At 52.5% G+C, this 141,150-nt stretch overlaps 3 protein-coding genes across 9 annotated transcripts in view; 2 read left to right on the forward strand and 1 right to left on the reverse strand.

Moving 5' to 3' along the window:
• Window positions 1-841: 841 nt before the first annotated feature.
• Window positions 842-87,019, forward strand: SLC4A3 (solute carrier family 4 member 3). Of its 4 annotated transcripts, none has more exons than XM_030579314.1 (23): window positions 842-923; window positions 13,265-13,417; window positions 16,308-16,464; window positions 20,124-20,437; window positions 20,803-20,942; window positions 24,205-24,416; window positions 33,680-33,831; window positions 34,623-34,803; window positions 39,149-39,284; window positions 40,481-40,661; window positions 42,611-42,710; window positions 65,436-65,620; window positions 69,281-69,497; window positions 70,004-70,228; window positions 70,661-70,809; window positions 73,857-74,051; window positions 74,527-74,733; window positions 75,761-75,850; window positions 79,702-79,868; window positions 80,414-80,667; window positions 82,159-82,328; window positions 83,991-84,164; window positions 84,980-87,019. In XM_030579314.1, the coding sequence occupies exons 2-23, from the start codon at window positions 13,364-13,366 to the stop codon at window positions 85,055-85,057; spliced, it is 3,738 nt and encodes a 1,245-aa protein (XP_030435174.1). In that variant the 5' UTR covers window positions 842-923; window positions 13,265-13,363; the 3' UTR covers window positions 85,058-87,019. The 4 variants fall into 4 exon arrangements, with proteins under 4 accessions (XP_030435174.1, XP_030435173.1, XP_030435175.1 ...); XM_030579313.1 differs by lacking the exon at window positions 842-923 and adding an exon at window positions 6,127-6,405; XM_030579315.1 differs by lacking the exons at window positions 842-923; window positions 33,680-33,831; window positions 34,623-34,803 and adding an exon at window positions 6,127-6,405.
• A 4,073-nt stretch (window positions 87,020-91,092) lies between these two features.
• Window positions 91,093-100,223, reverse strand: LOC115659748. 2 transcript variants are annotated; one of them, XM_030580366.1, is made up of 4 exons: window positions 100,083-100,126; window positions 94,603-94,697; window positions 91,915-93,187; window positions 91,093-91,309 (listed from the first exon to the last, which is right to left on the reverse strand). In XM_030580366.1, the coding sequence occupies exons 3-4, from the start codon at window positions 93,178-93,180 to the stop codon at window positions 91,154-91,156; spliced, it is 1,422 nt and encodes a 473-aa protein (XP_030436226.1). In that variant the 5' UTR covers window positions 93,181-93,187; window positions 94,603-94,697; window positions 100,083-100,126; the 3' UTR covers window positions 91,093-91,153. The 2 variants fall into 2 exon arrangements, with proteins under 2 accessions (XP_030436226.1, XP_030436225.1); XM_030580365.1 differs by lacking the exon at window positions 94,603-94,697 and having other exon boundaries at window positions 100,083-100,223.
• A 33,738-nt stretch (window positions 100,224-133,961) lies between these two features.
• The window catches only part of LOC115659798 (unconventional myosin-X-like), a 263,102-nt gene continuing 255,913 nt past the window's right edge, over window positions 133,962-141,150 (forward strand). For all 3 annotated transcript variants that reach the window (XM_030580481.1, XM_030580482.1, XM_030580483.1), the window contains exon 1: window positions 133,962-134,027. In XM_030580481.1, the coding sequence (XP_030436341.1) occupies window positions 134,007-134,027 (21 nt within the window). In that variant the 5' untranslated portion in view covers window positions 133,962-134,006. The remainder of the gene's footprint in view (window positions 134,028-141,150) is intronic.

Here is a 141,150-nt window from a genome sequence, read left to right on the forward strand (position 1 = left end):
AGAGACACCCCGCACGACCCCCCCAGCACCCCGCCCCGGGACTCCCCCCCAGCGCGCTGACCCTTCACTCTAGAGACACCCCGCCCCGGGACACCCCCCAGCGCGCTGACCCTTCACTCTAGAGACACCCCGCACGACCCCCCCAGCACCCCGCCCCGGGACACCCCCCAGCGCGCTGACCCTTCACTCTAGAGACACCCCGCCCCCCCCGGGACACCCCCCAGCGCGCTGACCCTTCACTCTAGAGACACCCCGCACGACCCCCCCAGCACCCCGCCCCGGGACTCCCCCCCCCGTTCTGACCCTTCACTCTAGAGACACCCCGCACGGCCCCCCCAGCACCCCGCCCCGGGACACCCCCCCAGCGCGCTGACCCTTCACTCTAGAGACACCCCGCACGACCCCCCCAGCACCCCGCCCCGGGACACCCCCCAGCGCGCTGACCCTTCACTCTATAGAGACACCCCGCACGACCCCCCCAGCACCCCGCCCCGGGACACCCCCCAGCGCGCTGACCCTTCACTCTATAGAGACCCCCTGCCCCTCCCCGCACGACCCCTCCCCCCAGTGCTCTGCCCCTTCACTCTATAGAGACACCCCCCCAGGAAGCCCCCGCCCCCCGGGGAGCCTCACACCGGCGCTGTCCGTGGCAGAGCCCTGGGCAAACGGGCCCTGCGGCCGCAGAGGAGCCGGCGGGAGCGCAGCTCTCCAGCCATGCTACGGAGGGTCTAGCCCGTTGCGAGCCGCGCCCCAGCCCCTCGGAGCGGGGGCACCCGGGCTCTGGCCCCCTCGCGGAGTGCGCTGTAGCCAGCCCCGGGCGGCTCCCTCCGCCGGCAGCGCCCCCCCTTCGCAGCGCCCCGCCTCCGCCCCCCAGGCTCGGATTAGGCTCGCCACCAGCGCGCTTGCCCTTCTCCTCCCGGCAGGTAAGTGGCGGAGAAGCCGGGCTGCAGCTCCGGGATCCCGGCAAGAGCCGCGGGGTTCACACGCTGCTCGGCTCTACCGGAGCCCAGGGGTGACTCCGGTGTCGCCCCGCCGCTGGATGCCAGTTCCGCGCAGCAATCCGGAGTCGGCCGCCCGCCTGGCGCTTGGAGGGGGTGGATGGTCCCGCGCTGACCAGCCCGCATGGCCCGTGCGGTGCGGGGGCCGGGCTGTCTGGGGCCACCGCCCCGGGGTTGCTCTGCGGCCCACGGATCTGGAGGTGTGAGGCCGCCCGCGGAGGAGCCGGCTCCCCTGGCCGCAGCCTACCTGGGGTGGTGCCGGATGGCTGGGCTGAGCTGGGGCATGTGGTGGGAGCTATCCTGGCAGAGCGGGTGGGGGTGCTGGCAACTCTCTCCGCCTCTTATATCAGCCCGGGGAGAGGGTGGGCGCGCAGGTGAGCTCCGGCGTGCCGGGGTGGGGCCTCACTCAGGGGTAGGCAGGGCAGTCAGTGGGGGCGCTGCAGGGGGTTCCTGGGGAATCAGCCCTGGGGTAACAATCTCAAATCACCAATTACTGGCAGGCATTTAATTTCAGAGAGAGGAACTATGCAAAAATGAGGAGGTTAGTTAAACAGAAATTAAAAGGTAGGTGACTAGAGCAGGGGTCGGCAACGAGTTTTCATTCATTCACTCTAATTTAAGTGTACCAGTAATACATTTTAACGGTTTTAGAAGGTCTCTTTCTATAAGTTTATAATATATAACTAAACTATTGTTCTATGTAAAGTAAATAAGGTTTTAAAAATGTTTAAGAAGCTTCATTTAAAATTAAATTAAAATGCAGAGCCCCCTGGATTGGTGGTCAGGACCTGGGCAGTGTGAGTGCCACTGAAAATCAGCTTGCGTGCCAGCTTTGGCACACGTGCCATAGGTTGCCTACCCCTGGACTAGAGTGAAGTCCCTGCAGGCTGCATGGACACTTCTCAAAGACATCATAATAGAGGCCCAACATAAATGTATACCCCAAATTAAAAAAACACAGTAAAAGAGCTAAAAAAGAGCAACCGCTCTTTAACAACCATGTAAAAGAAGCAGTGAGAGAGAAAAAGGCATCTTTTAAAAAGTGGCAGTCAAATCCCAGTGAGGTAAACAGAAAGGAGCATAAACCCTGCCAAATTAAGTGTAAAAATGTAATAAGAAAAGCCAAAGAGGCATTTGAAGAACAGCTAGCCAAAAGCTCAAAAGGTAATAACAAAATGTTTTTAAGCGTATCAGAAGCAGGAAGCCTGCTAAACAACCAGTAGGGCCCCTGGACCATTGAGATACAAAAGGAGCACTTAAAAGATGATAAAGTCATTGCGGAGAAACTAAATTAATACTTTGCTTCAGTCTTCACGGCTGAGAATGTTAGGGAGATTCCCAAACCTGAGCCGTCCTTTGTAGGTGACAAATCTGAGGAATTGTCACAGATTGAAGTGTCACTAGAGTAAGTTTTGGAATTAATTGATAAACTTAACAGTAACAAGTCACTGGGACCATAGACTCATAGACTCATAGACTCTAGGACTGGAAGGGACCTCGAGAGGTCATCGAGTCCAGTCCCCTGCCCTCATGGCAGGACCAAATACTGTCTAGACCATCCCTGATAGACATTTATCTAACCTACTCTTAAATATCTCCAGCGATGGAGATTCCACAACTTCCCTAGGCAATCTGTTCCAGTGTTTAACTACCCTGACAGTTAGGAACTTTTTCCTAATGTCCAACCTAAATCTCCCTTGCTGCAGTTTAAGCCCATTGCTTCTTGTTCTATCATTGGAGGCTAAGGTGAACAAGTTTTCTCCCTCCTCCTGATGACACCCTTTTAGATACCTGAAAACTGCTATCAGGTCCCCTCTCAGTCTTCTCTTTTCCAAACTAAACAAACCCAATTCTTTCAGCCTTCCTTCATAGGTCATGTTCTCAAGACCTTTAATCATTCTTGTTGCTCTTCTCTGGACCCTCTCCAATTTCTCCACATCTTTCTTGAAATGCGGTGCCCAGAACTGGACACAATACTCCAGTTGAGGCCTAACCAGCGCAGAGTAAAGCGGAAGAATGACTTCTCGTGTCTTGTTTACAACACACCTGTTAATGCATCCCAGAATCATGTTTGCTTTTTTTGCAACAGTATCACACTGTTGACTCATATTAAGCTTGTGGTCCACTATGACCCCTAGATGACCACTATGACCAGATGGCGTTCACTCAAGAGTTCTGAAAGAACTTAAATGTGAAATTGCAGAACTATTAACTATGGTTTGTAACCTGTCCTTTAAATCGGTTTCTGTACCCAATGACTGGAAGATAGCTAAGGTAACTCCAACATTTAAAAAGGGCTTTAGAGGTGATCCTGGCAATTACAGACCAGTAAGTCTAACGTCAGTACTGGGCAAAAATAAAATTGTCAGACACCTAGAAGAACATAACTTGCTCGGCAAACATCAACATGGTTTCTGTAAAGGGAAATCATGCCTTACTAATCTATTAGAGTTCTTTTAAGGGGTCAACAAACATGTGGACAAGGGGGATCCAGTGGACATAGTATACTTAGATTTCCAGAAAGCCTTTGATAAGGTCCCTCACCAAAGGCTCTTACGTAAATTAAGATGTCAGGGGATGAGAGGGAAGATCCTTTCATGGATTGAGAACTGTTTAAAAGACAGGGAACAAAGGGTAGGAGTAAATGGTACATTTTCAGAATGGAGAGGGCTATCTAGTGGTATTTCCCAGGGGTCAGTCTTAGGACTAATCCTATTTAACTTATTAATAAATGATTTGGAGAAAGGGGTAAACAGTGAGGTGGCAAAGTTTGCAGATGATACTAAACTGCTCAAGATAGTTAAGACCAAAGCAGACTGTGAAGAACTTCAAAAAGATCTCACAAAACTAAGTGATTGGGCAACAAAATGACAAATGAAATTTAATGTGGACAAATGTAAAGTAATGCACATTGGAAAAAATAACCCCAACTATACATACAACATGATGGGGCTAATTTAGCTACAACAAATCAGGAAAGAGATCTTGGAGTCATTGTGGATAGTTCTCTGAAGACATCCGTGCAGTGTGCAGCAGCAGTCAAAAAAGCAAACAGGATGTTAGGAATCATTAAAAAAGGGATAAAGAATAAGACAGAGAATATCTTATTGCCCTTATATAAATCCATGGTATGCCCACATCTTGAATACTGCGTACAGATATGGTCTCCTCATCTCAAAAAAGCATGCTGGCTTTAGAAAAAGTTCAGAAAAGGGCAACTAAAATGATTAGTGGTTTGGGTCCCATATGAGAAGAGATTAAGGAAGCCAGGAATTTTCAGCTTGGAAAAGAGGAGACTAAGGGGGGATATGATAGAGGTATATTAAATCATGGTGTGGAGAAAGTGAATAAGGAAAAGTTATTTACTTTTTCTCATAATATAAGAACTAGGGGCCACCAAATGAAATTAATGGGCAGCAAAATAAAAGGAAGTTCTTCACATAGTGCACAGTCAACCTGTGGAACCCCTTGCTGGAGGAGGTTGTGAAGGCTAGGATTATAACAGGGTTTAAAAGAGAACTAGATAAATTAATGGAGGTTAAATCCATTAATGGGTAATAGCCAGGATGAGTAAGGAACGGTGTCCCTAGCCTCCATTTGTCAGAGGATAGAGATGGATGGCAAGAGAGAGATCACTTGATCATTACCTGTTAGGTTCACTTCCTCTGGGGCACCTGGCATTGTCCACTGTTGGTAGGCAGGATACTGGGCTGGATGGACCTTTGGTCTGACCCAGTATGGCCGTCCTTGTGTCACAGCTGCACAGGCGACCAAAGCATGAGCTGCAGAACTGCTGAGCTCTGTCGGGGCCTGGCCATACCCAGCACATGGCTGCCCTGGGAGGGGTTGGCTCCCACGGGCACCCAGTTCTTGCCCAGCAGTCTCCCCCGTGTGAATGAACAATAGATTGCGTTATGCAGCCAGTATACATCTCCTAGGCCGCTTTCGTGTTGTGCCTTTATAAACACGTTAGCGAACCCAAATCCCCTGCCAGTGGGTCCCGTTATCTGCACTTATCAAAAGGGAAACGGAGTCAACTTGGAAATGCACGACTAAGTGCACAGGAGGTGTTTGGCGAGGCTGGGAAGGGAACCCAGATCTGCTTGGCTGCTTCTTGGCCTTTGCTGCAGGGAAACAGCTTCCCGCTGTGCTCTGTCCCCTGGCTATAGACCTGGCCTGAGAGACTACGGGGCAGCTGTGGACATTGGGCCCAGGGCTGTGTATTGCCTGCATGGCTCCAGGAGCCCCTCGGGCATTGCACATGATACAATGTCTGTACCTGATTGTGGGGACAGAACTGGGAATGTGTGAGGGGTGTGGGCGCAGACGGTGTGTATGACTATGTGATGAGAAGGGAAGGTGAGCAAAAGAGGTGCATAGGCGTGGGGAACTGGCGGTGTGGGAGCAGGTGGCTGTATGTGGCCGTATTAGGGGGCATGTGTACAGTGCGGGCTGCAGCCTTGTGTGTGTTCTGGAAAGCAGGAATTGTGAGGCTATTTGCACCTCAGGGTGCACAGACCAGCCTGCGGGTGGGGCGGGGGTGTGGAATGAGGGGTATCATGCACCTGGGGTGGGAGTGGGCACGTGTGATCAGTGTGCACACACTTATCTGCGGGGGGGGGACGAGAGGTAGCATGCACCTGGGGTGGGAGTGGGCACGTGTGATCGGTGTGCACAGACCAGATTGCGGGGTGTGTGTGTGTGGAATGAGAGGGGACGGGGAGTATGGAATGGGGGGGAGGGCACGTGTGACCAGTGTGCACAGACCAGCCTGCGGGGGGGGGGAGTCGGGTTGCATGTGCCGTGGGGGGCACGTGTGGCCAGTGTGCACAGACCAGCCTGCGGGGGGGGGGAGTCGGGTTGCATGTGCCGGGGGGGGCACGTGTGACCAGTGTGCACAGACCAGCCTGCGGGGGGGGGGTGTCGGGGGATTGCATGTCCCGGGGTTGGAGCGGGCACTGTGACGGCAGCGCGCAGGGTAACGCGCGGAGCTGGCCCCGCGTCTGCGCTGCGCTGCGCCTTGCGGGCCGGGGGAAGCCGATCGCTGGAGCTGGTGCGGAGCAGCCGCGGGAGGCGTGTCTCTCCAGGCTGTCGCCTATGCCGGAGGCCGCCCCAGCCCTGCGTGACTCACGGCGGCCGGGCTCGGCGCTCGCGGCGCGGGATTTCCAGCGCAGCCAGCCGGAGCGGAGCCCGATGTGGTGCATGGCTGTGTGGCTGCTGGAGAAGCGGAGGCGGCGGCAGTGCCTGACCCAGCAGCCCTCCCTGGCCCCCAGCAGGGGCATGGCCGCATGTTGAGCGCTGTCCGGCGGCGGCCTGAGCGGGGCGGGAGGGAGTCCTGCGCAGCGCCTTGTGTCCGGGGACCCTGGCCGGAGGCGAGCGGCTCTGCTTCCTTCTCCGCGGTTGCGAGGTACGGTACTAGCCCGCCCCCCGCCAGCCTCTCTCCTCCATCGCCCTTTCTCAGCAGCTCCGCGCCGTGGCATTGACACAGACGTGTGGCCAGGACCCTGTCTGGAGTCCCCATCGGCAGCTTCTCCAGCCTGGGCTGCTTCCACGGCCGCCGCGCCGAGGGCGGCCAGCCCTTGCTGGGGTCCGTGTTACCGCGGGCTGCTGCACTGCGTTTCTGACGCGAGCTTGCAGGCTTTCCCAAAATGTCTGGGCTAGAGGGGCACCTCCCTCCGGTGCCAGCCAGGAAGCCCTGGGGCGCGGACAGCATGCAGGGGCGATCAAGGAAAGGGAAAGGTTTGTGAGCCAGTGAAGGTGAGACAGCAAAAATTACAGCGCTAGTAGCAGGTGCACAGGGCATATAGGTGGGTCCCTGCCTCCCAGTGCTGCAGGCTCCTATGTAGCATGGCACCTATGCAGCCTGCACAGGGTCCTCTTCTCCCGTTGCTGTAGACTCCTGCATAAAAAGGGTACCAGCAAAATGTGTTCCACTCTCCGAGAGGCATGGGCACCCGTACACATGGTGCTGGCAGAGCTGGCCTGTGAGTCTCACCTTCTGGTACCACTGGCTGGCTCCTAAGTACCTGTGGTGCCGTCACACCTGATATCTGCACTATTGCTTCCTGATGCTGCGTGTTCTGTGTTTTCATGAAGTATCCATGCACCCTGCCCTGGGTCCCTATCTCCCAGTGCTGCAGGATTTCATGCACAGCCTACATATTTGTCTGAGTCTCCTGTCTCTGTAGAGTCCTGTGTACATGCAGTACATGTCTAATCAGCTTGTGGCTCAGGCATACACACAGTGTGCATGTGAAGCACACACGATATATTGTCAGGGTACATCTCTGTTCCTTTCTTCCTGAGCTGTATGTGTCCCTCCGTAGCTACCCAGAAACCCAATTGTAGGGACCTTCCTTGTAATTGTCTCTTGTATTAATACCTCATCATCTGTGCATGATTTCTCTGTCTAGATCAGACCTGTGCTCCGTCTAGTCTAGTATCCTGTCTCTGATGGTGGCAAGTATTGGAGGCTTCAGGGGAAGGTGTAAATATCCAAAGTGGACAGTTGTGGATATTCTCCCCTCAGGCTACCCTGTCTAAAGTAACCATCGTCCATGTAAATGTCAAATCCCTTTCTGAATTCTGTTGTGCTCTTGGTTTCTCTGATATCAGTGCTGATGAGTTCCATGGGTTAATTAGGTGGTGCATAAAAAGTTTTTCCCATTCCTTAGTGTTACATTTGTTAACACTTTCAGTTTCATCCTGTGTCCCCTTGTTTTTGTGTTATGAGAGAGGGGGAATAGGAGTGCAGAATCTATCTTTCCAGTTCTGATCAAGTTCGTATACCAGGCCTACCACCTTGGCATCTCAACACCTCTTTTTTATTTTAATGCTTCTGTTATATCCCCTGTTGTTCATCTCCTCTCTGAACTAAACAGTCCCAGTCAATGTCTCTGCATAGGAAAGTCTTTCCAGGCCCCTAATCATTTTCCTCACTTGTCTTTGAACTTCTTCTCTTTCTCCTTTTTCTAGCTGCTTAGTCTACCGTCTACCACCTAGATTCTCATACTGTTTCTATCTCCATCCCTCTGGTTTTATCTCAACCCACTTAGTTGGGGCTGCTACTCTTCATGGGATTATAGATGTTAAGAGATGGAAAATGCCTCTTAGCCCACATCAAAACTCTTTTTCCAGGGAAGCCTGGAACAGAATTGTTCCTCACAGGGTTCTTTCCAGCCTTGCTTTCAGTGTACCAAACAATGGAGTGCCTACCACTTCCCTCAGGAGACAGCTCCAGAGCCTGGAAAATATTCTTGCATAGCTAGGTCAGGGTACATGCTACAAAGTCCCTGTCCCCAGAAGTTTGGGTGGTCAGACTTGGCCTTCTCACTGGGCCCTTCTTACAAAGAGCACCACCCATTTCAGACCCAGTGTTACCTCTAATCCAGAAGAATGTAGAGGACCAAATTCAGAGGTGGTGCAGGTTAGGATCCTTACAGTGAGACTACCTTAAGCCTACCTAGGACCTATTCTTCCAATAGGGAAGGAATCTTAAGGCTTCCATCCTGCAGGTTGCTCCAAGAGGAGGGATCCCAACACCAGCATGGAATCCCACTGAAGTAAATGGAGAACTGTGCGGTGGGAGTTGCCTAAGCTACAGTAAGGTGCCTCCTTTAATTTATATCCTCTCACCCACTCTTATTAGCTGCTTTCCTCACTGTCTTCCTCTTCCCCAGCCCCTCAGTGTGTGTTACAATGTAGACAGGTTCTCTTCCACTCAGCTAGACTCTGGGCCAAATTTAGAGCAGAAGTGTGTGAGCATGGAGGCTGTATGTTACACTTGGGTAAGTGGGACAGGTTCAAGCAAGTTTAATTCATAAGGCCAGGGGGACAGGAAAAGTGTGAGCTACATCAGCGTAAGCTCTTGTAGACTTTAATTCTTAGCCTCCGTTTTGAATCAGGTATGCTGTCATGCTTCTATTATTGTAAATTAATTACATCAGGAATGCTGAATCATGGACCTAGAGACAACTTTGTAGAGACTAAAAGGATGAAAGTCTCAGTGTTTAAAATTTCTTTGACTGTTGTTTTTTCTTGTATTCCTCATATGAAAACCCATGTGGAGACCATAGCAGACTGGGATGTTCATATTCACTTGTAGATCTCTCTGCCACAAAACTTTCCTCAGATTACGCTTGAATTTCCCTTTCTTAATTTCAGATTGATCCTCTTGAGTTACGCTTTGTTGGGCCCCCTTGAAAAAAATAATCCTTCACTGGTGTTTACACCCATGAGATCTTTCTAGACTGCTGGCATGTTCTCTCCACTCCCCGCCTTAGTCTTCACTTACCCAAACTAGACTGATGTAGCTCTTAATCTCTCTTTTTAAATCAGTCCCTCCAGCCCTCAGACTTGTTCTTCTCTAAACTCCTTTCAGGTTATAGGATAGGAGAAAATATCCTGCGAGAATGGTAGAAGAGCCACAAGAATGATTAAAGGATCAGAAAACATATAGACTCCAGGAACGCAATTTAATTAGTTTAACAAAGAGAAGATTAAGGGTTGACTTGATCACAGTCTGTAAGTATCTTCCTGAGCAGGACTGGCTCCAGACACCAGCCCAGCAAGCAGCTGCTTGGGGCAGCCAACGGTGAGGGGCGGCACATCTGGATCTTGGGTGGCTATTCAGTGGCGGATCCCTGACTCCCTCTTGGAGCGAAGGACCTGCCACCGAATTGCCGCCTAAGACTGAAGCGGCGGCGGTAGAGCTGCAGATCGCGATCGTGGCTTTTTTTTTTTTTTGCCTTTTTTTTTTTTTTTTTTTGCTGCTCAGGGCGGCAAAAACCCTGGAGCCTGCCCTGTTCCTAGGGAACGAATATTTGATAATGAGCTCTTCAGTCTAGCAGAGGAAGGTTTAACATGATCCAGTGGTTGGAAGTTGAAGCTAGACAAATTCAGATTGGAAATAAGGTGTACGTTTTTAACAGAGTAATTAACCATTGGAACAATTTAACAAGGGTCATGGTGGATACTTACTGACAATTTTAAAATAAAGATTGTTTTTTTTTTTCAAGATCTGCTCTAGGAATTATTTTGGGTGAATTCTATGGTCTGTGTTGTTCAGGAGGTCAGGCTAGGCCCTTATGGCCTTGGAATCTGTGAGTCAGACCAGGGGCTCAGTATCCTGTCTCTGAAAGTATCTGATAATAGCTGTTTCAATGGACAAGGAGATGAATGGACAAGGAGAGGACATGTTCCATACAAATCCCTAATCCTATTGTTAACCTGACTAACAATTGGCCTTACTGTATTGTGGTGCTAAGTTCCTTCTGTAAGAAATTATGCCTTCTGTAAGAAAGTGTTGTTTCCTTGTATAGGTTTTACATTTGCTGCCTTTCAGTTTCATTAAGCACCTGTTCTTATGTTGAGAGAAGGTAAAGAAAGGTGCCCATTTTGCCTTCTCTCTGCCGTACCTTACTGTACATACCTTTATCATGTCCCCTCTTAAACTGAACAGCCCCAGTCTCTTTAATCTGTCTTCAAACAGATGTTTTTCCAAGCCTTTCATAATGTTCATTGCCCATGTCTGATCCCCTTTACTTCTGCTCTATCTCTGTTTAGCTAGATGACCAGAACTCAATAGAGTATCCCCAGGAAAAGTGTCTCATGGATTTACAGAACGGCGTTGGAATATTTCCATTGTTCTCCATCCCAATCCTTACAAAGCCTGACTTTGTGTTTGCTTTTCAGACTTCAGCTGCACAGGGAGCAGATTTCTACTAAGTTGCCCAGGTCTCATTCCTGAGGGGTTACAACTATTTTAGAACCCAGTGAGGTGTGTGAGAGGTTAAGTTTCATGTGGGTTCTAATGTACATTATCTTGCATTTGTCAGCACTGAGGGTGAAATTCTGGCTGTGTTGAATTAAATGGCAAAACTCCCATAGACTTCAGTGGGGCCAGGATTTTGCCCTGAATTTCATATGGCCCATACTGCCCATTCTCCTAACTTTGTGAGTTCCCTCTGAAGATCTTCACAGTCTTCTCCAGTCTTGACAACCCTAAATAATTCTGTGTCATCTGTACTTTTGCCACCTTCTTGCTCACTCTCTTTCCAAGATCATTAATTACAGCTCTGGTTGTAGAGTGGATCCTTGAGATACCAATTGTTAATGTCGTTCTGGCATTGTACCCAGAACTGAATGCAGTATCTCACACGAGATCCCACTAGAGTCACATGGAAGGGTTTTGGTCACCTTCTTGTCAGTGTGGCATGTGTGTGCAGCCTCAAAATTGCAGTGTACTTCTTTGTAGACATGTCCCGCTTCGGCGGCACTTCAGCAGCAGGGGGTCCTTCACGTGCTCCGGGTCTTCGGCAGCATTTTGGTGGGGAGGGGGTCCTTCCGTGCCACAGAAGACCCGGAGTGAATGAAGGACCCTCCACTGCCAAAGAGCCGCCAAAGACCCGGACCGCCACCAGGTATTTGAATCAGGCCCCGCAGTTCCTAAAGCCGGCCCTGCCCAAGCTATTCCAGGCCACTCCAGGCAGCCTGCTGGCCCAAGCCACTCTGGGCCACCTGCTGGCCTGACCCCTGGGCCACCCACTGGAGCTGAACCCCCTCTGGCTTCCCGGGAGAGGGGTGTAAGGAGGAATGTGGCAGGTAGGGGGGCCTCATGGAGCAGTTGGGAATGGAAGGACATGGCAGGCAGGTGGGGAGGGATGCCTTGAGCTGTGGGAACCTCTATGGGGGGCACTGGAGTGAAGGAGAAGAGGGAACGACTCACCAGGTAGTGGTGGGCGGTGGGGACCTCGGGGAAGGGGTGGAGCGCAGGCAGTCCCAGGAGTCTGGTGGTGGCTGCACCAGGGGAGGCTTAGTGTCCCCTGGCCATACCTGTCGCCCATGACAACAATACTCAATGTGGAGCACATCCTGAAAGAAATCTTTTCCAAAGCCCTGCTACTGGCCTTCAGACAACCCCCCAGCCATACCAAGCTCATCATCAGAAGCAATCTCCCCACAGACCAGGGCACACCCACTCAAAGCAGCACCAGATCCTGCCAGAACAGATGCAAAACCTGCAGATATTTTTCCACTGCTACATTGATCAAAACACCCCATAACCAGAGGTGGATTAACTTTTATTGGCACCCGGGGTTCAGACAACATTTGGGCCCCCAGAACTGGGAGGTAGGGGAAGGAGGAGTTAGGCCAAGGGAGACATGGCTCTCCCATTTTTCAAAGTTATGCTATGAAACAGGGAGAATAGGAGTTCCCAATCTCCCTTCTTTATTCCCATTCAGTATTTTAGCTACTTCTCTCATGTCCTCTCTTCTTCATCTCCTTTCTAAAGTAACAATCCAAATCTTTTCAGTCTCTCTTCATAGGAGAGTTTTTTCAGGCCCTTTATCATACTCATTGCCCATCTCTGACCCCCCTCTATGTCTACAGTATCCTGTGTGAGATGTGTTGCCTGGTACTGCACACACGATTGTACATTAGGCCACACCATTGATTTACATAAGGGAATTGTAATATTTTCGATGTTGTTCTCCTTCCCATCCCTTATGCTCTTCACGTCTTGTTTATAATTCCAGTTGCCCATTGAGCTGTCTACGGAGCTGCCCAAATCCCTTTCCTGTATTGATACAGTTCGTTTAGAACTCTGGAAAGTGTATGAGAAGTTTAAGATTTTTCTTCTAATGTTCATTGCTTTGCATTTATCAACACTGAACCACTTGTCCTCGTGTTACCCATTGCCCTAGCTTGTTTAGGTCCCTCTGAAGTTCCTCACAGTCCTCTCTGGAGTTAACTCACCTAATTAACATGGTAATCTTACTCTGCCTACTCCCATCCCATCCCTTTCTTGCTTTATCCTTCCCATTGGGGGTCAACTTGTTATCTGCCTTTGCACAAGTACATGTGGGAGTGGGGGCACAAGAAGCCTTTTCTCCTCTTGTAAGAACAGAGCACAGGAGTAGTCCCAGTGAGCAGGGACAGCTAAGCCCTTGCTCCCTCTCTGGTATAAGTCATTTGGAAAGGGGTAGAGATGTCTGGGCTATGTCCTCCCTTCCACACTGGCTAGTGGACCAGGGCTGGCACCAGGCAGAGCAATCTGTGCCATCCTAATGGAGCTCTCCATTTGCTCAGCACAAAATCAAAGCCTTGCACTGCTAGGTTCAGGGGCTGCCCAGTGAAGGGAGGATGTCCTGACTGAACGGGAGGTACTGAGCCCTTTGCATATGGCAGCCAGTGGAGGGATGAAGGGCCACAAGCAGGTTAGTGCAGCAGATGACAGATTGTCTTGTCCTGCTCTCTCCCCTCAGGTTATGCCACTCTCCAAGTTTTCTGGATGCCTTCACATGAAAGAGAGAGGTTGAGATTTGCCCAGACTTGGCATGACGGTCCTTAGGTCTTGAACCAACATGGCAGCTGGAGAGTCCTCTCCCATAGGAGGTGTCTTCGTCAACCTGCAGCAGGTGAGGTGGAAATCCAACAGTAATGACTCTGGCCCTTCCTAAGGAGCCCTGTTCTTGCAGGACCATGTGCAAAGATCTGCCTGTGCTCTGGCCAGGGCATTCACAGCATCTGGGGACGTCCTTCTTGGTCTCCCAAGTACCTCAGGCCTCGGTGAGAGCAGGGACAGGCGTGCGCATGGGGTGCGCCCTAATGCCCATGGGCCGGATCCAGCCCGCGGGATTTTCCCCCCCGTGGTGCCGCAGGCCCCGTGCTGCTCTCAGAAGCAGCCGGCCCCATGTCCCTGGGGCCCCGGGGGAGGGGAGCGGGGCAGAGGGCTCCCTGTGTTGCTTCAGGCACCGCCCCGCACAGCTCCCATTGGTTGGGAGCTGGGAACCATGGCCAATGGGAGCTTTGGGGGAGGTACCTGGAGGCACGGCACGCAGAGGCCTGGGCCCTCCCCCAAGGGCTGTGCCAGGACATGGTGAGCAGGGTGGCGTGGGCAGGGTCGCTCAGATGGGGGAGCAAGTGGGGCAATTTGCCCCGGGCCCCGCAGGGGCCCCCACGAGAATATAATATTGCAACTTTTTTTATGGAAGGGGCCCCCAAAATTGCTGTACCCCAGGTCCCCTGAATCCTCTGGGCAGCCCTGGGTGTGGGGCCAGGGCAGGCAGACAGGGAGCATGCCACTGCAGGTAAGCGGCGACGGGCTGGAGCCTGAACCCCTCCTGCACCCCAACCCCCAACTCCCTTCCCTGAGCCCCCTGCCTGCACCCTGTACCCCTTCTGCACCCCAACTCCCTGCCCTGAGCCCCCTGCCTGCACCCCTCCTGCACTCCAACTCCCTGTCCTGAGCCCCCTGTCGCATCCCTTCTGCATCCCAACCCCCTGCCCAGAGCCCCTGCCTGCACCCCGCCCTCAACTCCCTGCTCTGAGCCCCCTGCCACATCCTGCACCCCTCCTGCACTCCAACTCCCTGTCCTGAGCCCCCTGTCGCATCCCTTCTGCATCCCAACCCCCTGCCCTGAGCCCCTTCCTGCACCCTGCCCCCAACTCCCTGCTCTGAGCCCCCTGCCACATCCTGTACCCCTCCTGCATCCCAACCCCCTGTCCTGAGCCCCCTGCCTGGACCCTGCACCCCTCCTGCACCCCAACTCCAGCCCTAAGCTCCCTGTCTGCACCCCGCACCCTCATGCACCCCAACTCCTTGCCCTAAGCCACCTGCCTGCACCTCGCACCACTCCTGCACCCCAACCCCCTGCCCTGAGCCCCCTCATACACTCCGCACTCCTCCTCTGCCCCAATCCCTTGCTCTGAGCCCCTTCCTGCACACCGCACCCCCTCCCACTCCCTGCACTCCCTCCCGCACCCCAACCTTTATGATGTTCACCTTTAAAAAAATAAAAAAATAAAATTCCCTGGGTGCACACCCTAATGAAATGTGCTGCACACTCCTGTGGCCAGAGAGTCAAAGTGGAGAAGACAGTGCATCGCTTGGGCTTGGCTTCGATGGCAGCTGTATAGCTGAAGCCTTTTGAAAGTCAGATTCACTCTCCCTGCCTTATAGGGGTGGCTGATGCCTGGATACTGAGGTGAATGACAGTGACAGACAGATGGACAGGCAAAGTCTTGCACTTCTCAGCAGTATCACGGCTTTTCTCCCCACTTCTCCCTTTGTCCCCATCCTCCCCTCTGCCTCGTGGCCCTTCTGGGCAAGGAGAACTGGACACAGCTGGCTTCAGCACCCACCAGAGCGCAGTCACACCAAGTGCTCCTTACAGGACAGAGTAAAGGGCCAGGGCCTGCTGGGTCTGGTTTCTATGGGGCACAGTTCCCAAATCCCTGGGCAGCCCACAGCAGGGTAGCAGCTCCTGGCAGCTTGCAGCAGCGCCCCCAGCTGGGCTGCTGGGGCTGAGAGCAGGCTTGGAGTGTGTGGGGGAGGTTGGCTGAGGCCATTTTGCTGCCTATTCCAGGTCAGCACAGACAGATCTGTCACAGTTGGCCCTCCTGTTACCGTGGAAACAGAGGAGTCCACAACAGCTCAGCACTGGCATTTCGGGCTATGCTGGTGGAAAATTTTACCAGCTGCTTCTGCTTAGGAAGTGAAAGGGGCCGAAGTGCCAGAGCTTAGCGTTCAAGCTAGTGTGGTAGCCTCTGTACAAGGAAAAAGCAGAGCACTGACGTGTGCATCCTGAGATAAAGAGGCAGCAGGTGAGAAATTCCTAAGTAAACCAGCAGGGTTCAGACATCCCAGAGACTAGGGGCACAGGCTTCATCACAGAGGGGAGAGTGTGGGGCAGCCAGTGTCATAGGAGCAACTGTAGGGAGGAAGCCTCACCTCTGAGTTCCTCACTCACTGGGGCCTTGAGAGTGGGTTTGAGACATTAGCCCCTTATCCCTATTGAAAGAGGAAGCTCCAGGACACAGTACTGCCCTCACTATGTACCTAAAGGGAGCAGCAGGATTGTAGGGTGAAAACTAGCACAGACTCTGCAGCTGCCTGAACCGAGCAGGGGAAGTTCCATCAAAACACAGGATATGTTCCTTATCTGTGAGAGCAGTTAGGCAATGGGATGGACCCCTCACTAGTAGGTGTTGTAAGCGCCTTCCCTGGGGAGAGACTGGAGCAGCACAGACAAGGTACTAGTGGCTGTGATGATGAAGAGAGGCCACTGGGATGTGGGGGGTCCAGGCTTGGGGGCCCTACTGTGTTGTTTTTTCTGGCTCTCAGTTCAGATTGGGGTTCTGCTCCCAGGTACTTTCATAGCCTGCATCACTGTGGTGTGATAGCTCCACAGTGTTTGCCGCTTCGTGGTAGCTCCTGAGCTCATGCGAAGTGGTGTGCCATTTGTGGGGCCCTGAGATCTGGAGGGCTATACAGGGTTTCATTGCTATCCGGCTGTTTCTGTGCAGGACAGCAGTAATGCTGAGAAGGCCTTTCTCCCTGCCGAGGATGATGAGGATTTGGATAAGACCTTGTCAATCAAGAGGTTTGGGGACCTGATAAGCAAGTCAGCATCAAGGGATCTGGAAGAGCAGAGACGCAACTACAGTGAGAGAGATTTTGAATGTATGTAGGTTTGAACACTCTACCCGCCTCTGTGCCCACAACTGTCCTTCAGACCAAACCCCTCTGTACCTTTGGGGCTCAGTCTGGTCTGCAGATCTCAGTAATGTGCTGTTTACCCACTTCTTGCAGACCGTTAAGGGAGTGGTTGCATATACCCAGTCTCGGCCCCATGCCTGTAGCCCCCATTCTCTGTCAGCTACTTTTTATTGTCACCTCTTGTGTAAAGGTTTAGCCACTTTCAGTCCACAGGATAGCATTCCTCAGAGGCTGGGAATACACTCACCTCCTCACCCTGGCAACTGGGAACCATCACAGCAATTTCCACAGAGCTTAAGTTTTCTGTTGAAAAACATCTCTTGACCTTATGTCTGTGAAGAAACTTCCAAATGCGGCCTGAAGACAAGCTGCTTTTCTGAATCTGCAGATAAACAGCTTCAAAGCTCCTGGTGCCACAGGTTCAGGCATGCCTATAGCTTTCTCAATAGCGGCCATGAAACTGACCAGAATCGTGTTCTGTGCAATGGTGTTGTAGCCACGTCAATCCCAGGGTATTAGAGTGACAAGGTGGGTGAGGTAGTATCTTCTACTGGACCAACTGCAGTTAGTGAGAGAAGTTGGTCCAATAAAAGATATTACCTCATCCACCTTGTCTCTCAGAATCATGTTGGTTTCATTCTGCAGCTGCTTGGGGAACAGCAGGAGAGGCAGGCATGGGAGCTGTTCACAGGAGGGCCAGAGCAGCAGAGACTGCCCTCAGTAGCCAGGGGTGAGGGACAGAGAGGGAAGCCAGTAGATTTAGTCTTCTGGCTAGCAAGTGTCTGACAAATTTTGCAAGCTCTGGTGTTTCACTGCACGTCAGTTTCAGATTATTTTCCAGTTTAGATTTTGTGTGAGACAATCTCAAATATGTTATTAAATTTCACATATATCACACATGCTGCTTTCTGGTTGGCCACTCCTTTGGAATTTCTGTCAAAAAAGCACTGATGTCTCTGTTTGCTATAAACCATGCCCAACAGCTGCTTATTACTCATGCTTCCATTTCCCCCAGCTTCCATATTTTCAAAACATCAGTGCACGCAATCACCTGGACATGGAGTTGCTGGGCACTAACAGTTGTGTCTTAAGATGACAGATTCTAACACCTGAATAGATTAGTGATTGAACTTCCACTCAGAAGTATCACCTGCATACACAGGTGTTAGTGCTGGAAGTGTGTGCATGGAGGTGTTTGCTTGTGCCACCAGGACAGAGGTTTCTCTGAAAAACTGACTCTAGATTTTTAGTGTCCAATATTTTTCTGGAGAGAGAAGGAGCCTTATTGAGTGGTGATTGAGATGCTCATTCTCCTTTCCTTTTTTGGAAGTCAGGACCACATTTGTTTTCCTCTAGTATTTTGATGCCTCTCCACATTAGCCAGGACTCTTCAGAACTAATTATCAGTGGGTCAGTAAATTCATGAGCTAATTCTCTTAAGATCCTAGAATGACATCATCTGAGCCCACGGAATTGTATATGTTCAGATTTTACAAACATCCCCTGCTCCTTGCCAGGAGCCATTGTACAGGCTTTTCCTTCCAGACGGATTGTTCAAACTCCTTTTCTATATTTATCTTGTTGAAGACAGATTTAAAAGGAGCGGTTGAGTATCTGAGCCACCAATGATGTAGAGCATTCCAGGTGGACAAGAGAGGCCGTGGAGCAGGGAAGGAGAGGATATGCTGGGTGCACACAAAGGGGCAGAGGGACAAGTTGGGAGGAGGTACCAAGGTGTGGGTGAATCATGGGAGAATGTGCAAATCCTGTATTTAGAAGAGAGAAGTGGTGGTTTTAGCTCTGAGATGTGCTTTCTTGTTACGAATGCTCAATCCTGACTCAGAAGGCCCAGTGCACAGAGGTCAAGTGTAGAGTTCCTCTCTTCTGGTGGCCAAGCAGGCATAAGCCAGCCCTTTCTCAGCACTGTTTTGGGATAGAGATTGCAGGTTCTCTGTCTCAGCTTAACTTGCCACATGATGACCCATTCCAGTGGTCTCAGAGGGGAGCTGCAAAGGGAAGAGTGGGCTTGCACCTTTGTTTGTGCCTTTATGCTGGTGAAAGAGCCCCGGTAGCACTAGTGGATTTAGGTCTGTCATTTCCCCCCCCCCCACTTAATAGGTCTTAAGCAATTCAGGTCTTGCACACTCTGGAGACTCTATCGTGAGCAGAGAAGAGCCAAGGGAGTGGAAGCTGGAGCAGCACCACAAGGGGGATTTTTGGTCTGCCGTCTGTGTAAAGTGCTTTGGTTCCAGTTTGGTTTTGGGCATGAATATTTAACTCAAATGGCCAATGAACGCTTTGGGTGAAAGAAACTTTTGTTAAAGAGTAAGAGCTCTGCTCCTTCAATTGATGCCTGAGAGCTCATAATACACGTCCCTGAGGCACCCTTCTGCCTGGCCAAAAGCTTCTCTAGTAGGACCAGGGCAGGGCAGACTTAACAATCCTGATATTTCTAGGGGAAAAAAACAAGTCCAAAAAACAAACAAAATCCCCTCCCACCCAAAACACCATTACAAAATGCTTGAAAAACCAAACCAAAGCAAAATTGGAACAACAGTGAACCTGGCTGGCTTGTGTACAGAGGAGCGGGTGCAAGCTCCCATTTTAAACAGTCTTTTGTAGGCCACTTTTCAATCCAAGCAGATTTTATTGGTTTATGATAGGAAAGAGAGGAAAGCCTGAAATAAAAGTGGATTGCACAAAATGTGGCAGAAAGAGCTGCTACGTAGATCCAAAGCTGCATGCCCTGCGTAGCCACCAGTGTTTTGGTGACTTCCAGCTGCCTCTCTGGCTGTCTCAATGTCTCTGCTCCAGGTCCCACAGGGTCAGTGTGTCTCCAGCAGGTTGTCTTGGGGAGACTCTCTGTCTCTAGTAAAACCCTGCAAAAGCAGCTTTCTTTCCTTTCATGTGGAATGATAAGTTTATGTTTCCTAGTACACCAGTGTGGTGACAATTAGTGTATTTGAGGCAATGCACAGTAATGCTGCTAATTTCTTCTTGTTGAACAGTCCCTGTGACTCCTGTGGCTTCATACCAGCAAATTCCTTTCTGTGGATTGGTTCAAACGAAAAGCTTGTCTCTTCTTGGTTTTGATCCAGATTTTTAAAAAGTAGCCTTCCATCGGTACCTGCAGGCCCAAGTTCTATCACACTGGTCGCTAAGGACTGAATTTGCACCTGCAGTCAGGTACTGGGCCGCCTACATGGTTGTGCTCTCATGGTGCACCTGGAATTAGAAGGCCCTAAAAGATGTGGCCTCTAGCATTTTTGTGGACAGAGGAGGGCAGTTTGTAAAAGGTCCATCCTACTTCTACCAGGCTAAGGAGCATGGGCAGCCTGTTGGCCTTGAAGCTCTCAGTAGCCCACTGGATGTGCCCTCTCCTGCCTTGCAGCGCATTGAACAGAGACAGCTTCATCATGGAGTGTAATGATGGGCTAGTGAGGGTTACCAAGCAGGCCTGGCTCATATCCTTGCCACATAGCTAAGGAGGTTTGCTCTGGCCCTGTGGGCTCTCCTCCAGCCCTTAATCCCCCCTCCGTGCAGTTTCCTGGAGTGATTTCTGAGGTGCCTGGCGGTGTTTGTCCCTGCTGCCTCCTGTCCCTGACTCTCTCTGTCTTTCTCAGTCCATCGCCAAACCTCCCACCACATCCACCATCCCCTTTCCACCCACCTGCCTCCTGCCCTCAAGTTCCAGAAGAGGCTCTTCCATGCCAGCCGGAGGAAGAGGAGAAAGAGAAAAAAGAAAAAAACCTCCGTGCCCCCCTCAGACATCACTCCCACCATCCAGGAAGTGAAGGAGGAGGAAGAGGGGGACGAGGAGGAGGAAGGAGAGTCGGAGGCAGAAGAGGCCCTGGAGAAAGAGGTCTCACCAGAGTCAGAGTCGGAGGCTCATGAGAAGAAGGACACTCCTAAGCCTGAGCCCCCTAGCAAACCAAAGGCAAGGCTGGGGTGGGAGGGGCCGGGAGAGTCTGGCAGTCTCCACCACTGGGTGCTGGGGGTCAATGAAGGGTAGAGTCTGGGATGGGCTATGCTCTAGGTGGTGAGAAGAGCTGAGAGAGTTCACATTCTGGGGAGGAGGGGCTAGGATGGTCCATACCCTGGGTGGCATAGGTCTGGCTGGCTCTATACTGTGGGTAGCAGTGCTTAGTGGGGAGGGTATGGGATGGTCCATTCCCTGAGTGGCAGAGGGTTAGATCTAGGATGGCTCACATCTGAGGGGAGCAGTGGGGGGAAGATCTAGGACCATCCTTTCCCTGTGGGGAGGGTCTGGTTCTTGTGCTCAAAGATGTCTCCTCTCTGCAGTTCACTATTGGGAGTGACGATGAATCCTGCGGTGCCTTGGCCTCTGCATGGTTCCATGTGGAGAAGGAGTGTGGTGTCATGTCACCGATGCCACACCGTGCTGACTTGCTGCAGGAGACGGGCCCGGCCTCTCTTGGCAGGTAGGATGGACTTGGCCTGGGGCTGGCTGACTGATCAAAACATAACATCATCGCTGATAAAGTTTGCAGATAATACAAAAATTATGGGAGAGGTAAAGAATAAAGAGGAGCAATCATTGTTGCAGCGCAATCTGGAGGCCTTGGTAAGCTGGGCGCAAGCAAACAATGTGCACTTTAATGGCTAGATGTTCCTAGAAGCATGAATTTACAAAGAATGAAGGCCATACATGCAGGATGGGAGACTCTCTCCTGGGAAGCAATGACTCTGAGAAAGATTTGGGGGTCATGGTGAAGAATCAGCTGAATATGAGCTCCCAGTGTGATGCTGTGGCCAAAAGAGCTAATGGGATCCTGAGACGTACAAACGCAGGAGTCGAGAGGTTATTTTACCTCTGTATTCGGCACTGAGGTGACCGCTTCTGGAACCCTGCACCCTGGTCTGGTGTTCACAGTTCACGAAGGATGTTGATAAATTGGAGAGAGTTCAGAGAAGAGCCACAAGAATGATTAAAGCATTAGAAAACATGCCCAGGCTAGGATTAGTGTAGACCTGGCCTAGGCTTATTTTCTAATGCTTTAAAATCCACATCCTGAGCGACGCAGTTACACTGACCTAATCCCCAGCTTCTCCCACTGACATAACCCACTTGCATGAGAGGTGTAGCTAACTCCCCCGATAGGAGAAGCTCTCCCGGCAGCATAATAACATCTTCATAAGAACATAAGAATGGCCGTACTGGGTCAGAGCAAAGGTCCATCTAGCCCAGTGTCTGTCTACCAGCAGTGGCCAATGCCAGGTGTCCCAGAGGGAGTGAACCTAACAGGCAATGATCAAGTGATCTCTCTCCTGCCATCCATCTCCATCCTCTGACAAACAGAGGCTAGGGACACTATTCCTTACCCATCCTGGCTAATAGCCATTAATGGACTTAACCACCATGAATTTATCCAGTTCTCTTTTAAACGCTGTTATAGTCCTAGCCTTCACAACCTCCTCAGGTAAGGAGTTCCACAAGCTGACTGTGCGCTGCGTGAAGAAGAACTTCCTTTTATTTGTTTTAAACCTGCTGCCCATTAATTTCATTTGGTGACCCCTAGTTCTTGTATTATGGGAATAAGTAAATAACTTTTCCTTACCCACTTTCTTCACATCATTCATGATTTTATATACCTCTAACATATCCCCTCTTAGTCTCCTCTTTTCCAAGCTGAAGAGTCCTAGCCTCTTTAATCTTTCCTCATATGGGACCCTTTCCAAACCCCTAATCATTTTAGTTGCCCTTTTCTGAACCTTTTCTAGTGCCAGTATATCTTTTTTGAGATGAGGAGACCACATCTGTACGCAGTATTCGAGATGTGGGCGTACCATGGATTTATATAAGGGCAATAATATATTCTCAGTCTTATTCTCTATCCCCTTTTTAATGATTCCTAACATCCTGTTTGCTTTTTTGACCGCCTCTGCACACTGTGTGGATGTCTTCAGAGAACTATCCACGATGACTCCAAGATGTTTTTCCTGACTCGTTGTAACTAAATTAGCCCCCATCATATTGTATGTATAGCTGGGGTTATTTTTTCCAATGTGCATTACTTTACATTTATCCACATTAAATTTCATTTGCCATTTTGTTGCCCAATCACTTAGTTTTGTGAGATCTTTTTGAAGTTCTTCACAATCTGCTTTGGTCTTAACTATCTAGAGCAGTTTAGTATCATCTGCAAACTTTGCCACCTCACTGTTTACCCCTTTCTCCAGATCATTTATGAATAAATTGAATAGGATTGGTCCTAGGACTGACCCTTGGGGAACACCACTAGTTACCCCTCTCCATTCTGAGAATTTACCATTCATTCCTACCCTTTGTTCCCTGTCTTTTAACCAGTTCTCAATCCATGAAAGGACCTTCCCTTTTACCCCCTGACATCTTAATTTACGTGAGAGCCTTTGGTGAGGGACCTTGTCAAAGGCTTTCTGGAAATCTAAGTACACTACGTCCACTGGCTCCCCCTTGTCCACATGTTTGTTGACCCCTTCACTAAAGCACTACACCGACACGGCTGCACAGGTGCAGCGCTGTGCGTGAAGACAAGCCCTGATAGTCATAGATTCCAAGAGCTCAATCTCTTTTGCTTATAAAAGAGGATATTAATATATGACTTGATCACAGTCTATAAATACCCATACGGGGAACAGATCTTTGATAATGGGGTCTTCAGTTTGGCAGAGGAAGGCCTAACACGAGCCAATGGCTGAATGTTGAAACTAGACAAGTTCAGACTGGAAATCGGGTACATTTTTAATGGTGAGAGTATTTAACCATTGGAACAACTTACCAAGTGTCGTGGTGGATTCTCCATCACTGACCATTTTAATTCAAGACTGGAATGTTTTACAAAGCTCTGCTCTAGGAATTATTGTGGTGCAGGTCTCTGGCCTGGGTTATTCCGGAGGTCAGACTACATGATCCCAAGGATCCTTCTGGCCTTGGAATCTGTGAATTCTCCTTGGACTCTGACACAAGAGGCGGAGGCTGGGGACATCCTTGGATCCAAGCTCCCCTTCCTTCCACTTCCCCGTCTCTCTCACCATGTGGGTTTGCCTGAGAAGGAGGGAAGGGTGCCAGCATGTGCCCACCCTGGTCCCCGAATCACTCACTTGCTCAGCCAGGTGGGCTACAGGACCCAACTGGGGCAGGGTCTGGATACAGCCTTCTTGGTTCCCAGGTACAGATGGTTGATCCCACACTAGGCTCCCTTACCAGCAGGGTTATCACCTGGGGGGCACCATGCCAGGGAGGGAGGAGCTTGCCCTTCCAGCCTGACTTTCCTTTGTGCCTTGTTCCTGACCCACAGGCTGAGACGCAGCGGTGCAGGCCAGGCCAGGGCTTGTGGACACAGAGCAAGAACTGTGAGGCTGTGGGCCCAGAAGGGAGTTCCATCCCGTGTAAGGAAGGGGGGCTTACCGTGTGGGAGAGGAAGCAGGAGCAGTATTCACTGGGCCTCGCTTCTTGAAGGGCTAAGGGTGAGCCCCCAGCTGTAGTTTGGGAGTCCCTGTGACATGGCTGCTCCTCAGAAGCTGTTCAGATAACTGGGTCTGAGGTCAGGGCTGGGGGGACCCTTCAGCCCAGAGGATGATCTCGTGAGAAAAGACCTACAAAGAGGAGCTCAGACTGGGAACAGCCTCTCCCCGTTCCATCCCACTCCAGCGCTGCCAGCTCTGCTTTGCTGCTACTGCCAGGTTCCTCGTTTGTTTCCTCAGCCTCCCGGGGCCCAGAGAATGTCCATCTTGGGGATGGGACAGGCGCAAGCCCTGGAGCCAGGTGGTGAGTGGGCAGAGGGTGAGTTATGACCTGAAGGAGCGGGTGTGCATCGGCAGCATGACCACTCTGGAGAGTGCAGTGTACCAGCGCGTCCCCACCGATGAGGCCGAGGCCCAGATGCTGGCGTCTGCTGACCTGGACGACATGAAAAGTGAGGCCCAGCTTTGTGACATTTAAATGTGCCTCTTGTACAAGTGTCATCCACCATCTACCCAACCTGTAGGCATCAGGCCTGTGCATTTCTTCCCCCCCACCCCCCAGGCCCATCCCCCGGGCATTTCTTCCCCCCCGCCCCCCAGGCCCATCCCTCTAGGTGTCAGGCCTGGGCATTTCTCCTCCCCACCCACCCCCAGGCCCATCCCCCTGGGCGTTTCTTCCCCCACCCCCCGGCCCATCCTCCTGGACATCAGGCCTGGGCATTTCTCCTCCCCACCCACCCCCAGGCATGTCCTCCTGGGCATCAGGCCTGGGCATTTCTCCCACTCCCCCCCCACGGCCCATCCCCCTCGGCATCAGGCCTGGGCCTTTACCCCCAGGCCCATCCTCTTGGGTCTAAAGTCTGAGTAACCCAGCCATACCTTCCCTCCCCACTTTGTTTCATCCCTAAGACTCTGTCATCCCCCTGGGAGCTGAGCCTGGTGGGTGGTCCCCCCATTCCTTGGATGCAGGGGCCAGGAAACATGTCCCCTGCTGTTTTCCCAGTGCTGTGCTGAATTTTAGTTGAAAAGTTGAACCGAAGTCCTGGCAGTTCATGGTGAGTCGCGACAGACCCCAGGGTCCTTGTAGCAGGGGTGCGGTTTTAACATCCTTGGCCTGATCCAATTCCGCCTGGGGGAATTGCAGTCTGCCTCCCTAGATACTGCCAAGAGTTTCCTTTGGTGACAGGATTTTGCTTCACTTCCTGTCTGAACCTGGTGTGCAGGGGTGCTGGGACTAGGGATTATGAGGGTGTGGCAGCACCCCCTGGCTTGACTGTAGTAATAACCAAATATATGGTCGCGACTTTCAGCACCCCTGCTATAAAAATGATCCCAGCTCCCCTGCTGGTATGTGGTGTCCCTGTGCTTTGCCCTTCCCTTCCCCCTACCGCGAGCTGAGGCTGCCTGACAGTGAGGGTCGGTGATTCCTGGGGAGCTTGTATCAGTTTAGTGAGTTTGTAAAGAGTTTTGGGGTCTATAGAACCATCCTCATTGTCACACAGGGAGCTGTCCCCTCCTGGTGTGGAATACAGGGGACCTTGGAGAGAGACCCAGGGCCCCAGTTACCAGATGTGCCTCTGACCTGGCGGTTTAGACAATCTTGAGTCTAAACACTTCTTGCAGCTTTGTCTGGAGACCGTTCACTGCATTCGCAGGCACCACTGTCTCAACAGTCACTTACTGTCCTGGAATAAGAGACCTCAGCTAACACTTCTTCCCCATTAGCCCTCCACCCTTCCTGCTATTCCAGCCCCAGGCTTCTCCCTTCCACTCTGCTGATGCTCTTCTATCCTGCCCTGCAGTCCTTAGCTCTCTTTTCCATTCCCACAGCTCTGCTAGTGTCCCTCAATCCCAAACTGCAGCCCCCTTCTGCCTTGCCTCTGACTCCCCGCTTCCACTCTACTTATGCCCTCAGTTCAGACTCACGTAGCTCCAAGCCTTTCCTCACCTCCCACCCCTTGGCTCTGTGCTTTTCTCACCTCCATCCTGTTACCCTCTTGATTTTAGGGCTCCATGCATCCCTTAGTTCCATTCCTCTCCTCTTGACGTACTTTCCCAGCTAGCAGTGACTTTGCTTGCCAGGACAGTACCAGTATTGCAGCAGCCTTGTATGAGGAGCTGTCCTCTCTGAGAAAGGGAGAAACCCCTGCTGAAGTGACTCTGAGGGAGCTCAAGCCCAGAATCATTGAATAATTGTTGCCCAGCTGGGACCTGTGACTCGTGTTTCCTGTTGTTTAGAGAGGTACCTGTGGCCCTTGGGGTGCAGCATGTGTCCTGAGATCTGCCCCTGTGCGTACATGAGAGCAGATGGAAGAGACGTCATGGAAATGCATGCTCTGGGCCTGAGGACACGGAGAATTCAATAGGCTGCTTTCCAGGCTGGAGAGGGAGGGAGGGAGTCACCAAAGCTGGGAGAGCAGGAGAGGAGCAGGCAGTGCTACACATGCACAGGGTCTCTGGCCCTCCAGCAGGAAACTCCTCTGCTGATGAAGAGCCCCCCTTGGCTCAGGGAGCGAGTGGAGAAAGCTCTGCATTACAGTCTTTCCTGCAGCAAACCTGCCCCAGAGGAACCTTTCTCTCCAGGAGTTCATCAGTTCCTAGGGCTGCTGCCACCAGCATCACATGCCTTCCCCCAGCTGAGGGGAACCCAAACAGTGAGGGCATAGTGGTCTCCATGGTGCTACGAAAATCTTGACAGGTCATCCAGAGCAGAGACCTTGCTGGGAAGCTCGTCTTCTGGAACTCAGATAAACGACACCAAACTCTGGTCTTGCAAGTGTGGTGTATAGCTCATGAGTCTTGACCCCCTGACCTTGCCAAGGACACAATGACGGCCATTCATGATGGAGATGAAGCAGGAGGGGGTGACAGCCCAGAGTTGGAGATAGGCAGCTGCATCCACAACGCAGTCGGCTATGAAGACTTGGAGGAGTTTGCCCTCAGTTTTGAAGATTATGATTTATGGGAGGTCATCAGAAACCAACTGGGTTACCCTGGTGGGGAGCCCGTCTGTAAGTACCTGACCTGCACTCCTGCACTGCAGTGAAGGGCTCAGAGCCCTAACTGAGCTCTCTCTCATTCACTCACACATGCAGAGTGCTGTCTGTCCATTGCTCTGTGTCTTAGAATAGGTGCCCCCGAGTTAGAGTTTGTGGCACACAGCTCCCATCCAGACAGTTCCCACTGTTTCCGCTATGTTCCCCTGTGTCCGAGCACTTGGAAGATGCTGCCCACTGTCTGTGTTGTGTCTCAGGTGTTTGTGTAGGACCAATCACAGTGATGTTGAGGCATTTCTCTGTCGCTGTCTTACCTGAGCAATCTTGGATGCAAATCCGGAGTAGTCTGCCCCACAGCCAGGGAAGATGCAGCTCTGGACTGGAACTTATTGTGGAAACAACATTTTGTCATTTGTCTTTGGCACCAAGCTGGCGTAGCCTGGTCGTCTGAAGATATGCAAAGCCTAGGGCAAAGTCTCAGGCTGTTGCTGTTTGCAGGAATTTGAGCTGGGGTCTGGGATCTGACTGCACTATCAGCTGGTATCAAGTTCTCAGCTCTGCAGTGTGGACTGAAGATAGTGAGGAAGGATTCAGTAGTATGTGTGGCCCTGGGTGTGAAACCTGCTGCTGGACAGCTGGGCAAGGTCCAGTGACTGGAGAAAGAAGAAAGATGAGAAGAGGCATGAAAGAGAGGAGGAGTGTGTGCATGTGCGTGTGCGTGTGCGAGAGAGAGAGAGAGAGAGAGGGAGGGAGAGAGAGAGAATATGCTGGGAGCAGTTTCTTTGTCCTCTCCTTTTATCATCACCTTGTCCATCCACTCACCTGGTTTTGGAGGCCCTCCCAGCGATTATATAGAAATCAGAGAGCCCAGCCCTGGATCCTGTTGCCCATCTCTTCCCAGGGCAGGGTAGGCTGCATGGGTGTTGGTATGTGGGTTTTGTTAGGAGGTGGCAGCAAAAGCAACCTGAAGCCAGCAGTATTACTACTTGTGTTTTATTGTGGTAACTGCCCAAAGGCCCCCCTCTTGTCCTGGGTGCTGTCCCAGGCCCAAGGAGCTCACAAGAGGCAAGATGGGCTTGTGGTTAAAGCCCTGGGCTAGGATTCAGTAGCTTGGGATTCCATTTCTGGTTCTGCTGCAGACTCTTGGTGTGAGCCTGGGAAAGTTGCCCCATCCCCATGTGTAAAACGGCGATAACCCTTCCTTCCTCTTGCCCTCTTTGGAGTGGACATACTGGGGGGCAGGCACTGCCTTGCTTTGGTCTGTGCAGCACCCACTGTGCTGGGGTCTTGCCCTTGGCTGATGCCTTGAGGTGCTGCTGTAAAACTGTTGCTAATAAAGATGATGGGAATGGAAAGGAAAGTGCTTGGTGAGTTGTCAAGCCCACTTTTTGTTACTTCCATTCTTTGAAATTTGATGATTTACACTTGACTCCGGCATTCCCTGGGTTTGTGTGGCTGGTCTTTCCCCACTTTCTTTGGTGGTTTATTTTTACCAGCAGCGGTTTCTGAGTTGGACTGACTCAGTGCTCAGTCTCTTTGAAAGCTTATCTTAAGGGTGTGGAGGAAGCAAAGATGGGTTTCTTTATCTTCACTGTGACATCGGTAAATCTCAGTCAGCAGATCTGTTCTTGGTAATGAACAGCATGGTCAAGCTAGGTGGTCTCAGTCCAGTCACAGATTGGGGTGCTCCTGTCAGAAGTTTTTAGTTTGCAGATGCCATCCCTCAGGTTTCGCTGGAGCTGTTGTTTCAGGGAAGAGAACAGTCTTTTTTACTTGAGTTTCAGCCAGCAACATGCACTTTGATTCGTAGATTCCAAGACCAGACCATTGTGATCATCTAGTCTGACCTCCTGCATAACACAGGCCAGAGGCCAGCCCCACAATAGTTTCTTTTGAGCTACAACATATTTTTTTTAAAATCCAATCTTGATTTAAAAATAGTCAGTGATGGAGAATTGACCACTATGCTGGGTAAACTGTTCTAAGGGTTATTTATTCTCACAGCTAAAAATATACACCTTATTTCCTGTCTGAATTTGTCTAGCTGCTTCTTCCAGCCGTTAGATCCTGGCAGATCTTTGCTAAACTGAAGAGCCCATTATCAAATATTTGTTCCCTGTCTAGGTGCTTATTGGCTATTATCAAATCACTGCTTAACCTTCTCTTTGTTAAGCTAAATATATGTAGCTCCTTGTGTTCGTCACTATAAGGCAAGTTTTCCAATCCTTTATTCATTCTCGAGGTTCTTCTCTGAACCGTCTCCAATATATCAACATCCTCCTTGAACTGTGGACACCACACCTGGGTACAGTATTTCCACAGTGGCCACACCAGTGCCAAATACAGAGGTAAAATAACCTCTCTGCTCCTACTTGTAATGCTTGGATCCATAAGCAGGGGAATTTCATTAGCGCTTTTGGCCACAGTGTCACACTGATGGATCACGTTCTGCGAATTATCCACCATGATCCACACGCCTTTTTCAGAGTCCCTGCTTGCCAGGATAAAGTTCCCCACTTCCTGTAAGTGTGGCCTGCAGTCTTTGTTCCTATATAGATACACTTACATTTAGCCATATTAAAACAAGTATTGTTTGCTTGTACCCCACTCACCAAGTGCACTAGATCGCTCTGTATCACTTACCTGTCCTCTGCATTATCTACCCTTCCCCAATCTTTGTGTCAGCTGCAAAATAAGGTTCTTTAGGTGCTAGGGAGCTTTGGGCCATGGCTTGACTGTCTGGCACAGGTGCTGCTTGGCTGATGAAGGCCAGGGAGAACCTGCTGAGTCTCTTAGTGGAGGAGACTCTCGATGACTTCCTTTGGGAGGGACATGTACCAATCATTAGATCTTTGATCAATAAACTGTGTTTGGAAATTGAACATGAGAACAGCCATACTTGGTCAAACCAATGGTCCATCTAGCCCAGTATCCTGTCTTCTTACAGTGGACAATGCCAGGTACTTCAGAGGGAATGAACAGAACAGGCAATCATCAAGTGATCCATCCCCTCTCTCCATTCCCAGCTTCTATCTCACTAGTTATCATCCTGTCTCACACTTCACTCCTGGCACAATCACAAAAAGGTAGTGATAAGGCAACTACTGCAGTCTCTGGTGTTCTTAGATGTTTGGCTTTAGGCCAGGGTGGGGCAGACGACTATGCTGAGGGTGTTAGGGCTTGTCTACACAGAACGCAGTGCTCAGCAAGCTGGATGAAAGCCTACAGGGCACTGGCAAGCCACACATTAACTGGCCACATGGACCTTGTTACTGCACACTAAAGTTCTATAGGTTGTAACAGCAGGACGTCAGTGGTTCTCAACCAGGAGTCTGGGATCCGCTGGGGGTCCACGAGCAAGTTTCATGGGGTCTGCCAAGCAGGGCCAGTGTTAGGCTTGCTGGGGCCCAGGGCAGAAAGCCGAAGTCCCACTGCATGGGGGTGAAGTGTTGGGGCCCTGAGCCCCACCACCTGGGGCTGAAGCAGAAGCCTGAGCAACTTAGCTTCACAGTGCCCCTGGCAACTGCCCTGCTTGCTACCCTGGAACGCCAGCCATTGCTTTTAGATGCAGAAAACCAGTTACTGTGGCACAGGTGGCCATGGAATTTTTATAGCATGTTGGGGGGGTGCTCAGAAAGAAAAAGGTTGAGAGCCCCTGCACTAGAGAACTTTTAGTGTGTGGTTGCAGGGCCACACAGTGACTTAGAGCACAGCAGGCTTGTCACACATTAGGCCTCTGTTTACACAAGCCTTAGCCGATAGTCCCCTGCTGCTGACTCAGAACAAGGGCCAGATTTACAACAGTGACCTCTAATTTTAGGTGCTGAACTTCAGATACCTTGAGCTTGATCTGTGGATGGGCAGAGCACCCAGAACTCCAACTGAAGCCATTGGGAGCCCTTCTGAAAAACTGGGCTTGAGGTGCCTCAGGCTGGGTCCCTTACTGAGATACCCAAACCCATGGCTGGTTTTGGAGGATGTAGGCCCATCTTTCCATGTTGAGTCCTTTAGCTTTGTCAGCTGCCTTCCATCATGGTGACCAAGGGATCCACCACTCCTAGCAGAAGTAGTGAGAGATTCCAATACTTTCTTCCAAAGAGATCCCCACAGGCAGTATTTATAGGGAATTGCTCACCTGCCCTGAGTGCCCTTATGCAGAGCCTGCCAAGCTCCATCGTCTGGCCCTTCGTATTTACTGACTACAAGCGGCCACTAGAGGAGGTAGTGAGAGGCTTGGCCTCTTCAGTTTCACAGGCAGGGCCTTGCCATGGCTTCTCAGGCTCCTAGCACCTCGAGGGAACGTTACCTGGGGCTGTTCCTCAGGAGACCAGTGCAGAATGCTGCCCCTGCTATTGGATTGGGGTTTCCCATTGGGAGATTCACTGTGTGACCTCAGGCTTGTTGGGCCCCTGTTGCCACCTGCAGCATGGGGATAAATAACATTTCCCTACATCACGGGTGTGTTGTGAGACTAAATGACGCTCATATTCTCCAAGGATGGAGGCGCAGAAATGTATACATCAGCAAGTCCGTTTGGTATGTGCCTTGTGAACATAGTGTTAAAAGGTGTATTCACATCTTGTGCCCTCACTTCATACAGATCACACACACTCATTGCACTCACACACCAGCCACACGCTTCTTTTCACATGCATTCGCATCACATCCACATTCATAAAGCACATTCATGCACAAAGACACACACCATACAACTAGTGAAATCCGTATGCATGCACATGACTGCAGAGACAACATGCGGCCCCCATACAGTGCAGCTCCCAGAACACCACCAGCAGCTCACTGGCATCGATGGGCAGTTATTGGCTTCCACTGATATTCCAGTAATGGAATATGGAGGAGTCCAACTGTCAGCAGGACTCACATCAGCTGCGCAGCCAATCCCCACAGGCTCAGTATGGATCTATTCTATCTTTAACGTAATGACCTAGATTCCCGAGGAGCGAGGCTGTGGTGTGGCTGTCCTGGCGCTGGAGACCTCCTTCCTGTGGCTGGAAGGGGCCCACATTCCCATGGGTACAGGGGCATAGTGCTGCAAACCGTTCTGACGTGCTGCAGCGCCAGCGGGGAAATTGCTTTGCTTTAAAGTCTGGTGCTTTTCACATTCTGAAGGTCAAAGTTCTTGAGGCCCAGCTGACAGAGGACAGCGCACAGATGCTGCTTTTCATCCTGGGCAGGGCAGGGCTGTCCTGAGAGACTTGGGGGCCCCAGGCAAGATGACTCTCCTTTCCTGATGAACCTCTCGGGGGAACAGATCTTGGCTTCCCCTGCAGGCTGGCCTGAGGAGGCTCCACAGATCCCCACATAATGGGAAACAGTGGACTGGGGGCTCCCTGACTAGCCTAATCCACCTTTCGCTGTGGCTCATCACCTTGTAACAAAGCCCAGAATTTCACTGCTCCCTTTCATCTGCGTTCTCCAAGGAAGCTTCAGCTTCTCCACCTTGGCTTGGGCAATGGCATGGGAGCCTCACCCATCTACAGCACACTGTTGTCACAGCACCAATGCAGTCAGAAGGACAGTCACTGTTCAGGCCTGTTGACGTCTGCTGTCCCTTTTCTCTGGTATTGCTAATGCCGCCAGCACTGCAGGAACCAGGTCTGTAGATGTAACAACTAGCATTGACAGCATGCAGTGGTCAACCTGTAAGGCAGCTTTGCTGTTCCGGTGTCTTTGAGTCTGCCAGCTGGACGCTGCAGCTCAGAACTGGAAGTGATCATGAAAGCTGCATGACTGATCCCTTGGAAGTCAGGGATTGCTAGAGTTAATTGTGCAGCCTTCATTCTGGCCCCTTGTGTGTCTTTCACTACATGATCATGTAACGCAGCATGTCATCCAGTGTTTTCTGCAGCCATAGATACTTCCACATATCACTGGCAGTGGCTGAGGAATCCCTCCCCTCCATGCTACAGGGCTGAGTTAGGCCCAGTCACACATAGCATGGCCTTTCTGCATGTGGAGCATTGACGGAAACGGCCTTAGAAAATGAACCCCACGCCCCAAGCTCTGCAAGGACACGCAATCTGATCTTCAGACTCTCCCAGCAGAACCTAATCAGACCTAATTTTCACCATGTTACAGCAAAAACCCCACAGTCTCAGCCAGGAGAGCCCCTTTCCTGGGTGAGGTTTGTCTCTTGCTCACAAAGAGCAGAGGAACATTAAAATGGAATACAAAAATACTCTCCCACTGAGGGCTTCTTACCCAGCCCTAGGCATCGTCTCCCTGCGAGGCTGTTCCTGGAGCCACCATTAGTGCCTGGCAGTCCCTGGGCATTCAAAGGCACCTCTCACTTGGGGCCGTTCCCCTGTCAGATTGTAGCATTGCACTCCCCGATGCTGTGGTGCTGGACTTGGCCCAAAAGGATCCAGGACATTGCTACTCCTGGGAAGTGCGTGTGGAATTTTGTCACTCACCTCCTACTCAGAAATGGGATAACCATTTTACTTGACCTTATATTGACAAATTCACGCTGAGGCAGAGAGCAGCTTGGAAAGCGTCGTCCCAACGGGTGATCGTTCTCAAATGTTAGAAACAGCCACATACTAGGGGCTACAAGAACTTGACTTGCTGGAGCGTGAATGCTCCAGCTAACGTGGGAATGCTAGTAGGAGCTGCTGAGAGACCTGTGTGTCTGCCTTCCTGCCAGCACATTTCCACTAAACACACCATCCATCTTTCCTTGCTTGCTTTGTCTCCAGGCCACCGCTTTGAAGATAACCCTGGTGTGAGGCGGCATCTGGTGAAGAAACCATCTAGGAGCCAGAGCACCAGAACCAGCAGGAAGATGGTGTCAATCCCGTCTGTCAAGAAGAAGAAGAAGAAAAAAAAGCTGGACAGGAGGCCCCATGAGGTATATAAGCCACACCCACTCCAGGTGGCCACAGATCACGTCAGGCCCCCAAAAGCAGGAGATGGGCTTAGAAATAACAAGACTTTAAACGTAGTAAATGTGGTGGTGTGATTGTTTGCTTTCTGCCTTCTGGTTTTAGGGTTCAGATTTTCAATCTTTCTCCACAGCCAGGATGGCTAGAAACTTACTTTTTAACATGAAAGCAGAGATTCTTACAAAAATCATATCCCTGCAGAAGGTCCGGTTTTAAGAAACACATCAAATATCCTGATAATTGCAATAAAATCAGGGGAGTTGACAGCACAGTAATGGCACCACTTTGCTGAGAGCAGTGACTGGATGGGAGGTCTCTTGGGCAGGGGGGAATCTGATTGGTGAGAGAGGCAAAATCTTCGCACTAGAGACAATGAGAGCTGCAGCGTAGAACCATTCATGTCCCTCCAGGGTCACTGTGTGCTCTGGAGTGGCATATGTGAAAGAATGGGTATGCTAAGCTCTGGTGTTGTGCATCGCTGGGGACTCCTGCCAGCTGTCCCTGGGATATTTGTTCTAGCCACTTCTGGTCACCAAACCTTTCGTACGTTAAAGAGGGAGAAAGGACACCATTGCTCCCCCATTCGTTTAGGTGGCCTGCGCCTGGGCCAGTTAGCAGAGCCCTTTGGCCCGGTGTTCTCTGCTCAGCTGTTGGAGTGAGGTGAGGACAAGGTGATATCGCTTGTGGAGCCGGTATTGCTGAGGAGGCTCCCCGCGGCTGTCGAGTTAAATGTTTTTGCTTTAACCCTGGGCGGCAGGTGTTTGTGGAGCTGAACGAGTTGGTCATAGATAAGAACCAGGAGATGCACTGGAAGGAGACAGCGCGCTGGATCAAGTTTGAGGAGGATGTGGAGGAGGACACAGCACGGTGGGGGAAGCCTCACGTAGCCTCACTATCCTTCCGCAGCCTGCTGGAGCTCAGGAAGACCATTGCTCACGGTGAGTCTCAGCAGCCTTTGCATGACCGATGGACTCCTGCAGAGAGAGAACAGGAGAACTGCCCAGGTGAATTTGGGCCTCACCATGGAGGAAACATTTATAGGGCAGCTGCTACTCGTGGGTTCTGTGTCCTTAATAGATACTTCAACAGTGTCTCAACCCATGTTCTTTTAAGGAAAGCTAAGGAAGTGAGAGAGGCTCCTATGGCCTGTGTGACCAGGCTCTGGCATGGGTATCAGGGTTCCCGCTCTGGTGTGCCAGGCCCATGTCCTATCAGACCCAACTGCTGACTCCAAGCACTGGCTGGAACATGTTCCCTATGTCAGGGCCTGCGCATTGGGTCAATAAAGAGGCCAACGGCATTTTGTGTTTTAAAGTTTCTTTTCCATAAGAAATTCAGGTCCTCTCTAGGCAGAAGACTGTGCAACCTAGATGGGAACTCGTGAAACAGAAGAGACCATTGCCAAGAGCTGTGCGGTTGTGAGCTGCTGGTCGGAGGTGTTTTGTTGAAATGAGTCACATTCTCTAAAGCCCAGAATGGCCTGGGAGCCTCCTCCCAGGGCGACACCTATTCCCCTGGTCCACATGCTCACAGCAGCCCCTGAACCAGGGCCCCCTCAGTAGGAAAGAGCGGGGGCTACTGGCAGGACATTCTCTGGGTGGAGCTATTGACTTTGGAACTCGCTCCCCTGGTCTGGAACAGTCTGAGTCTGCTGGCAGCCCCTGTGTGAGCAAGCATGTGGGCAGGGTGGTTATTGGAGCAATGGGGCTGGGAGACTGGTGTGAGCCACGTTGGCTGCCTGGGGCTCAGTGCGTTTTTGTTGGGGTAGGGGTGGCACATGTGCTGCTCTTTTAGCACTGACATGATTTTGTATGTTGTAATGAAAGGTACCCAGAGCCCAAATGTAACAGGATGGCACCTTATCCTGCCCGAAAGGGGGTAGGCAGGCAGGGTGAGGTAAGACTCTGCCTTTACACAGAGAGGACTGGAGAAATGGGCTGAACAATCCTGAGGGAGGAGCCCTAGGACCAGTCTTGCCGACGGAGAAGGTCTGAGCTGAATTTATTTCTATGCTCTGAGAAGAGAAAGACTTTGCACTGTTCCTAGCATCTAGACTATGTGGGAGAGCAAGTTGGAGAGGCCTCAGCCCACCGAGGAGAGGCGTTCTTTAGGTGTATTGGATTTAAATGCTCTGTACAAGAGCATCTCCAAAGAAACATGCACCTGCTAGAACCCTCCCACAGTACCGGGACCCTGGAGGTCACTCTGGGAGACACATGTCAGGATATTCAGAAAAAGCCCCAAAACAAACTAAAATGTTACTGCAGGAACGTGAGTCTGAACACGTCTGAAATGATACAGGCCTGTGCCTCAGAATAACACGAGGGGAGCTTCAGACAGCCTGTAAAAGCATGGCAATAAAACGCTTCTCAGGTTTTCTAGGCCTGAAAGAAACCACTAGCAACATAGCCTCCCAATACACTGTTTCTAAAACTATTCAGTGCTGTGAGCCAGCTGCAGTGCTGCAGACAAACCCTCTGCACATGGGAACTTCACCCCCAACAGCTGCCAAGCAGGACCTGCCAGTTCCTCCTACTCTTTGACACCCACAACACAACACTCCTGCTACCACCTCAGCCAGTGCAGCAAATGGCCCCTTTGCCCCTGTAACAGAGCGTAGCTGGCCCTCCTGGCTCCTGCCTCTGCAAGGCCCAGATAAAGTCACTCTGAGACCCCCCGGTTCTGAAACTACTGGTGCTTTTATTTACAAGTTTGTGCTCCCACCAGCTTCTCACCATACAGCTTATACAGTGCTGGGTTTCTTGTGCCTGAACCGGGGGGGAGGGGCTTTCTCTGTCTCTCTGCCTGCACTCCTTTACTCTCCTCCATCCCACCACCCTGCTGCCTTCTTTCTAGCCTCTTCTATATCTCTGTGCTAATTGGGCTGGCAGCTGGCTCTCATTCCCCAATTACAGCAGGCTCTTTCCAGCCAGCTTGACTTTATTCACCCAGATGGGGCTGGCATGGCAGGGGGCTGATTCTGCAGTCTTTCTAATCAGCACCTTGTCACAGCCCCCCACCTCAAAGCATAAGTGGGTCAGCAGCTAACCCCAAATGCAAGCAAGGCCCATTCCTCCAGCTTGGGTCCCCAAGGGCAGCAGCCCCGATTCCGGGGGCAGGGCAGTTTGCTCTCTCGGCAATGCAAACAATGCTCAAGCTGCTAGACTCTGCCAGGAAACTCCAATCTTGGAGTGACTGGGACACACAAACCCAAACCAGTGACAGATGGGTCTGGGCAGAACTACACCGACTCTCTCCCGATACAGACTCTCTGTGTAGAGGGAAACCAGGAGACACAAAGCCCTGACCAAGCCCAGAGAGGGCAACTGAGCAGCCAGCAGGGCAGAGGAGAGACAGGGACAGACACTCACATTGACTCCTGGGCCCAGAAAAAGGGAAAGAGCTTTCCTTAATTTGCTGGGGATGGTCCCAGACTTCATATCATCAAGTGATGAGGAAGCTGTGTGCAGCCCTGGGCGATGGAGAGAGATGCAGAGATGGCCCTACACAGCCACCACCTGAGTCAGGAACAGACACTAATGACTACAGTTAAGGTTTTGTCACCATTATTTTTAGTAAAGGTCCCGGGCAGATCATGGGCAATAAACAAAAATTCTCAGAAGCCCATGACCTGTCTGTGACTTTTACTAAAAATAATGGAGGGGGGGGAGGCTGGCTGGGGGAGGGAGGACTAACAGCTCCAGTCCCTGCTGCCCACGGCAGCTCGGAGCTGTGGGGCTAGGGGACAGGGCCAGGGGACAGGGCTGAAGCTGAAGCAGAAAATGTCTCAGAGGTCTCTCAAAGTCACAGAATCCATGTGACACAATCTTATCCTTAGCCTGAAGCAAACCCTGAAGGCTGCATGAAGCCCCATCTGTGCAAAGGCCTGAGGGGTCTGTGTGACACACTGGCAGCTCCCATATAGCTCATCCGCCAGCGAGTTGCAATTGAATGGAAGCGTGTGGATGAGTGTGAGAGAGGAGTGACTGATGGGTGGGGGGGGTGAGTGGCTTGGGTGGATGAGAGTGTTAGGGTGTCTGGTGCCTGGGCATGAGTGTGAGGGGTGACCAGAGTGAGTGTGTTATGAGTGATGGGGATGTGTGGGGTGAGCCGTGTGCATGTATGAATGTAATATGGGCAGCCGCCTTCTGAGTGTGCCCTTGTGGCCAGAGGTGGCTCTGGAGCACCCTGCCTCTGCTTCCCCCCGTTACGCAGGCCCCTTTCAGTATTCATTCAGTTCACAGGTAGTTCAAACAACCCCCTCCTGGGGTCCAGTCCCCTCAGGTGCATGCTGACCTCTAGTCTCCAACTCCAGTTCAGTCTCTGTCTCCCGAGAATCCAGAATAACACAAAGTCTCACAAAAACAGAACACGAACTGACAGTGTTCATCCCAGCCCACCTCTCTGAGGGACATTTTTCTGCTTCCCAGCACCTCCTGCCTGGAGTTTGGCCTTCTCCACAAGCCTTTGCCATCTCTCCCAGGCCTCCCTGCCTGGAGAGTTTCCTTACTCTCCTGCTTCTTGAGCTTTCCCCTTCTTCTGACTCAGGGTCCTTCAGGGTCTACAGACATAACTGCAGTTTCTTGGGCTTTCCTGTCCCCTCCCACTTCCTTCTCTCTTTGTACCGGAGTCATCTGACTCCTCAGGGGGATCATCCGGTAGTCAGGGCTGGCTTAGTCCAGCCCATGGGGCAAGCCATTCCGTTACAATGAGTGTGAGGGGTCAGTAGAGTGTGTTCGTGTGTGCACATAGGTGTGGTGGGGTGAGCAGTGCACATGTGTGAAAGCGAGGGGAGAGATGTGTTTGTGGGTGAGGGCTCAGTGGTGCACACCTAGCTAGCTCCGGTAACAGCAGCAGCAAAGCCGTGGGCACACTGGCTAGCCATTTGCATATGTACCCAGGTGTACACATCCTGCACTGCCATTGCTTCACTGCAATTGTTCTTCAGGCTAGGTAGCTCAAAACTAGCCTGGGTATGTCTGCAGTGCTGCAGTCTGCCATCTGACTGCAGTGCAGACAAACCCTGAGCATGTAATGTGGGTGAACGGTGGTGAGGGGCAGAGGCACATGCGGGGGGTGGGGGAGTGTGAGAAAGTGGCTGATGCCAGCGTGTGTTTGACTGGCCATGGGGGAAGTGCCAGGCCCCTGGGCCTCGCTGAGCCCTGCCTAAAGGCAGTGCTGGTGATTGCTCTCTCCCAGCTGGCAACACCAGTATCTGGGCGGGGTCTGTGGGGATGCTGGAGGTGGGCATCGTGACCAGCTGTCTCCCCCTCCCTCGCCCAGGTGCTGTGCTGCTGGACTTGGAGCAAACCACCCTTCCTGGCATCGCTCACCTTGTGGTGGAGACCATGATTATCTCCGACCAGATCAAAGGGGACGACAGAGCCAACGTGCTGCGTGCCCTTCTGCTCAAGCACAGGTAGGCGGTCAGGAGCTGGGGACTGCGTGAGGGGGCAGCGGGGGTGAGGAGGGGATGCAGGAGTGATGGAGAGACTTGGGGTGCAGAGATGGAAGCAGAACCAGAGGTGAGAGGCTTAGGGAGCTAGGGCAGTAGAGGGAATAGAAAGGGAAGGGGTGGAGGTACACAGCCTGAATTTAGAATAGGGCCTGGCCCTGGTGGCGGCGATGAAGTGGAGGAACCAGAGCCTCTGAGGGAGTGATGGAGGGGAAGGCAGGGCGTGTTCATTAGAGCAGGGCCATGTTGAGGGGGAGCAGGGAGAGATCAGAGCCTGGGGGCAGAGGGGGAGCAGGGAGAGATCAGAGCCTGGGGGCAGAGGGGGAGCAGGGAGGAGTCACAGCCTAGGGTCACAAGGGTAGCAGGGCCATGCTGAGGGGGAGAAGGACTGTGGGTGTCATAGCCTGGGGCAGAGGGAGCAGGGCCACAGTGTGGGCTGGGGGAATTGGGAGGGGAGCAGAGCCTTGGGGGAGGCAATGGAAGAGCTAGCGAAGGGCCCTTGGGGCAGGACTCCTGAGAGGTTGCCAGGGGAAGGCGAATAAAGGGAAGGGAGGCGGGAGAGTGAACAGAGACAAGGCCTGTGGCCAGTGGTGAGGAAACTGTCCCTGATGGAAGCAAGGTGGGGACTGTGGGGCCAAGATGATGATGAGGTATAAGGGCTCTAGCGGGGCAGTGAGAAGGGGTGTGAGGTGGAGTGAGCAGAGAGGAGCGTCCCAAAGGGATAGGAGCAGATCAGAGACCAGTTGCTTTAGTTCTTGCAAAGGGAGCGTAGGGCACAGATGTCCTGCCCTGCCCCAGCCAAGTGCCATAAACCTATCCCCTGCATTCAGAGGGAGTTCAGTCCCTGTGTTCATTTGGATCCGGGCTGCTGTCTCCCAACAGCACCTGCTCCCCCAGTGGGCCTGGCCCCTATCTAGACTAGAGGAATCTCTGAGTGGGGAATTCACATGTCTCCTGCCCAGCCACAGCTGGTTTGTGGGAATGAATTATTGATGCCTACTCAGTATTGGGCTTCCCAAACTGCAAGCGGCAGCTGAGTGCAGTCCATGAAACTCCTGCTGGAGTGTCCCAGCATCCTGCCTTTGAAAGGAAGCCAGAGGGCAGTGACTGTCCCATTGACTCCCACTAGCACTTTTGAAAGCTGCTGGTGTCCTTTCCAGTCACCCCAATGATGAGAAGGAGGGGTTCTTCCCCCGAAACCACTCCAGCTCCAGTATGAATTCGATAGCGGGGAACCACCATCACAACCACAACCACACGGCCGACACGTGCATGGCCCTGATGGGTGAGGAGCGCATTGAGATGCTGGACCCCAGAGCCCAGGACTCGGAGTGCAAAGAGGTGAGGGAAGGGGGACTTGCAAGTTATTGCTTTGCCCTCGCCCTACCTCCCCCAGCCCTGCCATGGAGCTTTTTGGGGCAGGGACCAGGGGGTGCAACCCAGCACCCTTTGGGGGCTAGATACTCACCACTGAAAAAAGCAGAAGCCTAGAGTGAGGCTTTAAATCTATCAATAAATATATGGAGCTGTACCCTATCTCATAGAACTGGAAGGGACCCTGAAAGGTCATTGAGTCCAGCCCCCTGCCTTCACTAGCAGGACCAAGTACTGATTTTGCCCCAGATCCCTAAGTGGCCCCCTCAAGGACTGAACTCACAACCCTGGGTTTAGCAGGCCAATGCTCAAACCCCTGAGGTATCCTTCCCCTCTCAAACCCATCTCTAGGCATTTGAATAAGTGGCCTGATCACCACAAGAGCTAAGTGCCTGGCAGCTCCCACTGAATCAGCAGCAGTTGCAGGCAACCAGCACTTTGAATCCAGGTCGCTTATTGAGGTGCCTAAATATGGATTTAGGAACCTAATTATAGACTCCCGTTTTTGATGAATCTTGGTCTTAATTTCTGGTGTGAGTGACAGCTCCCCAGGCAGCACTATGCCTCAGACCATTCCCCTAGACAGTGCAGTGCTGCTGCCCTCATTCAAGGGCTGGTTGGCTGCTGCATCACCTCCGAGTCTGCCTCCTCTCTATCTCTTGTTGGCGCTAATGATGAGCGAGAGACTGGTGAGGATGCTGAAGGGGAGCCGTGTGAAGATGAGGGTAAAGGAATGGAACTGGTGCAGGGAAGGTCTGGAGCCAGCTCCTTCTGGGGGTTGAGGGACAATATGCCACAACAGCAGAGGAGGAAATAACTGACCTGTGGCACCAGTGTGTGTTTTGGATCTTGTCAGTCCTCTGTGTGATCAGAAGGGTAGAGCAGGTGGGGGTGGTTTGCTCATAGACTGTGCTTGTCTCCTGGAGAAGTTTTTAATCAGCAGCATATGCCCAGAGACAGGAGAACAACTTTACTGGACCCAAGCGTTCCTGCTGGTTTGATGTATCATAGACTTATAGACTCATAGGTCAGAAGGGACCAATATGATCATCTAGTCTGACCTCCATATAGAATATCAGGGTTGGAAGGCACCTCAGGAGGTCATCTAGTCCAACCCCCTGGACCAATCCCCAGACAGTTTGGTTTTTTTTAACCCCAGTTCCCTAAATGGCCCCTTCAAGGATTGAGCGCCCAACGCTGGGTTTAGCAGGCCACTGCTCAAACCACTGAGCTATCCTTCCCCTCAGATGTCAGCACCTGTCTTAGATTGTGAGCTCCATGGGGCACGGACCTTCCCTTTGTGCCAGGCGCTGTACACATACATAACAAAGAGGCCCAGGTCCATGACTGGGACCGTAGACATGGCTGCAGTACATAAATATACTACTCAGCCTCTGCCCTTCCCAGCACCTTCTGCCCACAGATTTTAAAGTGCTTTACAAACATTATGAGTTAACCCCTCCAGGTCTAAGTGTAAATGCTGACATGCTGTGCAGGGTGCGGGATTGGGCCCAGGTGTTAATGGTGCCCTGCAGCACGTGGGGGGGGGGCACTCAGGCGCAGGTGAAATGGTGGCGCAGAGAGAGTTGAGCCTGGATGTAGATGGTGAGGGGCAGCTGGGGGAGTCACGCCCAATGCAAATGGTGAAAAGCGGGGCAGGGGATCAGGCCCTAGAGTAAATGGCAACATATGAGGGGGTGGGGAATTAGATCCAGGTGTAAATGGTGACATGCAGCACTGAGTGGGGAAGGGGAGGAGTCTGGCCCAGTGTAAATGGTGATGCAGGGGGCTGGGTGGGGTAGGGGAGGAGTTGGCCTGGTGATGCAGGGGGCTGGGTGGGGGAGGGACGGGGAGGGGAAGAGTCGGGCCTGGGAGTCCAGTCCTCACCTATGCATGTTTCTTTCTGACTGGGATAGAAAAATCTGCATCTCCACAGTTCCGAGGGGCATCGCGGCAAATATCTGAAACTGATGGAGAAGATTCCTGAAGATGCTGAGGCATCTGTGGTCCTTGTGGGTAAGAAGTGCCGATCAGAACCCTGCTGGGGAGGCCCAGTTCAGAGCCCAAGCTGGGGCCCAGCCAGACACATGCGCTCACCAGCCAATCTCTGTTATCCAAACTTTAAGGTGGGAGGGAACCACTTTCCAAGCCCTGGGAACCTCCCTCCAATAGCCCCTTCTTGCCTCTTCCTGCTGTCATCAGCGGGGGCTCCAGGCACTAGCACAGCAAGCGCATGCCTGGAGCGGCAAGCTGCGGGGGGCGGCCTGCCGGTCGCTGTGAAGGCGGCACTCAGGCAGCCTTTGTTGGCACGCTTGCGGAAGGTCCACCACCGCTGGTCCCGCAGCTTCGGTGGTAATTTGGTGGCGGGTACGCCGAAGGCGTGGGACCAGCAGATCACCCACAGAAACGCTGCCAAAGGCCACCTGACTGCCGTGCTTGGGGTGGCAAAAAACATAGAGCCTCCCCTGGCTGTCATTTTATGGGGGACTTGGTGGCTTTTGGGGGTATCCTTCAGGCCCCAAAAGCCTCTCTGCTACAGTCAGCTTGCCAGGCCATGCCCTGAGGGGGGACAGCATGTCCCTGGACTTTCTGCAGGAAGAGCTGCTCCCAGCTTGGATGGTGGGGAGTGGAATGGGGACTAAGAAGAAGGCAAATGTTTGGCCCTGCCCATCTCAACCCCCTTCTGGGAGGGAGGAATATTGGGTGGGGACCCTTCATTGAACGTTTCAGAGCCTTGTCAAGCATTGGATTCACTTTCCGATGACACTTCAGTATTGTGCATTTTCAAAATTGTTTTGCCCATCTCTGCTTAAAACCACATGCTTGGGCCAGTTTCAGAGCCTAGATAAGCAGGCTGGGTAAAAGCCCTGAGCCTCACCGGTAGAATTTGGTGTGAACCCTGCAGTGTTGTGTGAGTTGTGGTATGAGAAGCTGCCCAATAGCCAGTCGAATGACATTTCCCCAGGCACTTAGGCTGGCTGAGAAAGGGTCAGGATGGCCTCTTGCTGGCTGTGTGGACCACATAGCGGATACAGTACAGATACATTCTTCCTCCTCACAAGGAGACTCTAGAGCAAGGGAGGGGCCAGCTCCCTCCCTAAATCTTTCCGCAGACTCCTTAATTCAGGAATTTTGGTGGGGAAGAAATGGGTCAGGAGGTGTCATTGGAACTGGCTTCAGAGGAAACTGTTGAAAGTGAAGGTGTCCCTGAACATGGTGATGTAGGAAAAGGAGTAAGCAGAGAGGTGGAAAAATAAGAGGACACAGAATTATTTAGGTTAATCAAGACTAGAAGAGACTGTGAGGAACTACTAGGAATAAAAAAAGCAATCTATAGCCAATGAAAAGAAGGGGAAGTGGATACGAAGCAATGTAAATTAGGAGTTATGAAGTGCAGAAAAGACGGTTACTCACCTTTGTAACTGTTGTTCTTCGAGATGTGTTGCTCACATCCATTCCAGTTAGGTGTGCGCGCTGCGCGTGCACGTTCGTCGGAAACTTTTTACCCTAGCAACTCCAGTGGGCCGGCAGGTCGCCCCCTAGAGTGGCGCCGCCATGGCACCTGATATATACCCCTGCCGGCCCACCCGCTCCTCAGTTCCTTCTTGCCGGCTACTCCGACAGTGGGGAAGGAGGGTGGGTGTGGAATGGATGTGAGCAACACATCTCGAAGAACAACAGTTACAAGGGTGAGTAACCGTCTTTTCTTCTTCGAGTGATTGCTCATATCCATTCCAGTTAGGTGAATCCCAAGCCTTACCTAGGTGGTGGGGTCGGAGTGAGAAGTAGCGGCATGGAGCACTGCAGATCCGAAGGCCGCATCCTCTCTGGACTGCTGGACCAGGGCGTAGTGGGAAGCAAACGGTGCCGGTAGCACTGCGGCAGATGTTGGTGCCGGGCGCTCCACTCGAGTCTGCCTGGATGGAGTTGCAGACTTCGAGGGTCTTGCTTCTGCACCCGGTGCCGAGGAAGGTCGGTGCCGGGGAGTCTTTCCAGTGCTGGCGCGATCCGGTGCCGGTGTCGAGATGACGGCCTGCGAAGCTGCCGGGTTGAGTGCCGCTTCCATGAGGAGAGTCCTAAGTCTCTGGTCTCTCTCCTTCTTTGTTCTAGGCTTAAAAGCCTTACAAATGCGGCACTTGTCCGATCTGTGCGATTCCCCCAGGCACTTTAGACACGCGTCGTGAGGGTCGCTGGTCGGCATCGGCTTCTTACAGGCCGCATATTGCTTGAAGTCCGGCGAACCAGGCATGAGCCCGGTGCCGGGTGCCAGGAAGGGCTACGGCCCAAACCCGCTAACAAATATCTACAATATTATTTACACTATTAACTATTTAACTAACTACACTTAACTACTAATTACAACTATCAACCGTAGAACAAGGAGAGCTAGGGACGTGGAGAACAGCTATGCCGCGCTCCACAGTTCCAACGACCGACACGGCGGTAAGAAGGAACTGAGGAGCGGGTGGGCCGGCAGGGGTATATATCAGGCGCCATGCCGGCGCCACTCTAGGGGGCGACCTGCCGGCCCACCGGAGTTGCTAAGGTAAAAATCTTCCAACGAACGCGCACGTGGTGCGCGTACACCTAACTGGAATGGATATGAGCAACACATCTCGAAGAAGAAAAGACGGTTACTCACCTTTGTAACTGTTGTTCTTTGAGATGTGTTGCTCACATCCATTCCACACCCGCCCTCCTTCCCCACTGTCGGAATAGCCGGCAAGAAGGAACTGAGGAGCGGATGGGCCGGCAGGGGTATATATCAGGTGCCATGGCGGCGCCACTCTAGGGGGCGACCTGCCGGCCCACTGGAGTTGCTAGGGTAAAAAGTTTCCGACGAACGTGCACACGCGGCGCGCACACCTAACTGGAATGGATGTGAGCAATCACTCGAAGAAGAACATTTGATTCAGGTATTTTTAAGGATGTCAGGAATGAAAGAAATCCTAGCAATGTTATAGGCCCATTGCTAGCTGGATATGTAAAATTGCTAGTAATGATGCAGAGAAAACAGAAGTATTTCTGTTCTGTATCTGGAAAGAAGCGGGATGATGTACTTGTAGGATATGGAGACGATGAAGTACTTTCTGGTCCATTAGGAACCAAGGGGAGGATGTTAAACAACATCTGTTGAGGATAAACATTTTTAAATCAGCAGGCCTGGATACTTGAACCAGGGAGACCTAAGACGTTAGCAAAGCTTTGATATGGTCTCTCACAGTATCTTGCCAGCAAGTTAAAAAAGTATGGATTGGATTAATGGACTGTAAGGTGAATAGAAAGCTGGCTAGATTGTCAGGTTCAATGGCTCCATGTCTAGTTGACAACCAGTATCAAGCGGGTTGGGTCCTGGGGCCAGTTTTGTTCAACATCTTCATTAATGATCTGGATGATAGGATGAATTGCACCCTCAGCAAATTTGCAGATGACACTAAGCTGGGGGGAGAGGTAGATACGTTGGAGGGTAGAGATAGGGTCCAGAGTGACCTAGACAAATTGGAGGATTGGGCCAAAAGAAATCTGATGAGGTTCAACAAAGACAAGTGCAGAGTCCTGCACTTAGGATGGAAGAATTCCATGCATGGCTACTGGCATTTTGGGCTGTATATGTAGGAGCATTGCCAGCAGATCGAGGGAAGTGATCATTCCCCTCTATTCGGCACTGGTGAGGCCACAGCTGGAGTATTGTGGCCAGTTTTAGGCCCCCTCACTACAGAAAGGATGTGGATAAATTGGAGAGTCCAGCGGAGGGCAATGAAAATGATCGGGGGCTAGGGCACATGACTTACGAGGAGAGGCTGAGGGAACTGGGCTTCTTCTTCGAGTGCTGTCCCTGTGGGTGCTCCACTCTAGGTGACAGTGCGTCCCGGTGCTGTCGATCGGAGATTTTCGGTAGCAGTGCCTGGTTGGGGCGCACACACCCAGATAGTATCTCCCGTCTAGTTGGAATCTTCCTGAGTGCATGCGCCCCACACCCTCCTCAGTTCCTTCTCAACCGTCCTCGGCTGAAGACGGGACTCGGGGCAGTTCTACCTTCTCTTCCCTGGTCTCTATAGAAAACAGTAACAAAGAACATAGAAATAATTATTAGTTACATCCCAGTTGTTTCCCTTCCTTTAGTGTAGTTACATAGTTAGTTACTTAGTTTGGAAAAAAAAATCCCTCAGGCGTGTCTCCCATTGAGAGATTCTCCTCGGCCATCTCTGATTCATAATGCCAGGAGCTTCAGCATTCAAAAGGTGTATTTCCTGTCAGAAATCCATGCCACGGGCAGATGGGCACTCATACTGTGTGAAGTGCCTCGGGGACACCCACATCCCTGTGAAATGCCCCCCGTGCGTGAGCCTCAAGTCAAGAGCTCGTCGCGACAGGGATCTGCAGCTCAAAATGCTGATGATGGAAAAATCCTTACAGCCGCTTTCGGAGATGGGAAAGGTCAAACCCACTCCCACACGCGCCCAAAGCCAGATCAGAACCGGTGGGCAGCGTTGCCTCACCCTCCCTGGAGCAGAGGCAAGAAGCAGAACAGTCTCACAGGAGAGACTTTAACAAGGGTAGGGGGTCTCCCGCGAGATCCCTACCCTCTGTGCTGACAGCACCAAAGGCAGGTGCCTCAGCTTTTCTAGTGCCTCAGCTGCAGCTCTAACAGAGCGCAGAGGCAGGGACCCGACCTCCCATATCAGGAAGGTCCTTGTGGCTCCGGTCCCCTCGGCACCGCAAACGGCTGCGGTGCCGGCGGCGTGCGCTTCCTGGGCACCGCAAACGGCCGCGGTGCCGGCGGCGCGCTGCTCCTCGGCACCGCAAACGGCCGCGGTGCCGGCGGCGCGCTGCTCCTCGGCACCGCAAACGGCCGCGGTGCCGGCAGCGCAATCCTCCCCTGCAGGGAGAAGAACGTTGGCACCCAGACTATCTTCCCCCCGGGCACCAGTAGCAGACCCCCTGCAGGGTACCTCCAAGCAGTCTGCAGCACTACTGTCACTTGCACTTTCTCCTGCTAATGAGCTAGAGCAGAGAGCAGGCTCAGCTCAGCCAGGGAGCCGGAGCAACAGTTTCTCACTCAACGTGACCTTCAGTGCCACCTGAGCCCCACTCCCCACTCCTAGGTACACAGGGCTCATTTTTTGAACCACCGCTCTCTTCACCTGAACTGGTTTTCACTGACGGTGAACTTGATTTACAGCAACAAGCGGAGTTCTCCCCTCCTGCTTCTCCTCCACAGGCACCTCTGCCACTTCAGGTCACAGCTCAAGGCCACCAGCCTCAGCTTCCCTACTTCGCCCCCCTATGGGCGACACCTGGATTCTCCTACCCTATGCCTTGGCTTCAGTGGTACCCTTGGCAACATCCTCCTACTAGTCATCCTCCTTCTGAGCATCAGTCTCCTCCTCTGTCCACTTCCAATGTGCCTGAACCCCCTCCTGAGTATGCAAATTACGCCATATCCTTAACTCTCCATTAGCCCTGGAAGAAACCCTCCTCCCTCTGCCTCCACGGCCGTGGACAACTGTAAACAATTTCAAGAACTTTTCAGGAGGGTGGCACTCAGTCAAGATATCCCCTTTCAAGAGGTTCAGGAGATGCAACACAGACTCCTCAGAATCCTTCAACTGTCTGCACCCTCAAAAATCGCGCTCCCTATAAATGAAGCACTCCTGGAGCCGGCTGACACTCTCTGGCAAACCCCAGCATCTTTAGTACCAACTTGCAAAAAGGCCGAACGTAGATACTATGTCCCTGCTAAGGACGCTGACTTCCTATTTTTTCATCCACCACCGAACTCCCTTGTCATGGATGCAGCTGCACAGAGTACGAAACAGTCACAATATCGACCCACCCTGCAAGACAATGACCTTAGACGCCTTGACGTCCTGGGCCGCAAGGTTTATATGTCCTCCACACTACAGTTCAGAATTGCAAACTATTCTGCTCCCCTTGCCAGTTACGACTTTGATAATTACACTATACTTTTGAATATGCCTCCTACATTCCAGAGGATATGAGAGCAGACTTCAAATCAATCCTGACTGAGGGCCAACTGATTTCCAGAACAGCCCTACAGGCATCTCTAGACACGGCAGACATGGCAGCCTGTACAACTGCAACTGCTGTGATTATGCGCAGATCCTCATGGCTCTCTGCATCTGGCATCCCCAAAGAACTGCAGACCAAAGTGGAGGATCTCCCTTTTGATAAGGACAAACTTTCTCCTACCCTCCTACCTTTCCCCGTCCCTCTTCAGGGACCCTTCTCACAACCACTTACTTCGCACAGAAGTGGTGCATCTTCTACAACTAGGTGCAGTGGAACCTGTGCCGACGCAAAATCAAGGGACAGGTTTCTACTCCCGTTACTTTCTAACTCAGAAAAAGACTGAAGGATGGAGGCCTATACTAGATCTACGCCGACTGAACAAATTCGTGAGGATACAAAGACTCAAGATGGTCACACTGGGCACAATAATACCTGCACTGGATCAAGGAGATTGGTTCAAAGCCCTCGACCTACAGCATGCTTACTTTCATATATCAATTCATCCAGCTCACAGACGCTTCCTACGATTCACAATCGGTCATGACCATTTTCAGTACAGAGTTCTTCCTTTCAGACCCGCCACAGCACCGAGAGTTTTTTTCCAAAACTCTAGCCGTGGTCATAGCTCACCTCTGCAAACACGGGGTCACGCTGTTCCCATATCTGGACGATTGCCTTATCAAGGGCAACTCCTGTGGCGAGACACTTCAAGCTACCCGTTTCGCCATCTCCCTCTTTCACAGCCTAGGCCTCCAAATAAACATCCAAAAATGCACTCTGACATCGCCAACAAGCGATCCCCACGACGCTTGCCTGAAGTGCCTTGGGGAATCGCATATCTCTGAAAAGTGCCGCATTTGCAAGGCATTTAAGCCAAGGACAAAGAAGGAGAGGGATCAGCACTTAAAGACCCTCCTAATGGAAGCAGTGCTTAACCCTCCAGCCTCGACGCCGAGCGCCGGCTCCGCTCTGGCACCAGACCGCTCCAGCACCAGGAAGACGCCGCAGCACCGGCCTTCTCCGGCACCGGGCCCAGAAGCAAGGCCTTCAACATCTGCCACTCCAGCCAAGCAGACGCGGATGGAGCGCCCGGCACCGTCTACTGCCGCGGCACTGCTGATAGGGATTCCGTCGACTCTGGGCCCGGGAGGTCCGTCGACTCTGGGCCCGGGAGGTCCGTCGAGTCCGGTCCCTCGCAGCTTCCCCGATAAGATCCGGGGTAGAGCTAGTGGTTCCCTCGATGCCGGAGACATTTGCTTCGGTGCGGGACCTGATTGCTTTGACTGAGCCTACGCTACCTCAACCCCCGGGGCCTCTGGTGCGGGTTCTGCAGTCAAAGGGCAAGCCTACGGCCTTGCGACCTCCATCGCCAGGTTCACCAAGCCGGCACCGATCCCCATCAAGGTCCCGGCACCATGGACGATCTCGGTCGGGACACCGCTCGCAGTCCCGGCACCGCTCCCCGCGGCGGTACCGGTCATACTCGCGGCGCCGATCCTCTTCACAGAGATCCTGGTACTCCTGGCACCGTTCTGGCTCGAGCCACCGCTACCGGCACCGAGATTCCAGAAGCCGCTCCCGTTGTCGGCGTTCGGAATCCCGGTCGACCTCCCGGCACCGCGCTGGTAGTAGGTCCCGGTCTCGATCCCGGCACTGGTACGACTCTCGGCACCGGTATGACTCCCGGCACCGGTCCCCGCCACCGAGTAGGTCGACGTCATCTAGACGGAGGGACCGTATCAGTCCCGTTCGGCTCCACCTTGGCCATCCCGACAACCGTCTGTCTCCTCTCACACAGAGCGCATACGCTATGGACGCGGACAGACCTGCTGCTCTCTTGCAGGAGCCCCCTCTGCAAGAGCATGGACCACAGCAGTGGGGCTTCTGGACCCCTGGGCATACCATAAAGCCCAAGGGCAGCAACAGGTTCCCCCGCGTCCAGCTACATCAGAGCACAGGGCTCCGGAGGCCACACTATCTCGTCCTCCCCAGTCCCCTGCAGAGGAGGGATTGTCTCACCAGCGGGACCCTGACCTTCCTCCAGAGCCGGAAGCATTGCTCCAGACGGAGCATCCTGCAGATCCACTGCTGCCGGGGGTCTCTTCGTCATCCTCCCCGGATGAGGCAGTGGCTGGAACGATATCCACCAGCCCTCCTCCGCTCGACCTCAGAGCGCATCAGACCTCCTCCGGCGCGTGGCGCAAAACATGAATTTGCAGGCCGAGGAGGTCTCAGAAATTGAGGATCCGGTGGTGAGCATACTGTCTGCAGATGCTCCCACTCGTGTCGCCCTCCCCTTTATACGGACCTTTCAGGCCAATGCCACTACCGCTGGCAGTCGCCGGCATCAGTTCTCCCCGCGGCACGCGGCGTGGAACGCAAATACATGGTGCCCTCGAAAGGATACGAATATCTCTATGTCCACCCACCCCCGTGCTCCCTCGTCGTACAGTCTGTGAACGAGAGGGAGCGTCACGGCCAACAGGCCCTGGCACCGAAGTCTAAAGAAGCGAGGCGCATGGACCTGGTTGGCTGAAAGGTCTATTCTGCGGGCGCTCTCCAGCTTCGGGTGTCGAACCAACAAGCTCTCCTTAGCCGCTACACTTATAACACCTGGGCGGCAGCGGACAAATTTAAGGAGTTGCTTCCACAAGAGGCATGTCAGGAATTTGTGGCAATCCTTGACGAGGGCAAGAAGGTGGCACGTACTTCTCTGCAAGCATCCCTCGATGCCGCAGATTCGGCCGCCAGGACTCTGGCTTCTGGCGTGACCATGCGCAGGCTTTCCTGGCTTCATGTCTCTGGTCTTCCTCTGGAACTCCAATACACCATTCAGGACCTCCTGTTTGAAGGCCAGGGCCTGTTTTCGGACAAGACCGACCCCAGGCTGCAAAGCCTTAAAGATAATAGGGTCATTATGCGGGGGATGCATACATCAGTCACCCAGCGCAGACTCTTCCGGCCCCAACAGCAGCGCCGGCCCTACCCTCAACCTCGCCAGAGGCAGGACTTCGCTAGACGCCGAAGTAGGAACGGCCGGCGCAGGCAATCAGGCAACCAAGGGGGGCAAAATCAGAGCTCCTCCAAGGCTCCCTCCTGTCCGAAGCCTTCATTTTGAAGGTGCGCCCGAGGGCGATGCACCAGTTTCCCTCCCGGATCCATCCCCGCCATTCTCCAACCATCTTTCGTTTTTCCTCCTGGCGTGGTCCCGACTGACATCAGACCGTTGGGTCTTACGCACATTACAAGCTGGATACCATCTGCAGTTTGTTTCGCACCCCTCCTCCCGCCCCCCTCCTCCGTCCCTCTTCAGGGACCCCTCTCACGAGCAACTCCTTATTCAGGAGGTGTGGACGCTCTCGCCAAAGGAGCCATAGAGGAGGTTCCGGAGGCCCAGCAGGGCAAGGGGTTTTACTCCCGTTACTTTCTGATCCCCAAAGCCAAGGGAGGCCTCAGGCCTATCCTCGACCTGCGCGAACTCAACAGATATGTCGTGAAGTTGAAGTTCTGTATGGTGTCCTTGGGGACCATTATCCCGTCCTTGGTTCCTGGAGACTGGTATGTTGCCCTCAACATGCAAGACGCGTATTTTCATATAGCCATCTTCCCGCCGCACAGACAGTTCCTTTGTTTCGTGATCAACCGCTGCCACTATCAGTTCGCGGTCCTCCCGTTCGGCCTCTCCACGGCCCCGAGGGTGTTCACCAAATGTATGGCTGTAGTCGTGGCCCACCTCCGTCGCAGCCGCATACATGTATTTCCATACCTCGACGACTGGCTGATTCGGGGGTCATCAGAGGCGCAGGTCCTCAATCATGTCCACCTAATCAGCAGTCTCTTCGAGAACTTGGGCCTCATCCTCAATATAGAAAAGTCAATGCAAATCCCCACTCAGAGGATAGAGTTCATCGGTGCACTTCTGGACTTGACTCTGGCCAGAGCCGTTCTGCCTCTAGCAAGGTTCCAGACCTTGACGGGCATTATACGACGGCTGCAGTCAGCAGCACCCTTGACCTCCATACGGACGTGCCTAACTCTGTTGGGCCACATGGCGGCTTGCACGTTTGTAACACGGTATGCACGGCTGCGCATGAGGCCCCTCCAGTCCTGGCTCATCAGTCAGTACCGTCCGGCCCGGCACCTTCTGGATGCGATTGTTACCATTCCCCAGGACGTATTAGGTTCCCTGAGGTGGTGGCTGGACCAGTCCGTGGTATGTGCGGGGTTGCCGTTCCATCCACCCCAGCCTTCGGTGTCCCTGACAACAGACGCCTCAGATCTAGGTTGGGGGGCCCATCTCGGAGCTCTATGGACACAAGGTTGGTGGTCACCTCACGAATTAGCCCTCCACATCAACGTACGAGAACTGAGGGCAGTCCACCTTGCTTGCCAAACATTCCATCTTCAACTTCAAGGTCGCTGTGTCTCGGTATTCACCGACAACACAACGACCATGTATTACATCAACAAGCAGGGTGGCACGAGGTCCTCTGCCCTGTGTCAGGAGACCATGAGGCTTTGGGGCTTCTGCATAGCCCACTCCATTCACCTCATCACGTCCTACCTTCCCGGGGTTTGGAACACGCTGGCGGATCATCTGAGCAGATCCTTTCTTTCCCACGAGTGGTCCCTTCGCCTGGACGTTGCCCTTTCGCTCTTCCAGAGGTGGGGATGTCCCCGAATGGACCTCTTCGCGTCCCGAGAGAACAGGAAGTGCCAGATGTTCTGCTCCTTTCAAGGCCGGGAACCAGGTTCGATAGCAGATGCCTTCCTTATCCCCTGGACGACGCATCTGTTCTACGCATTCCCTCCGTTCCCGCTCGTCCACAAGGTCCTTCTGAAGGTGCGCAGGGACAGGGCACGCTTGATCATGATAGCTCCAGCGTGGCCCAGGCAACATTGGTACTCCATGTTGCTGGACCTGTCTGGCCGACCCTGTCCCCCTTCACCTGGACCTGATCACTCAGGACCACGGCAGGCTACGTCACCCAAACCTGCAGTCCCTGCACCTCACAGCGTGGCTCCTGAGTGGCTGACCCGGTCCGAGCTCCGTTGCTCTACCCCAGTGCAGAGGGTGCTCCTGGGCAGCAGGAAGCCTTCTACCAGAGAGACTTATTCAGCGAAATGGAAGCACTTCACCTGCTGATGCGCGGAACGCAGTCTCCTCCCCACTCAAGTCTCTATTGCCATTATCCTGGACTACATCTGGTCCCTTAAGGAACAGGGCCTGGCGGTATCATCTCTTTGGGTTCATCTGGCGGCCATCTCCACTTTTCACCTGGAGGAGGATGGCCGATCGGTGTTCTCTCACCCTATGGTGACGAGATTCCTTAAGGGATTGGAGCGTCTATACCCCCAGGTTCGACGCCCTATCCCTACCTGGGACCTGAACCTAGTTCTCACCCGGCTCATGTCCCCTTCGTTTGAGCCGTTAGCGACTTGCTCCCTGCTCTGTCTCTCCTGGAAGACTGCCTTCCTGGTGGCCATCACCTCAGCCAGGAGGGTGTCGGAGCTCCAGGCTCTCACTGTAGATCCCCCCTATACGGTGTTTCACAGGGACAAGGTCCAGTTGAGACCGCACGCAGCCTTTCTCCCCAAGGTGGTCTCAGCCTTTCATGTCAACCAGGACATCTTTCTTCCTGTATTTTTCCCAAAACCCCACTCCTCCCGCAGGGAACAACAGCTCCACTCGTTGGACGTCCGTCGAGCACTTGCATTTTATACAGAGAGAACCAAGCCGTTCCGCAACCCCCCCCAACTCTTTGTGGCGATAGCGGAACGGGCCAAGGGGTTACCTGTGTCCTCAAAGAATCTCCTCATGGGTGACGTCCTGTATCCGAGCCTGCTGTGACTTAGCTCGTACTCCTCCGGGTCACGTGACTGCGCACTCTACCAGGGCTCAAGCCTCATCGACAGCTTTCCTTGCCCATTTGCCCATCCAGGAGATCTGCAGGGCAGTGACCTGGTCCTCCGTCCACACCTTCGCTTCCCATTATGGCCTGGTTCAGCAGTCCAGAGATGACGCGGCTTTCGGCTCTGCAGTGCTACACGCTGCGACTTCTCACTCCGACCCCACCGCCTAGGTAAGGCTTGGGAATCACCTAACTGGAATGGATGTGAGCAATCACTCGAAGAAGAAATGACGGTTACTCACCTTTGTAACTTGTTCTTCGAGATGTGTTGCTCATATCCATTCCACACCCGCCCTCCTTCCCCACTATCGGAGTAGCCGGCAAGAAGGAACTGAGGAGCGGGTGGGCCGGCAGGGGTATATATCAGGCGCCATGGCGGCGCCACTCTAGGGGGCGACTTGCCGGCCCACCGGAGTTGCTAGGGTAAAAATCTTCCAACGAACGCACACGTGGTGCGCGTACACCTAACTGGAATGGATATGAGCAACATATCTCGAAGAACAACAGTTACAAAGGTGAGTAACCGTCTTTTATACCAGATATGAAAAAAAAAGTGTTTGGAGTTTCCCTACCAGTTCTTCACCTCCAAACTTGTAGATTTCAGCTCGTCCTGCTGCCTTGCTGTTGTGAGTTTACATGTGGCTCATGTTACTTCTTTGAGGGGGGAGGCGGGTCAGCAAGAGATTCTCTTTCATGTCGTTGAGGTATAGATTTGATACTGGCATCCAAGACCATTGACTCACAGTTCAGGAGTAGCTCAAAATGCTCCTTCTATCTGGCTTTGATGGCTTTGCTGTCCTTAAAATACATTGACCCGTCCTGGGCTCGGAGTGATGTGGGGCCATGGGAACATGGGCCATAAATGGCTCTTACTGCATGAAAAAAACTCTTCACGTATGTTTATCAACATAGAGCTCTATCTCCTTGGCCTTTTCTCGCCACCCCTTATTTTTGATGTCATGGATTTTCCTTTGGGCCTTAGCCTTGAGTTGCTTGTATGACTCTTTCTTCTGTTGGTATGATTTGTCATTTTGCCACATGTGATGAGCTTTTCTTTTTTGGTCAAGCAGGCTCTGAATCTCAGCACTGTTCTCATCAAACCAATCTTGGTGATGGCAGGTGACATAGCCAGTGGACTCAGCACGTGCCAAGAGAATGACAGTCTTTTTAATCCCTTCCAGAGATTTTCATTATGATCATCAGCTGTAGGCATAGCAGTCCCCTCTTTGGGGACCATCACCTTGTTGTGGTGAAGGGGCTTGCGTGTTCCAATGATCCTCAGAGCTAAATTGTCAGGAGCTTCATGTTCCTGGTAGGGTTTCTCAAGGTGAACAGGCCTAAGGGGAAGTCCCATACAAAGCATGGTCCAATCCCCCAAGTCCTTAGTGGTGGATCAGGTGGAAGAGGGTCCTTGATCTCAATGCCTGTGAAAGCAGGTGAAGGCTGCAGCAAGTGGAGATCTCCAGTCGTCTTGGACTTCCCTTGCCACTGGGCCTCAAAACTCCAACTTGTCATGATCGTGTGGTCACTGTAGGTGCACCTGCTTCCCCACGTTAATAGAAATCATGCGCAGGCTTCTACCATGGGAAATAATATTTTTCCAACCTTCCAAGCCCTGCGGCAATGGACTAGTGGTGATGAGGACAGGATTAGTGAATCTGACAGTCCCTAGCCACGAATCTGCATGTAGGCAGCGGTAGTTAGATGTTCGTCTGGCACCTGGACTGAGATGGGTGCAGTTCAGCAGCTACTATCACAATTGAGCAGTCCTTTTTAGGATCCCCTCTTGTCAAGGCTGATTCCCCACTTTGGCATTTGAATGCAGGAAGTGGGGGTCTGCAAGGATTCTAAAAATTAATACTGGTCACTTCAGGCTAGTATTAAACTGCCAACGTTACAGCTTTTCTTTGACCTTGGATGGGTAGATGCTGCCACTACCCAACTGCAAAAAACCCCCCTTTGAAAACCCAGGAAGGAGCACTTGGGAATTCCTTCCTGTAGGGTACCCTCAAGGCTCTACACCACCCTGTCTGGGGAAGAGCTGAGAAAGAAACTGTCAAAGTTCCCTCTCCACGCTGAACTCTTGGGTACAGATGTGGGGACCTGCATGAAAGACCCCCTGAGCTTATTTCTACCAGCTTAGATTAAAATTTTCCCAAGGCACAAATCTTTTCCTTGTCCTTGGATGGTAATGTTGCCACCACCAAGTGATTTAGACAAAGATTCAGGAAAAGGGTGATTTGGAGTCCCTGTTTCCCCAAAATATTCCCCCAAGCCCCTTCACCCCCTTTCCTGGGGAGGCTTGAGGATAATAATATAACCAATTGGTACAATGTGAGCACAGACCAAAACCTTGGGGTTTTAGGATACTGAAAATCAATCAGGTTCTTAAAAGAAGAATTTTATTAAAAAAAAAAAAAAAAGTAAAAGAATCACACCTGCAAAATCAGGATGGAAGGTAACTTTACAGGGTAAATACAAAGATTTAAAACACACAGGATTCACCTCTAGGCTTAGCTTCAAAGTTACAAAAAACAGGAATAAAACTCCCTCTTAGCATAGGGAAAATTCACAAGCTAAAACAAAAGACAATCTAACACATTTCCTTGCCTTTACTTACAATTTTTGTAATCTTAGATGCTCATTTCAGGTAGGTTTTTAGGAGATGTTTTTTCCTGCCTGATCCCTCTCTCGCCCAGAGAGAGAACAAACAAAGAGAGCACAAACAAAACTCCCCCGCACCCCAGATTTGAAAACATCTTCTTTTCTTATTGGTTCTTTTGGTCAGGTGCCAACCAGGTTATTTGAGCTGCTTAACACCTTACAGGGTAAAGGAGGGATTTTATGATACCCTTAGCTGTATGTTTATGACAGAAACAAAATCAGCTGTTGCCACCAGCTAATTAAACAACATGCACAAATCTCTTAGGACACAAAAATCCAATCTTGTTCTTAAAAAAGGTACATTTTATTAAAAACAAAGAGAGAGAAAATACATCTAAAAATGCAGACTATTGCTAGATTTTAAAAAGAACTATATATAAGGATTAAGCATCAAAATAACTTCCTTGAGGTGCAGCTTAAAGATTACAAGCAAAACAAGAACACCTGGGGTTAGCACAGAGGAGTCCACAAGCCATAAAGTAATAAAAGAGAGAAACCTAATCGTGTCTTCCTAGACATTTCCTGATCTACTTACATATCTGGGGGTTTCAAATGAGTAGTTTCTAGGGATGTGTAAGAACCTGAGGGATAAGGGTTAAAAGCAGCCCTAGGGAGGGCTGTAGCTGGGAGAAAGCAGCTACTAGGCTGACTGGGGAAAGCAGCCTCAGCAAGGGGGCCATGCCCCAATCAGGCCGAGGCTGGCTTAATGAGGGCCCAGCTGGCCCTTATAAGAGGGCTGGGGCCAGAAGCCAGGGACAGACTGTCTCTGGCTTTGAGAGGGAGGGACCTGGCTGCAGGGAGCTGAGAGAAGGTACCTGGAGTAGAGCAGGTCTGGAGAAAGGCCAAGGGAACTGGGGAGCTTTGACCTGGAAAACTCCCAGGCTGTGGCCTAGTGGAAGGCCAATTAGGTACTGGGGTTGCAGGGGGCAGCCCATGGGTAGGCAGAGGCAGTAGGTTCAAACCCCTCTTGCCTATGATGAGTGGCTTTTACAGTGCAGTCTGCCCCAGTGAGCGGGGGCTAGATGGTGACTGGCAGTAGCACATGACTGAGGCAAGGTGGGGATAGGGGTTGAGGGTTCCCCTGGGTGGGGTGACCCTGAGACTGTGGGGGTATTGCCAGGGGGCAGCACCCCAAAGACAAGGGGCACCGGATCCTGGGGAGGGACCTGAGGGCCAGTGGCAGCAGGGCACCATCCTGCAGAGGGCGCTCCAGAGCCTGGAAATGCTAATTCCCTGAGACGACCAGCAGGAGGTGCTGCAGCAGTGAGTCGCGCACCCCAACTGGATGATTTGATGATTTTTCATACCTGGCTCAAAGCTTCTTACAGCATTGCTGCTCGGTGTCTCCTGTTCGGGAGAACAACCACAGACAAAAGAGGAGTCTTGTTTCAATTTTAAACAGTTCCAGCCTTCCCATTGGCTCTTTTGGCCAGGTGCCCACTCACTTCCCTTTACCTATGCATGGCAGCCAGACTTGTTAAGCCTTTATAGGTAAAGCAAGTAGAGAACAGCTGCTAATAGGGATTTTATAACTAACTGACTGGCTGGATGTCCATAAAATGTAGCTACCCTCCTCCCCCCACCTTTATTTATCAAACCTCTGCTCATCCCGCATGGGAAGAGGGCTAGAAAAGGTGCCCTAAACCTAGGATGTCTCATACATTCCTGGCTGGATTACCACGTCTAGTGGGATCACTCTGCCTGTGGTTGAAGCTATAAAAAGAGAGTGACTTTCGCTGCATATAATGTTCACACCCTAATGGATAACAAAAATAATATACGGCCGGAAAGAAGAACTGCTACCTTCACCAGGGAACTTACGAGATATAACATCGACATCGCTGCCCTGAGTGAGACAAGGTGCGCAGATGAAGGTCAATTGAGAGAAAAAGGTGGAGGCTACACGTTTTCCTCGAAAGGAAAATCTGCAGAGAACAGGCATGTTCATGGGTTTGGTTTGCTATTAGGAATAAGTTTGCCATTCAGCTTACAGAATTTCCTGTAAGAATCAATGAGCATCTTATGACTTCATCTTGAGCTCAACAACACTCGTATGCCCCAACGCTTGATTCTGTCGAGGCTATCAGACAACAATTCTGTACAGATCTTGACAGTCTTGACCAACATTTCCAAGGAGGACAAGATCATTCTCCTCAGAGATTTTAATGCTAGAGTCGGGTGGGAGTCAGGTCTCTGGAATGGATCTGGAGTAGGAAAGGCTAACTCCAACAGCATCCTCCTCCTGGGCAAATGTGTAGAACATGACCTGATCATCACGAATACCCTCTTTAGACAGGGTGAGAAGTGTAAGACCACCTGGAGACAGCCTCACTCCAGGCATTGGCACCTTTCTGACTATGTTCTTGTTAGAGCTCGAGATCGGAAGGATGTCCACATCACAAGGGCCTAGTGTGGTGCCTATGACTGTTGGACAGACCATTGCCTCGTTAGAGTAATCATGAATTTCCAGGTCACCTCAAGGCATCGCAAGCAGGCAAAATCAGTATGAAATAAAGTCAACGTCAAGTCCCTTGAAGATATAGTGACTCAGGAGAAACTTCAGAAGTGTCTCCAAGAGAAGTTTGCCACAATATCAGTAGACCACAATGAATTGCAAACTGGCTCACAGACAGCTCTCAAAAGTAGGGACTCATGGGGGAGGGTGCTTTTAGTGGGGTTTTGCAGGGATCAGTGGTAGGCCTGATGCTATTTAACAGTCTCATCAGTGATCAGGAAGTAAATATAAAATTGCTTCTGATAAAATTTTCAGATGACACAAAGACTAGGGGAGTAGTAAATAATGGCTGATCAGGTCATTGGTACTGAATGGTCTGGATTACTTGGTAAGCTGGATCCATGGAAACAAAATACATTTTAATACAAAAACAAAGTTGTACATCCAGTAACAAGGAATGCAGGCAACACCCACAGAATTGGGGCCTGTATCCTGGGAAGCAGTGACTCTGAAAAGGATTTAGGGATCATAGTGGCCAAACAACTCAACATGAGCTGCCAGTGTTATGCTGTGGCAAAAAGTGCTAATATGGTCCTGGGATGTTGTGACATTGTGTTGTCCTGCTTCTGCCTCTTATCTAGCCACAAACCACTCAAGAGACCTTCTGGTCAAACATCTTGTGCAATTTATTTACGCTGTTCTTTCCATACCACCCTTACAAACTGGTGACACTCTGTATTTACCATGGCATACATTGTCTAGCTCATTCCGCCAAGGAGGGGGGGAGATAGAAAGTATCTTCCCTCGAGAGATCCTCTTGGCTCTTGACTCTCAAAAGCCTACCAGTGCCTCTCTTTTCCCCAAGCACTTCCTTCCTGTGCTTTTCTACTCTCTGGGCTAGTGAGTTGTAGCTCTCTCCAGCCCATCCCCAGTCTGTCAGCCAGGCACAGCTTTGCCCTGAGGTCTACTCCAGGGTGACCCAATGATCAGAGTGCTAGTCCAGCTGCTGTTGGCCAGCACTCTGTCGCAGTTGTATGAACAGGAGTAGCGAGTAGCAGGTGATTTTACCTCTGCATATGGCACGGGTGAGATGGAATTTGAAACACTGCCATGGGTGGTTGAAGGGCAGGGGAATGGGGACTTGTGGCTCCAGCCATGGAGGGAGGGGCAGGGCAGGGGGTCTTGGGGCTCCAGCTGTGTGGAGGGCACAGGCGGAAGGGGGGGAGCTGGGGGCTAGCCCCCCCTCAAAGGGGAACTCCATCCTGCCACCCACGAATGCTGCGTTCAGTTCTGGTACCCACATTTTTAAAAGGATGTTGAAAAATTGGAAAGACTGCAGAAAAGAGACATAAAAGTGATTGCAGGGCTGGAGAAAGTGTGTTCTTCTTCAAGTGATGTCCCTGTGGGTGCTCCACTTTGGGTGTTGGTGCATCCCTGTGCCGCTGATCAGAGAATTTCAGCAGCAGTGCCTGTCTGGGTCGTGCATGCACTGTTCCTGTCTCACGGCACCCTTGGTGCCTCATCTAGCACATGCAACCCAACCCCCTTTGTTCCTTCTCAGATGTTCTCAGCCAGAGATGGAGCTCCCAGTGGTGTCCTGACTAGCTTGTTAAACACTTATAGAAATAATTAAAAGTTTATAGTTTGTTACTAGTTGGTTACTTATCCTTCTTTGTGTTAAAAATATTATTTTTTATTTCCCTCTCAGACCATTAGGGTCTACATGGGGCTAACCATGCCCATCCAGTTATGCCTGGTTCACCAGGATTTAAACAATGCACATCATGCCCCGACGCTATGTCTGTGTCGGATGGACGTTCACTCTGCGTCCTCATGGCAGATGAAATTCAGTGTTGATAAATGCAAAGTAATGCACATTGGAAAACTCTACATATAAAATGATGGGGTCTAAATTAGCTGTTACCACTCAAGAAAGAGATCTTGGAGTCATTGTGGATAGTTCTCTGAAAACATCCACTCAATGTGCAGCGGCAGTCAAAAAAGCAAACAGAATGTTGGGAATCATTTAAGAAAGGGATAGATAAGAAGACAGAAAATATCATATTGCCTCATTATAAATCCATGGTACACCCACATCTTGAATACTGCATGCAGAAGTGGTCGCCCCATCTCAAAAAAGATATATTGGACTTGGAAGAGGTTCAGAAAAGGGCAACAAAAATGATTCGGAGTATGGAATGTCTTCCATTTAAGGAGAGATTAATAAGACTGGGACTTTTCAGCTTGGAAAAGAGACGACTTGGGGGGGGGGGGATATAACTGAGATCTATAAAATCATGACTGGTGTGGAGAAGATAAATAAGGAAGTGTTATTTACTCCTCCTCCTAACACACAAACTAAGGGCCACCAAATGAAATTAATAAGCAGCAGGTTTACAACAAACAAAAGGAAATATTTCTCCACACAACGCGCAGTCAACCTGTGGAACTCCTTGCTAGAGGATGTTGTGAAGGCCAAGACTATAACAGGGTTCAAAAAGAACTAGATAAATTCATGGAGAATAGGTCCATCAATGGCTATTAGCCAGGGTGGGCAGCAATGACATCCCTAGCCCCTTTGCCAGAAGCTGGGAATGGGCGACAGGGGATGGATCACTTGATGATTCTTTATTCTGTTCATTCCCTCTGGTGCACCTGGCATTGGCCACTGTTGGAAGACAGGGTACTGGGCTAGATGGACCTTTGGTCTGACTCAGTATGGCTGTTCTTATGTTCTTATGCCTTGGTGAGTGGCGTATTCCCCAAAAATGCATTTACTGCAGCATTCTGAAAGCCAGACGGGCACTGCTACCGAAACTCTCTGATTAACAGTGCAGGGACGCACCAGCACCTGAGGTGGAGCACCCACAGAGAGACATCTCTCAAAAAACCTTTTACTGCACAGGGTGAGTAACCGTCTCTTACAGTGACAGATTGAGGGCTTGTCTAAATTGAGAGTTAGCGCATAGAAAGCTGGGGTGTAAATATACAACACACTAGCTTGTTGTGCACTGTCTGTCTGTGTGGATTCTGCTACTGTGCACTAGAAGTTCCATCATGCTCTTTGATCAAATGCTGAACAGGAGACCAAAGCATGCGACAGGACTGTTGGTGCATGGCAGAAGGGTGCATGACCAGTTAGTGCTGTGGCAAGGAAGTGCCCTGCAAACTTACACTCACCCTTCCCACACACTAACTGTCCGTATAGGACAAGCCCCTAAAGGGCTCGGTCTGTTCACCTTGTCGTAAAGAGATGGCAAGGTGCCTTAACTTCAGTATCTAAATACCTTCCGGGGAAGATAATATGGGACACTAAAGGACTCTTTAATCTAGTGGAGAAAGGCACACAAACATTTACGGCGGAAGTTGAAGCCAGACAAATTCACATTAGATATAGTTTTTTCACAGTGAGCGTAATTAACCCTTGAAACAAACTCCCAAGTGAAGTGGTGGATTCTCCAGTTCTTGATGGCTTCAGATCCAGACTGGAGGCCTTTCTGGAAGGGATGCTTTAGCCAAACACAAGTTATTGGGTTAAAAAGAGGGGGAAACTGGGTGAGATTCTCTGACCTGTGCTCCACAGGTGGTCAGAGCGGATGATCTAATGGTTCCTTCTGGTCTTAAACTATGAATCTATGAGGTTATTTTGAGGGGAGCTGTATCTTAGGAGCCAACTGAACAAATGGCCCTAAATGTACACCACAGTCTGTACCCCAGGCCCTCAGCTGGCATAATAAGGGCTTGTCTACACACTGTTTTTGTACCATTTAAACTTCATCAGTTTGAAACTTGTATAGGTAAAGTGGTACAGCCCCTTGTGTGGAGGCAGACAGTTATAAAGGTCCATCAGTGGCTATTAGCCAGGATGGTCAGGAATGCAACCCCATGTTCTGAGTCTCTCTGACAGGCTGCTGGGCTAGATGGACTTTTGGTCTGACCCAGTCTGGACATTCCTATGTTCTTAAATCTTTATACTGGCATAGCTTCTTGCTGTGAATGTAGGGACTGTAAATACAAGGCACCTTTCTACCAGTTTATCTGTGTCCACACTAAAAATCATGCTGATTTAGCTATTTTAATAAAGAATTTCATCCCTAACAAAAATAGTAAATAATTACAAACACTTTGTCAATGTCATGGATCCACAGGGTTGGTGCTACGCCCTGGCTTTGGAAGAGTCTCTAGGAGAAACCCGTCAGTGAGCCAGACCCCCAGTGGGTCTCACTCTTCCTCCAGGGGAAGCCATGCAGCTTCACTGCCTCCTAAGACTGGACCTCTGGGCCATTAGCCCCCCTGCTCCACCCCATGAGCTCCTCCCACAGCAACAGACCCCAAGGGAGACTTGTCCATTCTTCAGGGACTAATGCACCTCACCCAGCATCTGAAGGGACACTCCCAGCACAGAAGTGTCGGGTTATTGGTTAACTGGACACAGCACAGGAAGGCCTTTGGGTAGCCTTGAGAACTGAAGGCTAAAGCACAGTCCATCCTGGTTAGCTCAGAGCCCAGCCCAGCTGTAGCAATCCCCTTGAGTCAAGCTCTGTCCATCCCTCCGTCTGATCTCCTGTGTCAGACTGCAGGTGAGAGCCCCCATTCCTTCCAGCAACCAGCTCTGATCCCCCTCTTCACACCTGCCCTGGCCTTTGTTCTGCAGCTGGGGGATTTTGCTCAGCCTCTCTGCTGAGAGGTAGGGAAATCGGTATCCCTCCAGGACATTGGCTGCTAGTTGTCACTGTCCTGGGGACTGGATTTGCTATTGTCTTCTCCAATGCTCCATTGCTATGGGGACCGGACCAGACCCAGACAGCTTGGTGACACCCACACCTATGTCTCCTGGCCTGTTCTGAGTGGCCTTTTCCACCCACTGGATAACAACATGGCACATAGGGGAAATTGAGGAACATACTAGACTCATAAAAATATTACAGAACAGTCTCACTTTGTCACAGTAGACCAGGGCTACATTTCAAGCCTGTTTGAATGTGCCTGTTAATTTTAAAGCACTTTAAAAATGGACTGCTTGTTCGCTTTCACTAGCTGAGATAAACTCATGTCAGTTCCTTGTTGATCCTGCCTCTCTTTTTTCCCTAGCTGCAGGGCAAAAATACACTATAAGAGCCGGCAAATTTTTAAATGAGGTAATTTTGGTGGGGGCTGCATCTTAAGAACGTCTTGACCAACTGATCCCAACCTGGCATCACTAACTGTACTGGGATCCTCAACCAGCACAGTAATGTTCAGACCAATCTCAGTATGCATGTGGATTGTAGAGCACTTTGAAAAATTGGCTGTAAACAGAAACCTGTGGACAACCTTAACTATGGCACTGCAAGGGCTACCTCATACTACGTTTCCAACCCCATCCGAAGGTTTATGTCAGGAGTGTTGTCAAAGAAGAGAGAGTTTTTGTATTTTCAGTGACAGCTGAGATTCAGGTTTATGTTTCAGTTCCCTCAGGCTGTGTGGTGTGAGGTATGTCTCTGTCAACATGTTACCAGGGCATGTCCTGGCAGATGGTGCAGGGAGGTCATATGCCTGATTGAGAGAGTTGCCATGGGGCATGTGCCCAGGGGATCCCTTCTCCATGCCAGTGCTGCTCTGGGGCTGCAGTCTTTGTCACCTGGAACTCCTGACTTCTGCCATGACCTTGTGGTTTTGTTCTTTGCCTCCTGGTAGGCTGTGTGCAGTTCCTTGAACAGCCCACTATGGCTTTTGTCCGGCTGAATGAGGCTGTCTTCCTGGAATCTGTCCTGGAGGTCCCAATTCCAGTCAGGTTCATCTTTGTCCTGCTGGGACCCAGTCAGGCCAACGTTGATTACCATGAAATTGGACGGTCCATTTCTACCCTCATGTCTGACAAGGTAGGCACTGGGCATGCATTCCTGCTAGAGCGTGGGGAATGGTGGTATGGTGGGACAGAGGTCAGACACAGGACAGAAAAGCTGCAGAGATGCTGCACCAAGTCCCTTCTGGACAGGGGTTAGGGACAGGGAGTACTGGGAGGCACAGGTCTTATCAGAGAAGCCAAGCCTGGGACAGGGAGGATGGCCCGGTACAAAAGAAAAACGTTTTCACTCGGAGCGTGGTGACGCACTGGAATGGGTTACCTAGGGAGGTAGTGGAATCTCCATCCTTAGAGGTTTTTAAGGTCAGGCTTGACACAGCCCTGGCTGGGATGATTTAGTTGGGAATTGGTCCTGCTTTGAGAACGGGATTGGACTAGATCCCTCCTGAGGTCCCTTCTGACCCTGATATTCTATGATTCTGTGAAAGAGAGAGACCAGGACAGACATCAGGCTGGGGCAGGAAGTGCTAAAATGGGAGGTGAACACAAAAGGAGAGATCCCCAGAAACTTCATTCCAAGGGCAGGAGTGAAGGGGTCCTCAGAGGCTGGCAGAGGAGAAGAGGCTGTTGTGTTCAGCTAGTGTGTACTTCCAACATCCAGCGCAAGGCAGTAGGGAGAATCTGCTCTGAAATGGCAGAGGAAGAATGAGAGGAGGGTTGATGCTTTTCTGTGTCAGTGCCCAATGCCTGGCATAGGGAACTCAGACATCAAGGGCTAGAAGTGATAGTGGCTGTTGCAGATTATTGTCTAATCTTAGATTCCAAGGACTAAATGGCAATGAAACTCGTTCTCTGACAAGGAAAGACAAAGGAGAGACAATTATAGGCACCTGCTACAGACATCCAGGGTTGGAGGAGAGTGAGAATTAAACATTCCTGGACTAGCTTTCAGCGTCCTCTTGGCTGCAGGAGATTGTACATAGGAAACTTTATATCTCCAGCTGTTTGCTGGGTAACAAACCCAGCCAGATCGGCGTCAGCACAGAGACTCCTAGGCTGCATGGAGTGCAGCTTCATGATCCAGAAGATGGGAGTCCATCCAAAGAAGCCTGGAGGATCTGCTGGTTATTGCTCAAGAGGGACTGACTGGGACTGTGAGACTAACAGGGAAACTTGAGTGATTGGAGGGGAGTTTGGCCGAATGCCCTGTGCTCGGCTCTAGACTGTTCATGCAGAGCAGGTGGCTCCTTGGCTTCTGAGGGCTCTCGGCTGAAAGACACCACAGAGTGAGGTGCATGGGCCTGATGGGCCGAGCCCTGGACTGAGAACCAGGAGATGTAATGTTCTAACCTTGGCTCTGCACTCACTTTGTGGGTGGCCCTGGGCAGTTCAGTTCTCTCTCCCTCCACTTCTCTGCCAGTGAACTGAGGAGGATGGTAGTGACCTGGCACACAGGTGTGAGGATTAGCTAGTTAGTGTTGGTGCCATGCTTTGGCCATGTCAAGTGCTGGGTATCAGAAGGCTGAAGGACCAAGTTAGCCTTGCCAGGATTTGAAGCTGCAGCTCCATGGAGTCTGTATGTTGCAGAGAGCTCAGCTGTCCCTGACCTCCTTCCAGGTTTCTAATTCCATCCTAATTCCCTGACCCTTTCACTGCAGACATGCTCTGAAAGCAGTGCATTACCTCAGCCATTTCACAGTCCTCATTAAACTCCTCCCTCCATTGTTAATGGGCCTGCTTTTTTCCTTGTACTCCTGTCCCCCCTGCTTTCTCTAAACCTCTCCTCTTCCTTTAACCCTCCGGGCAGCAGAAACAGGCACGGTTTACACTTGAAAGTTAGGTCGACATCTCTACAGCTTGCAGAGGTTCACATCCCTGAGCGCTGTGGCTATGACAAGCTAACCCCAGTGTAGATGCGGCTAGCTCAGTGGAGGAGTGCTTCCGTCGACCAAGCTACCACAGCTCGGGGAGGTGGATAACCTACAGCAGTGGAAAAACCCCTCCCGTGGCCACAGGTAATATTTATGCTACAGTGCTAGGGCAGCCCAACTATGGCACCACTGTAGAGCCATTAGGGTGACCAGATGTCCTGATTTTACAGAGACAGTCCAGATATTTGGGGCTTTTTTTTTAATAAGGACTCCTATTACCCCCTACCCCATCCTGATTTTTCACACTTGCTGTCTGGTCACCCCAGAGCCGTAGTGTAGGCATAGCCTTAATCTCCCTTTTTCCTGCCCTTTCCTTGCAAGGATTCCCTCTGGCAGTTCCCATTTGGCTGCCTCCCCCATGTTCCATGTCCTTACACTCAGGTCTCTCAGAAGCCCCTGGCACCTACTGCCCCTTGTGCCTGGCATTTCAAGTTCTTTCATAGTTTCATAGAGTTTAAGGTGAGAAGGAACCATGAGCTCATGTGCTATCACCATTTGTATACCACAGGCAATTAAACTTCACCCAGATATACTGTGTTAAGCCCAAAGACGTGAGTTAGACCAAAGCATGCAGAGGGAGGTGAACCCCCCCACCCCACAAGGTTTCTGCCAATCTCACCTGAGGGGTGGAGTAGAAATTCCTTCCCCGCTCCAGATCTGGCGATCAGAATGACCCTGAGCATGTGAGCAACACATCCCAATCAGGTGTTTAGAAAGAGTAATAATAATAGGAGATATACCTGTCTCCTAGAACTGGAAGGGACCTTGAAAGGTCATTGAGTCCAGCTCCCTGCCTTTGCTAGCAGGACCAAGTACTGATTTTTGCCCTGGATCTCTAAGTGGCCCCCTCAAGGGCTGAACTCACAACCTGGGGTTTAGTAGGCCAATGCTCAAACCACTGAGCTATCCCTTCCCCCCACTCTGTACCACCTCATTACACTGTCCACCCCACCAGTGTGCCATCTCCAGTTGTGGCCAATCGCTGATGCTTCAGAGGAAGGTGAAAAAAAACACCCAGAATACATCTGGCCAATTGTGCACTGGGAGGGAAATTCCTTCCTGACTCCTGCAGGCGTGTGGCTGAAGCCTTGAAGCATGACGTTTGAGTATAGTCATTTTCGTAAGGCAGAACTGGAGATGATTCAAGCATTGAGGGCAGTCCAGGCACCGCTATTCTCTTGTGCCCTAGTTAAAATTTCCAGCCTTTTCCCACAACGCTGGTTTCCTCCCTGCTAGTCTGTCAGTGCGGCAGAGTGCACAAGATGAGACTAGAGAGAACCGTGCTCTTTTCTGTCACATCAGGAATTTGGATTCTGATCCAAGTGGACCAGCGATCTGATCTATTTATGCATCTATTTATGCACCCCAGTTTTTATACTCCATCCATCTCTGTGGTCCCTGAGTGCCTGACTCAACAGTCAACTGGATTCTGAACTAGAAGGAGCATCTCTTTGATTCCTGGCATTTAGAGACCATGGGGAAAAGTCCCTTAGAACAGCCTAAAACTGCTACATAACCCTGGTGTGACAGGAGCGATGATACTAGCTAGATGAGCACATTGCTCTGATACCAGGTGGCAGGGATACCTAGCTAGCAGCCTCACTGGTCTGATCCAACACATGAAGGAGAAGAGATCCCAGGGGAGATGGGAGCTGATCTGGCATGGAAAGGGGGGCAGGGATGCTGGAGCATGTGGGTCTGTTAGGCTGTGGCAGTAGGGCAGGTGCTGTGCTCCTGAGTCCTGCAGCTGCAGAAGTAGTCTGGTGGTGTCTTTGTGTTGGTTGAGCCTCCTGTCTATCTTGCAGCTCTTCCACGAGGCTGCGTACATGGCAGACGACCGCCAGGACCTCCTCAACGCCATCAACGAATTCCTGGACTGCAGCATTGTCATCCCCCCGTCAGAAGTGGAGGGGAAAGACTTGCTCAGGTCTATCGCTACTTTCCAGAAAGAGTTACTGAGGAAGAGGAAGGAGAGGGAGCAGAAGAAGTCCACGAAGGAAGGGGTTGTCCAGGAAGCTAAAGGTCTCTTCACTCTGTTTTTGGCAGATAATAAATTTGCATCCAGTGTCTCCCTGTCTGCCCTGGGAGGGTGCAGTGGGGGCTGTGCCATGGGCACTGCTGGCTAGGAGGCCTCTGCCCCCCTCCCCATGCACAGGATAAAGCGAGGACAACTAGTGTGGGGTGAGCGGGGCCGAGTCCTGCAACAGAGATGGGGATGTGTGGGAGGCCCCGGGGGGCATAGTGTGGCCGAGGGGTTGGCAAGCCCAAAAGGGCAGAGAATGGCCATGGGGGTGGGAAGCCTGGGGGGACAGACCGGTCATGGGGGGGACAGCAGGCAATGAGGGCAGAGCACGGCCGAGGGGGGAGAGTCCAGGATTCACGTGGGGCGTGTAGGGAGCCTGCTGAGCTTCCCCCCTGCTCACCTGTTCTGTGGGAGATGAGTGTGTGCCAGCATCTGTCCCCAGGAGAGAGGGGTGGTTCTCGTTCCTATGTTCCCATTATAACCCCCGTACACCATGTCTCCCCAGAGCTGTGTGAAGTGAAGGCTGAGGAGGAAGAGGAGGGGGATGCTGAGGACGACCCATTGAGGCGAACCGGCATTTGTTTTGGAGGTCTGGTTCAGGACATAAAGCGCAGGTACCCCAAATATCTCAGTGACATCAGAGACGCCTTGCACAGCCAGTGCCTTGCAGCCGTTCTCTTCATCTACTTTGCTGCTCTCTCTCCTGCCATCACCTTCGGGGGACTCCTAGGTAATGGGCCTGCTTTCTGTCTGCTCTTTGCACAAATGAGCCCAGGCTGGGCTGGGGGCGCTGGCTCTGCCATCAGATTCTGTGTCGGCCTGGCCTCAGGGCATCAGTGCTGCTCGCTCAGGAGGCTGTAGCTGTGCTGCGCACATGACTTGTACTCTCTCCCTGTAACTCGGCCTCTCCAGCTCCATTTGTGGCTCTTTTCTGAGCACCCTGCAAGGTGTTTGAATGCAGGATTCTAAGAGTGGTCACAGCAGAGCTAGAGAGGGGTTCTACCCTCAAATGTGAGATCCCCTGCCCAGTGCAGGACGGTTATATCTGTGCAGGGGGGAGGAGGGGTCTTCCTGCCATGCATAGTGTATCCGCACCAGAGTAACTCTGTGGGGGACTGCTCTCCACAGGGCTTCTTAGCACGTACACGTTGTTCTCTCCTAGGAGAGAAGACAGAGGGTCTCATGGGGGTCTCAGAGCTGATCATCTCCACCTCAGTTCTGGGGTTCCTGTTCTCCCTGCTTGGAGCTCAGCCGCTCCTTGTCATCGGTTTCTCGGGGCCCCTTCTCGTGTTTGAAGAAGCTTTTTTCAAGGTACTTCTAAGCCATCATGTCACATGTTGCCCCACGCTTCCTCTGCCATTGTACTATGCTTCACTTGCCATGGTTTGTCTGTTCAGAGGGGCTAGCTGCACTCCCCTGATGCCAAAAGGGGTGACTCCTAAACATTCCTGCAGACTGTCACCATACCACAGGTCATCCAGGGCTGCCTGGCCCTGCCTTCCTGCCTGTCCTTTCCAGCTCACACCAGTCAGTTCTGCCTCCTCTCACCATGGTCCACTCCACTGAGTCTGTCTAGGATTGTGATTTTATTAATACTTCGCAGTGCTGCCCTAGCCAGCAGCCCTGATATAAGCTCCTGCCCAAACTAGGCCCTGATCTGCATTGTTGTGGTGAGTACTTATACATGCAGCCCACACTCCTTTTCTCCGTCACTTTTTCTCCTCTCTTTTGGGTGAGGATTTTCCAGATTCAGCTAACTGTATCCCAGTGTACCCTGCAACCCATGCAGTCCAGTCCAGTCTCTCTAGGAGAGCAGTAACAGCTCACCTAGCATTATTCTTCATTTCTAATGTGGATTTCATGTTGTGGTTATTTGTGCTCCCTCTTGCTTATCCCCGAGTTATGTTCAGGGAGGGTCTATGCCAGCTAGTTTGGAGATGTCTCATTCTTGTGCATCTTTATGTTGTAGACTGTGGAAAGAAAAATGTCTTTCAGTGTCACGTACAGCAGTTCTAGTCACTTTTTTCCACATTTCCAGGGAGTCTGTCTCTCTCGGTTTTCAAGTGCTTTCTCTTATGCCTCTCTATTCCATGCAGAACGTATGGGAATCACCACTGTCTTCCATCTTTGCCAGTCTCCTGCTGCAGTCTTAACTTCTTCCCATGTCATTTTGGGAGCTTTCCATTCTGCTTCTGTTGTGTGTTTGCATGTTGGTCTCTCTTGTTAACCTCTCGCCCTGGGGCTCCATGTCTTGTCATGTTATTCAGGTCTTTTCTCCACATGTGTCCTAGCCAGCTCCATTTTTGCTCCATAACTTCCTGTCCTATTGGTTTCTGTTTCATCCTCTTTCAGATTTCCTTGTTTGTAATTTTTTTCTGGCCATCTAGTATTGAGCATTTGTCTAAGGCAGCTGTTTATGAAAAATTGGAATTTTGATAGAAAGGTTGAAAGAAGTCTCCAAGTTTCAACACCACTTCGTAAGACCAGCTTTACAATTGTATTAAATATCTGAAGTTTAGTTTGGAGAGCAAGATTTCAGTTTTTCCAGGTTGACTTTAGAGTTACAAAACATGTCTGGCTTTTGCTATTCTGGCTTTAATGTCCTCATCTGTTCCACCCTTTGTACGTACAGTGTTACCAAGATATGTGAAACTCTTATCAGAACTCTTCTATGTCAGTCCCAGAAAGCGGTGGTGTTAGTGCGTCTTGTTATGTGTTGATTCTCATGGTTTTAGTTTTCGCTGTGTTGATCTTCAACCCTGCTAACTGTGCATGGTCCTGGAGATAATGCATTTTGGTTTGCATGTCTTGCATGGGATAGCAAGTTGATGTCCTCTACAAAGTCAAGGTCCTCTAACTTCTGTGTGACAATCCATTGCACAGGTGCTGACTCCGTGAGTGCTCCGGGGCTGGAGCAATCACAGGGAAAAATTGGTGGGTGCTCTGCACCCACTGGCAGCCAAGCTCTCCTCCCCGCCCCTCTGCCTCCGCCTCTTCCCCTCAGCGCATTGTGTCCCCGCTTCTCCCCCTAGCTCCCAGCACTTGCCACCATGAAACAGCTGTTTCGCAGCGTAAAAACCTCTGGGAAGGAGGGGAAAGGAGCAGGAACATGGCTTGCTTGGGGAGGCAGGGCCAGGACAGGGGCTTGGGGAAGAGGTTGGAATAGGGGTGTGGCGGGGTGGAGTCAGGGCAGGGCCAGGGGAAGGGGTGGGTCGAACACCCACCGGCGCCAGCAGATATTGGCGTCTATGCTCACTGTGTGCCCCTTAGTTGTTCTGTAGTCTTTCTCATTACCCAATCCACTACCAGTAAAAAGATCGTGGGAGCCATAAGACATCTTTGTCTGATGCGCATAGTAACTGCAAATGGCTGCGTCAGTTATGTATTAATTGACGTGTCATATTTTCATAAAAGCTCCTTATGAAAATTTCTGAGGATTCCATTGTAGCATAGCAACTTCCATAACCCTGTTCTATCCACTGTATCCATGGCTTTTTGGAAATCCATACAGTTCATATAGAGTGGTGACTGCCATTTGATTGACAGTTCTCTGGTGATCCATAGTGTTTATTATGATTCGATTACTACTTTGGGGTTGTGGATTTTGTAATGGGTGAAGGCCTGTCGGAGTTCTTTGCCTCTTCCGCCTAGAGAGCAGCACAAGTGTTTGTGATTTCTTCTTCCCCATGTGTAGTGTTCTCTGTGCTTGAGTGGGGTGGTCTGTACCGTTGTTCCTGGCATTAGGAGCCAGGCTTGCATAGGAGTGGAGCGTGTTTATGGTTTGGGGCTGGAGCGTGCGGCGCTTTGACTGAGGTGGTCTCCGAAGCACAATGTCCTGTGCATTGATCAGCAGAGGGAGTTTTTCTAGGTCTGTTCAGCTGCCGTTGGTTGGGAAAGTTCCTTTGCATGCCTACAACGGGGCTTGTTGGGCATTTTTCCGACAATCCCGGCATGCAGACTGGGGGGGCTAGTGACTAGGCTGAGCAGTTTTGCTGGGGAGCTGTGTTGGTGTCATGATTTCTTTGTAGCATGGGAGCAGGGCAGACGGGATGTGCAATGCACAGTGTGCCCTGGGATGCACCCTAGTAACTAGCACTACAGTCTGAGCAGGACAGGCCCAGTGAAACAACAGATAGTAAGTCTGTCACTTTACTCATCAAATTAAGCATTTTCTGTTCCCTCCAGCCCTACCTTAACCCCTTCCCTGCCAGGCTACATGGAAAAATGTACACACGCCATCCCAGAAATTGATAAAGAACCATGTAGAATGGGAGAGGAGGGAGGAGGGAGGGTGTGGGAGAGCAGAGGGGAGAGGCTGTCCCATGGGCTGTGCTTAACCCTTCATTTTCCTATTTCAGTTCTGCCAGAGCCAAGGCATCGAGTACCTGACGGGCAGAGTGTGGATTGGCCTGTGGCTCATTGTCTTCATCTTCATCATTGTGGCAGCTGAAGGCAGCTTCCTGGTGCGATACATCTCGCCCTTCACACAGGAGATCTTTGCCTTCCTCATCTCCCTCATCTTCATCTACGAAACCTTCTATAAACTCTACAAGGTGAACCAGCCCCAGGGAGGGGTGCTAGTATCTGCCCAGCTGTCTGATCTAGGCACCTGCCACCATCGTGTCCACGTGTCTCCCGCAATCAATAGAGAGAACAATAGCAACAACATCTCTGATGCAGGCCAGAGTGCCGTAGCATTTCTGGCTGGGCCTGCGAGACCATTCTTTGCTGCCTCTCAAGCCCCCAAACATGAGTGCCCCCTGTGTGCTGTAACCACGTTGCTGTGCACAGTTATTGGGTGGAGCACAGCGGGACACACCCCAAACCTTCCCTCCATTCCCCTGCAGCAGTACCTTGACACATAACTAGTTTTTTCTTTTCTTTCTTCCCCAACCTTCCTGGCGTGGATAGATTGTGAGATGAGCTATTTGAGGAAGTGCAGTGATGGGGTGACAACACACAGGGCTGTCCTCCCTTTCACCTCTGCCTAGGTGGTGACTGCACCCTCTGCTTGTCTCGCCTGTCCAGGTCTTTGCAGAGCATCCTTTGCTGAAGTTTTACCCGCCAAGTTTGCAGAGTGGCTTGAACGCCAGCACGCTCTCTGCTGATGCCATGTCTCTGGGAACCAGGATGCAGCCCAATACTGCCCTCCTCTCACTCATCCTCATGCTGGGTACCTTCTTCATCGCTTTCTTTATGCGCAAGTTCAAGAACAGCCGTTTCTTAGGAGGCAAGGTAAATGCTGAGCTGTGGCACTTTCATCCACCATGCATCCCTTCTGGCTGCATACATCTGCCCTCTGTAGCACCTGCATTATCTGTTCTAGCATGTCTGGACCTGGTGCCCTGTCCTGGCTCACATGGTCTTACGAGGCCTGTGTGGGCAAAGGGCTGTCTGTGCTGATAGGAAACTGCCTGACGAGAGAGCTGGCACCCTGGTGTGTTGTTGTCTCTCTCCAGGTGAGTCTGGTGCCGTCAGGAACTGCCCCCGTAAAATAAACACCAACAGTCCTCTGAATGCCATTGGAGAGGGCAGGCTCCCTTGGCACAAGGCCATAGATAAGACCTGGCTGCTGCTGACACTTACCTGTCCTACCCACATCTGCCCCAGGGTATCTTCAGTTGGCGGGATCCAGCTGCCCAACTGCTGCTTGGGCCTAAACACTTCAGGCCCTCAGCAGGGCTTTTCTTGTTGGATCCGGAGTCAAGGGTCTGCTAAACTGGAGCTTTACAGCCGTAGGGACTGGTGGGTATATGAGTCTCTGTAGGTCAGGCTAATCTTAGGGGACTGGACTCCAGTATGTGTCAGAGTGACCTGGCATGGGAGAAGAGATAAACTTAATTTTAGTTCTCTCTCTGATCCATCTGTCTGCCTATTTGAGGCACTAATACAGCACTCAGTGCCATGGGACCCAAGTGCTTCTCTAAGGCATTTCCAGCTAGAATGTGCCTGGTGAGTGCTGGCTTCCCAACCAGTCTCCCAGGGGCCAGGTGGTGTCTGGAGCAGCCCAGGTACCTGAATGTGGCTAGAGAGCAGCTGAGGCCCAACCAGGGAGAAAAGCAGCCCAGTGGGGTCAGGGAGTGACCAGAGCTCCTGTATCCTCTGCTCATTAGCAGCATTCACATTTGTAGTGGGCACCTTGCCCGTCCCTTGGCTGGGGTGGATCATTGGCCTGTCTCAGGGCTCAGTACAGCTCCTGGCATTGTAGCAGTGTCTAAGTGCTTGGCCTGCACAGTCCCACTGAAACATGTTTGCTTTGCAGGCTCGACGGATCATTGGAGACTTTGGAATCCCCATCTCGATCCTGGTCATGGTCTTAGTGGATTACACCATCACAGACACGTACACACAGGTAGGTGCTGGCGCTCCCATCAGGCCGGACACCAGCCCAGCACGTTTGGGGCTACTGATTGTTCCATTCACTGTGGGTGTGTAGCTAGATGTTTTTGTGTTTCTCACTTTCTCAGTGCAAACCAAAGAGAGATTTTTGTGCACATACCTCTGCAAATCAGAGCTGTGGGCATAGCCCTGGGAGGCATTGAGACCTACCAAGATGTGGGTCAGAGCCGTGAGGGACTGAGGGTTCCTGCGACACCAGGAGCCAGATCAGAGCTGTGCAGGTTTGAGGGTCTGTGTGTTACCGAGAGCTGGATTAGAACTGGGTGCAGCTGAGGTCTGTGCAAGCTAAGTAGGAGAAGGGAGGTGGTATTCCCTCTGAATACAGCATTGTGAAACTCGTTATTGGAGGCTGTGTCCAGTTTTGGTGCCTGCACTTCAGAAGGGATACTGAGCACCCGGAAGGGGCTCAGACAGAGCTCAAGATCTGGAAAACCTGCTTCGCAGTGAGACTAAGGAACTCATTGTATTTAGTGTATCCAAGAGGAGTGAGGAGGTGACTTTTTCACTGTCTGTGAATACCTTCCCGGGGGAGATTTCTGGCTTGTCTACATGGTGCATTAGTCTTCCCCGAGGGTGTAAATTCTAATGCATGCTAGCGTGTTGTGGACTAACTGACCTATGTGAACCCTGCTGGGGTGCACTAAAAGTTCCCTCGTGCTCATTGATACAGTATTGTTTGAAATGGGAACTTTTAATCTGCACCAGTAGAGTCCCCCTGGGCCACTTAGTACATGAAACCCTGGTTGCATCCCTGCCTCAGTTTCCCTGAACACACTTTCAAGAAGTCCAGTGAGGCTTATCTACATCGAGCTGTTAGAGGGCTTATTCCTTCACTCTCACCCTTCCCTGGCCCTTCTCGCGTGAGCAGAGAGCAAGACCCGATGTCTGAAGGTGCAAACAATTCGATGTGCCTCTTCGGGGGTCTAGTGTATTAACTTCACATGGTGAAATGTGCTGGGCAGATGAGCCTTCACATCAGCATCCGGGATGGAGGGAGAGAAGGGAGAAAGGGGCCAAATTAACCTTAGTCTATCAACTCCACTTACGTCTCTCTCCTGCCTCCATCCAGGGTCCTTACCTGTGAAGCGCTCTTGACCCAGGATCCTCCTCTGGAGTCAGGGCCTCTGGGCAAAGGTCCCCACAGAGTTCAAACCAAGGCAGTCCTTGACATATAATTCCTCTGTGATCTGCAGTTCCTGGTGAGGTTCTCTCACTGGGATCAAGTTCTGCTAGGGCTTGGCATTCACAGCTCTTCCCTTTCGAAGCCTCTTCTTCGGTCCCCTCACCTGCTGCGCACCGCACTGACCCCAAGAAGAGCTCTCCTTAGGAGCTCTCTGTCCCTCTGCTCCACTCTCTGTCTGAGCCCTCATGACCTGGGTAAGGCCCAGGTGCTCCTTGCCTACTGACCTGCCTGTCACAGGCAGGCTGGGCACCTGCCCCCTCCAGAGCCAGCCCCCAGGACACTTCGACACACTAGTGCTCAGCGGAATTGAGACTCCTGAACCAGGCGGACATGCCCTGAGAACCAAGGCTCTTGAACCCAGCAGACAGAGGCAGAGCGACACCCAGCGGCTGGGAGACAAACTCAGACTAGAAATAGGGCACTGATGTTTAACGGGAAGGGGAACCATCCACAGGAACAGGGCACCCAGGGACGTGGTGGCTTCTCCATCACCGGGAGTCTTCATATCAAGCTCAGGCATTTCTTTCTGTAATCTCCACCGCTGCTCAACCACAGCTGATGGGCTGGATGCAGGAAGGGAGGGATGAGGGTCTCTGGTGTGGGCTATGCAGGAGCTGAGATGGGGGGGATGATAATGGCCCCTTCTGGATTTAACATGTACGATACCAAGGGCTGGGTCAGAGCTGTGCAGGGCTGAGGATCCCGGCGGTACCGAGAGCCAGGTCGGAGCCACAGGGGGTTGAGGATCCCAGCGGTACCAAGAGCCAAGTCAGAGCCATAGGGGATTGAGGATCCCTGCAGTACCGAGAACCAAGTCAGAGCCATAGGGGGCTAAGGATCCCTGCAGCACCAAGAGCCGGGTCAGAGCCATAGGGGGCTGAGAATCCCGGCAGTACCAAGAGCCAGGTCGGAGCCATAGGGGGCTGAGAATCCCGGCGGTACCGAGAGCCGGGTCGGAGCCATAGGGGGCTGAGACTCCCTGCAGTACCCAGAGCCGGGTTGGAGACATAGGGGGTTGAGGATCCCGGCGGTACCAAGAGCCGGGTCAGAGCCATAGGAGGTTGAGGATCCCGGCGGTACCGAGAGCCAGGTTGGAGCCATAGGGGGTTGAGGATCCCAGCGGAACCGAGAGCCAGGTTGGAGCCACAGGGGGTTGAGGATCCCAGCGGTACCCAGAGCTAGGTCGGAGCCATAGGGGGTTGAGGATCCCAGCGGTACCAAGAGCCAGGTTGGAGCCACAGGGGGTTGAGGATCCCAGCGGTACCAAGAGCCAGGTCAGAGCCATAGGGGGTTGAGGATCCCGGCAGTACCGAGAGCCAGGTCGGAGCCATAAGGAGTTGATTCCCGGCAGTACCGAGAACCAAGTCAGAGCCATAGGGGGCTGAGGATCCCGGTGGTACCGAGAGCCAGGTCGGAGCCATAGGGGGTTGAGGATCCTGGCGGTACTGAGAGCCAGGTCAGAGCCATAGGGGGTTGAGGATCCTGGCGGTACTGAGAGCCAGGTCAGAGCCATAGGGGGCTGAGGATCCTGGCAGTACTGAGAGCCAGGTTGGAGCCATAGGGAGTTGATTCCCGGCAGTACCGAGAACCAAGTCAGAGCCATAGGGGGCTGAGGATCCCGGTGGTACCGAGAGCCAGGTCGGAGCCATAGGGGGTTGAGGATCCTGGCGGTACTGAGAGCCAGGTCAGAGCCATAGGGGGTTGAGGATCCTGGCGGTACTGAGAGCCAGGTCAGAGCCATAGGGGGCTGAGGATCCTGGCAGTACTGAGAGCCAGGTTGGAGCCATAGGGAGTTGAGGATCTCAGCGGTACCGAGAGCCGGGTCGGAGCCATAGGGGGTTGAGGATCCCGGCGATACCGAGAGCCAGGTTGGAGCCATAAGGGGTTGAGGATCCCGGCAGTACCGAGAGCCAGGTCGGAGCCATAAGGAGTTGATTCCCGGCAGTACCGAGAACCAAGTCAGAGCCATAGGGAGCTGAGGATCCCGGTGGTACCGAGAGCCAGGTCGGAGCCATAGGGGGTTGAGGATCCTGGCGGTACTGAGAGCCAGGTCAGAGCCATAGGGGGCTGAGGATCCTGGCAGTACTGAGAGCCAGGTTGGAGCCATAGGGAGTTGAGGATCTCAGCGGTACCGAGAGCCGGGTCGGAGCCATAGGGGGTTGAGGATCCCGGCGATACCGAGAGCCAGGTTGGAGCCATAAGGGGTTGATTCCCGGCAGTACCCAGAGCCGGGTCGGAGCCATAGGAGGTTGAGAATCCCGGTGGTACCGAGAGCCAAGTCAGAGCCATAGGGGGTTGAGGATCCCGGCGATACCCAGAGCCAGGTCGGAGCCATAGGGGGTTGAGGATCCCGGCGATACCCAGAGCCAGGTCCGAGCCATAGGGGACTGAATTTCCCTGCAGTACCAAGAGTCAGGTCGGAGCCATGGAGCAATGAAGATCCCTGCAGTACTGAGAACGAAGTCAGAGCCATAGGTGGCTGAGGATCCTTGCAGTACCCAGGGTAGGTTGGAGCCATAGGGGCTGAGAATCCCGGCGGTACTGAGAGTCAGGTCGGTGCCATAGGAGCTGAGGGGCTTAATGTCATTGAGTAAATGTTTATTTTTTTCCTGCTCTCACAGAAGCTGAATGTTCCCTCTGGGCTCTCAGTCACGTCTCCCCAGAAGCGTGACTGGTTCATTCACCCCCTGGGCAGCCGACAGGCCTTTCCCATGTGGATGATGTTTGCCTCAGCCATCCCTGCACTCCTGGTCTTCATCCTCATTTTCATGGAGACCCAGATCACCACGTGAGTACTGCTGCCTCCACCCATAGCTCCTTCGTCCCACTGGGCTCCGAGCTAGTGCCTGGCAGCTGTACGGGGAGATGGACGAGGTGGGGGGTTCTCGACGTTGGGCTGGCCCCTGGATGTTCAGCCACAGTCACAGGCTTGGACTGCGGGATACTCAGTCTAAATGTGAGGAGGCAGGTTTCTGCTCCCTGGGACTCTCCTGTCATGGCCCTTCCTGCACAGCAACTGTGGCTGTGGTTTCCCCTCCCCTGCCAGGTGGAGCCTGCACCAGCCTCGCCCAGGAAAGGAGCCTGTCCCTGGGCTTGGCAGACAGAAGAATGGCCAGGAGCGGCGAAGAACATCCTCTCTCTCCCCACGTGCAAGGCTGGACTCTCCCCTGCCTGGCAGCTCGGTTTGCCAACTGCACCTCTGTGCAGCGCATAAGCAGTGCTCCCAGCTCCAAAGGCCACTGGGCACATGTTCTGCCCCAGCAGCACAGGCACAGGGAGGACCCGGGGCTGAGCAGGCCTGGCGCCAACAGCAGGACCCTCTTCTCCCCCCAGCCTGATTGTCAGTAAGAAGGAGAGGAAGCTCATGAAAGGCTCTGGTTTCCATCTGGACCTGCTGCTCATTGGCACCATGGGCGGGCTCTGTGCGCTGTTCGGGCTCCCTTGGCTGACCGCCGCCACCGTGCGCTCGGTCACCCACGTCAATGCCCTGACGGTCATGAGCAAGGCCATCGCTCCGGGGGAGAAGCCGAAGATCGAGGAGGTGAAGGAGCAGCGTGTGACAGGAGTTGCAATCGCTGTCCTTGTCGGTGAGCCCCAAGCTACTGAACCTGGGAGGCAGAGATTGTCCAGGGATAGGGTTAGCAGCATCCCCACAGCCAGCAGCCCTACTCCACCCCCCAGCCAGCATGTTGAGACTCCCTCCAAGACCTTTCTACACAGCTTGTCCAATTCTGGGAGAACACTCGACCTACTCTGTACCTCATCTCTGTATTCCTAGCTCATCTTGTCTGTTGTTAGTAAAGGTTCCTGGCTGTTCTCCCTCCTGTCTCAGCTGGCTCAGACATCTGTCTCTTGCAACCTAATGGTCTCTACACCTCTCAGATTCTAGCCTCCAAGAAATGAGGCCTCCCTCCAAGTGATAATTACTCATGTCAGGCCAGGCCTAGTTACACAGTGCCCCTACTTTGCGGCCAGCACCAGTGCCCTGCCCACAAAACCAATGCTCCGCCCCACTCTCCATGGCCATCGCCCCTACCTCGCAGCCAGCACCAGTGCCCTGCCCACAAAACCAGTGCCCCTCCCCACTCCTTATGGCCAGCACCTCTGCCCTGGCCTCAAAACCAGCACTGCTACTTTGCAACCATCGACCTTACCTAGCATGTACAACCAGTGCCCTACTCATTCCCCACAACTAATGCCTGACCTGTCTCCCATGGTCAGCACCCCAGCCCTGCCCCTGAAAGCTCCCCATGGCCAGTGCCCCTCCCCGCCCCCACAACTAGTGCCCAACCTGCCCCCCACGGCCAGCACCCCAAACCTGCCCCCAACAGCTCCACACAGCCAGTGCCCTTCCCCGCCCCCACAACTAGTGCCCGACCTGCTCCCCACAGCCGGCGCCCCAGCGCTGCCCCCAACAGCTCCCCACAGCCAGCGCCCCTCCCCGCCCCCACAACTAGTGTGCGACCTCCCCATGGCTGGTGTCCCAGCCCTGCCCCCAACAGCTCCCCACTGCCAGCGCCTTAGCCCTGCCCTGACAACTTTCCATGGCCAGTGCCCTAGCTGCTTCTTCCAGCCCATGCCCCTCCCCTCCCCCACAACTAGTGCCCGACCTGCCCCCCATGGCCATGGCCACCACCCCAGCCCTGCTCCGGATAGCTCCCCACAGCCAGTGCCCCTCCCCACCCCTACAACTAGTGCCCAACCTGCTCCCCACAGCTGGCGCCCCAGGCCTGCCCCCAACATCTCCCCACAGCCAGTGCCCCTCCCCACCCCCCACAACTAGTGCCTAACCTGACCCCCATAGCCGCTGCCCCAGCCCTGCCCCCGACAGCTCCCACGGCTCCAGCCCTGTCCCTGAAAGTTCCCCACAGCCCTCACCCCAGCCCTGCCCCTGAAAGCTCCATAGAGCCCCCGCCCCATCCCGCTCTCCACAGCTCCCCCAGCTGGGGGCTCCTGACAGTGACCGCCCCTGCCCTGTACTGTGCGGCAGCTAGAGAGATGCAGGCGGTGTCAGAACAGTGGTCCATGTGCAGCGGACATGCAGCTGGGGTACTTGTATCTGAGCTCTGTCGTTGCAGGCTTGTCCATTGTGATGGGCAACATGCTGCGCCGGATCCCCCTGGCTGTGCTCTTCGGGATCTTCCTCTACATGGGGGTCACGTCGCTCACTGGCATCCAGCTCTACGAGCGTCTCCTCCTCATCTTCATGCCATCCAAGCACCACCCAGACCATGTCTACGTCGTCAAGGTGAGTGAGCGGGGCAGTTCGGGGGGCTGGGACTGGGACATGGGGGTGACTGGTGGGTGGGGACCAGGGAGAATGAGAGGCCCTGGGTGGGAGATGTAAGAGGGGAACTGTCCGTGAACTGTCTGGAGGAGCCGAGCGTTCAGTGGGGCCGTGCTGTAGACAGGGCGCCGGGGCTGGGTGGACAGCGACCTGCGGGCAGGTGGGGCCGAGTGTTCAGTGGGGCCGTGCTGTAGACGGGATGCTGGGGCCGGGAGGTCATGGTGACACGCGGGCTGGAGGGGCCGAGCATTCAGTGGGGCCATGCTGTAGACAGGGCGCCGGGGCTGGGAGGTCGTGGTGATGCACAGACGGGTGGGGCCGTGCTGTAGACGGGATGCTGGGGCCGGGAGGTCATGGTGACACGCGGGCTGGAGGGGCCGAGTGTTCAGTGGAGCCGTGCTGTAGACAGGGCGCCGGGGCTGGGTGGACAGAGCGACCTGCGGGCAGGTGGGGCCGAGTGTTCAGTGGGGCCAGGCTGTAGATAGGGCGCCGGTGCTGGGAGGTCGTGGTGATGCACAGACGGGTGGGGCCGTGCTGTAGACGGGATGCTGAGGCCAGGAGGTCATGGTGATGCGCGGGCTGGAGGGGCCGACTGTTCAGTGGGGCTATGCTGTAGACGGGGAGCCGGGGCCGAGTGTTGAGTGGAGCCATGCTGTAGACGGAGCACCGGGGCTGGGTGGACAGAGCGACCTGCAGGCGGGTGGGGCCGAGCGTTCAGTGGGGCCATGCTGTAGACAGGGCGCCGGGGCTGGGTGGACAGAGCGACCTGCGGGCGGGTGGGGCCGAGCATTCAGTGGGGCCGTGCTGTAAACGGGGCTGGGTGGACAGAGTGACCTGCGGGCGGGTGGGGCCGAGCGTTCAGTGGGGCCATGCTGTAGACGGGGAGCCGGGGCCGAGTGTTGAGTGGAGCCATGCTGTAGACGGAGCACCGGGGCTGGGTGGACAGAGCGACCTGCAGGCGGGTGGGGCCGAGCGTTCAGTGGGGCCATGCTGTAGACAGGGCGCCGGGGCTGGGTGGACAGAGCGACCTGCGGGCGGGTGGGGCCGAGCATTCAGTGGGGCCGTGCTGTAAACGGGGCTGGGTGGACAGAGTGACCTGCGGGCGGGTGGGGCCGAGCGTTCAGTGGGGCCATGCTGTAGACGGGGCTCTGGGGCTGGGTGGACAGAGCGACCTGCGGGTGGGTGGGGCTGAGTGTTCAGTGGGGCCATGCTGTAGACTGGGTGCCAGGGCTGGGAGGTCGTGGTGACGCGCGGGCGGGAGGGGCCGACTGTTCAGTGGGGCTATGCTGTAGACGGGGAGCCGGGGCCGAGTGTTGAGTGGAGCCATGCTGTAGACGGAGCACCGGGGCTGGGTGGACAAAGTGACCTGTGGGCGGGAGGGGGCGAGCGTTCAGTGGGGCCATGCTGTAGATGGGGTGCCGGGGCCGAGCATTCAGTGGAACCGTGGTGTAGACAGGGTGCTGGGGCTGGGAGGTCATGGTGAAGCACGGGCTGGAGGGGCTGAGCATTCACTGGGTGTGGTGTATATGGGGCTGGGAGGCCGTGGTGACACGCGGGCGGGACGGGAACGTGGCTCATCTCCCTGAGGGATGGTGAGTTACTAGGCTGGACTCGTGTCCCCAGGTGAAGACCTGGAGAATGAACCTCTTCACCTGCATCCAGCTGGCCTGCATCGTGGTGCTCTGGGTGGTGAAGTCAACAGTGGCCTCGTTAGCTTTTCCCTTTGTCCTGATTATGACGGTGCCCTTACGACGCTTCCTGCTGCCCCGCTTCTTTCAGGACCGGGAGCTCAAAGCCGTAAGCAGTTGTGTGTGACCCGCATCCGTCTCCTCAGGGCAGGGCAGGGCCATCTTTAGTTCACTCAGGCAGCTGGCATGTGGGGCACTGCCTGCAGAGAGGGGCCAGGAGTTTTCTCCATCTTGTTGTGGATGGTGATTTTTATGCAGTAGTGCGTCGGCCAGGCCCAGCACTTTCCAGCAGAGCCAGGGGACCCTGCCCCAGTGAGCTTACAGCCTAGGGGGTGGGAAGGGCACAGATGCTAAGCAGAAGCCTGGAACGGGGGCTTCCCGCTCCATCTCTCTCTCCACGGTCAGGGCTGCCCGATCTGGTGAGGTTGGGCTGGAGCTATCTGGCCGTCTCCTCCCTGGTGACGGCTGGGACAGCCCAGTTCCCCAGACGTTGAGTTTGTCAAACACAGGGCTCTCCAGACTGAGAGCCCAGGGACTGGGGCCTCTTCCCATCTTCTGTGGGTGGCGTCCAGGGTCCTTGCCACCAAGAAGAGCCTGCGTCAGCAGCTGGAGGTGTGGAGGAGCTTCACAGCCTTTCCTAGGGGCTGCAGCTACCTAGCAGAGGAGCCAGCACCAGAACTGCCAGGGGAATACCAAGCCGGAGAGTGGGAAGGGAGGAATGGGGTGCGTGGGAGGGGGAAGGAGACAATGTGAGCGCCCTGCGACATAACGGGCAAAGCGCTCAATGCCAACATCCCCCCAGCAGGATGGGTGAGGGCCCTGGCTCCTGCCCCTGGGCTGGGGTCTGAGATTGGCGAGACAGCCACCAGGAGCCTCGCTCTGGTCGCTGCCATGCCCCTGTCCAGCTTCTGTCTCTGCCCACAGCTGGACTCGGAAGACGCGGAGCCGAACTTTGACGAGGACGGCCGGGACGAGTACAATGAGATGCACATGCCTGTGTGAGCGGCTGCTCCACCCCCTCCCTGTGGAAAGCTGCTCGTTCCCACGCGTTCTCATTGGCTACGACCCAATCCAAATGGCTTGGAACTTACTACACGTCAGATGTTTTCCTGTCGGGACCAAAGAGCAGCTGTGTCGGAACCCTGGAGGGAGGTGGGCAGGGCCGTTCCTGATCACCCATTCAGTGAAAGTGTGAGTCTGTCTCCACCTGTACCCAGCGGGAGACGCTTCTCACATCCAGAGGTTCTGGAGGGGCCTGCACTGCCTCGGGTCATGGGTCTCCCTTCCTGGAGATGGGGGGTTGCATTGGTATGTGGGTTAGCAAAGGGGGGCCAGAGCCCCAGTCACGGTGCCCGGCCGGACTCTGCCTGGACTGGGCAAGACTCCAAGAGTTGTCTGCTCTGCCGCCCCCAGCTGGGCTGCCCAGCTCCCTTAGCAGGCACACAAGGGGCTCCTTGCACGACTCCCTGCCATAGGCTGCTTCGCATCTCAGACTGCCCTGCCTGGTTTGCTAACAGTGCTCCTGTGCCATCCTGGGCTGCAGCACGGCCAGGATTATGGGAACTCAGGAGCCTGTGTCCAATCTGCCCCAGGCTCTCTGTGCTACTGGCCATGCACCTGTGTCCCAGCAGCAGGCAGTTTCCCTGTGGATAGGCAGGGCCTCAAGGAGTTCAAGTCCCATTCCCCTGCCTGTCGGAGCCCAGTCCCTGCTGATCACTCCAAGCTGTATTTCTGGGGTGGCGGGGTCTGAGGTCATAGGCATTGCCGTGGTAACCAGCTGTGATGTCAGTGTTAAGGCTTGTGATGTCTGCAGCGGAAGGAGCAGCAGGAGCGGCCGCCTAGAGCAGGCAGGGCTGAGAGGAAGTGACTCCCATGCAGCATGCAGCGGGGTTGTAGCCATGTCAGTCCCAGGATATTAGAGACACGAGGTGCAGGACCCGCTTCCGCTGGTGAGAGAGCAGCTTTGGAGCTTGCACCAAGCTCTTCTTCAGGCTGAAAGCTCCTTTCTCACCAACAGGAGCAGGTCCAGTAAAAGAAGTTCCCTCCCCGCCCTTGTCTCCCAGCAGCAGGCATCCACAGCACGGGTGTTGGGGTCATCAGAACACACAGCCTCCACCACAGTGACTGGGCCACCCAGGCCCTGGTGACTGGGTTGCTGTGGCCCTCAACCTCTCCTATCCCCATACCTGGGCCACCCACAGTGTCTGGAGGCACCTGATAGCCAGAGCCCCTGGCACCGAGGTCTGTCCCTGGGCAACCCTGAATGTCTTCCCACCTGGAAGGCCCGAGGTCTCTACAGCTGTCAGGGTCTGAGGCCTCATGTGGGTCACTGCCTGGGCCCTTCAGTGCCCAGCTCTCCCTGTAGTGCTCACAGCCTGGAGTGGGGTAACCTGGCAGCTGCCATGGAGCCTGAAGGTCACTGATACCAAGGCTCGGTGGGACAGGAGGCCCTGTGTGACAAAGCCAGAGAAGGCAGGCACCCGGCTCCTCCACACAGGCATGAGAGGAAGGGGGACCTTGTGGTGCAGGCACTAGCCTGGGAGTCCTGCCTCCACCAGAACTTCCTGTGGGACCTCAGCAAAGCCACTGACTCTCCCTGCCTCTGTTTCCTATCTGTGAAATGGGGCTGATCCTTCCCTACCTCACATGTGGGGATGCTCATTATGGTGTGGAAGGCTCAGACACTACAGCGACAAGGCCATATGGATACCCAGCCCTGTGGAGGGGAGCCTTCAGAGCCGGGGACCTGCTCCTGCCGGGCCACAGCCTGGCACACCAACAGCCCCTGTGATGCCAGTGAAGCCTCTTGGTTAGGAGATGTGTGTGTCTCTGTGGCTGCGTGTCCTGTCCCTGTGTAGTGTAGGAGGCCTGCTGTTCCTGTGTCCCTGCCAGCCCGGCTGTGCGTTGTGACTCATCTACCTGTAGTGGAAATGGCTGCACCAATAAACCCTTCACAGGAACTGAGCTACCGAGTCTCTGTGCATGCTGCAGCCCACGGGGGAATAGCTGCTTCTCAAGGGCAGCAGGTCCAGGAGACCACTGGGGCTGCCTGATCATGTTTCCACCCCATCCACCCCTCGCCACCCAGGGCCTGGGAACCCTGGAAGTGGCACTGACACCCAATGTCCACGCAGAGTTGTGGGTGGGGGAAGCCAGGGGCAGGGGCGGCAGGTTATATGGGCTCAAGGTGCTCAAGCATCAGGACTATTCAAGGCTGAGGGCTGTGCTCCACCAATATTTGGAGCTGGATTTCTCCCCGGGCCCTGCTGGAAAGAAAACAGCCAGTGCCTCTCTCCCTTGTTTGTGCTGCTTCTGCCTAAGGCTATAGAGATCAGCGGCAGGCAGCCTCTTGGAGCACCGGGAGAGGGGAAGAGGGAGAGAGGAGGGGGAAGGAGGCCCACACGGGTTTGGGAGCTCTCTGCCCCGCCCCCTGGTACCCACGGGCAGCAGCAGGGGAGGCCACACATGATGGCAACCCCCCGTCCCGGTACCCACCATAGGGGAGGCGAGTGGGCTTTCTGGACCTGAGAGAGTCCCTAGGAGTATGTGCAGTGACTGTGGTGCAGAGTGAGTGTGCTGCCAGGGGGGAGGGGAGGGGAGGGGTTCCTCCAGGGCCAGCGCTTCCATTTAGGTGGCATAGGCAATCACCTAGGGCGCCAGGATTATTGGGGGGCGGCAGGCGGCTCCAGTGGAGCTGCCGCAGGCATTCCTGTGGACGGTCCGCTGCTCCCGCAGCTCCGGTGGATCTCCCGCAGGCACGGTTGCGGCCACTCCACCGGAGCCGCAGACCAGTGGACCCTCTGCAGGCACAACTGCGGCAGGTCCACCGGAGCCGTGCGACCAGCGCGCAGGGCGGCAAAATGGCTGTGCGCCTAGGGTGCTAAAAACACTAGCGCTGGTCCTGGTGGGGAGTCCTCTCTGGCCCTAGCCCTGGGGAAGCCTGTCTGCATCCCAAGTTCCTTATCCCCAGCCCTGCCCCACCCCAGAGCCTGTGCCCCCAGCACTCCAACCCTGAGCACCCTCCTGCACTGTGAACCCCTCATCCCCAGCCCCACCCCCGAACCCTCACCTGAGGGGAAAAATGTGCAACTTAAATTTGGTGGTCAGTTTGGAGTACCATTGTGTTTAGCACAGTACTTGATTATTTTACACCCTTTAAAGTATATAACTGGTCGTATACAGGTGTTACAAAGTGGGAATGTTCTGAATGTTTTCTCTGAATACTGTGTGGGTGCCTCAGTTTCCCCTACGCATTTCTCAAGGATCTAGATGGTGGGATAAGGGGGTGTGATTGTTGCAGAGCCCTAGAGGGCCAGTGTGATGCCGTCTGCACAGAGAATGGCTGAAACCGTGTCTGGGCAACTGATGGCCTGGGCCCCTCTCCTGCAAGGTACCAACTGAAGGTGTTGGAGAACAAAGAGATCAGGTGGCCTCCTAATGCCTGGAAAAGAGAGGAAGGCCAGAGGAGGGAGTGTCAGTGCCTGTTTGGACTTCCGGGAAGCGCATGGTGTGGAAGAGGATGCTGGGATGCTTTGGAACTACTCCATACAAAGCCAGTCAGGACTCTGGGGGAGCCTCCTCTCTCTGAGCAGACTGTCTCCAGAGCAAGAAGCTTACACCTTCCTGGATCTGACCTCGGAGCATTCAGCATGCCTTTCTACACTGTGCACTTTCTGCAGCAAATCTGCCCAGGCAGGTCCTGGGGCAACCAGAGGTCCCTGCACCCCAACTCTGCAGTCAGACGTGACGCTCAGCTGGCTGGTAAAACAGAAGGTTTATTAGATGACAGGATTGCAGTTTAAAACAGCTTGTAGGTACAGAAAACAGGACCCCTCAGTCAGATCCATCTTGGAGGGTGGGGAGCCGAGACCCAAGTTCTGGGCCTCTCCCCATTTCCCCAGCCAGCTCCAAACTGACACTCCCTCCTCTGGCCTTTGTGTCTCTTCCGAATAAGGAGGCCACCTGATCTCTTTGTCCCCAGCACCTTCAGTTGGCACCTTGCAGGGGAAACTGAGGCACCCACGCAGTATTCAGAGAAAACATTAAGAACATTCCCACTTTGTCACAACAGGTGCAACAAAATATAATACCGTATATTGAAGCAGGCAAGTGCTGCTTCTGACTTTCCACTTTTAACTGACCCTTGTAATCTTGTGGTGCCGACACGTTATAGCTTCATTTTATATCAGATTAGAGGGCGGGAGCAGGGGGGGCAGGCACCACCATTTTGGGCACCACCAAAAAATATACAAACCTGCCGCCTATGGCTAGAGGACTGAATTCCTGCTCTGACCCATTGGTGCCACTCAGAAAATGGGGAAAGGGTGAGAAGAGCAGGGCTGGGGGAAGCCCCACAGAGCGAAGGTTCTCACTGCCCCCAGCTCCATGGCAAAGAGGAGCCCGCAGGCCCTACCCAGCTGAGTCTCCTGGCTGGCAGCCCTACATGAAGCAGGCTCCCTTTCAGCTGGCTCTGTGCACTCAGTCTCGAGGTTAGAGCAGGGCTCAGCGGGATGCCTGGTTCTAATCGAGCTCTGCCCTGTATGCCTTGGCTGAGTCCCTTCCCCGCCCCATCTCAGTTTTCTCCTCCCGGGCCTGGCTTTACCCTTGTTTGTAGAGCCTGGCCCAACCCTTGCTGGAGGGGTGGGGGAGCACCTATGAAAAGGCAGCTGCTCGCACTCTCCCATCCCCTGCATCTCTGCCATGGTGCTGAGCTGCTTGGAGTTAAAGGGGAATCTTGCCTACAGCAGAAGTGACTGGCCCCTGGGGTAATGGGAGTGGCTGCCCAGTCTCCAGCTACCCCAGATTCATGCAGCAGAATTCAGTGCCCAGGACAAGGATGTAAACTCCACAAACGTGCGAGTCTCAGCCTGGCCAAGCTGGGCCTGAGACGTGGTCAGCCGGCTCATAGGCGTAAGCAGAGCAGTTCCCAAAGTCTGGGTCGTGGCCCCAAGTGGGTCGTTCCATCCGTAGCAGGGCTGTGGAAGCCCAAGTGCACAGAGGATGCCGTTTTGGGCTCCTAACTAGTGTCCTCCATGTGGCATGACCCGATGCATACCGATACTGTGCATGCGAAGTCACACTGCGCAGAGGACGCCATTTTAACTCATGCTGTCTGGGGTCACGGGGAAGCAATGGGGGGGGGGGAAGATTCCTAGCAGGGTGCTCTGGGGGCCCTAGGGCTGAGCTGGCCCAGGCCTTTGCTGATGGCATTTAATATGGATAGCTCCAGCCCTCGGCTGGTCCCCAGGGAACTGGAACAGCTTGTGGCCTCAGCTGGACACAGCACAGACACCCCCCAGGGGTTACCTGGAAATACTGTTGTCATTACACAGCAGCCTGGGTGCATTTTCTGACCCCTCTGGCGGCAGAGTCTAGAGCTGCTGTTGGGGGTCCCAGGTGGCATGTAGGCTGAGTGTTTGGACGGCAGGGACACTGCCAGGAAGGATAAATTGAGCCATACACGGCTGGGGACGGGGATGTTCGCTGCTCAAGGCTTTTGGCCTTAGGAATACTGAGCTGGCCTGGGGGCCTGGACTCTGCTGGGCAGATGCCGCGATTCCTTGCAGTCACAGGTAAGGGAGCTGAGTCCCTCCTGCTCTCACTTTCCAGGTTTAACTTCTGTTCCTGAAAGATGTGCCCCCAAATCTCAGAGAGGCAAGAGCCGCTGGCAGCAGCAGCTGTGGGGCTCCCATCCCTGGAAGGCAGGTCAGAGATGCAGGTCAGACTCCAACTAGCAGAGGGCAGTGAGACAGACACGCAGGCACACGTATGTACATTGAGCAATGCACATACACATGCACACAGAGTCTATCCAGTGGCAAGCTGGAGCCGGTCCACGCCGGTTCATGTGAACCGGTTCTTAAATTTTGAAGCGGTTTTAGAATCGGTTGTTAACCCACTTCCTCTCGGGAAAATACGGACGTATGGTAACCCTACTGGTACAAAGAATACATACCGTGGCTCATCCCGTAAACCAGAACTTTTTATACAGAGCCAGTTGTTAAGATTTTGGCAGCTCATCACTGAGTCTTTCAATTAACAGAGGCAGCAAAACAGGGTCCAGTCCCTCCTGCCATTGTCCCTCCCTGAGGGCAGGACTCAGGCTTTATTTGTCGGCATGGGAGACACGGTGGAGCAATGCCCTGAGTCACACAGGGAAGCAGAGTCTGTCCTACTTGCTGGCAGGAGATGCTGTAGTGCGGCCTGGTCCTTGGCCTGTAGCGACTGCTCCAGCTCTCTGCAGCGCTGCTGCAACTGGGGAAGAGGAGAAGGCATCACTCATGCGCTGGCCCCTGCACTGTCAGCGGGGTCTGGCCATACAGGCTGCGTGGCAGAGGATTTGAGGATTCCACTCTAGCTGCCACATCTGTCCTGAGAATCCTCACCCGCCCCTTGCGGGAGCCCCATTCTCCTACTAGATGGCCCTGTCCCTGGTCCCTCCTGCTGCCCTCAGTCTCAGCTGGCCTGAGATCCATACACTGGCTATCAGTCTCTCCCTTGGGTCCCACGTGGCCATTTGCATCCACAAGCCCATGTTCATCAATTTGCGTGTGTGCACACACGCATCCCAGGGCCTCTTTCTCATGTACATATGCTCACTCGGAGGCTCAGGCCCACACACACCCCTGGCCCGTTCTCTCACACTCTCAAGCCCACAGACACCCCACACCCCTTCTCACACACACATGCTCACTCACACTCTCAGGCCCACAGACACCCAGAGGCCCCCACACCAAAAACAGGCCCACGCCCTCACTGTGTGTGTGGGGGGAATGCACCTGACACTCCAAAATGTGGCATCACCCGCACACCATTCAGGGATGAGATTCGTGACCCATGACAGCAGCTAAGCCTCTTACTGCATCAAGCTGCCGAATAAGACCTGGTCTGAGCTCCAGCTCCAGCAGCCAGTCACTCTGCAAGATGCTCTTATGATACTTCTCCAGCTCCATGTGCCGCCCCTGATCCTCCAGCTCTCTGAGCGTTGCCTGGCACTGGCTTCTAAGCAGCGGTATGCTGTCAGGCACGTCCCAGTCTGCCTGCTCCAGCCTCTGCTGGAAAACGTCCAGCTTGTGCCTTGTGTCTTGCTGCTCCAGCTGCAGCCTGGAGATGCTCTGGGTTAGCTCATGCAGCTGAGTTTCCAGCACTCCAGCTCGTTCCACTCGCCAGAACAGGGCCATCAGCTCCTCTCGACTCTCCTGCAGCTTGGTTCGCGTCGCACTGACGCTGCCCAGCCAGCCACCTCCATCATGGGAGCTGCAGCTGCTGCTGCTTCTCCTGGGTCTGGGAGGTACCCGGCCTCCTGAGAAACTGCTGCAGCCACTGGCAGACTCAGGGAGGCTGATGGCCACTCCATTCCTCCAGGACTCAGAGGTGCCAGCAGCCAGTCCAATTCTACGCTCGCCCTTCTCCTGGCCCGGCTCTGACAGCAGCTGGAAGATGCTGTATCTGCTTCCATGGAGACTGAGCCACTGGCTGGCAAGCGCCGCCATGGCCAAGCTCTTGTGAAAGATGTCAGGAACCAGCCTCAGAACCTTCACGACGGGGCCAATGTTGGCAAAGCCCCGCAGGGTGCACAGGCTCTGGGGGCTGAAGACCCGGTCGTCAATCACCCCCCGCTTGAGCAGCAAGGCCCACTTCCTCCTGATGGCAAACAGTTTCTTGGCGATATCTGCGATGGAGGTCACAGTATGGGGCCTCTTCTCCCCGCTGTGCCCAGCACCAGATCCGTTGCAGGAACCCACAGGAGACCGACGCTCAGCCCCGGCATCCAGCTCATCGTGGACATACAAGTGCTCACACAAAGGGAATACGACCTTGGCATCAAACGTCTCTTTTAAAGTATTTAAGTACCCCAGGTAGGAGCCAAGCCAGGCGACATAGCCAGGGACATCACAACTCTCAGCGCTGCCTGTAATTTTCACGGTGTCCTGGCCTGGCCAGGCCCTGCCCTCAACAAGCTTTTCTAGCTGCTCCAGGCTTTTCACCTCCCAGGTCGGGCTCCTGGGGAGCAGCAGCAGCAGCACATTGTAAAGCGTGTGCAGGTCAAAGTCTTTCTGGCAGCTCTGCACGTGTGCCTCGAAGGCACAGATCTCGTCCTGGAGGGCAGAATACAAGGTTTCCATGGGTGACCTGAGATGGCAGAAAGGAGGTGGAGAAATGTGAGCTGAGCATGCACCACTTTGGCCCCCAGAGCCAACCCCACAGACCCCACTGCAGCCAGTGAGCAGCTGAAAAGTGGGCAAGTAGCAAGGACCATCGGAGAAAATACATGATGCAGCTGCTGGTCAGTGGGTACTTTGCACTGAGCAGCAATCTGGGAAGGGAGAAGCGCTAGGCTAGCCAATAGCCATCTTTCTATCTAGCATTATCCAGGCAAATCAAATACATAAGATCTGGCGCAGAACAAAAGTAACAGCCTGGCCAAAACTGGGGAGAAAGAGAGACCATCGACGGTGAACAAGTTGCTGTGCCCTCTCTTAGCTCAGCTGCATGTACTCAGCCTTCATCGATGTGCTCCACTGCTGATGATCTCTGGTGTGTAGCTCAGGCAAGTTTCAGATCAAACTGCAGTACCTGTGATCATGGGCTGGCACTCACCCCCACAGCGAGCATGGCAGCCAGGCCAAGCAGAATTCATAACTCTTACAGCTGCATGTGACACAATGTGGCACACCGGCCTCCTGTACATACTGTCACTGGGCTCTCAGGGCTATAGAGCTGCGGCAGAGAGGCCACGGATTCCAAGCTTCTCTTGGACAAACACCAGCATGTGAAGGTCCCAAAACAAGGGTCTACCTCAGGGCTCTGACACCTTTCAACCTCTTCACAAATGACTTCCCAACACTACGACCAGGCATTTTATCTACGCAGATGAGAGCTGTCTGGAAGCACAGGACCAGGGTTTCAATCACAGCAGTCCTGAACGGTGACATGAAAGAGAGATGGCCACTGCTGCAAAGGATGGAGACTTAAACCTTGTACCAAAAAGATTATTTCTGGTTGGCTTCTTTCCCCACTCACGGCCCCGGGTCTGCTGCAGGGAGCAGGTAGAGTCTCTCCCCGCTCCCCCCTCCTGTGAGAACAAAGGATGGCCCTCTCCTCCTGCCCCTCCCTCCCCGCAGTGCCCAGCTGGGAAGGGGCAGAGGGGACCCCTCTGCAGACTCCCTCACTCCAGCCTGGGAGAGCAGGGTGAAGATCCCTAGGAGGAGCAGAGGTGAGAAGTGGGGGGGGAATGATGTGATGGCTGGGGGACAGGATTGATTCCTGGCCGGGGGGACATGGGGATGCGCGATGTGGGACTGTGCTAGTCATATACACCCCCCTCCATTTTTCCAGACCACGTTAAGCGCTGAATGGCAGGTGAGAATAGCAGTGGTGTGTAACCCACACCTGCCTGTTACAGAGCAAGCAGGAGCTGGCAAAACATTGCTGTGTTTAATGTGTTCATAGGGCACATGTTGGACGTGTGTGTTAAATCCGTTGGGTATTGATGCTGACGTGCTGCTTGTGCGGAAATTGGGGCCTGGCCTCAGGAAATAGCTCACCTGTGCTGTGCGGGAAGGCAGCTGCAGCAAGCATGATCTCAGGCGTCTGTGCTCTCTTGCAGCAGGCTGGAAATTCAGTGGCAGCCTGAGCTAAACTACAGATATGAAGTATTTATGCAATGAAACAGGAAAATAGGCTTCAGCCAGAGCCAGGCCTTGTCTTCTCTACTTCAACATCCAGTTAAACATCATTTTACTGGTAAGCCTTTAGTCCTGGGGCCTGACCCCTAGAGAGCCGTAGAGCACAGGCCCGAAGGGACCAGCAGATCATTCTAGACTGACTTCCTGGGTCTCACAGATCTTACCCAGCACCCACACACTAAACCTAACAACTTAAATTAGACTAAAGTATTGCAGCCCATAGGAGACTAGACTTTACAAACAGGAGGGACCGAGGGACATCAGGAACCAAGGACCCTGCAATGTTAGGTAAATGATTAGATAATCCTGGCAAATGACCTGCACCCACACACTGCAGAGGATAGTGAAAAAAACAGAAGGTCCCTGCAAATCTGACCTGGTGGAAATTCCTTCCTGCCCCCACATGTGGTGGTCAGTTAGAGCCTGAACATGTGAGCAGGAGCCAGCCAGCCAAGCCCCTGAGAGAGTGTGCTTGGTGCCATCTCAGAGCCCTGGCCCTCCCCAAGGAGATTAAAAAGCCTTTCCAGAATACACTGGGGGAAAATCCCTTCCTGACTCCTGCATGTGACTAGCTGTAACCCTGAAGCATGAGCTTTTAGGCACACAAGACATAAACCAGAAGTGAGTCCCAGGGCTGTTAAGCCCTCCCCTCTCCCCAAGCAACCACATCCCACAGTTGCACTCATAGGCAGCTTGGTAGTGATATCTCTTGGTGAATAGGGAGCAGAGCAGCCCAGAGCTGCAGGTGAGCTCCAGACAGGCAGGGAGCTTTCTGCTGGCAGCTGTTATTGAGCCTGGGGAAATGAGAGAATGAGCCAGGGCCTATTTGCATTTCAGTTATGTCACAGTTTGGGGCATTCTGCTTAAATACAATTAAGTATTGAGTTTGGGGGCAATAAAGTGCTATTGAGCTTGTTGGGAAATGAAGGGACAAGAGATCAACACCACGTAGTCAGGAACAGTTGGGTGAGGCAGGTGTGATCAACTTTTTTCCTTTTGAGGCCCACCAACATGCTATAAAACGTTCATGGTCCCCCTGTGCTACAATAGCTGGTTTTCTGCATATCAAAGTTTAGGCTGGTGTTAGGGGGTAACAAGCAGGGTAACTACCTGGGGCCTCATGCAGCTACATTGCTCAGGCTTTGGCTTCAGCCCTGGGTGGTAGGGCCCTGGGCTTCAGGCAATGGGGCTTTGAATTTCTGCCCTGGGCCCCAGCAACTCTAAGGATGGCCCTGCTTGGTGGACCCCCTAAAACCTGCTTGTGGCAGCCCAGGAGGCCCCAGACTTCTGGCTGAGAACCACTGGGGTACGGGAGCCTGGAAAGGGCAAAGAGGAAAAGTGAAGAGATTTTTAGTAGTGGGTGAGAATATCTGGCTGGTGCTGCGGCATCTGTGGGTGATCAGCTGTTTGTTTTCTGAGGAGCTAAGCGTGCTGCAAAATAAAGGTACATGACTGGGGGGTGGCCGGCTGGGCTGAAGCCACAGGGAGAGCAGTACCCTAACTAAGGCATTGGAATGTGGGCTTTCCTAGTAAGCAATTAAAGCTGAAATCACTCCTGATGGGACAGGTGAGAGAGCCCCTGAAGCAGCCCATGCAGCACTGCCCTGTTACATTCCTTCAGCTTTACCAACCCAGGACAACAATCTGTGAGCAAGGGAGCTGGGGAGGAGGGAACTGGCCAGAAAACAACAGCGCACAGGTGCCAGAGGACTCAGGTTGGGGTTATTGTTCAGATGCTGTGCAGTAGGATGGAGAGTTTACCTAATATTGCTAATTTATTAACTGCTGCTTTTTCCACATTCATTCTGTTGCCCCTCTTGTTAGTCTCCCTAAAATGTCTCTTTATTTTAAATCCCTGGACTCAGTGCTTGTGAGTAAGGGAATAGTGCCTCTCAAAGGTGCCCATGGGGTATATATTGTTTCCCAGATTTGTGGGGAGACCAGCTGTGATGAGGTGTACTCCCCACACTATCCCTGAGAGGGCTGAATGGGGCCCACTGGGCCTCAGCAGCTAATTAGGCCACAAAGAGGGGAGATGATCTAGAGGAAGCTAATTGGACAAAGACTTACCTGTGAGAGAAAAGGTTGGGCTTCTCCAAAGCCAGGTGGAAGGTAGCAGTTCTCCTCCCTGAGTTGAGGGAGAAGAAAGCTGCCCAGGAGGAAGGACTGCAGGGGTGAGACCAGTATGATGGTGGAGATGCAGATCTGAACTGTTCACTGCAGGGCCCTGGCACCCAGATCAGAATGTGGGCCTGGGCTCCCCTACCAGCCACTGCAGAGTGGGCCTGTCTGGGGACAGCGAGCAGCAAGACTGCTGGAGTGACAGGCTCAGGGCAGTCGGTTTGAGGACAGATGCTGGCTGTGTGGATAGAAGAGATTTTGAAAGACTGCCCTGGAAGAGGAGCCCACTTAGCGACCTGGCCAGAGGGTGAGTCACGAAGAGGCCGCAGAAGCTCCTGGGCTGAGGGATGCTGTGTGACTCAGGAAAGGGGCCTTCCTTGGCTTTGAGCTATTCCCCAGAGCCACCAGGTGGAGGTGTCATCCCAGCAGTGAGTAAAGCCCCCCTCTAAGTCAGTATTATTTAAGCCTCTAGGAAGAACCCCTGGAAAATTGAACCCAGACCTTTTTGTTGTCAACAATACTTGATAGTTTCCATAAATTTTCCGTTTTTCAACGGGCTGCAGAATTTTGTCTTGAGAATGCAGAAATACCTGGCAGGGACAGAAGAGGGTTTTTTCCAGCTGGGTTGGGAGCAGCAGGGCTTTGAGGCACAGGTGACAGTTTGAGATTATGGGGTAATTGCATTAACTAGGTGTCCCTTCTTAAATGGATAAGCTGTTGACTATGCTGATACTTTCATTGGTATCATTATGGTTCAGTCTAACATGCTATTGAGATGAATGGGGCAGGTAGGGTGACCAGACAGCAAGTATGAAAAATTGGGACAGAGTGGGGGTAATAGGTGCCTATATAAGAAAAAGCCCCAAATATGGAGACTGTCTCTATAAAATCTGGACATCTGGTCACCCTAGGGCAGGTCACTGGTCTCTGTGAAGACTGCATCGGTTACACTGTTCATGTTTCACTGTCTTTTTGTGCGCGCACAGACTAGAAATGCTATTCTTTTAAATGAAAGACTAGATGCTGGACCACCGTTCTGCAGCAGAGTGGGATTCTGTGGCAATTTCACATCTGTAGAATGGAGCCTGTAGCCATTTATCAAAGATCTAGGTGTCTGTAGTGTGTGCAGAGGGTGGTTGTGGAAAAGGTTGTGTGTGATGCCCTGTCCCTTTAAATGTTCGAGCACTCCCTCTCCCCAGTTCAAAGCCTCCCTTTCCTGTTGGCTTCAGAGTGCTGCAAGAAGAGTCAAGCAATCACAGTACACAGCTGGGTTTGTCTGCTCTGTCTAGGGCCATGGCTACACTGGCACTTTACAGCACTGCAACTTTCGCGCTCAGGGGTGTGAAAAAAACACCCCCCTGAGTCTGCAAGATACAGCGCTGTAAAGCCTCAGTGTAAACAGTGCTGGGAGCGTGGCTACCAGCACTGCAAGCTACACCCGTAGAGGATGTGGAGTACGTGCAGCGCTGGGAGAGCTCTCACCCAGCACTAGCGCTGCGACCACACTCAAAACTTCAAAGCGCTGCCAGCAAGTGTAGCCATACCCTAGGTCAATCTCCTTCTCTGCTGGGTTCAGAAATATAATGGTGTGGATCAGTATTGTCTGAGCTGATTTCACTAACAAGCTGGTGGGAGGAGGAGCAAGCTACTCTCACCTGACACTTCAGATTAAATTAAACTGGGAGGAGCTGTGAGTGCCAGGGAACAAAAGGTGCTGGGGGCAGGAAGGTGTTCAGACACGAGTGATGGGCACCAAGAGAGGAGCTGAGGGACATCAAGAAAGATTCAGCTAATAAATTGGGGCGGGGGGAGCACCCTAATCCATTCCCGGGATCACTGGGGAGCAGGAATGGCTGAGAACAAGCAGGCAGTTGAGGAGGGAATTAGATGCAGATGTGCAGTGGGGTATAGCTGCAAGGTCTGGGCAGTTTAGGTCTGAATGCACAAAGGGATCATCACCTAAGACAGCCCAGAAGTCACAGTGCTGGTGGGCTGCACCTGGAATGAGGTTAAATTCTGGGTCCCTGATCATCAAAAGTGCCTGGAACATCTGGGCCTGGGAGTGCTGAGAAGAGCCAAATGCAGAGCAGGTCTGGGGGGATTTCTGCTCTATCTTGGAATGTGCCACTGGGGCTTGGTGGGGTGTGAAGACAGGCTGCACATCTGGGAAGGGCATGAAGCCCAAGTGGGGAGAGGCTGGCTTGGGTGGGAGCTGTTGTGAAATGAATATTGGGAACTGCATTTTGAGAGTGAACTGCATTATATACCAGAGGAATAAATATCAGGGAGGGAGAGGAATTATTTAAGCTTAGTACTAACATGGACACAAGAACAAATGGATATAAACTGGCCATCAGGAAGGTTGGACTTGAAATTAGATGACAGTTTCTAACCATTAGAGGAGTGAAGTTCTGGAACAGCCTTCCAAGAGGAGCAATGGGGGCAAAAGATATATCTGGCTTTAAGACTAAGCTTGAAAAGTTTATGGAGGGGGTGGTATGATGGGATAGCCTAATTTTGGCAATTAATTGATCTTTGACTATTAGCGGTAAATATGCCCAATGGGATGTTAGATGGGGTGGGGTCTAAGTTACTGCAGAGAATTCTTTCCTGGGTGCTGGCTGGTGAGTCTTGCCCACATGCTCAGGGTTTAGCTGATCGCCATATTTGGGGTTGGGAAGGAATTTTCCTCCAGGGCAGACTGGCAGAGTCCCTGGGGGAGGTTTGCCTTCCTCTGCAGCATGGGGCACGGGTCACTTGCTGGAGGATGCTCTCCACCTTGAAGTCTTTAAACCACGATTTGAGGACTTCAATAGCTCAGACATAGGTTAGGGGTTTGTTACAGGAGTGGGTGGGTGAGATTCTGTGGCCTGCGTTGTGCAGGAGGTCAGACTAGATGATCATAATGGTCCCTTCTGACCTTAAAGTCTATGAGTCTATTAGGCTGTGTCTGTGTTTCCCAAGCACGGGACTGGATGCTAGAAAATGTCCTGTAGGGGCCATGCCTGGCCAGGCCTCTAGGTGGATGCAGCTAACAGCCAGATGCCCCAGAGATAAGTGCTGTGGAAATGCTGTCAATACAATAAACTAACAGATCTCTTCAACGTGGACCATCTGTGCTTCCCCTGCATTCCCCCTCCACTGCTCCTGTCTCATCCTTCCACATCCCCTGTCTCCTTCCCTACAAAGCCAGTTCCTCTCTGAAGCTGAAAACTTACCAGCTCTGGGAAACGCAGCCGCTGGCAGAGGGAAGGAAGTGCTGGCGCTGGGTTCTGCTGCATGAGCCCTTTGCTCTGGGCCATGGAGGAGAGGCAGGATTCACAAACCTGCCTCACCATGGAAACAGCAAGTTCAGACATGCTGCAAACACTGGGATCTCGAAGCACCAGCTCTGTAGCCTATCATGCCCAGCCCCAGGCAGTGGGGGAGGAGTGCAGGTTTCAGGGGGAGGGGAATGGTACTCCTGGGTACCCCAGTCCTGACCCAGGGCTGAAAGTGTCCTAGGCCTGGCAAATCAAGTTTTCTACAATTCCAGGCAGGTCCCTGGGGGCCACGTTTTGCCTGTCAGGAATCGTGGCCTGCAGCGCAGCCAGCGTCTGGGCCGCCTAAGGAGGACAGCTGGCCTGGCAGGCTGGCTGATTAGCTGCCCTGCCGGAGAGAGAGCAGGAGTCAGCAGACAGCCCTCAAGCCCAGCACCAGCAGCAGGTGGGTGGCTGCTTAGAGCATTGGCCCGTGGCTCCTGCTCCTGCCTAGCTTCAGGCCGCCTGGCTACTGATTTCTGGCTCTGGTCCTGACCCGAGGCCTCTATCCCTGGCTATCGACTCCTGCCATAACTGCCTGGCACAAGTGCCTGCTGACACAGCCCTGTCTGGTGGGGAAAACCCCTCTGCTGGCTGCTTTCCCCATAGCCTCGCCTCCCCCAGGCTGCTGTAGGAGGCAGGCAGAGCTCCCTGGCCCCTCCAAAGATGAGACTGTTCTCACAGGTCAGGGGGAAGGAGGGAGCAGGGAGAGCCCAGCTGTTCAGGACACACCTGCCCTCTCCTTCTCCCTGTAACACCTGGCCTGGGAATGGGCACAGGGACCCTGCTGCAGCCCCATGGAAGAGCAGAGGTGAGGGACATGGATTACTTCAATCTATGTCTGGCATCCCCCAACAGGGGGCGCTCTGGGGAACGGGGCAGGAGCGCTGGCAGTGGGGGCGCTTCTGGCTACTCCAGACCCAGCCTCTCTCCTAGCAGGGGGCACTGTGGGGGATGGGGCAGGAGCACTGGCTGGGGGGGAATGCCTGGCTATGCCAGGCCCAGCCTTTCCCAGCAGGGGGCACTGTGGGGGATGATGCAGGAGCCGGCAGTGTGGGGAGTTCTGGCTACGCCAGCTCCAACTTCTCCCAGCAGGGGGCACTGTGGAGAGGGGGGCAGGAGCGCTGGCAGTGGGAGGAGTTCTGGCTATGCCAGGCCCAGCCTCTACCCTAGGGGGTGCTGTGGGGGACAGGGCAGGAGCGCTGGCTGTTGGGGGGGGCTTCTGGCTGCTCCAGCCCCAGCCTCTCCCAGCAGGGGCGCTATGGGGGATGGGGAGGAGCGCTGGCTGTTGGGGGGGGCTTCTGGCTGCTCCAGCCCCAGCCTCTCCCAGCAGGGGGCGCTATGGGGGACAGGGCAGGAGCGCTGGCTGTTGGGGGGTGCTTCTGGCTACTCCAGCCCCAGCCTCTCTCTGCAGGGGGTACTATGGGGAGTGGGCTGCCATGGGGCTGGTGGCCAGCAGGCAGTGTAGGTAACACAGGGTCTGCACAGACACTGTGCTGCCCCAGTGGCACTGACCTCAGCGCTGCGCCTCTCGTGGAGGTGGAGCTGTTAGGTCGGTGCAGTGGGTGACTGACATTGGCAGGAAGAGCGCTGTAGTGCAGATGCTGACAGAGTTCGGTCGACGTAAGCTGCCATACACCAACCTATCTCTGTAGTGTACACTAAGCCACAGTGACCTTGGAAACAGAGATCTGGCCTGAGGGCTGGCCCTGGGTGGGGCTGGCCACCTCCCCTGGATGGGTTTGAGTTGGGAGCGTTGACAGTTGTGCACTAAGCATGTGCAGAGAATTGTGCACTCAGAGGTAACACTCCCGAGCAGCGTGACCCTGCTGATGTCAGGGCAGTTACTCCTGAGTCAGACCCAGCCTGCACAGTGCTCAGGGAGAGATGGGAGCTAGGAACTCTGGCATTCAGACTCTTACTGCAGGGCCTCCTCCCTATGGCCTTGCCTACACAAACCCACTCTCCCTTTGCTCAGACTGGCTCAGTCTCTTGTGGGAGCTCTAATGCAGCTGCCAGCAATTTTCAGGTGCCAGGTCCCAGAGACCTGCTCTGAGCTGCATTAGACAACAAGGTGCTCAAAATGCTTGTAGTTGTGTGGAGTCCTGGCTGCTCAGGTGCCTCCTCCACTGGGTTAGAACAAGTGGTGGCCATGGCTCATAACTTGACCAAACTAGTCCCTGTGCAGACAGTTTGTCTCCTTTTCTCCAGCTGTACAAGGGAGACTAATAACAAGAACCCAGCTCCCAGCAGCGGGGCTGTGAGGCTGAATGAATCAATGCTTGGAAATATCCTTGGATGGGACAGGTTTGACAAACAGGGTTATTCATGCTCTTGCCCACTAGGAAGCAGCACAGAGTTAGATTGCAGCATTGGACACAGATTGTGAGCTGTCCCTCTGGCCAAGTCCTGGTCTCTTCGGGGGGCTGTGGAGCAGTGTACTCAGCATAGGCGCCTGTCTGCAGTAACTTGGCCTTGGCTCCTGCATGGATAGTGGTGCACTGAGCTGAGGCTTAACACTTCTGCACATGCTCATCCCCAGAAGGGAGAGTTACCTCATCCCGTTCTCATCTGAATCACAGAAAACGGGAAACTAGAATTCAGATGCAGACTTTTTTCAGCAAGCATCATTCAGCATTGGAGCAGCTTCCAAGGGTTGTTGTGGATTCTCCATCACTTAGATTCATAGATTCCAAGGACCACTGTGATCATCTAGTCTGACCTCCTGTAACACACTGGCCAGGACCTTCCCCGATGTAATTCCTAGAGCAGATCTTTTAGAAAAACATCCAATCCTGAATTTAAAATTGTCAGCGATGCAAAATCCACCATGACCCTTCATAAATTGCTCCAACGGTTAATTACTCTCACTGTTAAAAAATTATGCTTTATATCCAGACTGAATGTCTAGCTCACAATCCAGTGACTGGGAGCTATTAGACCTTTCTCTGCAAAGTTGAGGAGACCATTATTAAATATTTGTTCCCCCTGTAGATACTTGTAGACTATAATTGTCACGCCTTAACCTTCTCTTTGTTAAGTTAAATAGATCAAGCTCCTTGAGTCTCTCACGATAAAGTGTGTTTTCTAATCCTTTAATCATTCTCATGGCTCTTCTCTGAATCCTCCAATTTATTCACATCCTTCTTCAGTTGTGGGCACCAGAACTGGACACATTATTCTAGAATGGTCAAATATAGAGGTAAAATAACTCCTCAGAAGAGCTCTGTAGAGCTCAAAAGCTTGTCAGTTTCACCAACAGAAGCCAGTCCAATAACAGATATGACCTCACCCACCTTGTCTCATACCTTGGGACCAACATGGCTACAACAACTCTGCAAACAACTCTCTGCTCCTACTCTAAGTTTCCCTGTTTCTGCATCCCAGGATCACATTAGCTCTTTTGCCCACAGCATCACGCTGGTGTAAAGCCCAATGTATAGGGGAAGCTGTTGGGCCAAAAGACCAATGGGAGCAGCACAAGCTGGGTGCTCAGGAGCAGCCTCGTGGTGTTTAGAATGGTGGGGGGGGGGATATTTTTTTTTAAGGGAGAGACTGAAACAGCAGCTCGGTGTGTGGGTGTGTGTGGAGAACTTCAAAGATTCTGGAGCAGCTAAAGCAGTGGGAGCTCAGGAAGGTTTTTTTTAAGGGGGAAGGGACAGTTGGGGAGAGCAGGTGCCAGCTTCCCCTTCCATCCCAGCACTGCTGGGAGTAGGCCCAACAGGTAACTCAGAAACGGCTGGTGGAGTCTTGAGGGAGGATGTCCAGTGATGTGGGAGAAGGAGTCCAGGAGCGAGCAAGGGAAAGCAGCAATTGGCATTAGAACAGAAGGGACAGTAAGTGGGAAGCCAATGCAGCACAGTTGTGTTGTTGTCGGAGTGCCGTGAACAGAACTGAAACTGAGAGATTCCAGTTCAGGAGGAACAAGAAAGACAGAGATAGTAGGAACTTTAGTAGATTCTATTTAACTTCCTCCAGATATACTAGTGGAATGGAAATAGTGTATCACCATATGATGAGACTATATCATCTGTTTTTCCCCCCAAATACAGAACAAAAATATTTATTGAATGCTTGTGCTTCTTCTAAATTGTCGAAAATTCTACTGGAACAGAGGGGGCCATGCCCCTGCACCAGTTTTTACCAGCCGTAAGGGCGAACGATGGGGGAAATGGAGAGAGAAGAGTGAGTGGGGGGTGGGGCCTTGGGGGAAGGGGTGGCATGGGGGGCAGGACCCTGGTTTGGGTGTCAATGGTCACCCCACTTTTAGGAAGCTTCTGCTGCTCCTGCTGCCATTTCCATCTAGTAATGGGCCAGTACTATTGTCAGGAGTTTTTTTGTTTCTAATATATATATTTTTAAACTCATTGTCCTTAACTCTGCTGGCCATAGATTTCTCCATGTGTCTCTCATGTACCCCAAATTAAAAAACATAACCAAAAAAGTGCCACCATGGCTAAACAGAAAAGTCAAAGAAGCAGTAAGAGACAAAAAGGCATCCTTTAAAAAGTGGAAGTTAAATTCTAATGAGGAAAATAGAATGGAGTATTAACTCTGGCAAATGAAGTGTAAAAATATAATTAGGCTAAAAAAGAATTTGAAGAACAACTAGCCAAAGACTCAATAATAATTTTTTTTTAAGAACATCAGAAGCAGGATGCTGCTAAACAACCAGTGGGGCCACTGGACAATCAAGATGCTAAAGAGGCACTCAAGGACAATAAGGCCATTGCAGAGAAACTAAATTAATTATCTGCATCGATCTTCATGGCTGAGGATGTGAGGGAGATCCCCAAACCTGAGCCATTCTTTTTAGGTGAGAGATCTGAGGAACTGTCCCAGGTTGAGGTGTCATTAGAGGAGGTTTTGGAACAAACTGATAAACTAAACAGTAATAAATCACCAGGACCAGATGGGATTCACCCAAGAGTTCTGAAGGAACTCAAATATGAAATTGTAGAACTGCAAACTGTAGTCTGCAACCTATCATTTAAATCAGCTTCTGTACCAAGTGACTGGAGGATAGCTAATGTGACGCCAATTTTTAAAAAAGACTCCAGAGGTGATCGTGGCAATTACAGGCCAGTAAGCTTGACTTCTGTACCAGGCAAACTGCTTGAAACAAAAATTGTCAGATAGAGATGAACATAATTTCTTGGGGAAGAGGCAACATGGTTTTTGCAAAGGGAAATCATGCCTCACCAATCTACTAGAACTCTTTGAGGAGGTGTCACAGAGTGTGGGGGAGTCAGGATCCTGCACTCCTCATTTCTTGCAATTCACCGTGACTCTCAGCCAGCCAGTAAAACAGAAGGTTTATTGGATGACAGGAACACAGTCCCAAGCCGGGCTTGTAGGTACAACCAGGACTCCTCAGCCAGGTCCCTCTGGGGGGCAAAGATCTTAGACCCCAGACTTGGGGTTCCCTGCCTCTTCCCAGCCAGCACAAAACTGAAACCAAAAACCCCTCCTTTCCTCCCCCTCTCCCTTTGTCCAGTTTCCTGGGCAAAGGTGTCGACTCACCCCAGCCCCTTCCTGGCTCAGGTTACAGGCTCAGGTACCATCCCTCACCTAAAGGCACCCCGTGCTCTCCCATCCCCCATGCAGACAGTATCAGTAAAAGTAAACGATATCCCCAGGTCAATCCACCCCTCTCTCTACTGTGTCACAGAGTGCCAACAAGCATTTGGACAAGGCGGATCCAGTGGATATAGTGTACTAACTTTTTCAGAAAGCCTTTGACAAGGTCCCTCACCAAAGGCTCTTAAGCAAAGTAAACTGTTATGGGATAAGAGGGAAGACGCTCTCATGGATTTGTAACTGGTTAAAAGATAGGAAACAAAGGGTAGGAATAAATGGTCAGTTTTCAGAATGGAGAGAGGTAAATAGTGGTTACCCCCAGTGGTTTGTACTGGGACCAATCCTATTCAACATATTAATAAACGATGTGGAAAAAGGGGTAAACAGTGAGGTGGCAAAATTTGTAGATGATACAAAACTACTCAAGATAGTTAAAGTCCCAGGCAGACTGTGAAGAACTACAAAAGGATCTCACAAAACTGCGTGACTGGGCAACAAAATGGCAGATGAAATTCACTGTTTATAAATGCAAAGTAATGCACATTGGAAAACTCTACATATAAAATGATGGGGTCTAAATTAGCTGTTACCACTCAATAAAGAGATCTTGGAGTCATTGTGGATAGTTCTCTGAAAACAACCACTCAATGTACAACGGCAGTCAAAAAAGTGAACAGAATGTTGGGAATCATTAAGAAAGGGAGACAGATAAGACAGAAAATATCATGTTGCCTCTATATAAATCTATGGTTCACTCATATCTTGAATACCGTGTGCAGATATGGTCGCCCCATCTCAAAAAAGATCTATTGGACTTGGAAAAGGTTCAGAAAAGGGCAACAAAAATGATTAGGGGTGTGGAACGGTTGCTGTATGAGGAGATGTCACAGAGTCACCGGGCGATGCTCTGGAACTGCTCCCCACCAAGCCAGTCAGGACTTTGAGGAGCCTCCTCTCCCTTGGAGCAGACTGTCTGCAGGGCAAGAAGCTCACACGGCTTCACCTCCTGGGTCTCTCCTTGGAGCATTCAGCATCCTCTGCCCCTCCGTGTGCTTCCCACAGCGAGCCCACCCCAGCGGGGTCCTTGGGAAGCCACCGGGTCCTGCACCCGCACTTTGCAGTCAGACGTGACTCTCAGCCAGCCAGTAACACAGAGGTTTATTCAATGACAGGAACAGGGTCTAAAACAGAGCTTGTAGATACAGTGAACCGGACCCCTCGACCGGGTCCATTCTGGAGGGCCGTGAGCCAGACCCCACGTCTGCACTTCACTCCTTGTCCCCAGCTAGCTCCAAACTAACAACCCCTCCAGCCCCTCCTCTCTGCTCAGCTCCTTTCCCGGGCCAGGAGGTCACCTGACCTCTTTGTCTCCAACACCTTCAGCTGGCACCTTTGCAGAGGAGGGGCCTGGCCATCAGTTGCTAGGAGACAGAGTGCCAGGCATTTAGGTGCACTGGTCCCTTCCTCTGCAGCAATCACACACACTTAAGAACTGCCTAGGGGACACTGAGGCACCACCACAGTATTCAGAGAAAACTTTAAGAACATTCCCAGTTCATCACAGAAGAGATTAATAAGACTGGGCTTGGAAAGAGATGACTAAAGAATGATATGATAGAGGTCTATAAAATCATTACTGGTGTGGAGAAAGTAAATCCGGAAGTGTTATTCGTGCCTTCTCATAACACAAGAAGTAGGGGGTCACCAAATTAAATTAATAGGCAGCAGAGTTAAAACAAACAAAAGGAAGTATTTCTTCACACACTGCACAGTCAACCTGTGGAACTCCTTGCCAGAGGATGTTGTGAAGGCCAAGACTATAACAGGGTCCAAAAAAGAACTAGTTAAGTTTATGGAGGACAGGTCCATCAATGGCTATTAGCCAGGCTGGGCAGGAATGGTGTCCCTGGCCTCTGTTTGCCAGAAGCTGGGAATGGGCAACAGGGGATGGATCACTTGATGATTCCCTGTTCTGTTCATTCCTTCTGGGGCACCTGGCATTGGCCACTGTTGGAAGACAGGGTACTGGGCTATATGGACCTTTGGTCTGACCCAGTGTGGTCGTTCTTATGTTGGCTTTCTACAATTCCTAACTCCTGATTTATATTTATTACTATCAATGTCGCCTTTTTCCCATTTGTTATATTTTATTTTTTATAGCTGCCTTCATTACTCCACTAAGCCAAGTTAGTGTTTTAATCAGTATGACCTTCTTCCTCAGCTGTGGAATGGTGGCTTTTTGGACATCTAGTAAGTGTTCTTAAATGATTCCCAATTATCATTACCATTTTTCTGGTTAAATTCTTCCTCCTGGCTGTTTTGACTAATAATTGTTTTTAGCTTTATGAAGTTGGCCCTATTAAAGCACCAAGTGTGTGTATGTATATATTACTGGTCTGGACTTTACTTCACTCGCACATTATAAATGTGACCAAGTCATCATCACTTGTACCTAACTACCACTAGTTTTTAATTCCATAGTCAGTTTGCGTTCACTTGGGGAAAATGCTGTATGCACTCGGGCTGGAGCAGCTGTGAGGGGGGTCTAAGGGTACGTCTACACTACCCACCGGATCAGCGGGTAGTGATTGTTCTATCCGGGATCGATTTATCGCGTGTAGTGTAGATGCGATAAATCAATCCCCGATCGCTCTCCCATCGACTGCTGAACTCCAGCTCAGCGAGAGGTGGAAGCAAAGTTGACGGGGCGGTGGCGGCCGTCGATCCCACGGCACGAGGACATGAAGTAAGTGATTCTAAGTCGAACTAAGATACGTCGACTTCAGCTACACTATTCTTGTAGCTGAATTTGCATATCTTAGATCAGGCCTGCACAACATGCGGCCCGCGTGGGCTCACTGTGCAGCCCGCGGGGGGTGAGTAGGCAAGTGGTGGGTGAGGTAGGGGGGCTGAAGAGGCAGGTGCGCTGTGGCAGGGGGGGGCAGGTGAGCCAGCAGTGGGGGAGAGGGGCTGAGGAGGTGAGCGGGCAGTGGCGGGGGCTGAGCAGGGAAGCGGGGGGGGTGAGGGGCTGAGGAGGGAAGCGGGGGGGTGGGGGTCTGAGGAGGCGGGCGGGCAGTGGTGGGGGCTGAGGAGATGAGCCCAGGGGGGTGAGGGGCTGAGGAGGTGGGCGGGCAGTGGCGGGGGCTGAGGAGGCAAGCCGGGGGGGGTGGGGGGCTGAGGAGGTGAGCGGGCAGGCAGTGGTGGGGGCTGAGGAGGCGATTTGGGGGGGTGGGGGCTGAGGAGGTGGGCAGGCAGTGGTGGGGGGCTGAGGAGGCGAGCTGGGGGGGTAGGGGGCCGAGGAGGTGGGCGGGCAGTGGTGGGGGGCTGAGGAGGCAAGCTGGGGGAGTGGGGGGCTGAGGAGGCGGGTGGGCAGTGGTGGGGGCTGAGGAGGCGATTTGGGGGGGTGGGGGGCTGAGGAGGTGAGCGGGCAGGCAGTGGTGGGGGCTGAGGAGGCGATTTGGGGGGGGGTGGGGGGCTGAGGAGGTGGGCAGGCAGTGGTGGGGGCTGAGGAGGCGGGCGGGCAGTGGTGGGGGCTGAGGAGGCGAGCTGGGGGGGGGTGGGGGTCTGAGGAGGCGGGCGGGCAGTGGTGGGGGCTGAGGAGGCAATTTGGGGGTGTGGGGGGCTGAGGAGGTGGACGGGCAGTGGTGGGGGGCTGAGGAGGCAAGCCAGGGGGGTGGGGGGCTGAGGAGGCGGGTGGGCAGTGGTGGGGGCTTAGGAGGCGATTTGGGGGGGTGGGGGGCTGAGGAGGTGGGCAGGCAGTGGTGGGGGGCTGAGGAGGCGAGCTGGGGGGGTAGGGGGCCGAGGAGGTGGGCGGGCAGTGGCGGGGGCTGAGGAGGCGAGCTGGGGGGGTGGGGGGCTGAGGAGGCGGGCGGGCAGTGGTGGGGGCTGAGGAGGTGGGCGGGCAGTGGTGGGGGCTGAGGAGGCAAGCCGGGGGGGTGGGGGGCTGAGGAGGTGAGCGGGCAGGCAGTGGTGGGGGCTGAGGAGGCGATTTGGGGGGGTGGGGGGCTGAGGAGGTGGGCGGGCAGTGGTGAGGGCTGAGGAGGCGAGCCGGGGGGTGGGGGGCGGAGGAGGTGGGCAGGCAGTGGTGGGGGCTGAGGAGGCGGGCGGGCAGTGGCGGGGGCTGAGGAGGCGAGCTGGGGGGGTGGGGGGCTGAGGAGGTGGGTGGGCAGTGGTGGGGGCTGAGGAGGCGATTTGGGGGGGTGGGGGGCTGAGGAGGTGGGCGGGCAGTGGTGGGGGCTGAGGAGGCGAGCGGGGGGGGTGGGGGGCGGAGGAGGTGGGCAGGCAGTGGTGGGGGCTGAGGAGGCAAGCCGGGGGGGTGGGGGGCTGAGGAGGTGAGCGGGCAGGCAGTGGTGGGGGCTGAGGAGGCGATTTGGGGGGGTGGGGGGCTGAGGAGGTGGGCAGGCAGTGGTGGGGGCTGAGGAGGCGATTTGGGGGGGTGGGGGGCTGAGGAGGTGGGCGGGCAGTGGTGAGGGCTGAGGAGGCGAGCCAGGGGGGTGGGGGGCTGAGGGGGCAAGCGAGGAGTCAGTGGGTGACCTGTTCTACTGATCTGATCTGGGTCCCATCCCCTCGCCAAGGGTTGCAGCTGTCTGGAGGTGCTGCCTTCCACACCTTCCTCAGTCCCACCTCATTCATTCAACTGGGCAATTGATTACAAAGTGGGGGGAAGATTTTATTCTACTTCTAGCAAAAATACATTTTTCTTTTACCTTAATTATACTATCTTAGGGGCCCACTATAACATATTACCAAGGTTCAATACGGCTGTTTCAGTGGGGCAGTGCTGGGGAAGGAGGGTTTGTTTCTGTGGGGTGGGTGGTGCTGGGGGGGGAGTATTTCAGGGGGCTGGGCAGTGCTGGGGGTGTTGTATTTTGGGGGGGCTTGGCGGCACTGGGGGAGGGTCGGCAGGGCCGGAGGGGTTCGGCCCTCAGCTGTTTTATTGGGAGTAATATGCCCTCACTGCTTTACGAGTTGTGCAGGCCTGTCTTAGATTGATTTCCCACCCCCCACCCCAGTGTAGACCAGGCCTATAACAGTGTGCACATTACACTTGTGGGGCAGGAGTCTATAGAGGGCAGTGCAGGGACAGGTGTTGGCTCTGGTCACTAAGTGGAGAGTTGTAAAGTGAACATGCACAAATGACAGGCAGAGAATGCCAAGCCTGAAGGAACTGCACAGCTATGAGAAGGGGAATTCCCTTGAAGCATGGAACTATTATTGCAGGCTGAAACTACAGAAGCAGGGCAGTTACCAGGAAGAGGAAATGTATGAAATGTATCCTGGTCTTCAGCACCCAGACAGCCAGTCAGCAAATCTCACTGCTGCTGGACCAGCCCCACTGGTAATGATTAACACCATGTAACATCTTTGTGTGCCTGGCTGGGTCCTGTAGGTGGCAGCTCTGCACCAGGTACAGAGACAAAGGCCTTAGCTACATGGCGCTTTACAGCGCTGCAACTTTTTTGCTCAGGGGTGTGAAAAAACACTCCCCAAGCGCAGCAAGTTACAGTGCCAACCCTAACCCTGTAAGCTAATCCCCTCAGGGAGGTGGAGTACCTGCAGCACTGGGAGAGGTCTCTCCCAGCACTGGCGCCGCGACCACACTCACACGTCAAAGCGCTGCCGCGGGAGTGTAGCCATACCCAAGTGTAGCCATACCCAAAGGCAGAGAAGGACTCTCTTCTCGCTATCCTCATGAATTAATGTCCCTATTGTAAGTAGGAGGTAGAACATCCCTAAACAGCTCAGCTTTCTTACTCCAGGAACTTCTATCCCACAGCCAAGACTATATTCCAGAAAGCCACATTATGAAAGCACATCTCCATGCACACAGATTGGAAGGAAATGCTGGCAGGAAACAACCATTCTGGGGCTGCCAAGGTTCCTTCCCCACTCTGAACTTTAGGGTACAAATGTGGGGACCTGCATGGACACTTCTAAGCTTAATTACTAGCTTAGATCTAGTAACTGTGCCACCATCCAGAAATTTCAGTGTCTGGATCACTTCTTGTTCACCCCAAAACCTTCCCCTCCCTGGGCAGCCTTGAGAGGCTTCACTAATTCCCTGGTGAACACGGATCCAAACCCCTTGGATCTTAAAACAAGGAGAAATTAACCACCACCCCTCCTTTTCCCCCACCAATCCCTGGTGAGTCCAGATCCAAACCCCTTGGATCTTAAAACAAGGAGAAATTAACCATCCCCCCTCCTTTTCCCCCACCAATCCCTGGTGAGTCCAGATCCAATCCCCTTGGATCTTAAAACAAGGAAAAATCAGTCAGGTTCTTTAAAAGAAAGCTTTTAATTAAAGAAAGAAAAGTAAAAAAAAATCATCTCTGTAAAATCAGGATGGAAAATACTTTACATTGTAATCAGATTCATATAGCCCAGAGGAACCCCCTCTAGCCTTAGGTTCAAAGTTACAGCAAGCAGAGGTAAAATCCTCTGTGAAAGTAGAATGAATTATATTGTGAAAATAGAAAGGATTAAAGAAATGCTGTCTGTACCTTCAAGCAAAATTGTTGGAATGCTGCAATCCAGGTGTCAGGAATACAGACATTAACATAGAACAATTGCACCGTTTAAGGGTAATTGGTGAAGTATTAGCCTTAGATGGATAAGAGTTAGTAAGGAAGTAGGATATGCATGCTGTGCCCCAGGTGAATTTTACAGTTTTGCTTTCTTTATCCCTTTGTCTAATTCCCGCTCTTTTATCTGTATAAATAAGACTGTTTGGGTCTTGCATGGCCACTCACATTATCTGGTGCTATTGGCGGAGTGCTGCGCTAGTAAAACAGAGTGGTCTGACAAACTGTGAGTCCTGAGTCTAACTTTGACACCTCTCAGCAAAAAAAGGTACATTTACAAGTTGAGAAAACAAAAATAAAACTAGTCTGCCTTGCCTGGCTGTTACTTACAATTTTGAAACATGAGAGACTGATTCAGAAAGATTTGGAGAGCCTGGATTGACGTCTGGTCCCTCTTAGTCCCAAAAGCGAACAACACCCAAAACAAAGAGCACAAACAAAGACTTCCCTCCACCAAGATTTGAAAGTATCTTGTCCCCTTATTGGTCCTCTGGTCAGGTGTCAGCCAGGTTTACTGAGCTTCTTAACCCTTTACAGGTAAAAGAGGCATTAACCCTTAACTACCTGTTTATGACAGGGGCGCAACTTGAAAATTGGAACTAGGTATTCCGATACTATGGTGAGGTGGAAGCCATGCCCCCTCAGCTGCAGGGATGCAGCTAGGGAGAGATGATCCAGAACCATGTCCAAGGGAGGGAGAAACCTGGGCCATTTTAACAGGATTCAAACAGTACAGCTTGGCCAAGCAATAACTAAGATATGGTCAGAGGGAGGCCATGATGTTCAGTCTGGACTAAGAGGTAGGACTGCCAACTTTCTAATGGCACAAAACCGAACATCCTAGCCCGCTCATTCCCCTGAGACCCTGATCCCACTCATTACATTCCCCTTTCCTCGGTGGCTTGCTCTCCTCCACCCTCACTCACTTTCACTGGGCTGGGGCAGGGGGTTACGGCGCAGGAGGGGGTGAGGGCTCTGGGGTGGGGCTGGAGATGAGGGGTTCAGGGTGTGGGAGGGGGCTCTGGACTGGAGCAGGAGGTTGGTGTACAGGGGGTGAGGGATCTGGGGTGCAGGAGGGGGCTCCAGGTTTGGGGGGGCTCAGGGCTGGGGCAGGGGGTTGGGGTTTGAGGTTGGGGTGCGGGCTTACCGCGGGCAGCCCCTGGTCATCGGCACAGTGGGGCAAAAGCAGGCTGCCTGCCTGTGCTGGGGCTCCATGCTGTGACCCAGAAGTGCCAGCAGGTCTGGCTCCTAGGCAGGGAGGGGGGCCAGGAGACTCTGTGGCATGCACTGCTCTCGCCTGCAGGCGCCGCCCTCCCAGATCCCATTGGTCAGGAGCCAGCCAATGGGAGTTCAGAGCCGGTATTCAGGCAGTACGTGGAGCCCCTTGGCCCCACTGTCTAGGAGCTGGACCTGCTGGCCGCTTCCAGGGCACAGTGTGGTGCCCCAGGACAGGTAGGGACTAGCCTGCCTTAGCACTGCCAACCAGGCTTTTGACCGGAGCTGCCAGGGTCCCTTTTTGAACAGGTGTTCCAGTTGAAAACCAGACACCTGGTCACCCTACTAAGAGGGTATATGATAGAGGTACATGAAATCATGAATGGTGTGGAGAACGTGAATAAGGAAGTTATTTACCCCTTCACATAACACAAAAACTAGGGGTCACCCAATTAAACAACAAGGCAGCAGGTTTAAAACAAACAAAAGGAAGTATTTCTTCACACAATACATGGGCAGCTAGATAAGTTCCTGGGGAATAGCTCCATCAATGGCTATTAGCCAAGATGGGCAGGGACGCAAACCCATGCTCTGGGTGTCTCTAAGCCTGACTGCCAGTGTGACACTCTATACCTTGGGGGAACATCCTGCACCCCATGTTCATCCTTATAATATGATTATGTGGTATCCAATGCAAAGTTTGTCATATCGGGCAGCGGTGAGCTGCAGCCAGTTCACGCGAACTGATTGTTAAATTTAGGAGCCAGTTAAGAACTGGTTGTTAAAGGGGTGGGCAAACTCTGGCCTGTGGGACCGTCCTGTCTGGCCCACCTGAGCTCCTGGCTGGGGAGACTCCTCCGGCCCCTCCCCGACCTTCCCCCCTCTTGCAGAGCCTGGCGCCAGCGCTCTGGACTGCTCCTGGGTAGCTCGGCAGCTCCTGCCATTTTGAGAAGCATGGTAAGGGGGCCGGGCTTGGGCTGGGAGGAGGGGTTGGATAAGGGGCAGGGAGCGGATAGAGGGGGTGGAGGTTCTGGGGGGGTGATCAGGAGACAGGGAATGGGGGGTTGGGTAGGTTTTGGAGTTCTGGGGGTCTGTCAGGGTGGTGGTAGATGGGGTTGGGGCAGTCAGGGGACAGGGAGTGATGTGAGTTGGGTAGGGGGTGGGTTCCTGGAGGGCAGTTAGGGTGGGGGGTCTCGGGAGGAAGTGGTCAGTGGACAGGGAATGGAGGGGTTGGGTAGATGTGGGAGTTCTGGGGGTCGGTCAGGGTGGTGGTGGATGGGGTCAGGGCAGTCAGAGGGCAGGGAGCGGGGCGAGTTGGGTAGGGGATGGGATTCTGAGGGGCAGTTAGGGTGGGGGGTTTTGGGAGGCTGTGGGCAGGTTTTTTTTGGATGGGTTGCAGGTTCTGAGGAGGGTGGTCAGGGGCAGGATGTGGGTGGGGGTCGGCTGCGGGGGAGGATAGGCTGTTTTGGGAGGCACGTTGGGCTTGTACTCACCAGGCAGTTCCCTACTGGGTCTTTGGCGGCACTTTGGCGGCGGGTCCTTCACTCGCTCCGGGTCTTAGGCAGCACTGAAGGGCCTACCGCCGAAGAACTGGTAGGGAACCGGTTCCTAAGATTTTGGCATCTCATCACTGCTGTCGGGAGTCTTTGGAAGGCTCACGATGCACTGAGCATTGTTGGTACAGTGATGTTACAGGTTATAATTTCATGTATATAGTTATGAGGCTGAAAATGTCTCCTCATGGCTTAAAACAGGCCCAGGCAAAACTCTCCAGAAGCAGAGGGGCAGTTCACACCTCATCAGGGCATGTATGGGACAAACCCAGCCCAGCATCACAGGAACAAAGGACACTGGCCTAGGTAGCAAAAAAGGATCTGTTGGACTCTCGAGCAAGTCACCCCCCTTCCCTTGGTCAGTTTGGGACTGCGATGAGGTAATGCTCACCTGACTTGGGGGGGAGAGGGGCAAAGCCAAGAGGGAAGAAAGAACATGATAAAAGGGAGAGACGTCTGCCAGGCTCTTCCTCTCTCTTCCAGCTCCAGCTACAGACACCACCACTAAGCAACTGAAGTGCGGATCAAAGTGGAGAGCCTGAAGGGCGACCAGCCAGCCTGTGGGGAGAAGCATCTAAGTTTGTAAGGACGTTGAAAGTGTTAAGATCGGCTTAGAATGTGTTTTGCTTTTATTTCATTTGACCAAATCTGACTTGTTGTGCTTTGACTAATAATCACTTAAAATCTATCTTTTGTAGTTAAAGAACGGCTAGCCAAAAACTCCAAAGGTAATAACAAAATGTTTTTAAGTACATCAGAAGTAGGAAGCCTGCTAAACAACCAGTAGGGCCCCTTGACGATCGAAATACAAAAGGAGCGCTTAAAGATGATAAAGTCATTGCGGAGAAACTAAGTGGATTCTTTGCTTCAGTCTTCATGGCTGAGGATGTTAGGGAGATTCCCAAACCTGAGCCGGCTTTTGTAGATGACAAATCTGAGGAACTGTTACAGATTGAAGTGTCACTAGAGGAGGTTTTAGAATTAATTGATAAACTCAACATTAACAAGTCACCGGGACCCGATGGCATTCACCCAAGAGTTCTGAAAGAACTCAAAAGTGAAGTTGTGGAACTATTAACTAAGGTTTGTAACCTGTCCTTTAAATCAGCTTCGGTACCCAATGACTGGAAGTTAGCTAATGTAACGCCAATATTTAAAATGGCTCTAGAAGTGATCCTGGCAATTACAGACCGGTAAGTCTAATGTCAGTACCGGGGAAATTAGTTGAAACAATAGTAAAGAATAAAATTGTCAGACACGTAGAAAAACATAAAGTGTTGAGCAATAGTCAACATGGTTTCTGTAAAGGGAAATCGTGTCTTACTAGTCTATTAGAGTTCTTTGAAGGGGTCAACAAACATGGAGGCGATCCAGTGGACATAGTGTACTTAGATTTCCAGAAAGCCTTTGACAAGGTCCCTCACCAAAGGCTCTTACATAAATTAAGCTGTCATGGGATAAAAGGGAAGGTCCTTTCATGGATTGAGAACTGGTTAAAAGACTGGGAACAAAGGGTAGGAATGAATGGTAAATTCTCAGAATGGAGAGGGGTAACTAGTGATGTTCCCCAAGGATCAGTCCTAGGACCAATCCTATTCAATTTATTCATAAATGATCTGGAGAAAGGGGTAAACAGTGAGGTGGCAAAGTTTGCAGATGATACTAAACTACTCAAGATAGTTAAGACCAAAACAGATTGTGAAGAACTTCAAAAAGATCTCACAAAAGATCTAAGTGATTGGGCAACAAAATGGCAAATGAAATTTAATGTGGATAAATGTAAGGTAATGCACATTGGAAAAAATAACCTCAACTATACATACAATATGATGGGGGCTAATTTAGCTACAACAGGACAGGAAAAAGATCTTGGAGTCATTGTGGACAGTTCTCTGAAGATGTCCACGCAGTGTGCAGAGGCGGTCAAAAAAGCAAACAGGATGTTAGGAATCATTAAAAAGGGGATAGAGAATAAGACTGAGAATATATTATTGCCCTTATGTGAATCCATGGTACGTCCACATCTTGAATACTGTGTACAAATGTGGTCTCCTGACCTCAAAAAAGTTATTCTAGCACTAGAAAAGGTTCAGAAAAGGGCAACTAAAATGATTAGGGGTTTGGAGAGGGTCCCATATGAGGAAAGATTAAAGAGGCTAGGACTCTTCAGCTTGGAAAAGAGGAGACTAAGGGGGGATATGATAGAGGTCTATAAAATCATGAGTGGTGTGGAGAAAGTGGATAAGGAAAAGTTATTTACTTATTCCCATAATACAAGAACTAGGGGTCACCAAATGAAATTAATAGGCAGCAGGTTTAAAACAAATAAAAGGAAGTTCTTCACGCAGCGCACAGTCAGCCTGTGGAACTCCTTACCTGAGGAGGTTGTGAAGGCTAGAACTATAACAGTGTTTAAAAGAGAACTGGATAAATTCATGGTGGTTAAGTCCATTAATGGCTATTAGCCAGGATGGGTAAAGAATGGTGTCCCCATCCTCTGTTTGTCAGAGGATGGAGATGGATGGCAGGAGAGAGATCACTTGATCATTGCCTGTTAGGTTCACTCCCTCTGGGGCACCTGGCATTGGCCACTGTCAGTAGACAGATACTGGGCTAGATGGACCTTTGGTCTGACCTGGTACGGCCGTTCTTATGTTCTTATGTTAATAAATCTGTTCATTTATTCTACCTGAAGCAGTGCGTTTGGTTTGAAGCATGTCAGAGACTTCCCTTGGGATAGCAAGCCTGGTGCGTATCAATTTCTTTGTTAATTTGATGAACTCGTATGAGCTTGCAGTGTCCAGTGGGCATAACCGGACACTGTAAGACAGAGGTTCCTAGAATTGTGTCTGGGACCGGAGATACTGGCTAGTGTCATTCAGTTACACAATCCAAGCAGCAGCTGGCCAAAAGTGCTCACTCATGTAGCTGAGAGCAGTTTACATGCTAGAGGCTGTGCGTGAACATCCCGGGAGTAGGGGTGGCTCCTAGAGTCAAGGATTGGAGTGACCTAGCAGATCACCAGTCCAGATAACACCAGGGGAACATCACAGCCAGATGCTGGGAATGGACAACAGGCACGGGCAGCTCTAGCTTTTTTGCCGCTCTAAGGACGGCAGTCAGGCAGCCTTCGGCGACACGCCTGCGGACGGTCCCCGGTCCTGCGGATTCAGCATAACCGCCACTGAATTGCTGCTGAATCCGTGGGACCGGTGGACCTCCCGCAGGTGCGCCACCGAAGACAGCCTGACTGCTGTCCTTGCAGGGACCGGCAGGGCACCCCCGTGGCTTGCCGCCCCAGGCATGCACTTGGAATGCTCGTGCCTGGAGCTGCCGTTGATGAAGGGATGGATCACTTGATAATTACCTGTTCTGTTCATTCCCTAGGAAGCACCTGACATTGGCCACTGTCAGAAGACAGGATACTGAGCTAGGTGAACCATTGATCTGACCCAGTGCGGCCATTCTTATGAGTGTCACCCCCAAGGAAGGAGAGCGATTGTTTAGAGTGGACTAGGGAGATGCAACAGGGAAATGAAAGAGTGTTCTGGGCAGGTGCTGCAGAGCCATAAGAGATGTTGCCTCAGAGCATCTGTGCAGCAACACGCTGGTGTATGTTCCATGCAACGTTCCCCTAGGGCCTGGCTGCTCCCAATGTCAGTCTGGTACAGGGAGTGTAGATGGAGAGGACAGCTTATCGTTCTGAGCTGCACATTGGTGGCTACAGTTAGTTGGCACATTTCGCCTTGTCTAGATATATTTGCATCAACATAATCCAATCAGTGTAGTTCAAGGGTTGCCGATATCATCCTTGTTACAGTCCTGCCGCCTTGGCACAGGATGGGATTGCACCGCTCTAGTGACATTCCGTAAGGAGGTGGTGGGACCAGGGTGCCTGAGTGAATCCCTGGCGGGGGGGGGGGCGGAGTGGTACCAGTGCTTTCGTGACTCCTGGGACAGGGGTGGGGGGCAGTGATGTACCTGAGTGAATCCCTGTTGTGGGTGGGGGTCAGTACCAGTGCCTGTGTGGGGGTGGGTGCAGTGCGGGTTTATGAGTTAATTCTTGTTGTGGGGGATGGGGGCAGTGCTGGTACCTGAGTGAAGCCCAGTGGGGGGAGGGGGCAGTGCCGGTGCCTAAGTGAATCCCTGTTGCGGGGGGAGGTGGGTTGCAGTGAAGGTGCCTGAGTTAATCCCTGTTGTGGGGGATGAGAGGCGGTGCCTGAGTTAATCCCTGTGGGGAAATGGAGGCCCGAGTGGGTGCCTGAGTGAATACCTGTTGCAGGGGGTTGGGGGTGTCAGTGCCTGAGTGAATCCCCATTGAAGTTGGCCCCATTGGCTGAGGGTGGCTCTTTGTGAATAATCTTTCCCCTCTCTACCAGCTTGGGGGTGGTTTCCTGGGAGCTGCCCAGGACCCTCCTTGCTGGGAAATTAAGAACTTCATCAGGCAGTTCCCTTCCTTCCTTCCTCTCCATCAATGGGAGCAGGTGCTGCAGTGCCTGACGTCAGCCTGTGAAAGCCTTTTCAGCCACCCTAATCTCATTCCTCTGGAGCGAGGACACATCTGATGTGAACACGATCCTGTCTCTGAGGAATCAGTGCTAATTCCTTCAAAAGGCCCCAGTGCCCCAGAGCAGCCTACATGCCCCCAGAACAACAGCAGTGCCTGTGCAATATCAATCCATCATCCTTACATTGCAGAGAAAGGGAATAGCTCGTTAGGGATGGAGGTGGGGCAGGCAAGGACAGGGGAAGCAGTGAAGGGTGAGGAATAGGCAGGGGCAGGCGGAGGCCAGGACTCCAGCTGGTCTGGGGTGCAGGCTGGGACAGGAGGCAGCTACCAACGTTTCAAGGAAAGAAGGCCACTGGCTGGAAAAGACAGGCCCAGACTGATTTTGTTAAGAGCCCCCAGTGTACATTGCCCAGAACCAGGCACGGGTGGCAGCATCCGCTTAATGCTCAGCACGTTAGCTCTTAACTGGATGCATCAGGCACCCCCTCCCCTCCCTGGGACAGGTAGGAGGTCACCCTAAGCCAGGGGAACTCAGTAGCTGAACCACGGGCCGAATCCGGACTGCCAGCTGCTTTTGAACACACCCCAAAATCTTTATTTACTTCTTATAATTGTTGGCTTTTTATTATTATTTCCTCTGAAGTCTGGACCTTGACTGTACCTTGACCAAGAAATTTGGACCTTGACAAACCATAATTGACTACTCCAGCTAATGGAAGTACAGTCAGAGCCTGTTAGACCCAGAGCTGAGGTCCTGTGGACTGTGGGGTGGGCTGTCCCCGAGGATGGGTCTCTTCTGGCCCTACTTTTTGAGCACAGATGACCTTTGACCTTGAGAATGTGAGAGGAGAAGAGCTGTGGCTAGAAACATCCTCATGCCCAAGCACTAGATGGACTGAACCCTGGAGATCAAAGGCAGTCCTAGTGCATCATTCCCTGCTGCAGTGCTTGTGCCTGAGGTCAGGACTGACTGAACACAGGGCCTGGTAGTGTGAATCCTGTGCCTGTGTCACTGTCTCTGGAATCTGGGCATGTGTCCCTCTGCATCCCTGCGTGCGTGATTCTCTCCAGGCATGTGCATGAGCCTGTGTCGGTATGCAGTCACTTCCTGCCAGCCTCTGGCTGCGGAGTTGCTCTTTGCATGTGCTGTATGTTCCCTGGGGTGCGCAGAGACCGGCTGCATTTGTAGAAGACCCTTCTCAGGAAGTCTCCTGGCTCCTGCATCAGGGGAGGTCATTCCTGGGCTGTCTCTGCTCTCTGAAAGCAGAGATTTTGTGCCCATGATAAGACAGAAAGCCGGGCTGGATGCATGCTGCAGCCAGAGAGATGTAATGCAGACACACACATCTCCTCCTCGCCTGCCTCCCTATGCCCCAGGCGGCATCTCCTTGTGTGATGCATCCTCCCCTCCCCCACGGCTGCCTCACCCCAGTGACATCATCCCACAGATTAGAGGGCAATCTCACTTCAGAGAGGCAGGAAATAGGAGCCCACTCTGCCCTTTGAAGTGCTGAGCAGGTCAGTGACCAGCAGGGACCTCCTGGCTTCTCCTCGCGGGGGCTGGTTCCTGCTCACAGGAATGGATCGCTTCCCACATGTCAAAGAGGAGTTGCTGCTGCTGCTGCTAGTGTGGCAAATTTTACAATACAATCATTCCCAGCACAGCCTAGAGCCAGCACGAAGCAGGCAAGCGTTGTGCAAGTTCCTCAGAGTGCCCCTCAATCCTGCCCTGCAGCCCCTCTGCTGGCTATTCCACCCATGGGGGATCCCCCTCCTGAGTGCGGGCAATGGATCAGGGGAAGGTGGGCTGCAGAACTGAGGTGTCACAATGTTTCCTCCTAGAGATCCTGCCCTGCAGACACTAATCCTCGTGCAGTGGGAGTGCCTATGCTGGCCTCGCTCCCAGCCACTCTCCTTCCCTGCCTTGTGCCAGCCCCGTGGCAGAGGAAAATGGGGTTGTCTCATTTCCAGGAGGAATTCCTGCTCCTGCTTGTCCCTGCGAGTCTCACATTTGCTGCTTGTTAAAGCCTCACAGCAGGAAACTAATTCACTCTGCTGCCTCTGCCTCTCCTGGCTGTGGGGAGGGTTCCACAGCCTGGAGCAGGGAAGATTCCCAGACTTGCCTTAAAGGTACATGCAGCAGCCTCCAGGCCCCACAGTTCAGTGTATGTCTACATCTACAATTTTGCAGCGCTGGTTGTTACAGCTGTATTAGTACAGCTGTATAGGGCCAGCGCTGCAGAGTGGCCACACTTACAGCAACCAGCGTTGCAAGTGGTGTTAGATGTGGCCACACTGCAGCGCTGTTGGGCGGCTTCAAGGGGGGTTCGGGGAACGCGAGAGCAAACCGCGGGGAAGCAGGTCTCCTTCCCCGGGTTGCTCCAGTGTTCCCCGAACCCCCCTGCAAGCAGATCTCCTTCCCCGCGGTTTGCTCTCGCGTTCCCCGAACCCCCGTGCAAGCAGGTCTCCTTCCCCGCGGTTTGCTATCGCGTTCCCCGAACCCCCCTTCAAACCGCGGGGAAGGAGACCCGCTTGGGGGGGGATTCGGAGAACACCGGAGCAAACCGCGGGGAAGGAGACCTGCTTGATTACCAGAGAGGTATGCTCAGGTATGCTGGGATACCTGCTTATTCCACGGAGGTCAAGAAAAGCACTGGTAAGTGTCTACACTTGATTACCAGCGCTGGATCACCAGCGCTGGATCCTCTACACCCGAGACAAAACGGGAGTACGGCCAGCGCTGCAAACAGGGAGTTGCAGCGCTGGTGATGCCCTGCAGATGTGTACACCTCCTAAGTTGCAGCGCTGTAACCCCCTCACCAGCGCTCCAACTTTGTGATGTAGACAAGTCCTCAGTCTCTTTGCAGCCTTTCTCAGTGACTGACCCATGCCCCTTTTACCCCTGAGCTTTGTCCTCCCTTTGCCAAGTTCCTTCCTTTGACTCTGATCCTGAGGAATGACAGTGGGACCCTCTGGACACCATTAAATTAGGCTTGAATAAAGATTGGGAGTGAATGGGTCATTACACAAAGTAAAACTATTTCCCCATGCTTATTTTTTCCCCTACTATTACTTACACCTTCTTGTCAACTGTTGGAAATGGGCCATCCTGATTATCACCACAAAATTTTTTTTTCTCCTGCTGATAATAGCCCACCTAATTGATCACTCTCGCTATAGTGGGTATGGCAACACCCATTTTTTCACGTTCTCTGTGTATATATCTCTCTTCCTACTTATTTTCCACTGCATGCATCCGATGAAGTGGGCTGTAGCCCACGAAAGCTTATGCTCAAATAAATTTGTTAGTCTCTGGGTGCCACAAGTACTCCTAGTTCTTTTTGCTAATACAGACTAACACGGCTACCACTCTGAAATCTGCCTCAGGGGTTTTTCTCATCCTGGGCTGGCAGTGACAGTGACAGCTCGGATGCTCTTTCAGTTCAATACTCTTCTGGCACCACAAGCTGTACATGTACGGCCAGAGTCATGAAGAGACCCTCCTGCCCAGGTCTGCCCAAGCATCGCTTCACAGTAAGTGCACCCCACTCTTTGTCCCGCCTCTTTGAGGTACCTGGTCTAATTGGGACAAAGCTTGGGAAATGCTGCTCTAGAGAGGTTAGGTGTCAAATGGAGCACTAGGTACCATGGAGCAGACACACACACTGTTTCACTCTCTAGTGTTGGCTTTGTGTTTAAACCATCTGCAGTAGCTTGTGGCGGCAATGCATCTGACATGCAATTCTGACTGATTCACCCCAGCTCTGCCCACTGACCCATCCAGGCCAGGACTGCGTCTCACATTCCAGACCTCAGGATAGGCACTTGCCATTTTGTTTTTAAAAACTTGCCACAAATTTGTTTCTACCCCCCTCCCGCTCCTGCCCCAACTCCCTTGACCTGCAACCGAACACTGGCAATATTCAGTTCTGGCCAAGTGACTGGTTTGAGATCCAGAATCTCAGAAATTGTCAGGTTAGAAACAGGTGCTTCATCCAATGGTAGAGGGGGGCTGGTAATCCTTCCTTTCTAGTGGGATGTAGCACTTGTCTTTAGCCCTGGTCCATCATGAATTACTGTCCCTAACAATCCCAATGTTTAAACTGTCTATGTTTAGCTCAAAAGATTTTAAGGCCAGAAAGGACCATTATGATCACCTTAGTCTGACCTCCCACAGAATACAGGCCATCAGACTTCAGGTAATGGACAGTCACCACATGCTCTGATAAATTGCTCAAATGGTTAACTACCCTCACTGTTAAAAAATGTGTGCCTTATATTTAGTCTGAATTTGTCTCACTTCAGCTCATAGCCACTGGATCTCCTTATTCCTTTGTCTGATAAAGATCCCTCTCCTATCAGAAATCTCCTCCTGATGTAGGTATTTACAGACTGAGTCACCTCTTAAGCTTCTCATAGATAAACTTTAGCTTCTTTAGTCTCTCACTAGAAGGCAAGTTTTCAAGACCTCGAATCCTTCTGATAGCTTTTTTTTTAACCAATTCAATTTTTTAAACATCCTTGTTAGAGTGTGGACGGCAGAACTCAGTATCCCAGTATCAGTCTCATTAATACTATATACAGAGATAACATCTCCTGGCTCTTACTTGATATTCCCCTGCATTTCCTCCCTTAGCTGCAGCATTGCTCTGTAAGAGGAAGTTCAACTGGTTATTTACCACAATAAGTTCTTTCCTGTACCACTGCTTTCCATCTTGTAAGTGTGACTTATGTTTTTTGTTCCTAGACGTATGACCTTGTGTTTGGCTATATTAAAATGTGTTCAGATGAGCCCACTGCCCACCTGACCAAGTGATCCAGAAGCATCTCTCAAGTATCTCTTCGGTAAAGCACTTGGTGAGTGTGGTGTGCAAGTTCCAGGTGTCCTGTGGCCCTGGAGCATAATCTGGCCACTGATATTCATGCCTTTAAAAGCTTGTAGTCTCTTTCTAACTGTGTGTGTGAGATGTAGGGCAAGGAGTTTGTGTGGCTGGGGGAAATGGATGGTGTTTATCGCTGAGCAGCAGGGTACAAGTGTGGACGGGGAAGTGATGGAAGGAGCAAGACAGGAGTAGTAGATGAGCATCCTTATCTGCATAGCCATTATCAGCATCCTTCTCTCACTCCCCTCCCCCATCCCATTCCTCTCTCCTTCTCTAGTTCCTTTATTGGCCCTAGAAGGTTGTTATTTCACTGAAGCCATTTGTCAGTTCCTTAAAGCCTAATTTAAATGAGTAAATACAGTGAAACAAAATCTCTGTGAATCTTAAACTAGAAATCTTTGGCACCCAGCTCTGTGCAGGAGTCCTGTGTGCGTAGGAAGAGTGCATGTCAAGTGCCAATGCAGCTGTGTATTTGTCCATATGCTTGTGTTGGGTCTAAACTTTTGGTGAACTTTGGAGCCAAAAAACACCCAGACTGGCCGTCTCTGCATAATCCTTTCTGAACCTTTTTTTGAACAAAGCACTGACCTGCAAACTACTCATGACACCCCCTTCCTCAAGTAGCCATTAGCCTTTTATCTCTATGCATTTACTTGTTAAACTTGCTCTTCCTGTAAAATCTTGATTGATTATGCATGACCATTATCTTTTATTAATCACTTTGTTTACTTCTGTGTATAAATATTGATGCTCACCCCTAATAAAGGGGCCACACTTATTCTAAAGCTTTGGGGTTAGTGTGAGCCCGTTGATCAACGCATTTGTGTCTGGTCTCTGACAGAATTGTGGGCCCATATTCCAACTCCGCACAACCTCGGGTGTTGGAGAGGTGAGTGAGGACTTGCTTTATTACCTAACAATTTGGGGGCTCGTCCGGGATTCCTTCTGGTGCGGTACCTCTGTCCAGTGGTCGGACCACTCATATATGAATTGGCAAGGCGCCACAGGAGATTTCTCCTAGCCAATTCAATATTGAGGGGTCGTGTATTGGACAGCAGGGTAAATGCCAGTTGGAGGGCTCCTGTCAGACACCATGGGTCAAGGGACTAGCGTGCCTCTTGAGAGTCCGTTGGGGATTGTAAATAAGTTATGGAACGAAGGGAAACTCCCAGTACAGACAGGAATGTCTAGGAAGAAGTTGTACACACTATGTGTAAGGAATTGGACTGGGTATACCGCGGTATTGGCCGACTCGGAGATGAGGTGGCCTTCGTATGGCTCTTTCGAGCAGGCTGCCTTAAGAGGAGTAAAGAGCCAGATCGAAAAAGACCATCCGGGACAGTTATGTTACTGGTTTTGTTGGGACACAGCAGCAGAGCTGTGGAAATCTTTAAAAATTATGGCAGTCAGGTACTCTCCCGAGAGTGAACCCCCTCCAGGTTATTTCGATGAAGGGTGTAGACCACGGCGTGTTTTGACTCGTCAGCTGGTCCCCTCTGCACCTGCCCCTATTCCTCCGCAGGGGAACTCTCTCCTTGTAGCAGAGGGGAATCTGCAGGATCCCAGATTGGAATTTGTGCAGAAGGATGAGGAGGAATTGGAGGGGCAAACCTCGGGAGGAGTAGTTACTAGGCTTAGGTCCAAGCAGGTACAGCAGGGTGCATGCCCCCCCCCTGAGGATAGCCCAGAGGATGTCTCTGTCAAATCTCTTGCGAATAATAAAAGTATGGTTATAGAGATGCCTTTACAGGTGCACGATCAACCTTATATGAGCAATGATGGACGATTGCAACATGCTAGTATTGTGGAATATAAAGGATGGCTAGAATGGGATTTGAAAGAGTGGGGACAGTTGTCAGGGTCTTTTGGGGAAAATCCCCGAAAGATCATAGAACTTCTAGAAAGATTGTTTTTAAGTTATAATCCTACTTATACGGATGTGGATCAGTGTTAAGTAGAGTTTTGACTGGAGAAGAACGTAGTAGATTGTGGATGGCAGAAAGGACATGGGGAGATAGCAATGCAGCTAATGTTACTTGGATGGATAGGCGGGATCTGGCCGCTGGCTGGAATCCCCTAGACTGGACTCAGCTAAGGCTGACTCAGCTGCGAACAGATAGAGAGCGATTGTTAGAGAGACTCAAGGAAATGGCTCGCCGCTCGCCTAATCAGGCTAAGTTCATGCAGATTCGGCAGGAATCTGATGAGCCGCCCAGAAAGTTCTGGTCGAGGCTATTGGAGGGGGCCCGAATGTTCACTCAGATGGATCCTGAGAGAGAAGCAGACCACCCTACTCTTATTTCATTTTTTGTGAATCAGTCGGTGCCCCCTGTAAGGGATTACTTCTTAAAGTTTCGCCCTGGTTGGGGAGGTGAGTCAGTCACTTCAGTGTTGGAAGTAGCTGATTTTGCCTGGGAGAAAGAAAGGGAAAGTAGTAAAAAGAAAGAGAAAAAGGAAGAATATAAACTGATGGCTTTAGCTTTTCACGGTGGTGTTCGAGGCAAAGGCCGTGGCCGTGGCAGGGGATTCCAGGGTGCCCGGGGAAGAGGGTCCTGGCGACCCCAGCCATCAGGAAATTGTTTTCAGTGCGGACAGCCTGGTCACTTTAAACGTGAATGCCCCTGGGGACGCCCAGAGGGTCTGGTTGCATCCGCAGATGCTTATACAAGTGAGGAATACACCCCTGCACCACCAGCTCAGCCCATCCCCCAGGCCTGGATCAACTACGGGAAACAGCAGCAGCCGCAGCAAACTCAGCCTCCTCAATGACGGTACCCCGGGGGCGAAGGCAAACAATGTGATGGTCTTATTTCCTTAATGTCTTTAGCCGGCTCCTTTCTCACTTTCTGCCCTCCCAGCAAAGAGCCTCGTTTAACCCTTTCAGTCCAGGGACTGCCTGTCTCTTTCCTCATTGATACTGGGGCTACTTTCTCTCTTTTAAATCATGCCCCCTCTCCCTGGCTATCCTCTGAGGTTAAAACTGCGACTGGGGTGGAGGGCAACCCACAGTCTCTGGGACTCACTTTGCCTTTGAATGTTATTTATGCTGATAAATGTTTTTCTCACCGTTTTCTTTTTTCCCCAGCTTGTCCGATCCCTTTGATGGGCCGGGATTTACTCTGTAAGCTTGAGGCTACTTTAACCTGCACTCCTGAAGGGGTAGGATTATTGATGACAGTATTAGGAGATTCGGCCCCTACTCAGGGTAATTGGAAAACACCTCTCTCTCTCTCCCCTGACCTCACTGACTTGCCTTCAACCCTCTGGGGAATTTCTGACACTGATGTTGGCCTGCTCCTTTCGGCAGAGCCCGTAAGGATTCAGGTAAAGCCTTCCTTAACCCCCCCGTCAGTCCCTCAATACCCCCTGTCGCTGGAAGCCCGGGAGGGCATCCGCCCCATTATTGAGGGATTCATTGCACAAAAGCTAGTCCGCCCTCAGCGCACTCCCTGTAACACCCCTATACTGCCTGTCAAAAAGCCTCCTAAAAAGGACGGAGACCCTGTTCGTTGGCGCTTTGTACAGGATCTACGAGTTGTTAATCAGTATGTGGTCCCTCTTCATGCAGTAGTTCCTGACCCAGCTACTATCATCAGCCAAATCCCCTGGGATGCTGAGTGGTTCACTGTTATTGACTTAAAATCAGCTTTTTTCAGCATTCCTGTGCACCCAGACTCTCAATATCTCTTTGGTTTCACCTGGGAGGGACAAAGTTATGTCTGGCAACGACTTCCTCAAGGCTACAGAGACAGCCCCACGATTTTCAGCCAGTGCCTCCGCCACGACTTGGAAGGTTTCACCAGTCCGCAGGGATCCACATTGGTCCTATACGTAGATGACATCCTATTAGGTAATCGCGAAGAAGCTGCCCTCCGCATCGATGGTAAGGCACTTTTATTATACCTACACACCAGAGGCCACAAGGTAGACCCTAAAAAGATTCAGTGGGTCTCACAGAAGGTCCGATATCTGGGCTTCCTGTTAACCCCAGAAGGAAGACAGATGGACCCAGCCCGCATAAAGACTATTCAAAACTGCCCTCTACCGAACACCAAGAAACAACTTCGAGGTTTCTTAGGATTAATTGGCTTCTGTCGCCCCTGGTTGCCGTCCTGCGGGGAGTTAAGCAAACCGCTCCACCGACTCACTGCTAACCTTGCTCCTGACCCTTTGCAGTGGTCCCCGGACACTATTCAAGCCTTTCAGTTACTCAAGGACAGTGTGGCCTCCTCCATGTCTCTCCGCCCCCCCAATTACAGCAAACCCTTTCACCTTTTTGTCCACGAGAGGGGCGGAATTGCTAGTGGTGTCCTTACCCAGCTGAGCAGGCCCCACCATTTCCCGCTTGCTTTTTACTCTCAGCAAATCGACCCTGTCGCTCAGGGAACCCCATCCTGCACCCGGACTCTGGCAGCAGCTGCCCTGCTGATCACAAAGGCAAAGAGCCTAACCCTGGGTCATTTTACCACGGTTTGGACCTCTCATGCCTTGTCAGCCCTTCTGCGTAGGGGCACAACCCAAGTCTTTTCGGCCCATCGTCAGCAACAGCTAGAGGCCGAACTCTTAGAAGACACTAACCTACTTTTTGAAAGGTGTGGACCCCTTAATCCAGCTACCTTGCTTCCTGACCTGCCAGTCCCCCAGGACCAGCACGACTGTGTGGAAGTAGTTTACAGCATCTTACAGATAAGAGACAACCTGTTTGACGTGCCACTGGACAACCCCGATTGCATCCTCTTCTCGGACGGAAGCTCCTTCTATGTTGATGGCAAGCGTTTCACTGGTTATGCTGTCACCTCTGAATGGGACATTCAAGAGGCCGCCTCACTGCCAGGCAACTGGGGAGCCCAAGCCGCTAAACTATATGCCCTGGCCCGAGCTTGCCAGTTGGCCGCTGGTAAGACCGTTACCATTTTTACTGATAGCAAATATGCTTTTGGAGTTGTGCATTGTCATATCCACCTCTGGAAGTTTCGAGGTTTCCAGACAGCTGCCGGTAAACCCATTCAGCACCTCCCCCTCATCCACAAGCTTTTGGACGCCCTCCAAAAACCCTCCGTCCTGGCTGTAGTTCACTGCCGGGCCCATACTAAAGATAGCAGCCCCGTTACCCGTGGGAATGCCCTGGCTGACGCCTCCGCCAAGAAGGCTGCCACCTTACCTTTAGCCATGCCCACATTGGCTATTGCAACCTCCTCCTTTACTCCACCGCACCCCGTACCAGTACCCGCTGCTGAACTAAAATCATGGGAAAGCCTCGGGGCCACTCTGGTCAAAGGGACCTGGCTTATGCCAGATGGCCGAGCCTGCCTCCCTCGCTCCACATACCCTGTGGCAGTTCGCTGGCACCATGATAAAGGGGGTCACTACGGCACGCACGCCCTCGTGGACACTATCGCTCGCTTTTGGTATGCTCCAGGCATTCAACCCTATTGCCTATCAATAGTGAAAGCATGCAGCACATGTCAGCGTAATGGACCTGCTCCACCTCTTAACAAAATTAAGGGTGGAAGACCTCCGCCTGCTGCTCCATTTCAACATCTTCAAATTGATTTTGTAGATATGCCAAAGGCTTTTGGGAAAAAGCACCTCCTTGTTTTGGTTTGCCCTCTGACTTCCTGGGTCGAAGCTTTTCCTACTGCTAATTGTACTGCTGCCACAGTGGCGAAGATTCTCCTTAGAGATATTGTACCCCGTTTTGGCATCCCTCTTGTGCTCGACTCAGATCGCGGACCTCACTTTACTGGTCATGTCCTTGGCCATTTAGAACAAGGACTGGGCATTTCACACTCCTTTCATACACCCTACCACCCCCAGTCTAGCGGGAAAGTTGAGCGTATGAATAGGGAACTTAAGTTTACATTGGCTAAATACTGTCAGGAAACAGGATTAAAGTGGCCTCAGGTACTTCCCTTGGTCCTGTTTCACCTTCGTACTCGCCCAACCCGCGCATTGGGATTATCCCCCTTTGAACTGCTCTATGGACACCCCCCTTTCAAAGGCGGGGCGCTACCACGTGCTGATGTTTCACTATTGGGAGGGGATCATATGACTGCGTGTCAGTTTCTCTCCCTACAGGCTCGCCTCCGTACCCTTTGGAAAGCCTCGCAGTTTTCCCAGACCGTGCCGCTGGAGGAACAAATCCACCCGTTCCAACCAGGGGACTTCGTCTGGGCCAAAAAGTTCGTTCGTGACGACACCCTCCAGCCAAGGTGTACTGGACCCCACCAGGTTCTTTTGACAACCCAGACTGCAGTGTTCCTGGAAGGACGCAAATCTTGGATCCACCACTCCCACGTCAAGCCAGCCGTAGTGGACCACAGTGACGGACCAGCAGCTCTTGTCACCACTGAGGACACTGCCTTCGACCAGTGGACCAGCTTACCTCTCTCAGACATTAGACTTAAATTAACTCGAAAAAAATGAGAGGACCCTTTATTCTGACAACTGTATGTTTTTTATGCTTTTTCAGTTTATTTTCTGCTTATGAAGATAATGCTTTTATTAGATATTCCCACGAGGTTAAAACTCGTATTTTAGGAAATAGAAGTGATTGCTGGGTATGTACTCAATTTCCAGTAAATGCAGCACAGGGACTCCCCTTCACACCCATTCCCCTAACCACTGCTAATATGACTTGGATGCCACCGACTAGAATAAAAGATCCAGTCCAACCCAATCTTACATGGGACAAAACAGAAGTGCCAATTAACAAATATCTCAGGGTAACCAATCAAACAGGATCACTGTGTTTTGTTAAAGAAAAAGGGTCAACTTTTGTGGGAACAAGTAAATGCAACATATATTTTAATGGCACCGCCTTTAGTAAAAATCTTGGCTTCAAGCCTTGCGCATCCCACTTATCCCATATGTGGATCCCTCACCCCGATCCAACCTTTTCAACTTTTTCATGGAGGGGCAGGTTTTCAGAGTCAGTTTTTAAAAAGCCCTGCTCAGATCTCGAAGGTGTCCAACTAATTGTTAAAGGATACACAATTGCCTTCTACAACTGCTCAAGCAGTACTACACTGCCCTTTGAGGACAACACTACCAAATTGTGCCTCTGCAGTTCACACAACGATCCCTCTGCGTTACCAGGGGAACAGTGGTACAACGGGTGGTGGGTTACCTCCTACTTTGAGAAATGGAATACCCAAAACGCATTATATGGAACATACTGGGTGTGCGGGCCCAAGGCTTATTATTTTCTCTCCCCTGATTGGGCAGGGTCATGTTATTTGGCATGGCTAGCACCGCCTTCTCGGATCTCCCTCACTCCCCCTCATTTTCCCCACGTTCGTAACATCCGTGAAACTGACAGAGATATTAATCTCCGTGATGGTTTGTCCTGGCAGCGGTGGGCTGGTCACACTAGTTTGAAGGGTGCCATCATCCGTCTACAGGGACTATTAGAATCTTTGACCAATGAAACTGCAACCCTATTTAAGAACCAGGCCGGGGAAATGTCCCAGCTGCGCCAGTTGGCTTTGCAAAACAGAATGGCTTTAGATATGATGTTAGCAGCCCAGGGAGGAACTTGCGCCCTCATAAATGAAGAATGCTGTGTTTTTGTAAATGACACCTACTCTGACACTTTTCAACGTACCAAACACCTAAGGGAAATGGCTAAAAACTACTCCTCTGGCCAGCCACCTTATGATTGGTGGGGAGCCTTATGGAATTGGCTGCCCGGATTTGGGTGGGTTAAAAACCTCTTGGTGGGTGTTGTTGGGGCCATGGTAGTCCTTATAATACTGTGTTGCTGTATTCAGTGTGTCCCCTCCCTCATAAACTCATGTAAGTCAGTTTATTCTTTTCCCACTTCAGCTAAAAGCCTTACTCTCTTCGAATTGGCCCAGGCTGAAATTGCCAAGCGGCCCTTGAGATCTTGAAATAGGGTGTAGCTTTTTGATTAATAGTTATCTCAAAGCTACAAATGGAGGAATGTTGGGTCTAAACTTTTGGTGAACTTTGGAGCCAAAAAACACCCAGACTGGCCGTCTCTGCATAATCCTTTCTGAACCTTTTTTTGAACAAAGCACTGACCTGCAAACTACTCATGACACCCCCTTCCTCAAGTAGCCATTAGCCTTTTATCTCTATGCATTTACTTGTTAAACTTGCTCTTCCTGTAAAATCTTGATTGATTATGCATGACCATTATCTTTTATTAATCACTTTGTTTACTTCTGTGTATAAATATTGATGCTCACCCCTAATAAAGGGGCCACACTTATTCTAAAGCTTTGGGGTTAGTGTGAGCCCGTTGATCAACGCATTTGTGTCTGGTCTCTGACAGAATTGTGGGCCCATATTCCAACTCCGCACAACCTCGGGTGTTGGAGAGGTGAGTGAGGACTTGCTTTATTACCTAACACTTGTGTCTGCACAGGCTGCATCAGTATTGGGTGTTGATGGTGGGGTAGTGCCCAGAGGCATGGAACAGGAGTGGGCCCCATTATGCTGGATGCTGCCCAGACAGAGACAGAACCTTCCTTGGGCATTCACACTCTTGGGGTGGGATGTGTGTGCTGGGGGGGTAGGTGTGTCTCTGTATGTTTCCAGATGTCTCCAGTGCAGCTGTCTCCCCCCTAAGGTGCATCCATCACTCACCTTGGCGCTGGAACAATGGAGGGGGGGGGCACTGAGAGCCACTGAACCAAACTGTGACTCCTGTATGTAAGGGAAACCTCTTCAAGCCAGGGGCTGCGGCAGCACCCCTAGCTCCAGCCCCGCACCTACGATCACTCAGTTGCCTCCAGGCCGTGCTCCCTGCCCCTCCGCCGAGAAGGGGGGCGCACACTGTCCTGACGGCTGGAGGGGCGCTCCATGGCCCAGAGTTTCCAAGTTCCCCTGCGCTGCCCCAGCTCCTGCAGCTCAGGCCCCCTGGGGCTTGTGCCATCACCGCCGGGGCTTTGCCTAGCTTTGGGGCTCGGCTCCCAGGACCCCTGGTTCTAGCCGATGCCGCTCGAGCCCCGCGCTGGCCCAGCTCCCGTGTCTGCGCCCCGGCGAGCCCCGCAGACAGAGCTTAGGGGGCGCGGGGCCGGGCAGGGCTCCGGCTCGCGGGTGGGGCGGGGACCAGGGGGCCTCGGTGCCCGGCGCTGCTCTGGGCAGGGAGGTGACGCCCGCTGCGCTCGGCCCCAATGAGGCGGCGCGGGGCGGAGCCAGCCGGGGGCTGCTGAGTGCGGGTCCCGCGGGCGGCTCAGAACCGGCGCGCGTGGGCTGGGGCCGCTTCCCGCGTGACACCTCGGGCCCGGCAGCGGCGGAGCCCGTTCAAGCCGACGCGGGGCCGCGGGACTGCGCCTCTGCTCGGCCGCCGGGGCGCTGCGCAACCCACGGACACGCGCCGCGAGCCGAGGATGGGGCCGTGAGCGCCAGACAGCAGCTGCCCGGGGCCGCCGCGCTCGGGCTCCGGCTCCGGCTCCGGCTCCGGCTCCGGCGGCTTCCAGCCTTTCCTGCCACCTGGGCTGCGCCCGGACAGAGACGCGGCTCCGGGGGACCCGGCGGGAGAGCTGCAAATGGAAAACGTCTTCCGAGAGGTAGGAAGCGCCGGGCTACGGGGGCTGAGGGGCGGCGGGGCCATGCTTACGGGGTGCGGGAAAACCTGGCCCCACGGCGGCCTCCCCCAGCTGGGAAGAGAAACCAGCCCCAGGAGCTCCCTCGCTCCCCTCTCGCTGCAGCGGGGCAGCCTCCGCTCCGAGCTGCCAGGTCCTGCCCAGCCCCCCGAGCTCTTGCTGCAGCGAGTGGGCAGCCGCAGCCCTGAAGAACCGGCTCCAGCCTCTCCTGTCCTCATGCAGCATCTGGATGAAGTAACCTGTGCGGGAGCTGCGGCAAACTGCCCTCAGCCCGGCTCTGGTTGTGCGGCGGTGGGAAAGGCTTGGAGATGCGCATCGGAGCCGGCTGGGGCTGGGCGGATTCCACGGCTGAGGGGAGGCTGCAAAAACCCGCCTAACGCTTCCTGCAAAGCGTGTGTTGGTGGCGCGCGGGAGGGAGGGAAGGGTCACGGGCCGGACTCCAGTGAGAAATGACAGCCTCCTGCTCCCCTGTCCCAGAACGAGAACCGAGGTCTTGCAAACTGGGGGCCAGTAAATGCAGAAGTAACCAGAGGAAACCCTCAGCTTTCCCGTGCTGTGGAGCCAGCCGGAGTCATGTTCTGGGGATGGGAATCCTTTGACTGGAATTTCTTTGGGGCTGGGCAAGTCTCTCACTGTGTGTGTCAGTTCAGGAGGCTGATCATGGCTCTGGTTTGCAGTGTGCAGTGCCAGCAGGCTGCTGGGGAACCCTGGGGGGAGCAGGGCTTCTGAAAGGGCCACTGAGCCCTGGAGCTATATGATAGAGGTCTGTAAAATCATGACTAATTGGGAGATGGGGAATTGGGAAGTGCTATTTACCCCTTCACATAACACAAGAACCAGGGGTCACCCAGTGAAATGAATGGGCAGCAGGTTTAACACAAACAAAGGGAAGTTCTTCACCTCTCACAGGCAGCCTGTGGAACTCTTTACCAGGGGATGTTGTGAAGGCCACAACTATAATAGGGTTCAAAAAAGCACTAGGTAAGTTCATGGAGGCCAGGCCCTCACTGGCTATCAGCTAAGATGGTCAGGGCTGCAACCCCATGCTTTGAATGTCCTTAGCCTCTGGCTGCCAGATGCTGGGACTGGGTGACAGGGGATGGATCACTTGATAAACTGCCCTGCCCTGCTCTGTCCCTTTGGAACACCTGGCATCGGCTGCTGTTGGAAGACAGGCTGCTGGGCTGGATGGACCATTGGTCTGACTGTTTCGGTGTTCACTGTCTAAAAGACCAACTAGTGGAGGCTCTAGTTCACAATTTTGACAGGCCTCAGTAACAGCGCCACTCCCTGTGGCATCACATGAGTATGCTCAGTGGCCTGCCATGACTGCTGGGCTGAACAGTGTAGTGTGGGCATCTTCCAACAGTCCGGATGTGTTAGGGCAATGTGCATCCAGGCAGCAAAGTGTGGGGCACTGCCCAGCATGGATCCTTCCCTGGGGGAAAAGACTCAGAGCCCACGGTGATGTGAGCAGCTGTGGAGGGTGTGGGGTACCGGGAGGATGACAGTGGGATGAGTGCTACGTGCCTGTTGATAACAGCACCATTGCCAGTTTCAGTATTTGCAGTCGAAGTGGGAGTCAGACGTCCTGCCTTAGAGTGTCAGCTAAGCCCCTCAGGATCAAGGGCGAAGTCAGCCAATGAGAAGCATGGCACATTTTGCCAGATGCATGTGGGAGTCTTGCCTTCCTCTGAAGCATTTGGTGTTAGTTGCTGCTGGATGCAGGACATGGGCTTGATGGTCTGGCCCAGTGTTTCTGACCCTCCATGCCCTGTGCCCTGGCAGAGCAAGTCCAGAGCCGCAAAGTGTATGTTTGTGACAATAGCACCATGGTAGGTAACTGTTCCCCACACTTAATGGGAGGTTCTGGGGGTTGTGATTCAGACCCCAGCATGGAGCAACTGTTACCCCTTCCCCTACTGGTCTCTGTGCCCTGCCCCTGGTCTGAAGGAATAGCCCTCAGTGCAGGTGCCCTTGCTGGGTGGATCTGGGGGGTCTCACTTTTAATTTTGAGTGTGCAGATGCTGAGAGGGGAAGTGAAGGGATTTAGGTTTTGTTTGTGGGTAGGAGGGGCTGTTTGGGTCTTTCCCCTCAGGTGACCGTCTAGTGAGGCCTGCAAAAGCCCTATAAGCAGCAGTAGGTGCTGGGGGAACTGCGAGAGAGGCTGAGCTCCAAATGTATTTAGTTCTCCTAGTTCAGGTGAAGGAGCTCATTGGGAGAGAGCGGGGAAGGGATTCACTGTGTCGGATCTCAGAGTAGCAGCCGTGTTAGTCTGTATCTGCAAGAAGAACAGGAGTACTTGTGGCACCTTAGAGACTAACAAATTTATTTGAGCATAAGCTTTCATGGGCTAAAACCCACTTCATCGGATGCATAGAATGGAAGACCCAGAAAGAAGATATACATACAGAGAACATAAAAAGGTGGGAGTAGCCATACCAGCTGTAAGAGGCCAATCGATTGAGATGAGCTAGCAGCAGCAGGAGAGAGAAAAAAACCTTTGAACTGATAATCAGGATGACCCATAGAAGATGTGAGGATGGCCCTGTATGTTCATCTTGCAGCTGTGCTGTCTGCACGTGGCACAGGTCCCAAGCTGAGTTTTTAGGAGCGTGCAGCATAGTGGTGCCTGTTTGTGATTCCCCTGCTTCTCCGCAGTGCTGTTGCCCAGTCATCTTCGTGCCAGCAGATGACTCGGACTCCTGCGTTATCATACTCACATCCACTAGACAGGCCCATCAGTCCTTTACTCCCTTGTCACAGCTCTCTTCGTTGGACCCCTCACATGCTTTGCGAACCCCTAACGAGCCTGGCAGCCCCTGCAAAGCAAGATTCCACCATTTTCCAAAAGGAAATTGAAGCCTGTGTGTAAGGGTGCCTAGCTACTGCAGTGACTGGCACTCTAGAGACCTGGACCCTCCCTAGTTTTTTTTCTCTCCCTCTTTGGCCAGTGAATCTACATTTTGAGCCTAGACCAAGGACCTCCCTTGGTGAAGGATGTTCTGTGTTTGCAAGTGGGTCCCTCCCCTTCTTAATCACTCCCGATGGCACCAGATGTCTGCATTGCCTGGGCATGGCAGCCTCCATCGAGTGGCGCATATAGCTGAACTCTGTGAGCCTCCTGCTGGGGATCTCCGCTTCTGAGTGAGCTGATCTTCAGTTCAGTTCTCTGGGATTCATGCTGGAGGTTTCCCACCCTGCATTAGTTTCCAGGCCATTAAACCCTGTGTCTGCCTGCTGTGTCCCTCGCACTAGGTAAAGTGGGAACCACTGGTCCTGCCAGACTTGAGGGAGTTATTTGTTGACAATGATTAGATGGAGCAGTTGTGTTAACGGGCTTCGTGCTGTCCCCTCTCCCACTTCACCATCTTTATCAGAACAGATGTTTTCACAGATTCCTGGTGGGGGCCTCTGCCCCCAGGGTCTCTTGCAGAGCACATGGCCAGGGGCTGCTGCATCCATTAGCTGATTAACCTAATGCTACTGGGAGCCTGTGCTGCTTGCATCGAATTAGGTGGGACTCACTATCTGCGGTGGGGCCCCCTTGATCAAAGCCTCTTTTCCACCCCTCAGCTGCTGGGAAATTCCTACCCTCTCAACAGCAGAACAGCCACCGAGGAGCTTGACACACTGACTGGGGAAGAGGATAAATGGAATTGGGAGGTTGAAGCAGGGAATCCCAGCATCCTCTAAATGTGTGTGTCTCTCAGCATTTCGCCTCCCAGCAGGACCCAGCCAATCAGCATCCGCCCAACCTGGCCTATCTAAGCATGTATGTGACCCCAAGTAGACAGAGCCTTTTGCTGCTTACATGGTCTCGGGGACATGGTTGTGAAAATGCCTGAGCCTTGGCTATGCTAGAGCTTCTGCGGGGAATCATGGGTTTTACAGATCCTAGTGGAGACAAAGTGAACGAGGCTAGAGAACGAGGGCAAGCTCGTCTCTTACACAAGGGCCAGACTCTGACCTGCACTCACAGGAAACACGCTCTGTGTGTGTGAATGTGGCTTTTACCCTTTGCCACAGACCAGAACAGCTGGAGCTCTGCATGCTGGCAACTCTGCCATCTTCACCCACTCCTCTGATGTGCTGGGCATTGTGTGTGGGGGCTGCGCTGGAGTCCTGTGCTGCACTGCACTGGGATTTTCACAGGGGGCAACTCCACCCCATTTATGCTTCAGGAGAGGTGGATTCTATCCCAGGGAACTGATATATAGAGCCCTGCAAATCTGCAGGTATCTGCTTTGTAGCTGCAGATATCTGCGGGTATCCCCGGATGTAGGTATCCATGGACAATGTTTGCAGATCGGATGCGGATAAAAATTTTATACCTAGAGCTCTGCAAATCTGTGGATATCCACTTTATATCCCTGGACCATGTTTGCAGATTGCAGATCAGATGCGGGTATAAGTTTTGTGTCCACAGGGCTCTGTTGATCTGAGGAGGTACAGGGGAGAGAGGTCACCTCTCACATTGGATAACTTATAGCCCCATGTCCTTGCTGGTCTCCAAGGTGCTCAGCGTAAATACCATGTGTTAAGCACAGGGCAATGCAGCATTCCAGATAAGAAGAACCAGCTGGATCCTTTGTAAACTGATCCCAAATATTATGGGCTAGGGCCTCCACCACGATAAGGTGGCTTCCTGCTGCCCCAGTGGTGCAAAGCAGCCTTACATAGAGTAGGTCTAGCCGGCCAGCTGGGAATTGCTTGATGGTGAGAAACCACTGAGTGGTGTAGAGAGAGTGTAGCCATCTCTTCATCATGCCTCTCATTGCCTTCTGGGATAGGGAGCCATGGAGGGGGAGGCGGACAGACTGCACTGTGCCCTGGTGATCCTTGGCTCCTAGGATGGCCCTTTGGAGGCGTACTGCAGATGGCTGTAAAGCAGAGCTACCTGGAGGCCACCTTAATTTAGAGCAAAGGCCAGATCACCCCCAGTAGTTTCTGGGGGATCAGGAGAGCAGAGAACTGGTGCACGGCTGCCTTTGCCTCCTCCCCCCAGTCATATGAAGCACAGGTCAGCCAGACCCAAGGTTTAGGATCTCTATATTAGTGGCAAAATGTGGCTACAGAGAGGAGCTGAAATGGTGTCTTCACTTTGCTGCCTTCCTGCATGGCTGCTGCAATGTGCTCCGTGCCCAGACTGTGAGGGGGAGGGGCTCGGGCCGCCCAGCACTGCAGGGATGGTGATGGACTCTGCTTTCTCTGCATGTCTGGCATGTGGGCCGGATGTGGGTGAGACCCAGAGGATGTGACTTGCTGCCTGACTCCCCTTGAGGAGCAGGAATGTCAGGGCTGGGGTTAAAGGAGACGCTGCACCCTTCCCTCTTCTGTTCTTTGCAGTCAGGCGATGGCCACTGGGTGAGTCCCAGCGTCAGTCTGTACTGCTGAGCAGCATCTGTTGCAGTCACTGACATGTTCCTCTTCGGGCTTTTCTGCACAGGAACACTCAGGAAAGTTAAGACGAATAAATTAAAAGGTGTGAATTTAAATCACATTAAACCTCTGTGGGGATGCTTCCATTCAGAAGTCACATGGCCTTAGCTCACTGGAAGGAGGATTAAACTAGCGTGCACTAAGGCAGTGTTTCATAGTGGCTAGAACCTTGGCCTGAGATGCTGGGACCTGGGTTCTGTTCCCAGCTCTGCTACTGGCCTGCAGGATGATCTTGGGTAAATCACTTTACTGCCTAGTGCCTCAGTTTCCCCATCTGTAAAATAAGGACAATGACACTGACTTCCTGTGTAAAGAATTGGAGAGCTGCTGATGAAGAACACTGCACAGGAGCCAGGTGTTAATATTTCTGAATGAGAGTGTGGGTTAAACCCACAGGGGTTTCATGCACTTTACCTTAGGCATGTTAATGTCACACCTTTAGTGGATTTGTCTAACTTTCCGGAGTGCTCATAGGCTGGGAAGTGCCAGTGTTTTAGGGGCTGGGCATCTCTCCTTTTCCCCTTAAAGCAAAATGCAAAGCATTTTTTTGCTGCTATTTTAAAATAAATCCTCTAAACAGCTTTGTAAGATTCCCAAGGGGGAAAAGTCTCTGCCAGTTTAAAACTGTGTTTCATTGGTTTGTGTTGCTTCTCCCTGGGTCCCTGGGGAGTGAGAGCTGCAGCTGTCCTGGCCTCTCTGCTAGGGTGAGTGATGGCTGGTGCTCTGGTTCCTTGGGACCCAAAGGAGGGGTAATAGGAACTGAATCTTGGGAGAATGCAGCAGAAATTGCTTAACAAAACAAACACCTCTCACCTTTTTCTTCTTCTTCTTCTGGAGTCTTGCATGCAAGAACTGAACTTCTGGAAGGTCTGTGTTGTTCACATTCCAGCCTGGGAGCTCTTTGTGTTCCAAAGTCTGTGACCTCAAGTGCCCCCTGCCTGTTCCCTTTGGACTAGTATCTGCCACTGTGTTAGTGATGAAAGGAATGGTTGTCACTGGGCGAGCACATGGGCTTGGAAGAGTCATTGCTTATTTGCCCTCATAGGCAGCATGAGCATAGAAAAATGGGCCCAGCCAGTCACGATGACCCACTTATCTGATGAGTCCAGCCCCCTCTGGTCTGCAAATTATTTGAGCAGACAGAGTTAGGAACAGGTGGCAGGCAAATGGCTCTCACAAGCCGATTCCAGCAGAGGACTTATCACAGGCTAAATGGTGCTTTTTTTTTTTTCCAGCATTCAGTTGATTCTGTTTGTAGAGGGAGGAACTGTGCATTCCACTGGGATGATGCAGTGATAAACTTGCTGGCTCACTGTGCCACTTACTTCAGTGGTCCTGGTTAATACTGGCTCCTTTCTATGTAGGACTGGAAGAGACCTTCTACATCATTGAATCCAATCCCCTGCTACTGCAGGGAGGCACCTTGGTAATTAAAGGAGTGACTTGGTCATTGATTGGACATATTTGATTAGAAATTCTCCTTCAGCTGCTTCCCCCCACCCAATTCAGGTAAGGTAGAATCCATGAGAGATGGATGGTGGCCAGAGGCACAGGAGGGATCCACTGAGCCTTATCTGCTGTGATTGGCTCTTCCCTGGGTGAGAAAAGGGAATGGTTAGTTAACTCTGACTTTGTTGACATTGAC

Source organism: Gopherus evgoodei, chromosome 11, assembly GCF_007399415.2.
Source record: "Gopherus evgoodei ecotype Sinaloan lineage chromosome 11, rGopEvg1_v1.p, whole genome shotgun sequence".
Taxonomy (NCBI): domain Eukaryota; kingdom Metazoa; phylum Chordata; order Testudines; family Testudinidae; genus Gopherus; species Gopherus evgoodei.

Bases quoted from the DNA above. Each gene is read 5' to 3' on its own strand.
- SLC4A3 (XM_030579314.1), top strand. From the start codon at position 13,364: ATGGCAGCTGGAGAGTCCTCTCCCATAGGAGGTGTCTTCGTCAACCTG. The intron at 74,734-75,760 runs GTAAATGCTGAG...TTTGCTTTGCAG, and splicing joins GCCGTTTCTTAGGAGGCAAG to GCTCGACGGATCATTGGAGA. The intron at 79,869-80,413 runs GTGAGTACTGCT...TTCTCCCCCCAG, and splicing joins ATGGAGACCCAGATCACCAC to CCTGATTGTCAGTAAGAAGG.
- LOC115659748 (XM_030580365.1), bottom strand. From the start codon at position 93,180: ATGGAAACCTTGTATTCTGCCCTCCAGGACGAGATCTGTGCCTTCGAG. The intron at 91,310-91,914 runs GTAAGAGGCTTA...CCTCTTCCCCAG, and splicing joins TTATTCGGCAGCTTGATGCA to TTGCAGCAGCGCTGCAGAGA.